The sequence below is a fragment of the Athene noctua genome, chromosome 3 (genome assembly GCF_965140245.1).
Source record: "Athene noctua chromosome 3, bAthNoc1.hap1.1, whole genome shotgun sequence".
NCBI lineage: Eukaryota > Metazoa > Chordata > Aves > Strigiformes > Strigidae > Athene > Athene noctua.
Window position 1 is genome coordinate 66,080,423 of NC_134039.1, and position 144,179 is coordinate 66,224,601.

Below are 144,179 nucleotides of genomic sequence, written 5' to 3' on the forward strand. Positions count from 1 at the left end.
AGCAAAAGTTGAGTCTGATCGAAGAAATGCATCAAAGACTCACAAGACAAAACTCTGAGTCACAGGGTGCATTCTGTGGAGGTCGAAGCTGATAACGCTGCCCCATGCAGCTGGGGGAGAGAGCCCTGTGGAGACAGGACGGCTCTCCTCTGGAGCACCTGGGCAAATTTCAAGGGCCATGTGTCCAGTGAATGAACTTTGCTTCATTATCCACGTAATGCATATTAACACCCCTCAATATGCTAATGAAGGCTAACATGATCATGCTAATTACATCATCCCATGAAACACCTTACCCCTCCCTGTACATGGGATACGTAGGTATGTGGGTTGACCTAGGGGACGGACCCAAGGAAAGTGGGTATAAATCAAGTTGGGGAAGAAAGGGCTTGGCCCCTCTCTCTGCCCCTCTCTCTCTGCCACCCCCCACCCCCCCCACACCCCCCCCGGCCTTCTGGAGAGAGCAGTGAAGCAAAGAAGACAGATGCCAGAGAAAAAGACAGCAGCCTCCAGGAACCCTCGCCGGTGGGATCAGCGCACGAACCCAGACTGGTGAACTGTATTCCCCCATTCCCTCTATCTCCCTCTTTTCCTTTTTCCATTAAGAAATGCAAGGCATATTATATTGCTCGCCACAACTTGTTATATACTTAACCAATTATTGTGTGTTCAATTAGTACATTGTGGGTAGTTAATAAATCCTTGGACTTGGAGACTTGTTGTCCGCTCCAATTGGGGATTTGCGAATCTGAGTCACTTCTCCCCCTCGTCTGAGTGGGACGTGACAAAAGGCACAAATGCTGTTGTTTGTTTTGTTTTGTTTTTTCCCCACTGATGTAACCTAAATGGTTGCAATTTGAATTTCTTGTTGTGGCAGCCTCTTACACAGTTGTACACATTTACTTATAGTAGTTACAGTAGTGATGGAAGAAGAAGTATTAGAAAAGCATAGTAAGGTTCCCGAGTTCCTATTGTAATTCAAATCTCGTTTTTAAAACAGAAAGTTTGACTATACCGTGAAGATGACTCAAGATATTTTTGAACCAAAGAAGAACAGTTTTGAGTCAAATGGGGCAGATTTTATTCTTGGACAGGACTTTAAGCCATGGGTGACTGAAGTCAACACCAGTCCAACCAAATTTCTTTCAGCCCCAGCCCCAGCAAATTTATGTATGCAGGTACAAGAAGATACAAACAAGCTTGTTCCCAATACTAAAACAATTGAAAAAATGCAAGGATACAGAAAAAAAAAATGCCTCTGGAAATAGATATGGAGGATATAGCATTACATTCTGGTCAAAGAGAGCTCATTCTGGAAATTGCTTTAAACTCTAAGAAATGTTTTAGTGCTATAGTACCTTCAGTTTAAAACAGTGTTTAAGTCAGTTGTGCATGTAAGAGAATATTCCCATGACTTCATGTGAAACTTGACAGATTCCTTCTTCCAGCATTATACAGGTCTCATGACAATGACTTCAAGTGAATCAATTACTTGGGAACTCTGTAATGTGTAGTTCAGCCCCAAAATCTTTGTTACAATAGAAGAATTAAAATACTTTTTCTGTGCTTTTGAATCTTACTATTTTACTAATTTTATTACATTTTTGGTATTAATGTCTGCATTTAATTTATTTAAAAGTAGAATTTAGTTGTATTCATTTGCACAACTGAGTATACTATATGTTGACAGGAGTTGTTTTTACTATTTTCATTACAGTTGTGTTTGTGAAGCTAAAGAAAAAATTTAAGTCCCATTGTCCTGGACACATTACCAGACCAGTACCAAAGGTAACAACCAGTTGTTGAAAACTTACCTATTAGGCCTAAGAAAAGATGCAACGTACAGACAAATATGACCAGGGGGGTTGGTAGGATTAGTTAACAATGGTTTAATAAGAAAATTGATATGGGGGTTTTTGCCTTACTTTGTGTTCATTATATACTTATGTTCTTAATTTTGTAGTTATTCCAAAATGTCTGATATGCATGTAGAGTTAGTGTATGAGACTGTACAGTGTTTAATATTTTGAATCTGTCACTGATCTGTTTTTCTGCAGACTACTTTCAGTCCACCTTCAATTAACGTTACAGATCTCAAGACAGCAGGCTGTTCCCACCACTAATGTTAGTGTTACAGAATCAAGAGTACCGAAAGAGCCTTTCAACCAGCTGCTGAAAGCAAAGAGAGTCAATGGTACCTTTAGATGATGACAAACAAAATGTTGATATGGAAAAATTAAAAATGTTCAATGTAATGTATGAGAGTTCTCAACTGGAGAAAAATGTAAAGATGTACAGACAAAATCCTTTGGGCACACCAGTTTCCCCAGCTGTCCTGTACAATCTACACAGACTCTTCCAGATCCAAAACTTTTCCCACCTATTAATAAAAACAAAGTGGAAAAAGATGCAAATTTCTGGAAAATAGATCATGCATGTCTTCCCTTTCAAAGAATGCATGCTTTTAACTGGCCTTTATATGAGTTTTCTAAAATACTAGCTAGTACCCATTTAGTAAATATGAACTTTTTAAAGTGTCATTTTTATGAGTATAATGCTAATAAGAGTATAACTCATAAGTTGATTTGTCTAGTTTATTGTACATGTGTATCATATCCACCCTTTTCTTCCTCACTTTTCTAGCTGGCTCCAGTCTTTCCAGCTTTTTCTTTTAAGGCAGTCTCCTAATAACAAATGAAAGTTAGCTTTCCTCAAGAGTCTAGGTGGTGGTCTACCTAAAAGCCTTATTCCAGGGAACATGTTCAATGCATTGTTTTGACCAGGTGCCATTTAAATGTGGCTGTGACTGCTTTAAATAAAGTGCTGGTGCCCGTGTTTTATGTATCAGCCTGGAAATGAGAGCACTCACCTGAGAGGATGAGCACTTGGAGCCAGTGTTATTCCCAGCTTGGAGGTGTTTTAAACTTGTATCTCCTGTCTCTGAGCTGTCAGTTCATAGATGAATCATGCAAAAGTGGAAGCTGCTGTGGATTGTATATGTATCTAGTCTTTGCTTTGATAAAATTTGTACATGATTTGGATTTAATCCAATCACTATTAATGCAAAATGTCCTGCTTTATTTTTCTTTTCAATATTTAAGTGCCTTAAGAGAAGATATAATTGCCTTTTAAGAGAACTGCAGCATTTGAAAAGTGAACAAAGACGTATCTTTGCAGTAATGAACTCTTGAAGGGAGCAAAGGGTTTAAGCACAGCCTCTTATTAGCATTTCCCTGTAGTCTAGCACTAGGCAGTTCTGCTCAGGATGCTTGCAATTCTGGACCCTCTTCTCAACCTCTGAATGCTTTGCATGTGCTATATAGAGAGCCCTAGTAGACCAATCTGAAGTTGGATTCAGATTCCTTTCTGAGGAAAAAGTGCCTAATTTGCAGTTTAAGCAGCTACAGCACATTGAAAGCCTTAAGAGCACTTGGTTATACTTGGATGATAATGGCCTATATATACTGTGCATTTCTATAACAAGCTGAGTTTCAAGTAGAATCCAACTGAAATTAGGGTTCATGGCTTCTTTTTTCCTCTCTGAAGGTATACAGAGTAATAAGTGGAGTAAATGTATCTGGAAATATTTTCAAGTGGGAGAAAATAAGTAAATGCTGCAGCTTGTTTTGCTCAGCTATATTGCAAATACATAGATAAATATATAAAAAAAAATTATCTATGAATGCTTGCCCCAATCCAGAAAAGATGAACAAGGTGATAAGTGATAGAACTGTTTTCTGTCCATATACCTGAAATAATTCAGAGCACTTTGGTCTTAAAAAAAAAAAAAAAAAAGTGGGGTCTGTTTATTTCTGAGTGGGTTGTGGTGTGGTTTTTTTTTTTTTTGTTTTTGTTTTTTTTAATAAATAGAACCGTGCAAGACTTTAATAAAATACTGTTGAACATGATTTGTTGTTAACAACTAACCTGCAATGTTTTAAACAGAACCCTTAAATATTTAGCAGCACTGTTAGTGCCAAAACTGATAGATCTATGACTCAGTAACTTGTAGTCTATTTTCTATGTATGGAAAGCTCAGAATTCAGGCAATTGCGCATTCTTTGAAAATGTAAAGAGTTCAGTCATCTTACTGAAGTGTCAGGCTAGTGCTGCTAGGAGTGTGCTGAGGGAGAGCAGCACTGCTCCTTCAGCTGCAAGAGTTCACAGAATCATGTAGGTTGGAAAAGACCTTGAAGATCATCCAGTCCAACCATTAACCTAACACTGACAGTTCCCAACTACACCATATCCCTCAGCGCTATGTTGACCAGACTCTTAAATGCCTCCAGGGATGGGGACTCCACCACCTCCCTGGGCAGCCCATTCCAATGCCTAACAACCCGTTCTGTAAAGAAATGCTTCCTGACATCTAGTATAAACCTTCCCTGGTGCAACTTGAGGCCATTATCTCTTGTCCTATAGCTTGTTACTTTGTTAAAGAGACTCATCCCCAGCTCTCTGCAACCTCCTTTCAGGTAGCTGTAGAGGGCGATGAGGTCTGCCCTCAGCCTCCTCTTCTCCAGACTAAACACCCCCAGTTCCCTCAGCCGCTCCTCGTACGACCTGTGCTCCAGACCCTGCACCAGCTTCGTTGCCCTTCTCTGGACACGCTCGAGTCATTCAATGTCCTTTTTGTAGTGAGTTGCACAGCTTGTTTTATCTAGCTTATACCTGAGCTGTTTTTAGTGGTTGGAAAAGAATGGTAACAGTTCACAGATTCTGTGGGGATGAAAACACCCATCAACTGGTGATCCCGGCTGTGGTGGTTTAGGCCCTGCCAGGACCTGACACCACATTGCCATTGTCCCTCCCCCACCCTCGGACCGGTCAGGGCAGGGAGTGAGATACAAACCCCAGGGTTGAAATAAGGAAAAAAATTAATACAACAGTGTAACAAATAACAATCTGAACAACAACAATAAACAGTAATAACAGTAAGCAAGACAAAAGATATACAGACAAATACTGCAAGGGACACAGCAAGCCTGCTGCGTGCTTCCCCGGACCAAAGCCCACAGGAAACCCCTCCCACACTTCAGCGCCAGACCTGACGTCAGCATGATACAGAATAACGCAGTTAGAGCCCTCTCCCCATTGCTGGGGAAACTTAACCCTAACCCAGTTGAACCAGGACACCTTAGTAAGTAAAAAATCTTCATGCAGATAGTTGTATACATACCAATTCAAACTATTGATTGTGCTAAATGTCTGTTAAGGGATGTGTTATAAGGGGCTGTCCCTCCAGCAGCTCTAGGGATGGGGGTACCTCCTGCCTGGCTGCCAGAGCCCAGCCTGGGTTGTCCCGAGGCCCAGAGTTCTCTGTCCCAGGCTGATAGACGCAACTGCTACTTTTCTGTTTGTAGGTTCAACCAGTAGCAAGGCTGAGCATATGTCTCGGAGTCACACACACAGGGGACACTGGCACGGCTGGCTACACATGCTGCCATGAGGAGGCACTGCCTTCAACAGCACCCTCATATTGTACCGCCAGGACTCAATGTAAGTGCAGACAGTCAAGGCCTCTCGTCCTCTTCAGCTCATCAGGATTGAAGCTCACCAGTCAAAGAACATCCACTCACCATTCACTGTTCACATGGACATTCACAGATCCCTTGAGCATCAGCATGGCTTCTCTGTCTACTACTCCTGCCCAGATCCCAAGTCCTCTTACCTGCTCCACAGATGTACTACTCACCAGCTGGTCCAGCTTGATGTGTGTTAGCAAACACACACACGGTCATGTCACAGGTGCCCTTATGCTTGTGGGTCATATCAAATACCAGCATACCCTGCCTGTCTGACACCTGTGGTGGGTTAACTTTAGCTAAGGGCCAAACTCTAGCTGCCCACTCCTCTCCTCAGTGGGGTAGGGGCATAAAATAGGATAAGAAAGCTCTTGCATCTCAATAAAGACAGGGAGGTTGCTCACCAGTTACTGTCACAGGAAAACCAGACTTTGAGAAAATTAATTAATTTCCAATTAAAATAGATTCAGGTAGTGAGAAACAAAACCTTTCCTCCCCTCCTGTCCCAGGCTGAACTTCACTCTTTCAGTCCCAATTCCTCTACCCAACCCTAAGTGGTGCAGGGAGGATGGCAGTGGTATGGTTGGTACACAGTGGTTCCTCTCTTTCCTTCCCTCTTCATGAGCTGCAGGGAAATAGCTACTCCAGAGTGGTCCTCTCCATGGGCTGCAGTGTGGATACCTGCTCTGCTGTGGTGTCTCCATGGGCTGCAGGGGAGTCTTTGCTCCAGTGCCTGGAGCACCTGCTCCTCTCCTTCTCTGACCTTGATGGTCACAGGGTTGCTATTTCTTATACTTTTGTCCTCACTCCTCACTGCCATGCAGTGTTTTGCCCTTTCTTAAATACATTTTCCAAGACGTGCCACCACTAACTCATGTCTGTCTGTGCCAGTAAATGTTTTTTTTTAGGACACGCACTGTTCCCACCCCAGTGGCTGTGGGCAAGACCTCCACCTGCTCCAGCCACTGGCCAGAGTTGCCTGCACCCTGGGGCTGACTCTGCTTCCTGGCACTGACTGCAGTCCGCCTGCCCCTCCCAAGTGCTGGCACCTCATCCCTGTTGGCATTTCCACACCCAGGGTAGAGTGAGATGATGGAGAGATGGTTAAGAAAGGATTCAGTAAGAAGATAGGACATACTGGGCCCACCAAGCCCAGAGCTTGGTCACATGCATACTGACTGGATGCTGTTTAGATGCAATTGACTCCTTTCTGTCTATTCTCCCTTTGTTCCTCCCTGATCCCCTTCCACTGCACAATCTTTACTGAGCTTGTGTACTCCACAGCCTCCTCTCAGTTGTCTAAAATGCCCATGTTCCTCTTGTTTTCCCCTTCTTACCAGCTACCAAGTCCAGTTTTTTGCCTCTCCAAAGTTTTGTCTACTGATCAAGCAGATGTTCTAACTTTTGGCATACCCTTGCATTATCCTTTCCTCAAAAAGGGAAGATTCAGAAAAAAATATAAAGGAAAAGCATCAACTAAATGCAGTTTTGATATTAAAACAAGTATCCAAAAAGCAGCAGAGCAACTGGGACAAAAGAAACTAAAACTAAAGTAATCAGAGGGAAAAAAACCACATGCCGATTAGAGGTCATCACCTATGAGAATGATCCTGAATTGTCTATGAGAGTGATCCTGATTGTGCTAAGTTAAAAAGTGTATTAGTGAACATCATACTGCTGATACTAGTCCAGAAGAGCAGCAACGAATCTGTTCAGGTCAATGCACTCCACTGAGAGTACTCAGCAGACAATGTGGGTATTTGTACTGGGGGGAGAAGGGTTGAGGGAAGACACAGTCTTCCAGGGGTGCTTCATCCTTTCTTGCCTTTTTCCTGGCACTGTGGGTGGTGAGAGGAGAAGATACAAGGAGGAACTCTTGATTACTCACGGGAGAAACTGGCTTGCTTTGGCCGGGAAGCAATATCACTCGTCACAATACTATGGCTAGTAGTTCTGCCTGGAAGTAATTCAGTTAATGAGAAAATGCTGCCTAGATACAGTATAAATTATTTTAATAGTAGTTGCATACATAGGACTTATTTCCTGGGTGTCTGGTGCACCTGACCTGCTGCTGCTTAAGGCCATATTTTGAAAGTTGCATTTTCCAAAGGGGCCCAGAATAATTGTAGGGTAATTGCAAAAACTGTGTAACCTCATCAGCACTGGGCCTAGCTATAAGTGCCTTCTTATAGTACAGTAAAAACCAAGTGAAATAGCAGAGGTTTTACATCCCACTGAGCACTTCATTCACCCTTTGTAGTGAAGACTTCTGCATTAATGACATTTCCAGCCTCTACCTGCAGTTCTCTGTGTGTTTTGATGGCTTGTACAGGTTGTAGGCAATGCTCCTAATGTGCTACCTACTGTAACGTTCGTCATCGTTGCTGAATACTTGTCTCTCTTGTAGGAAAGGGATGGGGTGGGGGAAGAGAGTGAGGGTCCCCTTGGATCATGTAGATGAAATAAGGAACAACTTTTTTTGGACAATAAAGCAGTAACATGCTGGACACAGGAGCACTTGGGCAGCTCCTCTTTCACCAATCTGTTTTGTGGCTCTATGCAACTTACGAGCTCTGCTGGTACCCTCGTTGAGTACCTGCCCTGGGCACGCAGGCTCACTCCTGACAGGAGATGTAGGCACACTCCGGGAAAAGTGCAGCTCCCAAGTAGTTCTGAATCATTGTGAATATTTTGTTATGATGACAGTAGCACCCCACACGGCTCTGCTCCAGAGCTTGCCCAACATGACAAGAAGCTGTTAAGTTATAAACACTCAGCTGTCCTGTGGTTGATGTGAGTGGCCCTGAGGCAAGATGTCTGTTGCCTGGTGCAGGCAGTATGACTGCACGCTAAGTTAAAAGAGGAGCCATGGGACCATGCCAGCCATGGCCCTTCATCTCCAGACAGCTGGAATAATAATAATAAGATACGTGTGCCTGTGTTGGTGAGACATGAAAGTATGTAGTGCTGAGCCACAGGATACTCTTGAAAAATGTAGTGTGAATGTGGCTGTTATGCATACTGGAGAAGTCCCAGCCTTCTTTGAAGCACGTGACAGGGATATGCCTTCCAGCCTAGGCACTGACATGTTTATCTCAATAAAGTAAGTGAATATGTAGTCAAGGTATAAATCTGTGTGGGGTTCTGTGCCTAAACTCCTACACAACTAGTCACAAAATCCATGTCTGGCTGCTTAGGTATGTCTGGTGATACACTTGTCCTATTTTATTTCCACGTAATGCTTCTTGAACACACTTGAGCAACAGTGGAATTATATTAGTGGTCTCTCTTGAAATGGGCCAAGTGTGTAGCCAAGCATGCAAAATTTGTGAAGCCAGAGAGCAATTAAGGAGAAGGGACCTGGGCTGATGGTCCAGAGATCAGGCTGAAACAAAGAGCTTTACTCAACAGCCAAAATTGAGTATAACTGTTAAGCAGATGTTCTTGTTTGCAGTGCTGGGCAGCATTGGAGATCATTCCACCATAAGTGCCACACTTACTAACAAAACTCTCTGACTAATATACACAAAAATCATACATATGCATTAGATTTCTTAGAAAAGGCAGTCATGCTAATGGGTTCTTAGAATCATTTACATAGTCTGAGCATGTCAAGGCTTGACCAAAGAGAAAATGGAGAATGGGAAATACTGGATTTTGCTCTCTACTCTAGGATCTATCTCTGCATTTTATTAAAAAAACCTGAGCAACCAGACTACCATCCTGAAATGTGCATGTTTTGGACTCAAACCTTCTTGGACTGAGAAATGTTTAGAGCTTTGCTTTTCTATATCATCGACCAGTGCTTTAGTAAAGCTTTAGGGCACAAAGTGCTTATATTACCAAAGGGTAAAAGGAGGCACTTAGTATTAAGAGTCTTTATTCTTAAGATGGAGGGAACATTGTTAGATGCAGGATAATATATAATTTGCTACCATCTGTTTTTTGGGGATGAAGTAATAAAAACATAAACACTAGACAAATGTTGATTAAAATATAGGTAAGGTGTAGTGAGGAACAAGGAATAAAATAAATGTCTTGTCAAGAAATTGTTTGCAAGAATGTCTATCAAGAATTAGAGTTCCATTTGAGCTGGAGACTAAGAGCTAGTGCCCATGTAAAGTTCACATGCATAGATGCTTGTACATAAATGATAATTTTTAAAAAACATGGCATGGGTCTATTATACTGCCCAGCTTTTAGCAGGAATGTTAGTCTAATGGGGGTTCTGTAACCTGACATAGTGAAAACACTGAATGAACACTGTAATTTCAGGATACAAATTATGTAGAAATGGTAGATTGTCCTAGTTTAGACAAGATTTTTTTAAAAGCTTACTCTCAAATAAAGTAAATAAAAATGAGATTGTTGCCTGCTGAACTTAATAATAGGTATTACAGAAACTGTCTGGACTGAAACACTGTTCCTACATAGAAGGCGTATACTGTTAGAACAGTGCTACTAACCACTTTGGTCAAAGGTGACAGAGGTGTGCTAAGAAATACCAGAAACAGTAAGAGAGAAGAAAACTTAATAAGTGAGTGACATCAGTAATTTCTATACAAACTGGAGGAGTGTTACCTCAGGACTTGATGGAGAAACTAAATTTGTAAACAGAGTAAATGATTGTTGCTTGGAGTAAGTAATCATAGACTGCATATTAATAGAAAGAACGCAGTCCCTTTCCAAGCAGCCACTCAAGAAACTGCTCTTCAATAGTGACACAAGTTCAATGTCCAAAAAAGTGTGCGATGCTAATGTTGTTGCAGATGAAAGCATTAACACAGTAATGATTTAACAGGAAATCTAGATTTATTAATAACTAACAGCACTTGATTATTACAAAATAATTCAGAAAATGTTATAATAATAGTGACTTATCTACCGATTCTATGACAAGATTCATGCTAACTTACTTTATGGTATCTTAAGTCTATACATATATACATGCACATACACAAATGCAAAATGTACAAACACACAGAGACAAAATTATTCAGATCCAGTAGAATGAAGTATGTACCCCCACACACCAGTAAGCAGAGAAAGAATGGGTGAAAGAGAAGCCAGCCAGTTTAGAGTAAATACTCACAACACCTTGGCATTCCTCAATGGGTGATAATTGAGATTCGAGTGGGTTGACTTTGCCCTGGCCTTCCATCAGCTCTGTCAGCAGACAACACCTTAAGGGTTTTGATACCTGAGAGATGTCCCAGCTCAGGGGAGATGCTGGTCACAGGCCCACTGCAATCCAGGAGAGCTCCAAGGGTCTCCCGTGTGGTTGCAATTTATAGGGTACAAGATAATTGACTTTTGTCAGATACCTTTTGCTCACCCCCAGCTTGAACAACAAAGTATTCTGGTGTCTTCCATCAGTTGCACAAGAACTTGATGAATGTGCAGCTCTGTTATTGTTCCCATTTGACCACATCCCAGGCACAGGTGTGCCAGGCTGTTAGGAGATGATGGGCATAACATAAACATAAAAAACATAACTGTTTTTTATAAACATATAAACATAACTGTTTCCAAGCAATCCGGAGGGCAGGAGCCAGGCTCATTAAAGGGGCATCTTAAAGTTCTGATTCACTGCCGTTAACAGTCCTTATGTCCACAGATATGTGTGTAGCTCGGGCAGGTAGGTGATATCACACCTAGCACCAAGCAGCCCAACAAGGAGAGGTGAGGAGGGGTGAGACCTGTACCACCGCAAATGTATAAGTAAAAAAGGAATTATGTAAAAAGAATAAGGCTCTGAAAGGAAGTTAAAAGGAGCAGTTGAAAAGGTAGAAGGTTTCCAGGCACAAGGAGCTTCTTTAAAAGTAATGCAGGGAAAACTCAGAACACCTTTAAGAAAACATCATTCTGCAGCTCCCACCACGATATTTTAAAGAAAGGTCAATATCATCCTTTTTAACCAATGATGAGAAGGAAACCTCCTAAAAAGTCTATGGAGCTGACTAATAATGGAGAAATCTATGGAACTGACTAGTAGTGGATATATGAAAGGACACCTTTTGCTCAAGGAATCTAACGGCACAGTAAACAAATGAAGTCCTTGCTTGCTTGCAGTGGAATTCTTTATAGGGGAACCTACTGAAGTGTGAGTTGGAGGAATTGTCTCAGATCTAAGTTTAAAACAAACAATCCAAAACAATAAGACTATCTGAAATGGTAACCAAACGGTGTTCTACAGGGTGCCATAAGTTGCAAAACTAATGTGGTGTGTGCTGAACTGGTGTGCTTGCAATAGATGTAAATGATACAAGGAGAGTCAAAATGGCTTTTTGGTAGAGGGAAATCATGCTTCTGATGATTCAGTCATCACTGTGCTATTGTGTAAAAGACCCTTGATCTGCTCAGTCCTGAATGTTGTGTGTGGGACCCCCTATCTTACAAAACAGCATAGCAAAAATGAAGAAGTAATCTTCTTAATCTTAGAAAAAATAGGGGAGACATGCTAGAAATCAATAAAATTGTGACTATTTTGGCAAAGGTGATATGGGAATGGATAGTCTCTATTTTTTCTAAAGCAAGAAAAAAGGGGGGAATCCAACTGAACTATTTGGAAGCAGTTTTAAAATCAAAACAAAGCAAATAAAAATAGTTTAATTGTGTAACTCATTGTCACAAGAAATATTGAAAACCAAAAAGATAAATAGATGCAAAGAGCTGTTGTACAAATTCATGTAAGAATGGTCCAGAAACAGCTATTAAAACCAGTGATGTGCACATGGCTTTCAGTTCAGGAAATCCATAAGATCCAGGTCATTGGAGCTTGGCAAAATATAGGTTAAAATAATCCCCTATGTAGGTTAAAATAAGTAACATATTTAAATTCTTTCTTACTTTTCCTATGCATCTGCTACTGATTCTGTTAGTCACAGGAGAGTGCACTGGGTAGATCTTTGATCAGGTGTATTTTTATGTATAGATGACAAAATTTCATTGTTACTTTTAACCAAAATAATTAATTAACAATTTGGTTAGTACTGTGACTGATACTGCTCTTTATCTTCCAAAACCAAAGTCTTACTGGGAAATTGACCAACTGGACTCACATGAAAGTATCTACAATACAAGTATAGTAGATACAGCGGCAGAGTAGACATTGTCTTTTACCTGTTTATTAAAAAAAAGAATTGGTAAAGTCAGATTCTACCAGATGGTGTTAATTGTGTGCTTCTTAATTTAACTGATGTAAAAAGTTTTGCAAGAACACTGTGGACTTGGGTTCTGGCAGTGTTCTACTGAAAGATACCTCCCTCAGTTGTGAGCACGCCCTCTCTGTGGAGGAATTACTCCCTATTCCTCCTATGGGCATAGCACACCACAGATAGCCTCCACAGGAACTAGAGTGTGTGGGTTTTTTTGAATATTTTCTCCTTGTGATGACAAGTGAGACTATGCAAGGTAGCAGCCAGAAAGGCAATCCTGAGCATTTTGTTGTGCCAACAGGTATTGAGGTGTTGTGACACTCCTATCCTGCTTTCAGAGCTGGTGGTGTTGGGCTTCTTTGGCAAAGCATGCATGCTTCTGGAGTGTGTTGAAAATCCAAAAAATGGAGATAGGCTATTCAAGAGGCTTCTGTTGATACAGTTAAATAATAAGTGAAATAAGTTCAAGGCACAGATTTCTAGGGTAAAAGAATCTGTTTTACCTGCTGGTGAAAAACAAGAAAACAATCTTTCAAGAATACCCGCCTCAGCAAAGCTGTTTTTCTTTTTATTCAATGCATTAGAAACCCAGGAAAATAAATAGACATAAGAATGCATTTGGATTCCAGTTAACCTACTGATACATCACTCTAGAAACAAAATTCTCATTTACATAGAATTTACAGAAAATAGATTTGCTAAAAATGATGTAAAGCTGACATGATGAAATCCAGGAGGAAAAGGCTTTTACTGTGATTGTCAGAAATTCACATTTCCCATTTTTCACCATGGAACATAACAAATGAACATGCTTTATATTTCCCACAACTAGCAATTTTCTGTCTTTGGAAAGTTTTAGAGGGAGGAGCTGAGAGGTGCTGTGGGAGGGACTAAAAATCATATTAAAGTTTGGCATGAGAGGGAGAATTGTCAGAGTAGAAGGTTTCTTCTGAGGTTTTGCCTTTTTTTTTTTTTTTATTATTATTTTCAATTTAGGATGATAAGTATTCATGTTCAGATTCTTTTAGTAATTCTTTTTTGGACTTTGGATTGTCAGATTATTCCCAGGATTGAAGAATGTGGACTTTCATGTTCTCAGGTAATCTCTTATTCCTATTTGCTATCTGTTAATATAGTAGTTGTATGCTGTCAAAATGATTGTAAGAAAAGCAAGAAAGCAAAATGGAAAAATATTTCAGCTGTCCTGAATGAATATTCACTTTATATTCCTGTCATTCTGAATTAAGTATCTGAAGTGGCAAAGATGATTGTTAGGGTGTAAGAAAATGCATTTTACAGTATTTCCAATTGGTGATATTAGTACCTTTTAATATCTGTTTTCTGTATTTGAAAAAAAAAAAAAAAAGATATAGTTCGTAACAGCAGTGGTGCCAAAGAGATGAGGGAAGGAGGAACATGAAGTTTCAGAAATTGCTAATTGTGTTAGGAATATATGAAACACTGACTTTCCTGTGAATAAATGAATTAAGCTTGAGAAAGAGTAAAACCTGTTTTTCATTTTGTGTGATGAATGTTAACGTTAACGACTTATGTATGTGCATAAAAGTGGAGTGTGAGCCGTACCATCTCTTTAATGGCTTTGAATTTTGTATGTTTCCAACTATCCCCACAAAGGGGCAGTATGGAGACAGTCTGCTTCTGTTGGCATTCTGAAACTTAGAGTAAATTGAAAGCTAAATTTAAAAGGATAAAATAATAGGGAATCTGACTTTCAGTCTTAGCAGAGGATGATAACTCTGTAATTGCTACACAGAAGTGGAACTGATTGATGGCATGAAAGAATTTGACTGTCTGTACAGACTTCTGCTTGAAGATGTCAGTGTTTAGGACAGGCAATGAGACATACTAAAGAATGTCTAAATGTGGTAGTACTACACAGATATTAAGTTAGTACATGTCTCAGGAATTTATTCTATGTTTTATACATCTTTCCTAGAAAAAATCAGGAATAAAGATGCTTATAAAATACCAGACTGAGGGGAAAAAACCCCTTCTATATTTAAAGTTTAACATTCCTACATTCAAATTCTGTAGTCTCTATCCACTTAGTGTTTTTAGAATAATAAAATATAGTCGTAAGAGATTAATCTATATATATACTGGAGCACTTTTCAAGAATTTTATGTACTTATGTTTATGAATGCAAACACACATGCATTTTAAATGATTTGTGCTCCCTGATCTGCTGCAATGAGAGTTTAATATAGAAATGATTTACTGTTCTATCTCTCCAGAGTGTATGACTATCAGTCTCAACATGTAAAAAACAGTAGCAACTTTTTTTGGTGTGATTCAGTCTAGGGGATAGGCCTACTTCTGAGGACCTTAAAGGGCATCTTTCTCCATCATATCTTAGGTATTTATGTTAAGAAGACTGATTCACTAGATGTCTAAGATATAGACAGCCCTGACGTTTGGTAAACTGGATCCCTTCCTTTACTTTCAAGAGTTTTCTTACAACTTTTCCAATACAGTAGGTTGGATAACTGAGAAAGGTGTATTTTTTTTAATTTACAGGGGAAATACGTTGTTTCCAGAATAATGGACTCAATCAGTCATTTGTGATGTTAAAGACAGAATTGAATTCATGTTCTCTATGTAATGTTTCTGCTAGCTGTATTCAGTAGAATCTTGAATGCATTAATGACTTTTTAAGACAAAAATGTTTTCTCACTGGGAACAATAATGATCTCAACAGGACAAATCACTGCCAGCTTAGCATTTTCAATGTAGAGCAAAGCATGTTAGCTACATGAACTTTAGAGTGTCATGACTAGCTTGTTAGAGAAAACTCCTTCTTTCTTTTCCTTTGGAAGTAACTTCAATTTCCCTACATAACTGACCACAATTTGTGGCCTCAGTCCCATTCCTACCTGAGTTACTTTAAAAGGGCTCAGTTTATCTTCCCCATAATTTATAACTCAATGGTCTTTATAGGCGCACTTACCAGGGGTTACAATTTGTCTTTGTCTACGTGCATTATATGTGTGCTGCCTTCTGCTATAGCACATCAGATCACAAAGTAGAGAATTAATGGCATTTTTTCTAGCAATTTGCTTAATGTGATAATAAGATATTGTAATTGTAAAACTATAAAAATTTCCTGTAGCTGCAATTGCTCCAAGTGAGTATTATAGAAGATCGTTTTTTTCTTTATGAAGTTTTCCCATAAATTTGTATAATAGATTTCTCTTTGGCAGAGTCAATCCTGAGGTTGCGTGGTTCTTCATAAAGAAATAGAGTAATGAAAATAAATTAATTTTTCTGCATTTCTTCAAACTATGGGTATTGTCAGAAGGTTTTGAGCAGGTTTAATAAGAGAAATTGTTGAGTTTGACCAGCAGACTAGATTTTAAGGTGACTATGTCCCTTGACTATTTGTAAGCAATTTTGACCTTCTTGGGTACTCCTGATCAGAGTGAAGCACTGGTTGTACTTAAAAGGGAAATAGTGACATAACTGTCTCGAGGTATGTGACTTAAAAGCCCTTCACACTGAACTATTTAGATTTTGGATCTTATTATGACTTTATGAATCATTCTTAGTTTACCATGAGTATTCAGCAAGACATCCTTGCATTGTCTTGTATTATATAAGGCAATATCCAGGTTTCATTACTATACCACAAACTGTACATCTGTTCAGTACAGGAAAGGAAAAAACTAAAGAACATTGGATGTTTATGCAAGCATTACATGAAAATTTAAACAGCATGAAAATATACAGTTGTGGGTTGAGAGATGGCGAAGGAACAACCAAGCTTTTATTATGAATAATGATTTATTTCTCGTTCCTTACTTTAATGCTTGGCTTTAGAGCTCATGTGATATTCTGGTATTCAAAGGTTAAATACAATGGGCTTCCTCTCCATGCCTCACCCAATAGTAAATACAGTTATCAACCAAGATTCCCTGTAAAAGCATAGGGGAATCCCAGCCTGCAATTGAAATTGGGTTTATGCCCTACTCATTTTACAATCCACATTGTTTGCGGCTGTATACAAAGAAACAGGCTTATGCCAAATTTGACTCAACAGCTGGTAAAGATCAAGAGCACTACATTTAGAAAAACATCTCCAGAAAACTATGAAATAGTGTTTGTATTGTCTGCTGTTAATTGTAGTAACGTTTCCAAAGTCCATGGATAAAGAAAGAAACCCTAAAGTGAATCTGGGATTTCCCTGCAATTAAAAAGGTTATTGGCAGCAAATTCTTGATATAGCTGCTGCCTGTTCATGCTATTCATAATCAAAGTACGTGGTGTTTCTTTGTGGATATTTATGTCATGGATTAGTCCATTCTTGCTGAATACTACACGCTGCAAAACCAGTGGTATAAAACAGCCATTAGGCCACTAACTCAGCTGACATAAATTGACATTTTTGTTCATAATTATGGTAAGTAATTTGTACTTCAAAAGTGATCCCAAGCCTCTAAAAAATGGACATGATAAGCTAGGTGACATAATTCATTTGTTCTCTAAAATCTGCTTGAAAAATTAGTTTTAGACATGGAAAATATCTAAAGAGACTGATCAGAGACCTGGCTTCCTCAGAGTGAGTGAGAGAGAGATACAGTGTGAAGTGCCAACATAGGAAGATGATTCACTGCAGACTTTTTTGTGTATGCATCCATATACCTGATGACTGGAGGAGATGCATAAAAACATAAAACATATCCTCTGCTAATATTTGCTGAGATGCAGTACAATCCATGAGAGAATGCCCTAGATAGACAGCTTGGGCTTTGCATCCCTGCCTGTCATTGTCTCACTTGTGTGGCCCTATCCGTGTAATTTCTTTTCTCCAGTTTTCACAAGTAAAAAAATAGGGCTGACCTTCATGTGTGATGTGTCTTAATTATGTGTCCTAATTAAGTGCTTTGAATACTATAATTAATATTAAGTACTCATTAGTCAAAACAGTCATACTTAAGGGGCCCAATCATGTTGAGTCACTGTATTAGAACAATATTAACCCATTTGCTTAGATATCCCTGCTTGCCTTCTCTGCTGGTAGTCAGGAGAGCTGCGGTTTATCAAGTTTAGGTGACTTATCTCTTGGACTGCGTTTTACATGTACTCTTAGGGTCAAAAATAGCTTGGCAATGAGATGAAAAACTTAGCTTCCATGTTTCCTGCTGTGTCTTATGCCACTGGTTGGGTGCCATCCCATTTCTTCACCCCCTGAGAATAAAACACCCAATGACAGGTACAAGCAGGGACTTAACAAAACTCTCCACTGTTCCTTATTATTAGAGCATCTACCACCACTTCTTTCAGGAGACGTGGAGATGGAGAAAGCTCTGCAATTCAGAGCTTGCAACAAATACAACAGTAGCTCTTGTTTTTTTTCTTTCTCACTTCTTCCTTCCTCAAAAACTCTGGAAAAAGATTACAAGGTCTTGAATGAGATAAGCCACTGGAGTAGCAAGAGCAGAGGCACTACAGGCAGTCATGAAAGTTCGGGTCACAGAATTAACAGATGGAACTAGACCTGACAAGGTGTCCTGCAGCTGAAACATAAGGCAGTGCTAGAAGCTTCACCACCTAAGTATGTCAACCTAAGTATGTGCAATCAGTACCCACAGCAGAAGGTAGACATTTTAAAAAAAAAAAAAAAAAAGAGATATATAAGCAAGCTCCACAGGAGATAGGAACAGCTGACCTTTATTAATGGCAATTAATTTTAGCTCACAAATCTCTCTCAGCCCTGATCTTAGGGAGGGAAGGTATTCTTCATCTCCATTTGGACCCAAAGCTCATTGGTGAATATTGAGATTTGGGAGTAGGTGCTTTCCACAGCTGCAGAGTATTGCTGTCTGCTGACTGACTGCTTTGCAGTTGAAAAGCTACTTGTAATTTGATCAAATCTAGGCAAGACAAATTTTTAGGCGTGATAGTAACTTTAATGAGACTATGTGGTGTGACCTAACTGGAATTCTTGCAATAAGGTCTAAGATTAGCTTAATTTGTACATTTGCTGGAGCTGGTAATGCTGTACCTGTTACTTTGTCATGTTTGTCTATACTGTCCTGTTCTTCCTCTCTTGCCAGAATGTCTGTGCATGGGAGAGAACCAGGGATGATCAAAAATGAGAAGGATCAAAAAGAGGTTTTATAAGACTTCTTTCTAAGGATAGATTTGGACACTGTCCTGTTTTTTTGGCTCAGCATTTAGAAGCTAGGCCTTGCTCCCAGCTAGGTAAGTAACTTGGACCTAGGAAAGGAGTTTCCTCCTATCTCTGACTAAAAATCTTTTGATTTCTGGGAGCATGAATTCCTGTGCACCATGCTATGGCTACCATATTATACCATAGCTACTATTATGGTTCAAACCAGGAACCCACATTTGAAGTTCTATGTGTTGCGTTACTATCATCCCCACAAGAGATCTCTAGGTTTTATATATAAACTCTGGCACATATATTTTCATAGTAGTTTTCATATTCTCAGGAAAATATTTTTCCTTGTAAAACGTTTTTTCTGATTTTGTTAACATTTATTTGCTGTTTTTTTAAAATTTTCTGAAAATTATTTGCCATCTTAAAAACACAAAACAGAAAATATGCCCTGAACAGCAGTGTGTCGTTGAGGAATTTCCAGACCAGCTCTGAACTACTTGGCTAGGAACTGGTAAATTTTTGTATGCTCAGATGTGATATAGACACACTAGAGGCCTGACCTTGCCTTCACAACTGTAGGAAGTCGTTGGGCCAGAGTTTTCCGAGGTCGTAAATAAGCTGGAAAGTCACGGTAACTAATGATGCTGAGCACTGAAATAGATTGCCTGAGGAGCTTATAGAGATCTCTGCACATGCTAAGCAAATACCTCTCAGATATGTCTCAGATAAAGGTCATTCTTCCTAAGGCAGAAGTGTAGAGTAGATGGCATCTTGAGTCCTTTTCTAACCCAAATGTTTTGCTTTCATTCATAATTTTCTTTTTTGTGGGATCTAAAGATGGTCTTTCAAGTCCTATTCAACTTACTCCTTTGGAACAGTCAACAGAGCCAAAGATCTGTCTTGCTGTATTGCACATCCCACCCTTTCAGCAAGCAAAATATGGGGCTCGCCATGAAAACTGTATGGGACATACAATCTCATTCAGGAAGTGTCTAGGGAAAAATGAGAGTTTCAGTTTTACTGCATAAACGATCTGTGGCTCTTTCTCTTACAAGAAAATATTTCAACTTATTTGTTTTAAATATGTGTGGCAAATTTCAATCATTTCTGGAAAACTGATTGTCTTGGAGTTGCCTCTACTTGCCTGCATATTTTCAGAAAGTATGAATCATATAAACAACATTGTACAGTACTAGCTGTGCATTCATTGTCTTTTCTTGGAAAAACCTTGAGGAAATAAAATTTATTGCAGTTAATACATTTTACTGTCTCCAGTTTTGTTTTTCCTTTTTATCCCTACATATGCAAACTTCCTTGATCTTTCTCCCACTTCCTCATCTCCTTGACCTGCTGTTCTTCCTTCCATGACTGCAATGAGAGTTTTCTCCATTACTTTTCAAATGTTGGTATGTTTGTATTATAATTTTTCCCCTTTTGTGGTTTGTTTATTTTTTTAAATTTAATTTTGCAATTCTTCTTATAGTATCATGCTTACTTTTGGTCAGTAGTATGTGCTCTTTTAATTTTTTCTCCCTATTTTTTAATATATTATATTTGTATATAATAGAATAATTTTTAGAGCACAGTCATATCTGTGTTACCATTCAGCCTGCCTATGTAGCTTATTTTCTCTTCCACTTAGGGGGGAAAAAACCCCACATACACTTTTTAGGTGAATGTGTGGCATAGGTGATTTTCAGTGAGTAAGTGCTATCATTAAAAATGAGACATAAGGTGAAGCAACATATAAAGGTACTGAACACTGATGGGTTTGTTACACTGAGGCCATGCCCAGAGATTACTGCTTCCTCTAGGGACAAGAGCGTGATCAGGAGAGTCAACTGAAACAATGCTGCTGTTGTAAAGCTGTTAGAATCCTGCCTCCTTGGAAGCGCTTCTTTTGAACCTCTGCCTCCTTTAATTGGACTGTACTAACTTTAGTAACTACACTATGTGGAAGATACACAAGATAAAACTATATGATTATTCATAGTTTGGTGGGTTTTTTTCCATTCCTCCCCAAACCCCCACAAAATTATGAGTTAACAGTAAAAAGTCAAATAGACTGTGTAATGACTTTTTGAGTAATTATTTTAAAGTTTGTATTTTATACGATTTATTCTTCCTTAGCATTTCCAAATTTATTCGTAACTAGTTTCTGTATCAGTTATCTCAAACTGCAAATGTTTCAGTTGGAATGCACAGTATAGATATTTTCAGTAGGGCTTTTCTACATGGTAAGTTTTGAATGTATTTTAATTTTTCATGTATTCACACTGCTAGCTCTTTCAGGGAAAGGTGGTTTTAGCTTTTGTTGCTCTTGATAGGAGAGGAAAGACATGTATGCAGGGATTCTGGTATAAGATTTCTGATGTAGGATTAAAACTTTCAGATGCAGGATTAAAACTTTCAGATGCCATAATAATACAAATATGTATAGTTAGGAAATAATACTCTCTCAAAATTTTTCGAGTATACAGCTGAAAAAAGTTTTTCACCTACAGGAAGGTTTTCCTCATTTTGCTGTGGCTGGAGTGTTTCTGTACATTCAGGCAAGCACAATTAGAGCTAGTCAGGCACCTTTATCATTAAGACTTTAATGGAAGCAGTTCCTTAACTGATACTGTTGCACCAGGAAGGAATGCAGTGACTTCTCAGGATTGTCACCCAAGACCACACTACCACTGCATGGTCCAAGGGGTCGTTTGTACAGCCTTACATTCTTAAACAACCACATAACAAGCTAAGGCTAGAATAAAATCAAAATCAACACTTAAAAATATTTTTCATCAGGAAGAGCCATATTAGAGGGTAGTTCCAGGTTTATTTAGGTTTTAAATTTTTCTCTGTTTAAGGAGAAGAGGGAGAAACACCATTTTTATGGGAGCTACAAAAACCAGAAACATGTGCTCCTGTGTTTCTCTCCATGGCTTTGAAGGGTGTCTCAGCCTTGACACATGGCCTACAAAGTCTTGAAACTGTTATGTATGCTCTGTCGTTTTACATTTTAGTATGACTTTGTGATCCACACTGGCAGGGTTGGGATTAGCACATATATTTTTGTTTTTAAACCAACGTTTCAGGACAGTATCTGTGCAACATTCACCCATTCTGTGTTCCTTTCCTATGGTTCCAGGTTATTAAATACAGATTAAATGGAGATCATAAGAAAGCATTAGTGACTTGTCAGAGCAGTATGAGAAACATGCCTGCTCAGCATGGTATTTCCTCAAGTGAGGCAAGGGAACAAATTAAGCACCGGGTTAGTCTGAACTCCACTCTCTAGAGTCCAGGCACCTGAGATATGAGCCAGAGTTTGACAGTCTCTCTTCAGAGTAGCTGCTGAGAGTCACTCTTCCAAAGTTTCAGTTTCTGTTTTTTTCCTGATGACTGCTTAAAATAAAACATAAGTGGCCTTTGAGAAGGGAACAGATCTTCCATTCGAATGTTGGAAGCACTCAGCTTTAAAAACTACGCTGCATATTGCCTGTCCTTCTCTCAGACCATCGTTCTTTCATTTTGTCTCTATATAATATCATTGCTTTGACAGGAGGCTTGGGAAACCCTCTAGTTTACTGGGCAGTGTGGCAAACAGACAACTTAGGGTTAGAACTGCTTCAGGTTAAGGATGATGTTGAACCTGGCTATCCCTTGAGGTAAGGACTTGAAAGCTGGAGTATAAGAACTGGAACATGCCCATATTCTGATTTTCTCCTCTAATATTTCTAGTTTGAAAGGAGCTAGGTTAGAGCTTTGTTAATTTACATCTGTTACTATTAAATCTCCTCCAGGCACCTTCTATGCTGGGGGATGTGGGTGTCTCACAGGTGAGTGTAATGTAATCTCAAAGAGCTTTGGCATGAGCTAGGTGTCATTCCAGCTTCATTCTGGTCATGAACTAAACACCAAACTACATGTATCCAGGGAGCTTTCAGATCAGAAAGCTAGGTGCCTAATAAGCTTAGGTTCCTCTAGTGTTAGGTGGCAATTAATATGGTATTATCAATCATGGTGTTCAGCTGAGATTACTAGTTTTCTTAAATTATGTTTCAGGTACTTAAATCCCCTTTAAGATCTGGCTGACTTAATTTTATTTTGCAAATGACTGCAGACTTTGGCTTCATTTCACTACCAGTAGTAATGCAAAATCAGCACAGAGAAATTCCCTTAGTTGGAAGATATGTGACCCTTTTCTCATGGGCAAATCTGAAGTTTGTATAGGTGTATTGGGTCTGCATGGCAAGATTTTGGTAGCAGAGGAGCTACAGGGGTGCCAAGATGGGTCCACCGGTGGCCAAGGCCAAGCCCATCGGCAATGGTGGTAGCTCCTCTGGGATAACATTTACAAACAGAAAAAGTTGCTGCACAACAGCAACTGCAACCAAAGAGAGGAGTGAGATTATGTGAGAGAAACAGCTCGCAGACACCAAAGTCAGTGAAGCAGGAGGGGCAGGAGGAGCTCCAGGTGCCGGAGCAGAGGTTCCCCTGCAGCCTGTGGTGCAGCCCGTGGTGAGGCAGCTGTGCCCTGCAGCCCGTGGAGGCCCATGGTGGATGCACCCGAAGGAGGCTGTGACCCCGTGGGAAGCCTGTGCTGGAGCAGGCTCCTGGCAGGACCTGTGGACTCATGGAGAGAAGAGCCCACACTGAAGCAGGTTTGCTGTCAGGACTGGTGACCCCGTGGAAGGGACTTGCACTGGAGCAGTTCATGAAAAACTGCAGCCTATGGGAAGGACTCACATTGGAGAAATTTGTGAAGAACACTATCCTGTGGGAGAGACCCCACACTGGAGCAGGGGAAGAATGTGAGGGGTCAGTTTGAGGAGGAAGGAGCTGTAGAAACAAGTGATGAACTGACTGCAATCCCCATTCCCTGTCCCCACATGCCACTGGTGGGGAGGAGGTAGAGAAATCAGGAGTGAAGTTAAGCCTGGGAAGAAGGGAGGTGTGGGGAGACGGTATTTTAAGATTTAGTTTTTATTTCTTATTATTCTACTCTGATTTGACTGGTAAAAAATCAAGCTAATTTCTGCAATTCAAGTCTGTTTTGCCCACGACAGTAGTTGGTGAGTGATCTCCCTGTCCTTACCTCAATACATGAGCCTTTCGTTTTATTTTCTTTTGCCTGTCCAGCTGAGGGGAGTGATAGAGTAGCTTTTGTGGTCACCTGGCTTCCAGTCAAGGTCAACCCACCACAATAGGCAAAAATATTTTCCCCACTTGGATCTGATTCAAAGTTCATTCAAACCAGTGGAAAGAGTTTCACTCAACCATAGTCCTCCACAATTTGTGAATGTGAGCAGGATGGCATTTATAATTTATAAAGGTCCTGGTGTACAGCAGAACACTGTTCTGCTCCTGGGACTGACTCTAAATATAAGGAAAATAGTTGCCTAGAGCAAAATGTTGAGAACTTCATTGTGCATGCCAGAGCACCGGAAAGCCAGGCACGCAATATATTCCCTCTTTTGCTGAAGAATACTGTTAGGATATATGGAATAGCGTTAGGATGTAACTGGAATAAAAAAAGATCTTGAGGCCAAAAGAAAAATAACTGTTTCCAAAGAAAGAGCTATTGCCTCCAGCAGCAGCAGCAGCAGGAAGAGCAATTCTATCCTGGAGGGTCTCTTCTCATCATCATCACTTCAATTCCTGCTTGTTTTTTTCTTTTTCCTTTTCTGTGGCAATCTCACCGGCCACTGGTTCCAGTCACCTCTAAGGCAGCAAGTCTCAGTGCTGTCAGTACTGCTGAGGTATCTTAGTTTTTTATTGTAGACTCTTCTGTGCTACAGACATCATTATACCATCCTAACCTCAAAGCATGGGATATCTATGGTTGTCTGGAGAGCTTGTGGAATCTACATCCTCCAGTTTTTCAAGAAATGGCCAAAGTAATGGCTGACTTGATCTGGTTTTGGTGATAGTACTGCTTCTAACAGGAGGCTGAACTTGGTAACCTCCAGAGACTCCTTCCACCTTAAATTTCTTTGATTCTGTTTTATCATCCTCTGTATGAGATCTCCAGTCATTCACTGAAATAACCATTAATGCTGTGTTAGAATGTCCCTGTCTCATTGTTAGACTAGAAGTGCTGATTTGGTAGATTAGTTGTCCTTTCAAGTAGCTGAGTGGTCTGAAATTTTTGAAACTCTATGTATGGGATGGTGCTGATTTGTACCAGCCAAGGGCATGGCATTCAAAGTGAATTTTAATTTTACTTTGTCTATTGTATGCAATTCTGTTTTGTTAACAACTTGTATTAATATTTTAGGAAACATGACATCAAAATGATTGACAATTTTTTTTTTTTTTTTTTAATTTCTAAAAAAAAAATAAGCGAAAGCATACGTTGCTTCTGGCAAATTCTACTTCTAGTCCTGGAGTTGAAGCATACAATAGAACAGGCAGCTTTTATTTCAGACTGTCATAGCTCCCTTTGGTCCAATAAATTTAAAAGCAAGTGGTTTCTGTGTAGGTCCTTTTTTGTGTCACATCCTTATTTTTACATACAAATCACTTAAAAAAATACAACGGGGGAATATTCTTCCCAGCTGTGAGAACTCAAAGCAATATTGTTTTGACTGGACATTCGCTTATAGGATAAATGCATGTCACTGCAAAATGTTCCCAGAAATATAATTATTGTGCTTCCAGCTCTTTCACTTGTTCTGCTATGTAAAAGGGATACATCCATGCAGCCACAGTAATGGTCAGAAGACGTTATATGCCACATGCAGTCCAGTTAAAGTACGGGACAGTTCAGTTAAAATATGGGAACAGGATTCCTCTGCATCAGTACAGTGCAGGAGGAAATACATACTGACTTGAGGACAGAAATGTCTTATACCTGAATAGTAGCAGGTAAACTGAAGGACAAAAAATCTAAGGGGCTTGAGGGTCTTGTGTGAATCATGTGCTCTTGTGTTACTGAAGTGCTGCTAGACTGTAATGGAAGTGTTGGCCCTGTGACAAACAGCAGCTTGTGGAGGACAGGGTCTGTACATTTGCGTATACATGTGAAATGGCAAATGGTGCAGGAAACAAAATTTGCTATGCTTTAGACCACTCTACAGTCTTACTGAAAATTGTCCAATAATCTTCAATAAACCCACTACTCTCTTCCCCGTTTGTTCACTGTCTGCTCACTGTTTAGTTGAGAACACATCATCACAGCATTAACACAGGCAGACGTTAACCTTGCTCTGTTGGACACAAGTCAGCTCTCATCCAAAAAGTTTGTGGCCTTGTTAGCACTGTACTGAGCCTGAGCTTAATATCCCACTTCTTAGTAGTACTTATCCCCTCAGGTTCAGCACTGCACTAATGTGATGGGATGGTTTTTGTTCAGCTTGGAGCACACGCACACACAGATTCAGAGCTGGATAATGACTCAGATGTTTTGGTTTTAGCATTCTGTAAAAAAACCCAGCAACATCCAGGCACCCTTGTAGAAGCAGTTCAAAGTAGTCCAAAATAATTTTTTTTTTGCTGTAAATTCATCCATGCATGGATAACAGTCCAAATGTTTCCTTCTATGGTTGCTTAGCAGATCTCATTGCACACTGTTCACATGTATCTGATCACCACATTGTCAGTAAAAGTTGAAGAACAACCTTGTGAGTTGCCAAAAATTAAAAAGGATCATCAGTAAGATAGTTTTACCTTGGCAATGAAGTAATTACATGACATCAACACAAATAGAGATGATTCCTTTGAGAAAAGGTTGTTTGGGGACACTGTATCAGCAGTACTAAATGAATTTTTCACAGTTCTAAATTTTCATATTATGTGTATTCATCATTCTAATTCACCTGGTTCTCAGTAAATAACAATTTTATTCAAGTGCCAAGTGTGTTTTGTAGGCCTATTATTTCCCTTTCACCCATTTCCAATAACATGCTTTTTTGTATACATACTTGACCATGATATAGTTTTGATTTTTTTTTTCAGTAGGGCAGGAAACATTATGTTATCCCTGTGCTTTCTCTTCCTGGAAAGAATTCTGTTTTCTTACATTTGGTAAGATAAATACAGTGGTGACCCTTATGAGAATAGAATGAGAAAAGTCCTGTGAGGTTCCAAACCTCACCAACATTAGGAACATGTAAAGTGCAAAGCCATTATCTCCTTCACTTGTGAAAAAAACTCTGGAAAAAGCTAAAGCATACTCAGTTGTTTACATTTGTGAAGTTCTTCCTAAGTAATTTCTGTGGCTGAATGTCTCTATGAAAGAAATTACAATCATTTGTTGATAGTCTGAGGAGCTTATGATACAGCTCCATATTCTCTCTGTTTCCATCCAAAGTTCTTAAATTGTATAGATCCATATCACTTTGACTGTGGCTGTCAGAGACCTTTTTCATTATGGAAGTGACTGAGATTACGTTAGCATTTTCAGGTTTGTCACTAGAGGCCATGAGAAATCATTTGGGTCTCTTATGGCTCAGCATCTGTAGGCTCTTCCCTCCATAAACTGAATGGGGTAAGCAGATGAAAAAAAGAAGGCTGCTGCTGGTTGGCTTACATCAAAAGGGGTAAGTAACTCCCTCTTTGTATTGAAGGATAACTACTGATATGACATGGTTGTGGTGCTCCCAATTCAGACAAAGAATATTGTTACTTTACAAGGCACCAGATAAACCCTAGAGGGAAACTGTCTTCACAACTGTGTATCTTCGGTTCTGGTCACTCCATTTGGACAGACGCATTCAAGTAGAAATAGCTGCTCAGAAGAGTGATGGTAAGAAGGAAAGCCTGTCTTATTAGAGAGGAATAAAAGAGGTTGGCTTTTATAGTCTTGCAAAAAGCTGAGAAAAGGTATATTACTGGTAGTAAATAAATGGAAAGTAAATTCCAGGGTGGAAAGCATCTATTTAAGTGAATAGTTAATGGGCACAATCAGAAGTCAATACAAGCTAGCCATTATTGTGTTTATGTTAGAAATGAAAAGATTTGGTGCTGGCAGAGAACAGGGCCTCTGGAATGGCCTTGGCTCTTGGAGCAGTGCACACAAAAGCCTGACTGATTTAAAAATGAAGTTTCGCTAGTTTTTGAAAGGGATTAGATGGTGTGGTACCTGTGGTTTCAGGGGACTAGACCCACTGATCTGGGAGATCCTTTCTGATTGTGTGCAGAATAAAATGGATTTGTGCAGAGCATCCCCTCTCAACTGGAAATCAAAAAGAATGTGATTAAATTCTGCATCTTTATCGGCATTTTGGCTACAATTTGAGCATCAGTTATTGCAAGACCATGCTTTCCCTGTGTTGTAACTATACATACAGTCATTTGCTTATTTTTAATGGTGGTCAAAGAACAGAAATTGCTGGAATAGAGGGAAATATCAGAATATGGTCATGTTCCCTTCTCTCTGCCCTCTGACAGTTGAAACTGAAGTAGGAATGTAGATAATAGCTTTTTTGCCACTGAGGATCTCTCAAAAGGGGCAAAAACTCTAAATTCACTCTAAATTCACTGACCAATGTAGGTAGCTTAATGAATGAACGTTAAGTGTCTGACATCCTGGTCCAATTAAAGAAAACATTTTAAGGCATTTCCAGGCATATTACTATTTCTTATGGAGTCACGCCACCAACTCTTCTGTGAACGAGGTACAGCAGAGCTAACAGGTAGACTGTAAAACCAAATTTGCTTCAGACTCTTTCCTGCATGACAGAACATTCAGGGAAGAATTTCTGCAATTCTGTGCTTGATTCAGTGCCTAGAGATATGAGAGAAAATGGGAAGCAGGTCTAATCTTTGTTTCTTTTCCTTGGCAATTTAATTCATGAAAATATTCTCTGTGCCCCTAAATCCAAGTCTTCCTCTACTGATCTCACTTTCTTCTCTACAGTCTTTAAACAAAACAGCGAGATATTACAATTGACTTAGATTGAGGAGAAGTTGCTGTGCTAGCTAAAAAGTTGGCACCACACCTTCTATTCAGAATGCTACATGTTGGTGGTGTCTGTTCAGATAACCTCTAGCTACAGTTGAGTAATACCACAAATGGGGAAAACCCTAAAGAAATAGGAAAATCCCTAACTGTTTGTGCATTGTGTAAGTATATTTTGCTTAGGCTCTTTGCCAAAGCAGATATGAATTGAAGATGCTCTCTGTATAGAAGTAAAATGTATTATCATGTTCAGGATCTTATTTTTGCATAAAAGACACCCACGGCATTTGTGAAAGGGGAAGAAAATTTCCATTCTGGTTTTGTGTGTTATGTTTTTCTATTGCATTCATGACTGAAAATTCCTGAAAACAAAAGATATAGAAAGTGGGAGAGGAACTTGGTTAATTTATTTGAGTTCTTCTTTGAGACAAATGGTCTCTTTTGACTATTTTGCAAAATGATCATAAAAGAAAATGCCACCACCCCCCCCCCTTGGTATTGTACAATAAAAAGAAACCCTTATTAAAAAAAAGGAATTGAGCTGTGACCAAATGCTTACTGTAACTGGCAAGTGTTTGTGCAAATGTTTGATTATTTATGTAAAAGTTCCCAACAACTCCTCACTCAGAACAAACCCAAGTGCCCAAGAACGATAAAACATCTCTCTACCCAAACAAAAATCACTGGTGGATGTGTTTCTTTTTTTCCCATGGAAAATAAATGCAAGATGGCACTGGAAAGTGCTCATGTGGTAGTATTAATCTGAGCAATACTGAAAAATAGTAATTAATTAGGATAGACCAGAAGGTATAGGAGGATTTCTGCATTGTTCCACAGACCCACAGAAGTGAGTAGGGTTTTTTTCCATATTTGTAGCTTAAGATAATTTATTTACACATGATTTGCATTTTGCAGGCTTCATAACGGGGGTTCCAAAGCACTGGCCTTCTTTATATAAAAGGCTGAATCCTGAGTTTTGTGATGTTTTTGTTGTTTACTTCAATGGGATCCTGATTTTTTCCTAATGTATTTTTGCACCATGATTGTAACCAGAAAGAACAATTAGAAACGTTAGTTTAAAGAGGATGTTCTAATAAATTTTGACCGGCAATTGGGAACTTTCTCAAGCCACCTAACCAAAATATTTTCAATGACCAGTCTTATTCTGCTAAATGAGAAGCTAAAAATACAGAAGTAATTTGCTAAATTATCAATCTCATGAGAGATTAATTTCTTCCAGTAAGCAGTGGCTCAGCTATTAGTTGATCCAACATTTAGGTTTTCTCATCAAGAAAGCTAGCTCCCTAACTTACTTGATTTTTGCAGTCATGTTGTATATTTATTTGTCTATTCCACTCCCTAGGGCCACGGGGAACCTCAAGTAAAGAAACTGAATTCATATTGTCCTTCTGCATAATCCTGCATGGTTTGATCAGATATAATTCAAAATTAGGGCTTTGAAACAGCAGTTAAATTCCAGTAGTATTATATGAACTGGTATGTTCCACTTTCATTGGTTTAGTGTTGCACTGAATTATTCAGAAAGCTATAGTCTTCTTTCTATTGATGAATGTGAATTGGGAGAATCAGCAAACTACCAATGAAGCTTTTTTTGAAGGGGAGCAGAAATAATTAATAAATGACCAATATTTCTATGAAGACATTACAGAGGAAATGAGGTCTTATCAGTTACATTTTTCAGACTTTCAGGGGGTCTTGAGGAATTAATGAAACCAGTGAAATAGAAGTACCCGAGTTTTAGAAAAGTTATATAGAGAAGCTTGATTTGCTTTATAGAATCATAGAATAGTTTGGGTTGGAAGGGACCTTTAAAGGTCATCTATTCCAACCCCCCTGCAATAAGCAGAGACAGCTTCAGCTAGATCAGGTTCCTCAGAGCCCCATCCAGTCTGACCTTGAATGTTTCCAGGGCTGGGGCATCTACCACCTCTCTGGGCAACCTGTTACAGTGTTTCACCATCCTCATCGTAAAAGAAGTCTTCCTTATGTCCAATTTAAATCTACCCTCTTTTAGTTAAGAGGGTCCTGATTGCGACAGTTGATAGAGTTGTCCTATTGCAATAGGCCCTACTTCTTTGGGTGTCAATGTAATATTGTGTAGAAGCAGCCAAAGTAATATCTTTTACAATGTCACAAGTAATTTTTATAAACTTCAGTCTATGAAAGTATATGACGATCTCTGTCTTACAAAAAGTGGTTTAAAATACCACCTTTTATGTGCCTGCACTTTTACGAGTCATAGTGACAAACTACCAATTGAAAAAGATGACAACTAGAAGTGATTAAAAGCAAAAGTGCCAAAAGGACAAAGGAATGAGGATTAATACAGGTTAAATATTGGTGACTGGTTTTCTAAAGGCCTTCTTTAAAAGCAGGCTAATCTAGCTAAAAACTTAATAGTAGTAATGAAGGACAGAAAACACTTCTCAGGTACTCTAGTCAGCTGCCACAGGGCAACTAACATGCTGCCATTTCTCACCTGCAGCAATAATATGATTTTGCTCTACAGCTGTGTTTATGCGGAGGACAGATTTACCTCCTGTGGACAAGCCTCATGGAACACCAAGCAATAGTTATCTGACAAGGTACTACCCAGGCTGCAGTCTTTGTGTTTCTCCACAACCTGAGAATTTCAAAATGTCCAGCAAGAGCCTTTTGCTTATTGACAAGATCCTAAGATGTTTTAAAAGGACTTAGAGCTGCCAGTCCGTTTGAGAGCAGAGGGGACAAGGAGGTGCCTGCTCCTTTTGTGGGTGTGACAAAAGTGTCTCTGTGAATGAGACGCTGATTTTAAAGGAAAGCAGGGGGGGAACATATGTGCTGGATACAAAGCAATGCTATGTGCTGTGTCAGAAACTTGAATGCCAGAACAGCACAACACAGCATTCACTAGCTCAGTAATAGGCTTTTTTTAGAAAGTCATGCAGAGTAGTCAAGATTTGTTATTTTTATACTCTACAAAATTTTAGTGTGTGGTTAAGAGTTTGCTGGGAAAATGGATGGAGTCTGTCTGAAAAATAGCTGGAAACTTGTTAAAATGTCAGTGTCAGGTTTATTTTACCTTTTACAAAAACACTTTCCCACTTGAACATGGTAAGTACTGTGCCTAAGCAATTTCATTTTCAGGATTTTGAGCCAGATAGTTCTCAGAAATAAAAAAGGTAAGTCTTCTGAACTTCATTTGCAATTGCTGTAATACTTCCTTCCATTGGCCTAGTGTGATCTTCTAAAAATCACATTCAACAGTGTTTTAAATATCTTTCATTACAAAATCATTTGGTTTCTTTGCCTTGGTATGAAGCAGTTTGTTGTAAAGTTTGACAAAACAATAAATAAGCTGTTGGTCACTGTGAATGACAGTACCTGGTAAAATGCTGTCTGTATTTGATGGAACTGTTACACTTGTTATAACAATTACACCTCAGAGGAAATACATGAAAATAAGGATAATGCTGATCTTGTGTTCCTGTATGTATCAGGCTGTCATATGCAGTAGTGACGTGCATTTGCATTATTTTGAGAATCTTTTTTTTTATCTTGAAAATTATTTCTATTGTGGACTGTGAATATGTTTACTTGCTTAAGGTATGTTTATATTTGCGTACAATGATTAAGCAATATTTATTTTTATTGTTACCTCAGATCTTATAATATTTTTGTTTCTGTTTGCAGGGGATTCATTGTAAAAGCAAACCTTCCGGTGAGTATACCTCATTCACATTTTTACTACATTTGTTTTTAAAAGACAAAGATACTTTATTGAAGATAATAAATCCACTTTCCTGGTGACATCAGATCACTGTCATGACAGGGTATTTACCGACAGTTTCCTTGTACAAAACATTGGAAATTGGTAAGTCCTGATAAATAATAGGTTAATAATGACTGTGCCTTGTTGTTTTATAGTTTTCATTACCATAGATGGTCACTGGGAGTATTTGCTTAGTCATTTCACGTGTTTTTATTGCTTCTACTTAATATTCTTGCCTACAGTAATAATACAGGCTCTTTAATTACCTGAACTGTGAAGCTTCTATCAATCACTCCTCCAGTTCACACAGTCTCTTAACAGGGAAGTACGAAGCAGCTGCCTTGCAGGCAGTCCCCTCTGAGAGGAGAAGTCCTAGCTGGAGGTGCAGCTCTGGGTGCTGCTTGTCTCCACAGTGCCTTTTCTGGATCCGCATAGCAGAGTCCACAGAGAGGGAGAAGCTGCAATGCTGAGCCACAAGCGCAAGAGATGCTGATGCTGTGGCGTGGGCTGTGAACCTAACATCAGCCGTCATGACTCTTATTCTGAAAGTGTGGCATTTGTGGGACATGTGTTGAGGTGGAGAGAAAGAACACGGCTGTGGAAGGGATGCAGTTGAAAGTCCCACTTGAAAAGGTCTCTAGTCATTTGCTGGCCAGCAGAGTGAACCATTGGTGGCTGGTTCAAGGACTGTGAATGAGTCCTTTTAGGATTAGGTAGCTGAGCTGCTGGTTACACAAACTACACGGAAGACAGAAGAAGAAACAGGGGCATTGACCTTTGCTTTACCTAACTGAAGCCTGCCTTCATGCCCTCGGGCAGCACAGGCTGAGGAAACCAAACCCTTCAACCCTGGTCTCATAGGGAAGGACACCTGCAATACTCTTGGTTATGAGTTAAAATCTGTGCTGGGTATTGCACAAATGCAGATCTAGATAGTGGAGACTCTCTACAGGTAACCACAAAGTGGTGATTCATTCCACTCATCTTAGGACAAGGTGATTTATGTGCTGGGATGTAGGCGAGAGGGGTTCTCCTTCTCTGTTGACTACCAGAGGTGCTTAGGTGATGCACCTAAGCGTAAACTAGATGTTTAGCTCTTAGCAGGACGTATACTTTGGGCCCTGAAGAGTCTGTAAACTAAAGATCATTATCTTTCAAGATGATGTACATGAAGCAGAGCTGGTTGTAGGTTTTCAGTGCTGCCTGAAAATGACTTACCACCTATTTTTAATACAAGTAACATGTAAGATGACTCAGGGGTGATGAAAAAAACATTTTTTTAGTCTTCATCCTAATTCACTTGTGCAACAGTGGGTGTATACTCAATTCCATACTTCCTTTTCCATAGTAATTCTTTCTGTTATTTATTATTTGAGATAAAAAAGACCTTAACTGTATAATAGAGCACCTTTGCAGTAGACATTGCTTTTAGCTGCAACAAAAAGATTACTTTATTTTCTAGAATTGCACCTATCTGTAGTATTTGGCAACATAACTTTGACTCTGCCTTCTCCCTTTTGCTCTTCTAGACTATTAGTACATAAGGGCTATTGTAGTATTTGAAATACACTGTAATATATCCAGATATTGCTATCAATATATCAATGATTTTAAAGAAGCCTTACATTCTCAGAAAATGTATTTGGCATAGTATATCACCATGTGTCCAATATACTTGAAAGTTTGAAATATTTTCTGAATGTGCAACTGTGAAACCCTTCTAATTTGCTGTGCATTGGAATGTATGGAAAGAGAGGCTGCCAGTCTGAAATTTAACCAATTTCTTAATTGATGTAAATACTTTTAGGTAGCAAATTTTGGTATTTATTAACTGAAGTGCACCATGTGGTTATCTTAGCAGAGCATATCTAGTTTGTTTATGAATTTTGTTGAATCACCCTAACGCACAAATGCAGCAGATACTGTGGTAAATCATATGCAAATAGGTTTGAAATACTACTGTAATTTATACTCATGGGAAGATGTTCCAGTGAAGCAATTTTAGTGTGCTTTAGATATGCTCACAAATTTAGCACCGTCAATATCCTAAGTATTTCAGATTCTTACAATTCTTGTAGGGAAGAAATATCAGACAAAAAACCGGTTATGATTTTCTATTGGGTGTTGGCCTGGACCTGTTATTAATGGATTTTCTCTCCCTTTTTTTTTGCTGTTCTCCAATTTCATCTTCTTGCTTGAGGCTTCAAATTATCCATCTAATCATTTCTATTGCGTATTCATTGCTCAGCTCTGGCTTCTATTATCCCAATGTACATAAGGTGTGTTTTGCTGTCATGACAGTTCTAGGTTGATTGCTGCATCATCAGATAAAAAAATAATCTGCTGTGGTTGAGCTGATGGCAAAAGTACAGGGAAAGTGTCTACACACTGAATAATAAGCCTTGGTTTCTTTATGCCTGGGCATATGTGTCCATAATTAAGGAATCTTTTATTACAACAACAATCCCTCTCTCATGTAGGGCTAATTACAGTTATAATTCATAAACACAAAATTTAGGCAAGATTTACTCAGCAGATGGTTTGTGTAGCAAGAGGTATCTTTATGTCTTCTGAGGTGTAGACCAAACTAATCATGAGAAAAAGAAAGGTGTGTGTTCCGGAGGAAACTATCTAGGGGGGATTAAAAGAAGATAAGGTAAAGGTTTACCGAAGAATTAGTCAGAAATGAGTTTTATACTGTGAGGATTTATAGAATGAAAACTATTTTCTGTCAGCTTTTCCTTGTATCATGTATTTATTGTCATCCAAACCCAATATCCTCATGCATTATACGATCCATTTAAATAATTATTAATGAGTTTTGCAGCATCTTTTGCAATTCTCAAAATGTATCATAAAATTAATAGAAAAAATCCAAAGTGGAAGAGTAATTTCATTTTATCTAGTGTATTACTGATTTGTTCTCAGTTTGAAGGTAGCAACTGTGACCAAGGAGGGCAGTGTCCCTGCTTAAGGATAGACAGCAGTCCCTAAAACTGTGTTTGTGAATCTGCCTGATACAGATCCAATGTCAGTAATGCACCTAGGTATGTTTTAGGATTTTGCTGAGATAGTTCCAAGCCTGTGACATCTGATAATACCATACCTCAGGCAGTAATAACTAAGAACTGAATTCAATTAAGTCATGACAGTCTCTCCTAAAAATAAATAGGGTCAAATTGACCAAAACAGAATATTTTGTAAAGAACTGTCAGCTTTGACAATGTATACATATATACATTGCTCTTCTCAAATCATTTCTACACAGACATGGGAATGGGAAAGATTATAGGTCTGGATCAAGAAATTTATACCAACAGCCAAGAAATTAAGCAGAAACAGTTGCTCCTGGATACCATTTGGTATCCACAATTGCATGTCATGTCATGCAGTCAAGAAAATATCATTTTGAGCAAAGACAGAGCTAAAACTCATCATCACATATCATGTTATTAGTAATAATTATCAGGTCGTTCTGCAATATAGTAACCTCCCAATTAACTGTGGCTAGGTTGATTGGGTGTTGTACAGTAGCTCTCCATCCTGAGATACCTTCAGGGTTATTACACCACCCATTCCTGGAACATGGAATATAGTGTTCATATCTGGCTGCTGTACACTGTACTTCTTAAGGCTTCCTCATCTCTGTGAAATCTTGTTTACAAATTCTTCAAAAGTCAATGTACTCCACTGCTCTTAAAGCCTAATTTGTGTATTTTGAATGATCTGTGGGTTTTTTTTTGGTTTGCACAATTTGTCATCTCTCATTACCAATATTACCTTGGATAATTTAGAGCTGACTCTACTGTCAGTTGAGGTAAAGCATCCTTGTTTTTCCATTCTTTTCCACTTGGTTCGTAATAGCATATCCTGTCACCTCTAAAAGATGCTTAATGGCACAAAACCAGAATAATGGAGTGGAGGAGATTCAGGTGCAAAGAGTTTGTCTTTTCTGACTTTTGATATGTATCACGCAGGACTTATTTCTCCTTGATCCCATATGTGAGGGCACCTTAAGGCCTGACAGATTCAAGCCAAGGTATCACATTTATGACAGCCTTTCTTCACATCCTGCATGTATAAGTATTCAGCCCTTGACAATGAGCTTCAGTTGCAACTGGACACTGCGGAAGTGAGGACCTCATAATATAGAAGGAGATCCTACACAGGTCAATACACTCTCAGTCTTGAAATTTAGAGCACTTTCCTTCATTGGAAGGTTTGGAGGGGCAAGGAAGGATAAGTTTTGCTCTTCCTCCTCCTCCACATCCTATCTTTCCTCTGTGAGAACTGTGGATGTGTCTTCCATGTCAGTGGGCATCCACGCTTGACAACAATTCTTGAATGCACCCTTTCCTGATGATTTAAGATACAGTTATCCTGTATTATATGGCAAGCACAGTATTGTGGCACTGCTGTTTTGTACTATGCTCTTTGCTATACTAATTGAACACCTTCTACGTGTATGTTAACCAGTATGACTAATAAGAGTCAAATGCTTTTTGTTCTTCCAGCCTCTCCCCAGTGGGAGGAGAATGTGCAGTAAAATACTTTGTTTTTCTTGGGTATCTTTTAACTTTCATGCTATGTACCAAAGTGAGAAGAGTAAGAAATATTTCATAGAAATTGCTATGATGTAGTTACAGCTAAAATGAGGTGTGCTGCAATTGTATACCACAAAGTCAAGGGACAAAACACAATTCCCTGACTATTAATTCTGATAGTTTCTTGAACTCTTGATTTTTTGGGACTGCAAACAATATATGTGAGGTAGAGAAGCCCAAGGAATGCATTGGGGATTAAAGCCCCTGTACCAACATGAATTCATAAATAAATCACTTATTTCTGTGCAGGGCAGTCTGAGTAGAAGGAGATGAAATATGCCTAACGGATGAGATTTGGGGCCTTAAGACTGTTTTTTTTTTTTTTTTTCTTTTACATTAGCCTACAGAAGGCAGCTATGCAAACTCATGTCCTAAGGCTCTGGGATGACCAAATTTCCATGGGAAAATAAGATAAGGCATAGTAGCTGTGTTCTGTGCCTACTGTTTACACCTTGAAGAAGGCCTGGATAATATTTATTCTGGTCTTGCTGTTCTGGTCTAAAGCAGAAGGAAATCCTGTGGGTGTGGGAGATTTTTCCATGACTAGGAATGCAATGGTGCCCTCTTGTGTGAAAGTGAAATTTTAACTGCAGTTGAGACCATCAGTCAATCCTAAAATTAAAATACCACCTATGAGAATGTTCACAATATACAGGTAACAGTTTTGAAAAAAAAAGTTTAAATAAACTATTAGTCTAGCCACAATCTAGGAGATCTGATTATTTAAAAACACTATTAGTCCAGTTGTGCTCTGCTAGCCTTAACTGTTAGAAGAGTGATTCCTTCCTCTTGTGGGTTAACACTTCCCTAAGCCAGGAAATTTATTATTAAACCCCATCTGTAATGTAGTTCATTCCAACCCCGCTACATTGCTAGTGAAGCCAACTAGCTATGTTGGCCATGTGAGTAGGTAAAGTACTGGCTTTGCTGAAGTCATTGGTGACTTTTCCTACCGATTTCAGTAGAGCTGGACCTTCACCTTTGGTGATTTCTTGCTCCCAAATGTCCTGTGTACAATGAGATTTCTCTGTCTTTGTATTTGCATTTGCAGGTGGCTTTTTTAACAGCTTCTGTCATGATGCTCCTAAATCTCTGTCTTCTATGGTACTGAAAAGCATGAAGATCTCAACAGTGATGAAATGTGTCCGAGGAAGCCCATGCTCTCTTCATTTAAATATTAAAGGAACTCTGAATCTGTATGGTAGGAAACAGATTTGCTCCTGAATAATTTCTGGTTACTTTTTGTTTATAACTGTTCAGCCAAATTTTGTTCCTTGTTGCAATATTTGTGTCTAAGCTGTTTTCATGTAATTATATCAGAAAGGTATTTTTTGTGAAAATATTTTACTACAAACTACGATAAAGCCATGGCCCTTCTCAAGGGAATGAGAACTGAGATAATAAGTTCAAGAAAACTGATTTTTTACTCCCAACATAATACACTTCTCTCTACCAGTGCTCCAAGCATACTGCTGCCCTTTTCTTTCTAGCTGTGACATGCGTGCATGCACACACGTACTAATTCGTTCTGCCCTGGTAACTCAGACATGAGTGACTGCCCCAACAGAAAGAGAAACAGTTTATGCATCTGAGGTTACAATTCTGCACTAAAATAAAATGACAGTACTCAAACTTTTGGGGCATAGTCTATTTATACTTAACACTGCCATTCATGTTCTTAGTGTGTTACCATTTAGATATTTCCTAGTGTTCTTCACTCAGAGTTAATAGGTTTATTTTTAAAATTTGCATAAAAATTTGTATAATTAAAGCTTTAATTCATAGCAATCTGTATTAAGTTCTTGCTCCTACCCCCATGCATGCGTTATGTATAATGCCCCCTTTTTTAAAGGAGATAAAATACATGTGCCTTTCACTTAGAATGAAAGCTTACGATATGGTATATTTTTATTTATTTTCTGTTTTTCTTAAAGATTCTCAAATTATATTTTTGAAATCTATTCCTCACTCATTTCAGAAAATATCCGTGGGCTGGAAATATGTTCTCTTTCACTGGACACTCAGCAATCTCATTGCACAAATGTGAGATTTGCTAGGAAAAAAAGCAAGATGCTTAATGGAAAGAAGGTAGACCCTTTTTTTTTGATTGTTTTTCATTTAAATGCTTATGAGTCTTTGTAAAAATTAATATTTTTTTCTCATTTTATTCTCTTTTTGACTTTGAGGAAAACTGCAATGAAATGTATGCTTCAGCATTGTCAAATGAAACTCCATAACAAAATGTCCTTTCATAACCTATAAATTTAATTCTCTACCATTTTCATACTTATTTCACTTACCTTTTTGCAAGAGAAACTGCCTCTGCAAAGCCTAATTTTCATATCAATCTTGCCAGCTTTCTTTTTGTGCCCACCAAATTGTGTGTGGGGGAAGCTTTTGTAACTCCAATTGCTAGGAAGCACAATGCCACAGGTATTTTAAGTGCATACGTATGATTTATTTAAGTCCAACCATGTCAATGGAATTTATACATCTAGAAGACAGCCAAGTGCCTAAGCACTTGTACACATCTGTCCTAAACTCATGGTAGTAACTGCAACAGCAGAATATAATTTTTTACTAAGCTAAACCCAGAAGTATTTTTAATTAAAATTTGCAACTGGGGAAAAAAAACCAACCCAAACCCCAACCTTTACCAACTGTTTAAAAGACATGAATTTTTGCTTTCAATTACTGGTGGATAACTGTTATTAATCCCATACAAAATGTGTTGCTTCATATGTTTTGTAAGTGTTATATTGGTTGCACATGTGAAACAATGTTCTTCTTCCAAACTGCAATTGCAGTTTACAGTCTGCATCACTTGATGATCAAACGTCCCTCTAGGCAATGCAGGGCCAGTAATGAACAGTTGGTAGCTTTTAGGGTAAGGTAAGTTTATAGGCAAGACTCAACAAACATATTCAATGTACTTTTCTTAGTTTCAGTTCAGTGACTAGAATGGTGACAATAAGATGTCTTTTAACCTCCAAATGCCTTGTACCAAATAGTAGTATATTCAGCACGAAAACCTATGTTGAATTTAATAGTTACTGCTGTCAGTGAGGGAACGACCTACTATAACTGGACGTCAACTTTTGTCTCATAAATTACTTTCTCACAAACTTACTGGAATAAATAAATTTTCTGAAGTTGCCATTAAATCTTTAAACAGACATTTTTTTCCTATTCTGCAAGTGGTTTTGCTTGTAAAATGCCTATAAACTGGGACTTTTGCTAGTATGAAAGACCTTTCTGCTTTTGAAGTTTAATGAGCATTGGGTATCTGTATTTCTATGCTTTTAGGATTATTTGATAGTTTGTAGATATTTGGATTTCTGGAAGTGAAGAAGATAGCAATATCCTGGATTAGAAGTAATGATACTCTTTGAAATCCTTTCATTAAGTGGTATCTGCTTCATTTCCATTCTTAATGCTAAAATATCTGAGACTACTTAATGGTCCTCGTAAATATAAACAAATCTGAACAAAGAATATTGCTTGCTTAAATCTGATAACCAGTAGTTTACATGTATTCTGGAAGTCACACGCAAACTTGATTTTATAAATGTTTTGAACAGGTACAGGTACAATTCAATTGCATTGAAGTCAATGTAGCACAACACATCTATGTGACCATCAAAACAGTACCAAATTACTGTGAAGTCAAGCTGAGTCAGGAATACTATGTTGAAGGTAGGAAAACATCTTAAACCAGATGTTTTTCAAGAAACATCTTTTTAAAGAAAAAAACAAAAAGCCAAAAAACCCCAAATGCAAAGCCAAATCATGTTCTGGGATACACTGATCTAACGGATGGTAGATCATGTATGCCAGGACCAGTCTTATTCTACATTTCAATGATTGATTTTGTGCATATAAATGTCTGATTTACTATAAAAGAGACAAGAGTTTATATCTAAAAGTATATGAAAAACTGAACTACACTATGCTTTTGTTCTAACTGGCCTTCTTGTGATTGGCATGTGCTCTTTCTCTGCCTGCAGGTTCAGTCCTGTGTGCTCTCTGTGCATAAGATGGAACCTCTGCTTCTTTTCATAGTTATGTCACAGGTGGTTTCAGAGATTGAGGAAAGCTTAATAAGGAAGTGCAAAGAATTGTCTTTTTACTTTCATCAGCTAGCTGTTCTATCACCTGTTTTCATGTAGCAAAGATAAGGTAGCATTTTTCCATGTTTTTGGGGTAAAGTGCCTACCATATGCATATAAAAATAGATTCAGCACTGTGGGTCAACCAAGATAGAGTGTGCCTAGTGGAGACAAGTGCACCAGATGGTGGTGCGAAAAATGAAATGAGACCCTTTGTTTGATCCAGTGCCTGGGCTTGTCCTGTCTTCCCACCTCCAGAGCCTGGTGTGGAAGGGTGGATCTTGCCCTTTACCCTTGGTACAGTATCATCCCTCGCACACAGTATCTGACACGTTGTGGCTGTTTCATGATTTCATAGGAGTAAAACCATTTTTTATTTAAAAAGCTTTTCATTTTCTTGATAAATCTTGATCCACTATTGAAGTAGATATGTACTTTGTGAATAAAGAGCAGGGAAAATAAGGTTTTACAGAACCCATTTTTAAGAGACTTTACAAGGGTGAGTAAACAACTGAAAATAGGAGATATTTCTCTGGGGAAAAGAACTGTGTGGGGAAATGAGCACAAAGTGCTGCTCTAATACTGAGTTAAGCAAGGAGGGATGAAAATGGTAGGCAGCACATTATGAGCTTATTTAGTATTCTTAAAACAAAATTTAAGTTCTGGAGATACAAATATTAGATATTAGTTCTGAAAGTGTCACCTGGCCTCTAATTCTGGTGAGCTTCCTGGGAGCTAAATAGGGTGTTTCTTTGTAAGCCTAGAGTACAGTCAGAATAGCAAAAATACACAGTTGTTTATAACAGAGGAATAAGCCTGGTAAACAAGAGGAGTAGCTTTCAAGGAAAGAATAACTGAAATTTTTATTATAATTATTACTATTATTACTTGAATTATTGTTAGGTATTAGGTAAAGAAGTGCAGTGTTATATCCTAGATTGCCCCCTTAAACTGCTGATGAGGTTTTTCCAGTAGAAACCCCACACTGGTGAGATAGCCACTTAAGGCAAGTTGTGTCTGTGTGTGGTAAGGGTACTTTTCTGTTTTGCTGTTTATCTAGAAGTGGATGTAAATCTGCCTTTTGAAAGGGGTATAAGAGGTAGCAGTTTGTTTACACAACAAATACAAATAAAACAACACTGAAGAAAACTCTGGCTTCTGTCTTACAGATTGCAGAAACAGTGATGTGGGAAAACATATTTCAGCTTGTTCGGGTGAGATGATCTATACAACTTAAAGCTGTGAGATATTTCTGGTGACATATAAAATGACATGTTTTCATAGCTAAATAAGGAGGAGAAAAAAAAATGATTTACAACTACCACTATTTACAATTACCATGTAGTTGATAGGTAATACCTTGGAAAATGTGTTTCTTTATATTGACATGGAAATGCTAGATAGCAGATAAAGATGCCAACTTATTTAATACTTAAACTTTTAGAAAAAATTTGAGACCTTTTCATGCACTTTGGCTTGCTGGTTTTATATTTTGTCTATAGACAGACCGCATAAATAGATTGAAATTTATTTGCCAAAGTGCTATCCAAATTTTGGCATACCCATGAGTACAAAAAAATATAAAACATCTCCACACATATTGTACTTGTCTAACATAATTGCACATATTCTCTATGTAATGAAATTGGAACCTTGGGATAATCAGTTTTTGTCATAGTATCAGTGTGTATATTTCAAGTATTTGTACATGAACTACATAACATTTCAAGTACTAAGGCTGAGGTATAATCGATAGGTGTCCTGGCCTCTCAGTATTGCACAGGCTAATTTAAAATGGAATAATATTAAAATATCCCATAAATAATAATAATATCCGTAGGAATATCAGGATATAAAAATCATTAATTCAAACATCCTAGGTAAGAATCTATAGATGTTGAGTTTAATCTCCATCAAGTTATGAAATATATTCTGTACCTTTTATAAAGAGATAAAAAATCAGAAATAAAAAAGTAGTAAAGAAACAGATGTGATAATTTCATGCTTGAATTTTCTTTTTCAGCTGGAAAGTTTGATTATAATGTAGACAGGGCAAGGAAAATTATATCAGTGAATGTATCCAACTTTCCTCGAGATCAAGATTATTATGTTCGTCTGTGCCACAAATGGTTTACCTGTGAAGATGTAGGGGCATTTGCTGTGGTGAGTTAAAGCTCAAAGCAGTTTGTTGAACTGGTGGGAGGTGACATGTAGGTGGAAATGTTCACTGAGGTCATAGTAATAGGAAATGACCTTCTATATCTTTATTTAGCTTTATGAAAAGTCATTTACTGTCCTGGATTCATGACCATCTGTTTCATTTCAGATAAAAGGGAAGGAATCTTTAAAATCAGTTTCTCTGAAATATTCTCAGCTACTCCCTTGTCTTTGCATTGAGGTAATACAGTCTGGAATTTAATATATAGTTGTGTTTCTGATTAAAGAAATTTTATCTGGGATTTGTGCTAAGAAAGGAGGAAAAAACTGTGGAAAAAGGCTCTAGACTTAAGTTTTTGAATAAGGCTTGTCTGACCTTATGATTATGTAAATGTAGAAGGAAATTTTTTAGAAAACACTAATTAAAACATGGAGATAAGAAAATGGCATACAATTTACGTTAATTTATGGAAAGTATTGTGTAAGATTAATTTGACTTATTTTTTATAAGCAATGAAAAGACAGAAAATTTAATCTGACTGAATTTCAGCATAGCATTTGATATAGTGCATGAGAAACTAAAAGAGGTATTTAGGAAGTTGGAAGTGAGAACAAGATTTGTATGGTAGATAATACCTAGCTGGAAGGCTAACTAGACTACTCCTGTTGAATGGGGCTTTGCTAGTAGGAAGGTGATTTAAGGACCACACTTAGAGCAGTTCTTATATGAATATTTTCATCAATGACATGGGCACAAAAGGTGGGAATGTGTTAATGAGATTTTCTGATAATATAGTTGAGAGGTGTAATCAAAATGGAAGAAGGTCAGGATAATTGGAAGAGACTAGGGGTCTTCATATGTGAAATAACTAAAGGAGGATGAAGTGTAATATATGAAGTGCAAGTTTGTGCACTTCTAATAATAATAATTCTTCATGTAAGATGAGAGTCCTCATTTAGAAATAACAGTGGAGGAAAAAATCTGGTTGTAGTAGTTCACCACAGGATGATTAAACTAACATGCTTACGTGATGTAAACATGAATAAAGATCTAGTGGATTAGATTATTCCAAGACAACAAGAAAGTATGGAGAAGGCCTTCTTTGACATACTCTAGGCAATACTGTATCCATATTCAAGAAAGATTAATTCATATGGAAGTTGTACATAAAAAATCTAAGATGGCTGAGGAATGGAGAGACTGTCTTATAAAGGAGATTCAAAGAACATGTTTTCATTAGCCTGGTAAAACACATGCAAAGACAAAATATGTTTTTTGTCTAAATACACAATAGAAAGGTCACTTCTAAGGAAAAATAATAGATTTTTGCCAAGAAAGGTTGGACCACATGATCCTCAAGGTCCCTTACAACATGGTATTCTATGATTCTATGAGATTTTTTTAAGCTAATGTCATTCTTGCCACAAGAAAGGGGGATAAACTTCATTCCATGAATATATTTGAGATACAGATTTTTTTCTGATAATCTGAGAAGTGAGATTTTGGAATGTCTTTCATAAAATGGAATAAAAACTCACCAAACCAATTTAGAATTACCTTGGTAAGATATAAAGATTCTATGTGACCTAGTTTCTCAGTGAATTTTGGGGTAGGATTTAGTTTGTGGATTAAGATACCCAAATGTACGTGTCCAGACGTAGATATCTATATTTGAACTACATGTTCAAACTCTTATAGACAATTGAGATCTAGTTAATGCAGTTAGTTACTCAATGGACCAAATGTAGATAGCTATTTTGGGATGTGCTGGATAGCACTGTAGACTCCACTGGCTGCACTGGCTAGATCTTCATATGGCTACTGTAATAGTAACTTGGGCACTTTCATCACACTCAAATGTGTATGTTGTAGGCACCTAAAATCACATTCCTTAATTTGTGAGTTGAACCACAAGGTCTCTTTCAAGCCTAGGAATATTTTTTTTTTATTGCACTCTGAAAGGTATGAGGGAAGGTATCACTGGGAAGATATTATACCTCTCAGCATATACACAGAGAATTCCACAATACAATTGCTGAGAACCAGGTGGGGTCTGGGAGTAATAGAAACATTTGCACATGAATCTAAATAACTAAGGTATGGTAACATCCATGCACATATACTTGCAGATTGGGTTAAGTGTTAGTCCTCAGATTTTAAGGATACATGCTTTACCATAACAGAGACCAGGAGATCTAATTATTATGGTTCTTTTAATACCCCTAGAAGGTAATGACACTGTAAGAAACGTAATGAAAATCAAACTGGAAGACTTTCTAAATTAAATTGGGCTAAATATATGACTCAGAAATAGTAGGGATATAGTGCTAGAAGGAATCACCTTAGTTCATCAGCTCCAATCCCCCTAATGATGAAGAACAGAAGATATCTAGTGTAAAATATCCTTTAAATAAACTACTTCCAAAGCTTTCTAATAAACATACCATCACTATCTGTGGTAGACAGTTCTTCTGTCACATTCTGTCTGAAATGTTAAAAACTGATGTATCTGAGAATCTCTAGCTAATGGTCACCTTTTGTAGGGTTGGCTGGCAATTCCAGATGCAAGGAGGATACAACTCTGCCCCTTTGAAAATGGCAAGTATTGTGTGATTACTCTTTATGTGAGTGATTTTCAGCAGCTCCAGTAGTATGTCACAATTTGAAATTAATCTATGGTGAAAACCATACATTGCAAAACTTCAAGGAAGTCATCACATTGGTTTATTTTACTGTGGGTAGAGGAAATAACTTACTTTCAGACCAAATTGTTCACCAAGTTTAAGCCAATATAAACACTAAGTAACTTTCTAGTAATTTCCCACATTTTCTTAAGTCACACACAAACTGTCCAGAAGGAAGAAAAGCCACTGAGGTAAGCTTTGAAATGCTTATATGAGAAGAGGGCTTCAAGGAGAGATTTGAAGAAGGGAGTAGGGAGTTGAAAAAGAAGAGTTAACTGCATGTGGGAGTTCTCATACTTAATGGGAAATTATTTACACAAAGTGTTCCAGAAAAGTCAGAGTTTGATCTGAGATGACATCTGAAAAAGAAGTTGTTGAATTATATAGGTCTTTAGTGAAAGTTTTACTGGGAAGATAGAAAAGAAGTGTAGCCTGAAAAAGTGTTTTGTTAAGTCCAAATAAGTACAATAATTTTTCCCCAGACTATGCTAAGAAGCCCTTTAAGGATTTTTTTTCTTTTTTTAAAGAGAGAGAATAAAACCACCCTCACATAACAGTGCATCCCAACTCCATTAAACTGCATAGACATTTTCTGCAATTCTTTCACATTCACGTAGGACCAATACATTTGTGTTAAAATGTGTTAAAATGGAAACAATTTCCTCTTTAGTTAGCCCAGCCTTCATTTCTGATTTGTTTTATTGTGGTAGAATATAATGTTTGTGACACTACCGTTCCTTCGTATCAATGGACTGCAGTTTGACTAAATAAAATAAAAAGGGATTTTTTTCCCCCTTCTATTTATGCAATAGAGAGCACTTACAGGAATATTCAAGCTCTGTCTGTAGCTATGTCTACATCTGTAGTCAGATCCGGCTTTAAAGTAATCTGCAGTATGAAGTCCTAACCTCTAGTTTTAGTAGCTGTTCCGCTTGAGGCTGGGTCTCATAGAGCACAGGTTGTTTTCCTCCAAATTTTCTCAGATCTCTGCCTATTTCCTGTGCTTGGAACGGTATGCTTTGCAAGTGCAGGAAATCAGACTCATGAATCCTGTGATTCCTTCCATTCTCCTTCTTTTCCTTCCCCTCCTATGGCAGTCATTCCCCTCTCTGATGCCACTGTATCATGGGGGTAGCTGAAGCATAGGTTACGAAGCTCTATGTAGTCAGAGGAAGGGCAATATGTGCTTTGGCACACTGAAGCTCTTGAAGCTTATTTCTGTCCATTTAGGAAGTTCCAATGGGCAATTACCACTAAAACCACAACTTATAGCTTTGATAAGGAAATGAATATGGGAAATACTGTTTTACAGTTGTTTAGTCAACTATCCTCCTTGCAGGTATCTCAAGCAATTTTTCAGACACTAGTACCCAGCTATTTAGGTATATAAGGAGTTCCAGCCTTTGAGTCACATTGTATTCTTTTTAAATCTTTCCTAACTGACAGCTCTATTTGCTGGAATATCTAAAGTAGATTGGTTCTCTTCTTGTCTCATTTATCACTGATGTAATAAAGCTGGGATTATAGAGTTAATTCTGTGGTAGGAGGTAATTAACAGTTTTATATAAGAAAGAAGCTCCTCTATATAATAACTGTTAAGAGGAGAAAAAAAGAATAAAAGAGTCTACTGGTTACTAAACAATGTAGATTAATGAGCATCTATTATGATGTAAATAAGTAGATGTCACAAAAGAGTAAGACAGAAGGAAACCCAGGTAATAAGTCAATGAGCAGGACTGGAAACAAACCTGAGAAATCTTAATTGTGGTGCTGTTCTCTTAATTGGAATTACACCTACTATATCTACATATTTATTACAGACTCCTGTAACATTCAAAACGTAGCTGTGAAAACCATCAGAACTGTTGAGACCCAGGACTTTGCAGTCAAGTTGAATAGTCTCTAAACATTAGCTTTATAGCATTTATTAAAACCGGCATTTTTCAAAAAGAACCAAAATTTTCAGCAGTTTTTTAAAAACAGAATAAAAATGTTCACTTCAGAGAAAGTTTTGGGATTTTGATGCATATGCATTGGGACACAAAGTTAAGACAGCAAGAGGCTTGGTAGAATTAAAGGGTCTGGAAAGTTTCTGTTAAAAAATATCAAAAGATTTTATTTCAGGACATTTCTGAAAGAAGCGATACCAACCGGAATTGTTGTTATTCTTGATGTGAGTTGAATTTGGACATCTAGTGTTTCCACTCTTTGATGTAGACCGTGCTTCACTTTGCTACATTTTCTAGTCAAGAGTATTGTTTGTTCACTCCTCTTGAACATGCAACTGGCCATGTTCTTAAGTTTTTGCTTCACACATAGTTGTGTAAATATATTTTTCTCCTACTTCTGACTATTAGACAAATGTAAAACTTTCCAGATTATTTCTTGAAGCAAGAACTGAAATATCAATTTGAAATTCTGTCATCCACATGCAGTTTAATCGAAAAGAAAGTCAGCATGGAGTGATTAATTTGAACAATCAAATAAATAACGGCTTTTATTTTAAAATAGTGCCTGTTAAAGATATCCCCAAATATATGCTGACTAGCTCTGAAATTATGGTGTGTCTAGTATACATAGAAAGAAGATTTCTATGAATGCTGTAGAAAAATTATTTTTTTGTGAATTATTTGCACAGCTTTATTATTGGAGTCCTTGATATTCAGCTGAAGGTTTGAATTTATCCTCTTACATACACGTGTTGCATGTAACTCCTACACAAGACACACAGAATTTAAGTCTCCAATACCATGACCTCTAGTCAGTAATGTATGGATTCATTCCAGTTTATCACAGACAGTTAACTGAAGGTCCTTGGTTAGGAATTTATGTGTGTTACATTCCCCCTGTGATTGATGGGCACATAATTAATTTCCAGGAGCTTGTGCAGCCTACTTAAGAGCCTAGGCATCATTCCCTGGTGATGTCTATCTATCACTGTAGTGGGAGACTGGTAAGACAGCTTTCAGGTTGAGTACCTCTGGTAAATGCCACCATTTTGGTGTGATGAATTCAAGTTTTACACTGTTGCAGTGCGAAAAACTGCATTTCTGACTGGTGAAAATGACAAGGAAATAGAAAAGCAATGCTTTTGGTTTGAAGCACATGTATCAGTACCAGATTTGTGAACAATTCTGATTAAGTTTTAGACATCTTGAATAACATTTCCACTCTTTGTGCACAGATACGAAGGAGCTATGGGATAATATTGTTTATAGCCCAGCGACACAAACCTTAGCTTGGGAGCCAGCCTGTCCTGTGTTTGTCATGGTTAACCTATGCAGGTTAATGAAGTCTAACGACCACTGTGAAGATATACAAAACTCTTCCAAAAATTCTCCTGAGAAAGTAAGAGCTATGCAGATTTATTCAAACTGTGAGAAGGCCATGACCAAGAACATAATGTGAAGAGCTAGACTTTGGAATTAGAACAGTTGCAAATTCCTTTCTTCTTCTCTGATACTTAAAATTATTCATAATCACAGTCTGTTCTTGTACACTAACCACATGGTTTATTCAGAGCTCATTGACTCACTATTAAGAAATAAAAAGTGGAGATGACTGTGAAGCTGGTAATGTTTGCTAAATTCTTTGGGGTAAATAGGGTCTGTTTTTCATTTATAGTAAAGGCATGATTCATCTGCCCTGACTTTGCTGTCTAAAAGATAAGTGTTCAAGTCTATGCTATTGATGTCAGATTCCCTTTAAAGTGAAGCAGACATGTTGAGAGGACAGCTCTTCTCATCTGAAGACAGGCATATAAGAAAGGTTGGAGGGATTTCTCTCTGAAGGTACCTCTTTCTTTTCAATGACTGTCACAAGAGTCTATTGTGATTACACCAGATTTGGATTTTTAACATTTAGACACCTAAAATGTAAGTGAGATGAAGCAAAATCTCTTTAAAACTTACTGGAGACATAACGGTACTTTGTAGGGCACAATTGCCTTGTACTCTGTTAAGGTCTCTCTGAAGTGCCTTCCTCAACCTGGTCCAGTGTCTTGAAATTGTGCGTGTTGAAATATTGGGTTCCTCACTTCTTCTAGCACTTATGCTCTGAAGTTGAAATGGGTTTACACTGCATGTGTCTTGAACTACTTAATACTTCAACTTGAAGTCTCATGATGCTGAATGCACTGGATTTATGTGGTTGGTTAGAATACCAGCTTTCATCTGAAAAGTAGGTTTCAGGCTTTCCTGATTGTGGAGAGAAGCCAGTAAACTTGGGATAACAACTGAAAAGCCAAATAAAATAAAATAAAAATTCTTAATTTTTGAAACTTTGAGTATTAGTCTGATGACATGATTTGGAGTGGGGGGGTGACTCAAGGCTGCTGAATGTTTTTTTGATTAGAAACTCTTGTCCAAGCATTCAGTGATTGTTCAGATTCATCACTTTAAGGGTTTCGACAAAGCTTTGATCTTGCAAAACCAAATATATTTAATTTTATACATGTGAGTGGTCCCTGTGGGATTCATCATCGGCTGACAACAAGCACAACTCATTGCTTGCAGAAAAGAAAAAGAAATTAAAAAATCCCCCAAAACCAAACACCCCCCCCCCCCCCAAAAAAAAACCAAACCAACCACCCAAAAAACAAAAGAACAACAGAAAAAGAAAGAAGCCTAAAATGAGGTTTGGCTGGTCATATCTATTACCCAGAATGCAATCCAAGATTAGGTTATTACAGATGATGAATGTTTTCCTGTGTTTATAATTTTCACGGACATGATGAATTTCCCCCTTTTTCTAATTAATCCTAAATGAAATGAAAAGAATGAATTTGATCTATTTTTTGTACAGATGACTTGTGGAGAAATCACTCTATAACTTTGGAGTTATAAAGTGGGTGTGTTTATTCAGACTCCCCATCTCACTGTAACCCTGAAGAACACCTCTACAGTGTGCTGGAGACTGCTGCCTCATACAGTGCCAGCTCCCCCAGTGAATCCACACATGCTGCACACCCTAATACCATGGATATATACTGACTTAGGCTCAGCAGCTACATAACCCTTCTCTCAAATTTGGGTGGGGCTTTCTCTGTTGATGGCAATGCTGTCTCCATATCTGAATGGTTTCTTACAGAACTATCTTTTGTGACCATATGTAGACATACCCAAGGACATCCATTATGTTATTCTCAAAAAAAGTTACAGGAATGGTCATGATGCCGTATGTTGTGTGTAGGGTCCATTGTGCTCAGTCACTTGAGCAATGGTGTTTGTTTAAATAAGATCACCTACATGGGTACCAACTGTTTATATGAGACAAGGCTTTTTATGGTGAAGCCCTTGGCAGGTGAACAGCAGTTAAATCGAGAAAGCAATATTTTGTAGGTCACTTAAGCAGATGTTTTAAATTCAGTCTACATTTAAGTCTTTTCTGGAACAGGGATATGGAAAATAGAAAAATTTCTGAACTGAAGGTGGAACAACACTTTTGGGTGTATGTTTGAAAGTTCTGCTGAGTCGCTGATGAATGGTAAATAAGGGACTGAACTTAGATGTCTGTGTAATCAGAATTTTGCACATGAGCCACTGCAGAATCAATTCAGTGACTCTCGTTGGTCAGACTGACTATAAAAATGCTATGTTACAGATAAAATGAAGCAAATTATTCAGTAGTCCAAAGTAGCGGTTGTTTCTATTTTTAATATTCTATGTGATTAACTTCCTGGGATGTTTATGAAGTAAACAAACTGGTTCCCTTCTCAGTAATCAAACAATGAAAACTATAGGTAATTGACTTTGTGAAACTAGTTAATGAAAGTAGCTAATGCTGAGTGCTTTCTTTTCAAGCAGATTAAATATTCTCGTGTGGACACTCACCCAAGACTTTGCATGAAGGTAAAGGGATTTCTTTGCAAAACACCTGCTAACTGTCCTCTTTCTGTCAGCTCTAAAAGAATGAGGTTCTAATGTTCTTTAGGATCGATAATTTGTTTCATAGCTCTGATTAATTGGAAGCAAGAATTAAGGAAATATGAAAGAATAGATTAAAAGCAGGTTCTTCTGAAGTGCAGCAGCAGATCAGATTGTGCCCTCTGTTTCTCTGCTTAAGCAAAGCAGAGGAAAAGTGTTTTAGGTCAACTCAAACTCTGAAGCATGCACCAAACTTACATATAAAGTTTTCCATATTAAATATTTGGTAATAAAAATGATCAATACACTACATTTACTGGAGTACCTTTTATTATTCTAGAAGAGAAAAGAATGACACCTAAGGTTAATACAGGCATATTATTGTTTTCTTTTAGATTACTTTTAAGTCAGTGGAACTACAGGTTTCAGTAAAATAAGCATGTGCATAAATACCTGGAGAATTGGGGGACCTAATTTAAATCAAGGGTTGAAAGATACAATAGACCAGGAAAGATGTGAATTCACCTTCTGCAACTTTCTGAAATCCACTGATCATCTCTAGTTGAATCTGTAGCCACAGACTGAAATTGAAAAATCAGTTTTCCTAACAGATTTCTCTGCTTTCAGTTTACAACCAAGCAAGGCTCTTGGGTTAAATGTCCATTTGCTCATGGGGAATTTCCAGGTAAATATATTTTTTAAATTACATAATACTAAATTGTGAAAAATATTTAAATCAATCACTAGATATGAACCTTCCTCAGTAAGCAAGTGAGATATGTTCACCTCACTGTAGCTTCTAAATTATGGCAAAGAGATTTGTCAGCTTGCTACTTTTATGTATCCCCAGCAGATCAAGTGTTTATCAGTATAAAAAGTAACTAGTGGGGATCAAAATAATTACTCGCATATTATTTGACTGCACTTAACTAATTAAAAAGGCATTTATTTTAAATATTACAATTTAGAATATAATATATGGTCCTTGTGCATCTAAAAGTAAGTCTTTTCCCCTAATATCAGCTTGGAAAATGAGAACTGCTGCAGTTGCAGAACAAATACAAGTTTTCTTCACATCCCAAACCAAGGCACGATTCTCAGTGCTTGTGTGTAACAGGACGCAGCTGGCCTCATGTGAATCTGTTGGGATGCACCATTCAGTCTCTGTGGTTTGTATATGTTATTTCTTAAACATTGTAAGACTTTAAAATATATCTGACTGCATTCATTAAATATTCCATTTATCACTGCAGCTTGAAAGCATTAATAAACCCATGCACATACATATTGGAACACATACTGGAACATTTTTAAAGCATGTAGTTCTAATTCTGATCCAACACTGAAGCAAGAAATAAATAAGGATTGTGAAGTCAAATGAATCACATCACAGGAAGTGGCTATTGAGTGAGACCTTGCTGTGCTTTAAACATCATCTTTGTGGTGTAGTATTTCTATTACGTACATGACAAATGTTAGTATTAGTATTTCATATATGGGTCACTGATACAACTGACCTGGCAAATCTCACATCATGAAATGTAAGACTTGAGGCATAAATCCATGATGATGAGCCCCGCTAAATCTCACAGCTGCCAAAACAAAGTCAACACACAAAAAAAGGTAAAAGTCTTCAGCCAAATGAGTTTTTTGGGCTGTCTGACTGTGACTACACAACTGCTTCTTCCAGCAAAGTGGGAGACAGAGGGAAAAAAGATTATGGGAGGGTGAGATTTCTGTTTCAGGCAGCAGCTGGTCAGAAAATGGGAGCTTCATTCCTCTCTTGCAACTAAGCCTGTATCTCATACACTTTCAGTGCAGCACCGTGGCTTGCCCTTGCCATTCAACCTTCCCAACCAGAGTTGCCTTGTTGGCCTGACCTGTGATCTACTGAGAGGTACATCTGAAAAGCAGGGTCAAAGAGAAGAGGAGTGGCCATAGTATTATTTTTCAAATACGAGAATATTAGCAGGATAGGTTCTAGGAGCTACTAGGACCACCCTGCTGAAAGGCATCCTGCTTGTTCAGCAGCCAGCTCCTCACTAGTCTTATGTCCACCCCTAAATGTGTGCTCCTGCTGCCTGCTCCACTGATGAGGTATATCAGATGTCATATGATGGATTTTGAGAAAGTTGAGAAATTAATATGTTGTGATTTCTACTGTTATTCCTGACTGTGCCCACTTACTTCATGCTGCTGTAGGGGGATGTGCTTTAGAAGACACAAGCATGCTGTAGCTCCTACCCCTGTCCTCTTTTCTAAGATATCTTCCAGCTGTACTTCCTTTGCCACTGTATGCACATACATGCTGCAGCTGTGACTTTTTCAAGTACCTCTGATGCTTTCAGTGGGAAGGGTGCATATACCAGGGGGTAGCTGACAAGGAGGCAGTTATGAATAAGAACTTCCTAAACTCAGAGGGGTGGACACTGAAAGCTGAATTGATTTTCTAATTAATCAGTTCAAGTCTTTATTACATCTCTGGTGCTGAATGTAACAGAGAAGCTGTTAAAAGCAGTTTCCCAACTCAGCTGTGCTGCTGAAGCTAAGCACATGCTAAGTGGAACATGATAACTGCTTCTGCAGGAGATCCCAGAGCTGAATAATCATGGGGAAAGGCTGGGAAAAAACAGCTATCCTGATCAACACAGACCACAGAGGGCATTGGTGGCACTGTCAAGAGATTGTCTTAATGGGAAAAGATGTCTGGGGAAATGCTGTATTATTGGCAAAGATGGAGATTTGCATGGTAGAAGAGTTGTCAAACACTATGTTCAGTGAACATTTACAGTGGCACTTTGCTTCAACTGGCCTATTTCACATGAAATCTGTGGAATTATGGCTTTCTGGTTTTAAAGGTTCCCTGTGTGAATTACTAAGTGAGAAGGGTAATGGTGAAGCACCAATAAATCACATCTAGGTATTGAAATGTGTGTTTCATGAAGGGCACTGATGCATTTAAAAATGCTTTTTTCTTCCTTCTGGTACAAAGCTGTTATGTCCTCTGGTGCTGTGACAGAATGGGAGCCCACATAAAAATGGAGCCCACAAAACCCCACATACAGTTCCTGTCTCAACACCATGAGCAATATACACAAAATTTTCATCAAGACGTAGCTCTGTGTTCCTTGAAACCAATGTTCTTTATTTACCTAGTAATCCCTGTTCAGCTGTGCTCAGAAAGGAACATATTCACCTAATTTGCCTGAAATTATTTCAGGAGTTTGCCACACTAAAGAGAGCAGTGTAGGATTCATAGCTATTAGTGGAGTAACTAACAATATTTTGAGGACAAACATAAACAATCAAACATTAAATGTCAGAACAGTCATTTAGGACAATTTTGCCCTAAGGCTGAACTTGTTCTCAGCATACAATGTGATGGGGAATCCAGAACTATAAAGAAAGGGTCATTCCTTGAACTCACGTACACCAGGGAAAGGAAGTGAAGATGCTCATTGGCTAACGTGGTGTGAGCAGCCATGGTGGAAAGGGTGTCCTGCCTTATGATGCTTCATCAAATGCAGGAACATTTTTCCTCTTCCCGTGCTGCCCAAATTGTGCTTGGCAAAGCTACACCAGCTGCTTATGGTCATCGAGATCTGGGGATATCTCTGAAAATAAATAACCTTCCATAATGAGTATGTATTTTATTAATTTTCTGACACAATAGAATATGTAGCATTATTGACAAACAAACCAAAGAACTGGAGAGACACAACACATTTTCATTGTTTGAGGGTATGGAAAATAATAGTTTTCAATTTGTTTTCTTTTCATTAGGGAGATTCTGTATCAATCACTATGTCACGGGAAATGTGTGGGTCAGCAATTTGCATTCAGGTATGTGTCTTGATATTGCCAAGTACTCTATACAAGATAAACAAATCATTAGTAAAAAAAAAAAAGAAAACCACCAGGCACTCTCACTGCTTTCTCCTCCCAGCCAAATCTGATTACTGTGCAAATGGAATTGGCAAAGAGCATTAATGAGAGATGGCATAATGCTGCCACCATCTCTCATTGAGATGACATTAATTACCAGAGAAGTTGCTCTCCATGATCTTGCTCCTTTGTCAGTGGCAGATAAAGGGATATCATGAGGAAATTGTTAATCTTGACTTTATATATCCCTTTGTAATAAAAAGTTCTAAGGTATCAAAAGATCCAAGTAAATCATAGATGAATTTTTCAAAAATAGACATTAGCTGGAAAAGGTTAGACATATAGCTAACAGTACAATAAGTGCATAGAATGCTAGAATTAGCACTTCTGAAAGCAGAGCTGAGCAAATTATTTCTGACATTTTTGTACACTATTTACATAACTGAACTTTATTAAGACAAAATTAATAGAAAATGGCCATGAAGCTGATTGATAGATTTATTCCTCTCTGGAGTTAATGTTCTCAGCAGACACCAGGACAAGAGAGACTGACAGCCAGAGCTGTGAGGCTTCAGCAGCTGCCCAGGAAGGCCTTTATAAGCTTCACTTTCTGCTGCTAGGAAGAAAGGGTCAAGATGGAAGTGAGATTGGCAAGAGCCTTCTGGGTAGTAAGAGTTGTTCTTTCCCTAGTGAAAAATCAGATTTAGTGGTAAAACTGATGCATTCTTGCATAAATAATTTATTCTGTAAATAAGACATCTGTCAGAATACAGTTCTACAGCCCTCCTCAAAAAAAAATCTGACTCATTTTATCATTTAGAAACCTAAAAGTGATTGCAACTCACTAAATATACACTAGACCAGCAATCTCCATATGCATTTATTTAAAAACAAAATAAAAAGTGCAGTCGCTTGAGTAAAATAATAAAGCAAGCTCATTTTGTCAACACAAGTGTTTAGTAACAGTTCTGCTGAAAGGGGAATAAGACTCAACTCTTTCTTTTAAAAGGGCTGGAGGACTGATGTAGATTATTCAGTTCCACTGCAGATCTGTGATATTCACTGTGGTAAGTATGAATGATAACAAAGTAAGAATTAGGTCTTGATTGTATAGAAGAGAGCACCTCACCTGTAGTGTGTCTTCATTGGGAAACAGGTGGGATTCACCTGACTGAACGTGGGTCTGCATGTGAGCTAGAAATATTCAGCTTCCTTTATAGACAATGGACTTGTATACCTTGACTGGCTTTTAATTAGCTACTGCAAGGGCAACTTGTGTGGCTGTCTGTTTTCTCTGCTTCCTGGGTGAGTTTTCCATCCTGTGCCGGGTTCTGCATGCCACACCTGTATTTACCTTGCTGTTGGTACATGAGGTAACTAGTTAAAAACAATCATTGGCAAATAGGCACACAGTGCTACTGTTAATTCCCCACCTCTACAAATGGGACAGTAGTGCTTCCTTCCACTGCAGAAGTACGGTGAGAATATTATTATGAGTTGAGGCACACTTAGATACACTCATGGAGTCAGAATATTATGAAATCTTCAAGCCTTGCAAGGAAGGCATTGCAGAAGTTAGTGAGTTCAGAGTGAACTAAGGCTGTGGGGTTTACAGCGAAGAGCACAGGAGTAGACTGACTAGTTTAGAACTAAAAAGTCTAAAAGGAGTCAAGCTGAGAGAAAGATCAATCTAAGCATTGCCAAAACCACCTTCCCAAACCCACCCAAACAAACTACCTGCCCTCCCAGGTCATTGTAAACAGTGATTTCTATGACAGATTTTCTCTGGTCAGTTAACTCTGTCCGTTAACTATTCAGATCCAGATTTGGAAGCCTCATACTAAAGGAGGGGGCTTGAATCTCTAGTCTAAATGTTCTCTGTGCAAGCACTTGCATAATTCTAGTTCAGGTTTCTTCTCCACTTAAAAACTCATAACAAGCCCACTCAAGGTGAATCAATTAAAAATCAGAGCATTGTGATTCATGTAGTCTGGATGCATTTTCCTTATTCATACTTTCCTTTTAACAAATGTGAAAGCTATGATGAAAGTGTGTAAAATAATGAAAGGCTCCAGAGCTGGCAGGCTGGGGATTCCCCTCTACTTTATAGTAGGAGAGAATCGTTATATATATAGTAGGAGAGCATGTTAAATGGAAATAATGGAACGCCAAAAACTGACTAAAGAAATTTTTGGGCACAGTATTTGATTTAAATGTGGGACTTTTTGATCAATAATTTGTGGAGATTCAGAAAAGAATATAAGAAACTGTGTGCATATCAAGAATATAAGAACTGTAATGCATGATCACTGTGTTTATTGTATAGAGGATATTAACCTCATGCTTCATGGATTCTGCCATACTTTATATTTCTGGAATAATGTGATCCACATTAGCAAGTGGATAATTCCATCTATGTCAGCTGACCAGGAGGGGGTTCCCAAGACCTCACTATGAGGCAGATGGTACAAGTCAGTGTCAGAGATGGGAAACTGAACTAGGTGGGTCCAACTCATTGCTGTAATTCCTGTGTTCTTAATGGCTTGAAGGAGCCATCAACGGCTTGCCACGTGTAAGATTTTCAATGTAGTAGTAATAGCATTACTACTAACGATTTTTCGTATTCTTAAATGCTTATTTTCTACAGCAAACATATTTTGTCAAGCACTAGCTTTTTAAAATTAAGAAATGATGGGAGTTTCTTAAAGACAATGTCACCAAGAGTGATAATTCTTACACTGGGATGCTATAGTGTTTGAACCTAAGATGTTAAGAAAGTCCACATAAAGGTGAAGGGAATATTCAACCCAAGATTTTTCCATAATTTGTGACAATTTGGACTGCACAAAATGTCAGAAATGAGATTTATAATTCTTATAATGGCATAGTGAAAATAGTGAAAATATTTACTGCATACATCTTTCTAAAATAGATATTTACATTGTTAAGTATCACTGTTAAAGACTCCGAGCAGCATCAGTGTGTCCAAAAGAGCCATGTTATTAACATGTATTTTGTTACTCAAAACCAAGATTCAAGTGATGACAGTATCCATTATAAAACCTCCCGGTGTAGCTAACCGTCATGAAGACTACACTCTTTCCAGCCACAAGAGGAGTTTTCTGGCATACAGAATACCTTATATTGCAAAGCATTGCCTTTTTCTATCAGTAGCTGTGTTTGGAATTAGCATGGCTTAGCCTTATTTGCTCTACAGAGGATGGAAATGGGAAAATAACTTCTTTTTGCATTTAATAGCATTGACTTAGAGGCAAAACCTTGTGTTCTTTTTAAATTTTATTTTTCCTTTGGGCAGTTTTCTGGATTTTGTTTAACATAGCTAAACATTTTGAGACATTATTGTAAAGAAACTTAACTATTCTGAATAAATCAATAATCCAAATCAGTTAATGTGAGAACAAATGAGCGAATCATAATGAAAACAAAATGGCAACCTACATTTGAACTTGTTTCTGCAGGTTTTTGTGATCAGACATACAGTGATAGAAACCCAGAAAAGGCCATGACACACAGGTATCTATCCAATGTATAGTTTAAAACATCTTTGAGAGTTGATGGTGTTGTTAAACCTGAAAACATATCATTGGCCTCTCTAAAGAACAGAAGCAATGTCTGAGCGAATTTTGTACTAGCCAGCAGGAATATCAGGTTCCTATCTCTCCCCATTTCTTGTCCCCACTGAAGACATCTCTTGCTTGTGTGCTCTCCCTCCTCTTTCTCTCTCTATTGCACCACAGTGCAGTCTGGCATCAGAGGTAGCTGCCTTGCTGCCACGGAGAGAGGACAAAGGGAGACAAGTAACCAGTGGAAGCAAGAAGTTCGTAAAGTAACAAGGCAACCTCAAAGAGCCCTGGAACAATCTCAGATTTGCTGAGCATGACATTCACATTATTTTCACTTGCCTCCTGCTTTTTCCCTGACATTTGCAGGCAGATCAGTCCCCTCTGTGCTCTCACTCATTAGATGTGTCTGCTCAGCTGTTCCAGTGATTCTTTTCATTCTCACAGCCATTTGCAAAACACCTGTTCTTAAATTGTAATCAAATCAGTAATTAATGCAGCCCATGCATGTATGATTTGGTAGACCCAGAGCTCTTAAAAATGCTCTTCCTTTAAGGATACCCTTTCAGAGGCATTCGAGAATAGCAGGAGCAACTTAGAACTCCGGAGAGAATAGAGATGCTCGAAAAGCCCTTGTTCAAAGATGGGAAAAACATGCAGCTTTGCAGAAGTTATGCAAGTCATGTGGTTGAAAAGGGGCTACCATTTTGCTTCGAGGCAGTCTTTTCCCTTGTCAGAAGATACCATTACAGAATAAAGTATCTTGGTTTTGTCACTTGTTCATATGAATGCTGTGTGGACTGTGACAGTGAAGTCCACAAACTGTAGACAGATGGTTACATTTGTTATTTAACTCCAACTGTATATGAACGCAATGAACTCTCACACTTCAGAGCAAAGCAGCCAATCTTCTTTCCTCTTTTGTTTTTCCCCTAGAATGAAGAGTGTGCATTCCTTGCACTGAATTTAAGAACACATTTTCAAGGTTCTTAGTATCTTTTCACCATCAAGCTGCATTCTGGTTTAACTTGCAAATCTTGTCTAACTGGTCATCTCTCATGTTAGTAGTTTCTGCTAAATACTGAGATTGTTCACATGAGTGAAGAATTTAGCAAGCTAAACCTATTCTAACATATCCAAAAGAAGCTGTATTATTGTGCCTCATTTCCCAATATTTCAAAACAAAAAATGTCTTAGATCATTTAGAGAATCAGGTTCACATTTGCTGTCTAAATGAATATTTTATATAAAATATGTTATAAATGAGTACCTTCGTAGTACCTTGTGTACCTATAGAACAAGTATTTCAGATTTTCTTATTTGTAACCTTCATTTTTAAACCAGAAGCAAAACATTTTGAGAAATTAAGAATAAAGGAAGATTTCTTATCTTTGTTACATTAATGTTCTTTGTAATGTCCTTTGTTTTCTGTTGCCATTCTGATGATCTCACCAAGGTGGACCATACTCCTTAAATATGTCTAACAACTGCTTTCTGTGTTTGCATTTGTATTTGACTTGGACATAACTTTCTTATTTGTCTGAGAAGGTACATGTCTTTGGCTTGATAGCTATTTAAAACTGTTATGTGGAAATCCAGTCTAGAAGGAAATAGTTTAGTGGAAGGATTTTAAGGTTTTTTTCCATTATATCAGTATTTATACTCTATTGTTGAGAATATTACACACTGTACTGATTATCAAACATTTGGCCTTTATTTCACTGAATACTCCTGTCAAACATCCTTACTTCCTGTTGTGTAACAAGGAAATAAAGTCAACTAAAAGATGATTAATAGCAAATCCTGAAACCATGTGGAATTGCTCATGGAGGGTGGGGAATGAGGGTCTGGAACAAGAAGTTGATCAATAAAAAAAAATTTCCATCTGAATGTGTTTTTTTGTTTCAAGACATTCAAAGACCGATTTATAGGAGACAAATATGGTGTAAGAGACATATCTGTTGTTTTGAAACATGAGGGTTTTGAGGTGCCCTGAAGAGGACAAATTCTGCTTGACTCCTTTGATAGCAAGGCTTCATTGCATAGACTACACATATGTTAGATATATTCTTATTCCAAGGAGTGCTACAGCTCCAAAAGCAGAGAAGGCAAGACAGCTTTCCTGAAGCATTTAGTTACTTGCTTTGGCTGTGAAATAGAAGCACTGATCTATTCGGACATCTGCTTTTCCTTTAATACCCTCCAGACTGCAGCCAGAAACATGGCATTCAGCCATTCAACTGAGAGAGCATCATAACACTACTCTCTTGACTTTCCTCCAGTAGAAAAGTCTTTTCTGTTGGAAAGGTTGATTTGTACAGTGTGCTTTTTATTGCAGCAAAGTCTTAAGATCAGCTGTTTGAATATGTCCTCAGACTGACAATGAATTAAAATTTTACAGGTGTGACAGGATCTGAAAACCTCAGTGTAGCTAAGACAAAACACAATCTTCAATGAGAAGTTCATAGGAGGTCCTGAAGCAACAATAGCTGTGCTGACGCTCTATGCTTTCAATGATAAAAGTCCTGTTTCAGCTGCACAGACGCTAAATCTCTTGCAGTATATCTTCTCTTGTTGGCTGCAGTGATGGAAATAGCAAAGAGGATGTGACCAGCCATGGTCCTGATCACTTTCGTGCTGCTTTACAGTAAAGCCTGAATGGTGAACATAGCAGGCATGTCACTTAAATTAACTGTCTGAAAGTAAAGTGTTCATTTAAAGGTAGTAGTCTAGGCTCCCATGATGGCCACTACAGACAGATAGGTACTTCCCAAGCACACTTCATTCTGCTTGGATACTTGTTTTAGAGGGAGCCTAGACAACTTAGCCTAAATGTTTACCATTGAGGCATTCCTGTTTATGGCAATATTTGCAAATAATAGTATCTCCATACTTCAGTTCAGGTCTGCCTCTTTGTGTTTGTGTAGTGAGAAAATTGCTGGTAGCTTTTCTGATTGACTCCCAAGCTGATCTTTGAGTCCTGATTCTAATACACTTCAGGTAAATATTGTCTTTTCTGATTACAAATTCCTGCTCCATCTGAGACTAGCTCTTCCCACTCTCTCAAGTAGTGACTTGGACCACCCTATACATGTAACACAGTGGAAGGAGTTCCACTCAGGTGCTGCCTTTTCTCGAGAAATTAAAGAGTTTTACATTACTAAGCTACCAGATAATACTGTTCTTGTGACACTACAGCTGCAAAAATAGTGTTTTGTTTGCTTGTTCTTTTTTACATGACATTTTAAATGTTGGTAGGGCAATCCTGAAAGAACGTATGAGAATCTTTCCCAACTCTAAAAGTATTCATTTTACTCTGCTGACCACTGAAATATTTTATTTTCTCACCGAAACTATGGAATAGTTTTGCAGTATTGACCGAAGCACAAGTAAATGTGCTGTAATAGTCAAATGCAAAAATCCCCTTTGTGGTTGCCTATAGACTTGGCTAATTCTGCAGAGCCTCCATTCTTTTGTTGAAGGAAATTCCCTTCTTGCTTATTGTGGGCTCAGTCCAATCACCCTATTTTTGAGACAACCTGCAGTTATTTTGTTTTCATGTCATCTGTACATTCTTACTATTACCACAGAGCATCAAATATCCCAGTTCTTCTGATATTAGCATATATCAGAATATCATTGAGGTATAGTAAAAACACTGATAGATGCTTTGCAGTAATCTCTTCAGAAGACTTTCAGTTGTGTCTAGTGCATTACACAAACCTGAAACTAACATTTAAAGTTACCACATAAGTTAAAGTCATTCTCCTCCACTTATTTAGGGATTTATTTGCACTTGCCACACCCACACTGGGTCTGGTGTGGGAAACCAGACTGATGCTGCAGCAGTATTTTGGCTGTCTTTAGTTGCAGTAGTGGATACATTTCCCTGAGAGCAAGTTCTAGCTGTGTGGTATGCTTGAATTGCTACACCCTAATGAGTAGCTGTGTATTCACTAAGCTGTAATAATAGCCACAGCAGATCTAGTCCAATGCTCTGCAGTCTGTGTCCCCGACCCATCTCTTCTCTGGACTTCTGATAACCTGCTTCAGAGAAATAAATGGGAAGAGAAATAATGACTACTTTTGTAGGGTTTACTGCTGATTTCACTTCCTGAACTACAGTCAGGCATGTGTGAGCCAGCAGAAGGGAAGCAAACCAGCTGTAGAGGCTACAGTGCTGCTCCTGTTAGTTCCTTAGGCAGCAGATTGACTGAACTGTAATGTAACACTGCAAGCTGATCATGTACCTCTGCCTACTAAAGAGAAGAAAATTTATTTTCTTCAATTTACTGTGAAAAGTTGCAATGAACGAATTCCCTTTACTCACATTGTGTAACAGCTGGCCTTAAAAAATGGTGACTTTATCTTATATCTCATATCCCCTGTAGGTTTTTTTATTGTGCATAAAAATATCTTTCTGTGATTAACAAAACAATTTTTCTCTCTTATCCAGAAAGCCCTTTAGTGCAAAAATGTAATGCTGCTGTGTTTAGTGCAGTACTGGAACAAGTTCATTAGCAACAGTGGGAACTAGTACCCCCATCCCTCTTCTGGTTTTCTACCACTCCAAGCCATTGTCAGTATCACTGGATTACATTTTGCAGGAATAGGCCCTTTTATCAGGCACTAAGTGTCACTTTTGAAAAACTTTAATTAAATGCTTATTGGATGAGGGAAAGGCTGTGGATGTTCTTTACCTTGACTTTAGCAAGGCCTTTGACATCATTTCCCACAGCATTGTCCTGGCGAAACTGGCTGCTCATGGCTTGGATGGGCACACGCTTTGCTGGGTAAAAAACTGTCTGGATGGCCGGGCCCAAAGAGTTGTGGTGAACGGAGTTAAATCCAGTTGGCAGCCGGTCACAAGTGGTGTCCCCCAGGGCTCGGTTTTGGGGCCACTCCTGTTCAACATCTTTATTGATGATCTAGACGAGGGGATCGAGGGCACCCTCAGTCAGTTTGCAGCTGACACCCAGTTGGGTGGGAGTGTTGATCTGCTCGAGGGTAGGGAGGCTCTGCAGAGAGACCTGGACAGGCTGGAGCCATGGGCTGAGGCCAACTGGGGGAGTTTCCATAAGGCCAAATGCCGGGGGCTGCCCTTGGGCCACAACAACCCCCAGCAGCGCTACAGGCTTGGGGAGGAGTGGCTGGAGAGCTGCCAGTCAGAGAGGGACCTGGGGGTGTTGATTGACAGCCGGCTGCACAGGAGCCAGCAGTGTGCCCAGGTGGCCAAGAAGGCCAATGGCATCCTGGCTTGTGTCAGCAATAGCGTGGCCAGCAGGGACAGGGAAGGGATCTTACCCCTGTACTCGGCACTGGTGAGGCCGCCCCTCGATTCCTGTGTTCAGTTTTGGGCCCCTCACTACAAAAAGGACATTGAATGACTCGAGCGTGTCCAGAGAAGGGCAACAGAGCTGGTGCAGGGTCTGGAGCACAGGTCGTACGAGGAGCGGCTGAGGGAACTGGGGGTGTTTAGTCTGGAGAAGAGGAGGATGAGGGGAGACCTCATGGCCCTCTACAGCTACCTGAAAGAAGGGTGCAGAGAGCTGGGGATGAGTCTCTTTAACCAAGTAACAAGCTATAGGACAAGAGATAATGGCCTCAAGTTGCACCAGGGAAGGTTTAGACTAGATGTCAGGAAGTATTAATTTACAGAACGGGTTGTTAGGTGTTGGAATGGGCTGCCCAGGGAGGTGGTGGAGTCCCCATCCCTGGAGGTGTTCAAGAGTCAGGTTACCATAGCACTGAGGGATATGGTGTAGTTGGGAACTGTCAGTGTTAGGTTAATGGCTGGACTGGATGATCTTCAAGGTCTTTTCCAACCCAGACGATTCTGTGATTGATTCTGTGAATGAGCAAGGGGCAGTTCCTCTACCAGATTCATAAAAACTCTAGAAATTCTGATTTCCTAGGAACCATCAGTGTCAAGACAGATCTCATCTGCTCTCCATCTTACATTGGACTAATGGTCTCTTTAGTATACAGCTGATACAATAATACTGAAAAATAGATAATTTCTCTAGACTGCATCTTTCAACAGGTTGAATTTGTAAGATATATTTCCTGCCACTGCCTGCCTCCTGACTAATGAAACCTAAACCATGCTCTTTTAAAGCTGTGTAAGTTCCTATGTAACTTCTAAAGGTATCATTTTCAAAATCAGCTTGGGATGGGATCATGTTCCACATTGCTGTCTCCACACGAGTACTGTAGGATTTTGGACCTTTTCATACTGTGTCCTGTATGACCAAAAAACTCTTACACTATTCTCATATATTTCACAACTTCTAGTACATGTTCATTGGCTAAACACCCACTGCAGAGGTTTCCAAGCTTTTCTCTTGTAGCTTGTATGCATTCTGAAGCTGTGTTTTTTCTTGGCCAACAGCTTTTGCATGAGAAGTTCTCTGAGGGGATTTATCTGGAAGAAAGGATGGAAGGTAAAAGGAAGCCCAGAGATAGGATGACTAGATAAAAGATGGGAAGAATGTACCTTGAACAACCTATGGGCACAGGCAGGGAGAAGCACTCATCAGTAAACAGTGTGTATGAAGTCTACAGAAGGAAGGCTTCGCAAAGGGTGAAGGGCGAAGTGGACATGCAGAAGTGGAGGCAGGGATGACTGGAAGGTGGGGTAGGGGAGATGGACTAGAGGGGACAAAGATGGTAAAGCAGGAGAGGGAAGGGGGAGGTGAAGCCAGCCAGTGCAGGTGTGATTCACATTCTTGGTTTAGATCTACTCCTCACTCAGAACCTCCAGGTGAAATGGGAATGTGAGTGGAGAGGAACCAGGCATGCACTGCTCTGCATCCAGTGAATACATTTGCCCTACCTGGTTGCTTCTCACCTTGATCACTGTCCTATGCTATCTTGTCCCCTCCTTCATGGAGCACAATGTCATGGTGAGTGGGAGGCAAACAGACCTAGAACCTCCTTGTATGACAAGGAGTCCTCTTCAGTGTGTCTATGGGCTCCTTACCAATAGGACTTCACAGTTTTTCAAGCCATCTTATGCCTCAGCGTAAGTGCAGATCATGAGTTAGAAGAGGTGTGGAAACAGCCTGCTATTTTTTTTTCTTCTTCAATAAATTCTAACGGTGGGGAGGGAAAGCAAAGGTGTGATTCTAGTGAGTGGAGAAACACTGAGTTACACAATAGCCATATAGCTTTAATAGTCTTTTCATGACCATTTTCCCCTTTAAGAGCACTGGAACTTGACAGAGCTGGTTCTTTATTTATTTATTTTTTTTCTATTACTGTCAGTTTCCCTTTATTTTTAGAAGGAAAACTTTCACTTTCTTTAGTTACTTAATATTATAATGAATCTCTTCCTCTATTGCAGTGTTGGACTTCTGTTTCACTCAGCTTCCTCTCCAGTGGCTCTTCCTCTTCTGCTCTCTATTCACATTCTTTGTGAAATCCAGAATGTGTTCCTACATCTACAGTTTCTACTCATTGATTTTTTTTATCTGCAAAATCTTGGCCAACTCACTGCCTTCGGATCGGACTGAAGACATTTTTGTCTGTATGTCTGCAGATACCAATATCATAATAACACTTAAATGTTCAGCTTGTTCCATTGATGTGTTCTTTTATCTACCCAGTTCCTTACCTGTACCCTACCCAGGTTATGCTGATGAGCCTTACAACCATGAGTGTCTGAATATCTCAGAATATTTCTAGACCACGCAAGCTTCTGTTTGTGCTCTAAAATGGTTGTGTATCTGAGTCCTGGAAGTCACTTAAGTGTATTTGTGTGGGAGTATGCCTAAACTAACAATATATACTGAAAGGCAGGATAGATAATTTTGACCACAGCACCAATGTAGTTTCCAGATCAACTATAACTTGCTCTGGCCAAGTCAGAGGACCGACAGCAATCTGGTATCTGTCCTCACTTTGCTATACAAACAAAACTTCAGCCTTTTTTTTCTGGTTATGTGTTCTGCAGTCTTATCTGAGCTGTGTTTTCCAGATTCACCTTTCTGTCTTGGCTTGTTTAAGGTATGAGACAGAGCTGAGCCAAATGAGCTACCTCATTTGGGGTCCCTTCCATCAGAGACTGTGGGGTTTTTTTGTGATTCAAGCTGAGGTATCTTCCTATGTTCCTTTAAGTTTCTGTGAGTTAGTGATGGGCAGAAAGCTGTCATAAATACCTAGCCTGACTCAAATCCTTTGGCCTGTTTTCAAGCAGCTGACTTCTGTGGTGTTTTGTGACCCTCAAGTTTCTTTCTAGTGGCACATTTCTAGCACTTTAAGGGTGTATTACAGATCACCTTTATTTGTAAGCTCCAAGGTGATCAGACTTCGTCTGCTTCTACTGCCAGAAAAATATTCACCAAACAGATAGTTGATGCTGGCCAGCTCACCAGACGTCATCCCCACTTTCAAAATGAAGTGCCACAACAGGGCTTCTCAGTCTGTCAGTAAAAACTGCAGTCAAATCCAACCAACATTTTTCTTCTGCTTGATTTTATCCTTCAACTCTTGCTGCAAAACCTTCAGATGCCATCTTATTGCATTGTTTTTTAATTTTGTTTGCTAATTTTTATTCCTGGGAGCTGTTCCACTGCAGTTCCATCTGGTCTCCACATGAAAATGAACTCACAAGTTCTTGGTTACCTTGGAGGGGGATTTAGGCCTCTGTGGCAAGCCTAAAGTCCAACAAATGCCAGGGGCAAATCAAGAACCTATGCCTTCACAGCTGAAGTATGTGTTAGTGCCTCCCTGATGAGCAGTCTTCTGACTTCCGTGAGCACAACTCTTGAAGTTCAGAGTGAAAGCTTTGTTCCTCTGCCTTTCTCTAGTCCATAAATGGCTCTGGAGATCTGTTCTTGCATGAATGAAATTATTAAGTTTATCTCTTTCTCTCTTGTCCTATTTTTCCTTCTGTCCCATGAGGTGCAATGCCTCCAAGGAGGCAGCCCTTTCAATCACAGCCAGCTGGAAAGAACTTAAAGGAATATTTTGGAGAGATAAACACCAACAGGATGCTGAGGTAAATGTGTTCCAGTTGCTACAAAGTTATCAGGCACATAAAAGTGATACAGGGACAACTTTCAGGAAACTGGGTCTGAAGAGTCGTTGTGAAATGACCCCAGTCTTTGGGGAATACAAAACTCTGATTTTTTGTTATTTTCTTTGTCTAAGAAATATTTTGTAGTCCCTAGGGTGAAACTTTATTGTTCCAGTTTACTTCAGGGTTCTGATCATCCATATTACATACATATTAGTTTACTCCAGGGCTTTCATTTGCAGCAAACTAACTTTTCACATCTGAGACAAAGCATGGGCACAACTTAAGCTCCAGGGTATTTTCCCTCCCTTTGGGGGGTGTGGATATAGGCAGTCTACTCTTGAAAGAGCCGTGGAACAGTATATATACAACCTAGTCTGCACAAACTGATGTTGCAGACTAAGATCTACTCCACGGAAAAGATCACAAAGATAGTGTAAATGTACTTGTGAGGGCTGTTTATCACTTGTCATTATCTGCTTTTTGCAGAGACATTGGGTATCAAGGGAAATAGCTGTACAAAAATTGCTGCTGTTGTGTCACTACCTCAGATGAAAGAGGACTCTGTGATTCCTGAATGGATGCTCTGCTGTACTCCAGCTTAACAAAGCTCTGTCATCATTACAAGAGAAAAGTAGTGATTGCGTCTGAAGAATGTAAGCCACTATCTATGTTTCTGGTATTTTATAAGACTCAAACACTGCAGGCTAATTTGGTTTAGAGCCTCACAAGGTTTCATCCTCTTTCTCCATTAAATACTCCAATATTGTGGTTCCAGCTCACAAAAATGAAGAATTATTGCATCAAGTCTTTCCTGGAGATAGGTTTGGGTAAGACTCAGCATACAGGGCAGCAGCATTCCCTTATCTATATCTTAAGGTCTGTAAAGAAACTGCTTTTAAATGTAATAGGCATTTTTATAGAATTCTGAAAAACTCCAGCAAAGTGGGAAGGTCTCTTAAAGAATGTTAATTGTAATATAGTTCACAACCACAATTCCCATTCCATGTCTAATCTGACAGCTGTGAATTTTTGTAAAGGGTGTGTGTGTGTTCTTGTGTGTGAAGTGTGAGACAAGGGGAGACAAAGAATGAACATCGCAAGAAACTTTCTCTTGTGTATTATCTGCCCTGTGAACCACTTCTTGACAGCAACAATCACTATGCCTGCAGAAACAACATCATTTACTGCTTACTTAGTACTGTCATGTAGAAAACAGACTTTGTCCTGTCCAAGGAAAGTATGTGTCTGATCTGTAAGTCATCTGTAGGAATTAGTAGTAAATTCCAGTTAAATATGGATTTAATTTGTCTTTTGTGCTACTTTTTGCTTGGCAATGTATGCACACTACTGAGTTTCATTTCCCAGAAGCACGAAAACTCCTAATTCTCCTATGAAGTCCAATGATTCATTTCCAGGTAAGTGGAAATCAAGCTTTTAGACTATGAGACATACAGAACAGCTTTTGAAATGTGGGTAATTATAGGTTTTGTTCAGAGAGTACAAATGATATACATGGTATAGAAGCAGGAGAAATCAAAGTCTGTTCCCCACTAGGCAAATTTTGATGGGCTCTGGATCAGGATATTATGAGCTTCCATGCTTTTGCTGTCACCCTTGCTAGTTCCCCTAAAGACTTGACTTTAGGTCCCCATCGATATAACTCAGGGCAGGATGCAGTCCTGGTGTTTTGTGGGGGTAGATACTTTTTCACAGTTGCCAGGACTGTGTGCCGTGACAAAGACTCTCCTCCTTCAACCATGTTCTACTGGATGATGAGACAAGCCACCTCCCTTTATGCCATCTCCAAATCGAGTCCGTCCTGGAGGATTGTGGGGCTGGAGCTAGAGACACTCATTCTCTTTTTGCCATACAACACTGCATTTTCTTTCCTGTTCTTGGAGCCCAGCTGATTGGCATCTGGGAAACTGGGGCTGAGAAGCCAGAAGAAGTAAAAAGTACTGTCTGGGGAATATAGGGAATCACAGACAGAGGCAGAAGTCAGATCTTTTCCCCTGTAAATCCCATCCTTCATTACCTGTTGTGAAGCACTCCAAAACCAATCTTGATGAGTTAGCCAGGGTTTCAGTGCACACTGTCAGCAGACCTTCTCTGCACTATTGCCTTTTTCACATTTCTACCCAGTCACCTCAGGCTTCCTGACTTTGTACAGACATATGAGCATTTATAATGAGTCAAATAAAAGGTTCCTCTAGCTTGTAGTCTGTCTTCAACACGTACATCTGCAGATAGTCAGGACAAGCATAGGATAATACTCCCCGGCTTTGATGACTTAAGAACTTGAAGAATTAATTTTTTGGGGGGTGTTTAATATATCTGAGAAGGTTTTTCTTATACAAATTTACCTAAGTCTTCATTTGAACTCACGTAAACTCAAATTTTCTGTTTCTCATGACAAGGGACTCCACTTTAAGCAAGTGATATGTGAAGTATATGTCTTTGCTTTAAACCTGTCACTAGACACTATGCCATTTACCTAGCTCCAGCTGCCCTCTAGCTCTTGCATTGGAAGGGATAATGAAATCTCTCTGTACTGATTTTTTCACACTCCTTATGCTTTATCAACCTCTACGTTATCTCCTCCTGATCTTTTTGTCAGTTTGAAGAATTCTAGTATGTTTAATCATTCTTTATATAGAAATCACTTGAACTGTATACAGTATTCAAAATATGAGTGCTTCATGAATTTATACAGTGGCATAGTGATGTTCTGTCCTGTTCTCTGTTCCCTGCCTGATAATGCTGGAAACTACATGCATGTTTTTAACCAGTACTAAGTACTGAACTGTTGGCAACATGGAACTGTTAGAAATCCAGGATCTCATTCCTGAGTCCTTATGGCTAAATCAGAGTTTAGCATATTACATGGTTTTTGGTAACACTTCCATGCATGTTAATATGTTCCTGTGTCACCCTGCAGGGAAAGCCCAGCCAGAGACTGTTTGCTCCTTACCTGAATGTTTGTATGGTAAGTAGGTTGTCGTAGACGGTGACACCCATGCACTGTATGCACTGTTATAACACAGTGCTCTTTACATAGTCAGCTTTTAAGGGAAAATAGTCCTGATCCTCCAGTCCAAATCACTTCTATCTAGAGGAGGCTGTACATGACTATATCACGTATGGACTACAATATTTTTCTGCAAGATAGGCAGATTTAGAAGACTTTTGCAACCTACTCATGGTAGCTTTTTTTTCATGAGTCTACAGAGTTACTGTGAGCCATCCCAGGATACATTCTGCATGTAGTTAAGGTTTCATGGTAGGGGTGGTGATGGTGGTGGTGGTGTCAAGGGTGTTTTCTGTAACTGTGAAGTTAGGATTGTTTTTTCCCACATACTTCATGTTATTTATCAGCATTTAATATCACCTACCATATTATCACCAGCTGCTCACTGTTGTGAAACTCATTTGCAATTTGTCATATTCAAATTGAATACCTTAGCATCATTGGCAAATGTTTTATATCAGTACCTAGATAATTTGCAAGCACGCTGAACAGTTGAGAAACCAACATGAGCTCCCTGTGCAGCAGTGAAAAAATTACATCAATATTTCTTTTTAAACTGCTGGATACCATTTCCATGCCCTCTATCTCATCCTCAGTTTTTTGTCACTAGAAGACATCATTGTCTTCAGATAGATTGCTTAATAGCACAGCTGGGGCCAAAAATGAAAACTGTGGAATGGCATTCCACTGACTTGCAATTAACCATGAAGTGCTCCAAAGGGAAGTGCTCTGCAATGAATAATATGTCTCCCTGTATTTATTTCTTAATTTATGCAAAGTACTGTTTGCTTTGGATTAGTCATTCTCCTTCACCTTCTCAGCTGTGATTTTTATCAAGTGTTTCTTAACAGCTGCGTAGGTTTAGCATTTATTTGATTAATTGTGAAAAACTGAACATAGCATTCAAACCATAATGACTGGTAAGGAAAGAATAGAGTACCTGTTGGGCCCAGGCCCAAGTCTTGCTGCATTTGGGAGTCTGATAGGGGGAATTACAACCTGTGTTGAAATGTACTTCCACAATTGCATGATGCCTCTGAAACTGCATAGCAAAATTCTCCATACAATATCCAGGACATTTAGTTATCTGCTTGTTTGTTTTTTCATTTGTTTGTTTATTCATTCCTTGACACCTGCCAATCTCTTTGATTTTCAAGACAGGCTATTTGGAAAGCTCTCTGGACACCATTGCTCTTTGTGTTCTCAAGGCCCAGTGGGACTCCTCGGCAGCAGCTCATTCTCTCTTTCCTCTTAGAAGTGACAAAGGGAAGAAGAAAAGAGCTTTCCCTCTCTTGGTGCACTTGAGTACTGGAGGTTACAGTATGATGGTTTGGAAGTTAGCTTATCCAGTAGGATGTGAAGCCAGGTGATTGCTAATGCCATGTGTGTCTGAGCTCTGGTATCAACTTTTTGTACTGCCCCATCTCCAGAATTGGGGAATTGCACAAATCACCTTTTGAATCTGACAGAAAATAGGAGGGGGAAGAGGGACTTCCATCTACCTATGCAAAAATTAATGCAAAGTAGACGCTTGAGGTACAGTGAGGAGGACAAACAAGGCTAGAAATTCCCTCTGGGGACTGATGAGACTAAAACTCAGTGGAAAGTTGTTGTGTCCAACACCCCAACACTGATGTGTCTCTGATCTGCCTTTGGCTGGCATTTCAGTAACTCATGGGAAGGAATGGGAGTCCCTCAGGCAGAGCCCAAGAGCTGGCCCCTCAGTGTATGGCTGTGCTGTGGTACCTGTAAAGGCAGAACTGCAGCTTCAGTGGGAGGGGGAGTGTGACATTTTTGCTGAATGTGATGAAAATAGGCTGCAGAACCTGGGGCCTGGGCCAGCTCAGGCTGACAGAATGTACTGTGTGCCAGGAAAATGTCTCCAAAGCATTTATTTGGAAAAGAGGATAAATAATAGATACATGAAATGCTCTACCTTCCTGTTCAAACTTGTATTTCATAAAGAAAACACATATGTATGCAATGTTAACTCATGAGGTACTGAGAGCAGGCCCAGGTGAGGCTCTGTTTGGGCTGTTGCTCATGCCAGAGGAGAGCTGCTCATCCTGAGGTGGAGGCACTATCCTGGGGGTTACTTCCCTGCTGCTTCACTGGAAAAGAAATATGCGTTCATAAAAGCGAATGAAAGCTTACAGATAATCTGTTATTTCATGGTGCTTCATGATATATTATTTACTGGGAATTATTCTCCTCATAAAATGCAGTGGTGGCTTTGCTAGCAGTGAAAACCAGAGGTGGCTGTGGGCCTTGGTTGCATTCTCCATAGGGGTGTCTCCTCTGGTTTCCCTAGAGCTACTCCACATACAGCTTTCAGGGGAAAAATGAGAACATGGTCATGAATCATCATAAAAGTTTTTGCAAGCTTGAAACCCACAGCTCCCTAATATTTTTCTGTCAAGGCAGCTAAGTCAATTTTCGAGATCCTTTTTGTTTCTCATCTCTCTTCAGACACTCATTTCCTACTCCTATCTACTGCAGATCACCCTCAACAGTTTCCTTTCAATGATGCTTCTGTTTCAGCTCCAGGGTTCCTAAAACATTCTTCCAATCTGAACATGAAGCCACAGTCAGAACAGGAAGCATTGACATTTTTACCTCACAGCTTTTTAACTCTGATTTTTTGACTAACTTCACTTACTAATATATCAACATCAGACCTTGCGGGAGGTCCTTCCACTTTCCAAAGACAAGAATGGGGAAGTGAATGCAAGTTTGCAAATCCTTTTTTTTTTTTTTTTTTTTTTCCCTATAAAAGTTTCACTTAGATGCAAGGGGAACAAAAGGAGAATGCTAAAATGATATATAAAAGAGGAATGTGCATGAGAGGAACGTGCAACCTATGAGTAATGTGGTATCTTCTGAAACAAAATACAAAGGAGATATCTGCTGTCAAATTATCCCTTCGTATGAGGTAATGACTGAGGTATGAGTTGCAGAGCCAAGTCTTCAGGGACCACACATACACACACTAAAGCTAATTTCTAAGGAGGGAGAATTGCTCGATTGTGAACTCTGACTTTGAAAGTGACTTGGCTTTACTGGCTTGGTTTTCCTTATTACAGAGGTATTGGTTTGTACTAATACTTCTCCCAGTATTGCCCAAAGAATTATCTCCTGCTCTTTGATCCAGTCATGCAGACCAAAGATTGACTTCTCCCTCTGCACCCTCTCTAGCCCTTCTCTTCTCTTAGCTTCCACTGGGGAAAAAGCCCATAGACATAACTTGTTTTATTGCATTGTGAAGACACACTTTTCCCTAATTTATTTTGCCAGAGATATTAAAATGTTTATTTTGCTCTGCATGGTCCTTGTGGTAAGAAACTGGCTTCAGTTTCTGCATTTTCTTCTTATCAGTTATCTATTTAAATTTAGTAATTTGTTATCTGTTTTATTTCAGTCATTTGCATCCCCCAACTGTTTATGTGGAAAGGCATAATTTGTCATTGGATGGGAAGAGGGACATAGTATCGGTATTTGTCTTTCAGGTGAATTTTAATTTATTCAAAGTTGTCTTTCAAAACTGCTTCACTATCAGGCAGGAATCTAAAAGCTGAATTCAGTTATCTTTTCTTATCTCTTTCATTACCTCTTTCCTAATTTATTTTTTTCCATGCCTCTGTGAAAATTGTTCCAGTCCTTAAACTGTGTTAACTTCAGGCTGAATTAATGGACTGATTTTTAACCAGAGTTTCACCACCAATAACAACCATTTCAATGTCAATTCTCATTGAAGAATCTGAATTTTAGCTTCATCTGATTGCATAAGAGGATGCTTTGGGGTGATTCCAGGTGCTCTTTCAAGCAGACAATATGAGCAAGAACATTATGCCAGAGATTTCAGAGGGAGAATTCATACAATCAATGCCTGTGCCACTGTGGCTGTGCCACCTCAGGGAACAGCCTACTGCTGTGTTTACACTACTTTCTTGGCTCCAATCGCTGCATGCTGTGTTGGGGAGCTGAGCCTCGGCACAGAAATGACAATAACCAAGGTATCTAACACACAGTTACAAAACTGCTTATCCTTGGCAACCTTCCAGTTATAACACAGCTTCTTTTCATTTTCAGAGGAGGGTAACTCAGGGAAAATAAACCAGCTAATTCTAAAAGCATGACCTCTGTCCAGTTTCCCATAAGGAAACTAGGCAAAGATAATATAGACTGTAATCTTGTAAGTTTGTTCAAAGTTGGGAATTTCCACTTGACAAGCACTTCTGAAAACTGGTGCAATATTCATGAATGATGAATCCTGTGAAGAATAACAACGGGAACGACAGTTTCCGGTAAGGCTGTCATGATAAGACCAAGTCAGTCAGTGCTGGGAACCCCTGACAGAACTAGAGAGCAACACAGTGTGACAAGGGAGAAACTACTGCAATACAGCAAATGGCATTAGCATCAATCATCTCTCACGTGGGTGTGTGAGGAAGTGTGACTTCCTCTTCTCTGCTATTTATGGGTTATTTCAGATGAGAAAACCCCTTGGAATTTGCATAGATAACACTGAGCAAACTCTGGTCTTTGCAGGTTGGACCTTTCTGTGCAAGGGACTGCTGCTGCTCAGGCTGTGCTCTTCTGAATGGTCTTAACTGGTCTGTTGTAGAATTGAAAGAAAAATTGCTGCACCTAAGGAGGGCACAGGTCAGTCAGAAAGGGCTAAGCCACTGTTTTTTTGCCATGCCAACCAATCTGTTCTTCAGTCAGTTAGCAGCTACTCAAATTGGAAGGCTAATGAAATTAAATTAAAAACCCATTAAAACCTTCCACAGATTTAATTTTTTTAAATACTATTCCATGAAGGGTGCAAGATAAGGAACTTCTAGACGAGGTCAAGGATATGGTATCCCAACTCCCTGGATATTTGGAACATCTGGAAGAAGGCTTTAAGTGTAGCACTGTCTAGCCTATACCTTGCTATCGGAAACTATCCTTTCCAGTAGGCTGCTTTCTGTAGGAGGTAGGTAGAAGGCTTTGCAGTGGCCGGGGTTATGATTGCCCACTCACATTTTACACTGCTGGGATTTTGAATTAGAAATCTGTGGTTTGCCAGTGGATCGATAACCCATGAAGTTGCCACTCTTAAGCTGCAGCAGTCAGGAGATACCGGAATAATTTCATTTTCCATAGAGCTCCAGGGATGTTGGAGATCTGGGCTGCAGAGGACAGTCATGCTGAACACACTCTAAACTTTTTGGTTTATCATTGCTCCTCTTCACATGAGTGTTGAAGGAATGAACCAGCATTTTCACTTTTAATGAGTCATATTAAGTATGGAAGTTGAGAAAGTGATCGATCACAGACTGGATATGATGTGTTTGCTGCAGATGTTTGCTCTTTTGCAGACTAGCTCATGACAGATCGTTGGATGATGACACACCGATCTGAATTATGGAAATATTTAATTTATTGCTGTTATGTAGTAAGCCACAGGAGCGTAAGCAAATAAAAGGTGATAAGAAATGGCTGCTTCTTCTTTTGGGTGAACTTCTCAGCTTTCACGTGTATGTTGAACTAATTATGCAGTCCTACGCACTAAAACATTATGCCTTTTTGGGAAAATACTTTGTGATCAGTTGTTCTGCTCAGGAGTCCTCTCTGATCCAAAAAGATTTACAGTAGGTCTTTTCATAAAAGACTGTGCCCCTTAATGTAATTTTTTATATAGGGTTAAATAGGAAGGAGTAAGTGTCTTATGAGTTTCTTTTTCAAGCAGGAGCAGACTCAGCTCAGCAGCAGCAGAAACTTTACAATTTTTTTGCAGATACAAACAGTATAAGTTCCTCTGGGAACCATGAAATAAAAATAGAGGATAAGGCCATATTCACATAAGTTACCACGCTCTTCGAGATCTAAGTACAACATGCTGGTGTTGTAGTATAGATAGAAGTGCCTGTGAAGTGAGGAAACACATGCCTCTCTGAAAAGGCTTCTGTAAAGTGAATGTCGGTTTATAGATCAGGGATAGGCAGGCACAGGCTTGGGGATGGGAGTGTGGGTATCACCATGCTGTCACTCCGGGAAAGGTTCCCTTTTGGCAATACCAGCCATGTCCTGTCCAGAGGCTTCTTAAAGGATGGCCTCTGGCAGCCAGTCGTTTGGCGTGTTATATCTTCGCTCTGTGTTTGTATCTCTCTCTGTAGCTAATTCCAGTAAGGAGCTGTCTCCTGCAGCTGGCATTTTTTCACCAGCTGACAAGGTTATTTATAGAAATTCTTCCTTCTGTTCTCTCAGGAGCATAATATCTCCACTTCCTTGTTTACCTTTACTCCTTTCCCTTTCATGGAGTAAAAGGAAAAATGATCCATTTTTGCCTTCTGTCAAGACCAAAAAACTGTTTTGCTTTTTTTTTTTTTTTTTTTTTTTTAAATGGAAAGCCCTTCTTTATAAAAATAAAAAAGAAAAGATAAAACTATTTTCATTCTGAAAACTCTGAATTACAGGAAAACCTGAGACATTTCAAGCCATTCTAGTTAGTAACTGTGATTCAGTTTAAATAATAAGAATGGAAGATAATGTGGACTCAGGGTTGAAAAATCTGAATTACAGAGACACACAGTCTTGTGAAATTGGTAAAATGTTTCAGTGTATGGTGGTTATGGGGATGAGGAAGAGGTGAAGACAAGCTATTTGACAGCATGCTTGTTACCTGTACAATACAGTGAATAAATATTACAGCCTGTGTTGAATCATATGCCTCTCATATTTGACTTCATGTAGCTCTTGGTTCCCCGACCATCAGAGCTACATCCTAGTCAGTCACTTTCCTTTCTTATTAACTTTTAAAAAGTGCCTAGATTAAATTCCTTTTCAGTAGCACAGGGAATGATCTAACCTACGAATTCATTTTGCCGAGTCCTTGCTTTATCTTACAATATTTTTGCAGTATCACTTCCTCCTAGAAACCAAAGTACTTTTGTGCAACCTAATTCCTAGCATGAACTCTCCCAAGCTTCTTTTTGGTTATATCATCAAGTCAGTACACCTCTTGAAACTTCTTTTGGCATATTTCTGGTAGTCGACCTACTGACTACTTTCCTGACTGAAAAGTAGAACTCAAGGTCAAAACACACAGAGTGTAGCAACAGTGGCCAACACATGGCCGGTGGGTGACCTAAGGTGGCCTTGCTGCACAGCTCCTCGTTGGCTCTACAGCCCTGTGGCTCTGTAGATAGCAATCATATGACTTTGCTGATGTGTGTGGCAGATCCGGCAGCAGATAAAAGATTAATAGTAAGGCACTACCCATGGGACTAGGCATTGAGACGGTTGATTGTAGGTGGGAGGCAGTGTCTGTGGTGCTGAGTGGAGCTGGCAGTAGGAGGGCCTGGGATTAATAGGCATTTGGGGTGATGCATAAGAGAGATGCACTGGTACACTGGGGATTTTGGAGGTAGGTGCAGGTGCAGATGCTGAGTATTGAAATGGTCTGGGGAAATACAGGCTTGTTGCTGGATATGAATGTCTACGTGTGCCTGGCCTGGCAGGTAGAGTCCCTGCCCACCATCTCCCAGCCCAGGCGACTGGGCTAGGTCCTGCAGTGCATGAAAAAAAAAGAACTCTTCTTCATTTAATTGACAGAAAATGCTACCACACAGATCTGAAATGATTTCACATTTATGACATTGTTTATTGTTAACCATAGTTCTGTGTGAAGAGTCACCAGTCAGTCACGCTAAGATTTAAAGATAAAAGTGCATTAAAAAAAAGTGATTCTGCAGGGTGTTTCCTGGTAGATTACAAACCTGTATCTACAAGATTTTGTGGAGAGTCTTGGTTATAGTAATTAGCGTTTCTACAAAGACAGTGAAAATAACATGCTTGTACAGAGCTGCAATTTGGCTGTGAAACACTCCATCTCTCAGATTTATTGGTCCATAAAAATTACAGGCATAAAACCTGACTACTTTTGGGTTTTTATGAAATCTGTTTAAAAAAATCTAACACTATAAAAAAGTGATATAATTTGTGACATCCGTTAAGTCACCAAAAAACGGCTGAATCAGGGCAAATCAACTGAAATTTAAACATACCATCTATGCTGCTGCCAAAAATATAAAATCATGTTTGAGTACCAAAGCCTTGTTTTACAGCACATGCCTGAAGAGAAATTTTATGGCCTTTTGAAAATAGACATTTATGAATCTTTTATAAAAGGGGACTTTTCACTGGGAACCACTGTAATAAAATCCTATCTCTGCAAAACAGATGATAGTGTCACTTTGACTGTTACCATGCAACAGAGTGTTGTTTCAAAGCCTGGCCACAAACCATACACAAAAAAGTTCCACTTTGGAACAGCAAAGGTTTACATTATCCTTTGTGCAGAAATTGTACATCCCCTTCAAGTCCAGTTGTTCTAAAATCGAAAGTGGAAATTTTGACCTTAGCAAGTTTTGGCTTTAGAGAACCTGAGAGCTAAGCACGGCTTGCTTCAACTCTGGAGTTCAGTTCTCCAGTCTATGGGGAATTCCCAAAGGTAGTGATGGACCATTCATTGTTAAACATCGTATTACAGCCTGAAGGTGCTACAGCTGCTAAATGCACAAGGGCAAAGGAAAGAAACTTTGATCATTCACTCTGTTCAGTTGTAGTTTCACTCCGTGACCCTGGTGTGGTCCTCTCCTGTCTGCCTTAGCTAGGACAAAACCCAGGCATAGTTCTAGGGACAGTTCACTCCAGCCTCTTTTCCCAAAAGTAGTGTGTATGCGACTACCCTGGCTTTGGCCCTCTTCTCCTATACAGTCTTTCCATAATATATTAGTATCTTTTGCCCTCACACTCACCTCCACACACTTCTATAGCATAACCCTGGGCATGCAATACACATCCTACATGAATCGCTATGAAAACATCCTGATGGACTGGCTGCAAAACACCTCTTAACATTATTTTAAACATTTCGAACCAAAAGCAGCAGATGGCATAGTAATTGTATCTTAGAATCACCAGTGTACCACTGAGGCACGAGATCTGCTCTGAATGGCGCGAACCTTTACCAGTGTGGGCACGAGCCAGCCTATGCTACTTAGAGTCTTTTACTTAGCAGTAGTAAACTAAAAGCAAACTGCAAGCAAGCTAAATAGGGCCAAGGCATTGGCTTGAGAAGTAGCATGTATCATTCATACTGTTTGGTGTTTACTACCCCTCTACCCGGCGCACGGCTGTTAACTAGCACTCCCTCAGATGGTGGCCAGGAGTGGCTTGAGGTACAACATGAGGCCGGGGGCTGGTTGCAACACACGGTATGGTGAAGACCATGCTGTGGAAAGGGTCTAGCTATGCTGTTGCAAGCAATCCAGGCTGTCCCATTTGTTCGCATGGTCAGAAAACATGCCCCAGTTTCCAGCTTACTAATATAGATATAGCCAATATTTCATAGTAATCAGTATAATACTTGCTACAGCAAATGTAAAGGGAAAACACTGCAAAACTGTTCAGTAGGTTCTTATTGCTGTAATGTCCTCTTGTAACTTTGTGACCTAATTGTCTGAATTCAGTATGTTTTTAGAGCTGTTTATCAGAATCCAGCTTTAATTCCAAGCAAAATTCCAACATTTTAACATTTGTTTTTGTGACACATGAAGAAAAAAAGTGAGCACGTAGTTCTTCAGAGAACAGATGTTCCCACAAAAGCTTAATTAAAATTCTAGAAGTTTTCCTGATTTTTAAAAAATCTAAATAAAATGTTATCATAGTCCAAAATAAAAAAAAAAATAAATCCACTTTGGTTTACTGAAGTGAGCCCAAATGATTCATTTTCAGGTCTTCACCTCCCATCATACACCCAGCATAATGAAATAATATGACTATGCAGAATGATCAAAAGAAAACACATATTCACAGTGAAAAATGTAGGGATCGAGAAGCTTCTAATCTAGTAGCTGGGGCAACAATTTGGCTGACGATAGGATTCATCTGATCAGGTGTAGACATCTACTGCTGAGCTGGTTGTCTGCTCTCTTATTAGAGTCACTAGAAAGAAATAGGCACTATTTGAAAACTGAACAAGGTTCAGTTTCTGAATGTAATTTTACCACACAGACTGAGCTAATGATCTAATTCTAGGTAATTTTAATGAGTAGAAACAGGTCTTTTGGGGTGAAATTCTTTGCCAATATTTGCTTCAGAGAGAGACAGAAAAGGACCTAGAGGCAGGCACAAAACATATTTAACTTGCATTTTGTATTTTATCATACTTGGGTAGGTTTCCGTCAGGTATTTTACTGCTTGTATTGCTTGAGAAACAAACATTCTCTGCAAACCTCTTCAGCACTGGAGTCTGAAGCAGCTCAGAAAGCCAGAATGATCTCTGTAACATGTCTCAGGATAATCAGTATAAGTAGTGATAGACAATGACAATGAAGTGAGAAGCAGTAAGAGCTTTTATGAATGCCAGGAGGTAATCAAGCTTTTGAACTCATGCATCTGGCATCAGATCACTCTGTGCTACAGTTATTAGAACAGTCTGGTGGATAACTTAATCAGGCATGTCTTTAAACACTGCAAGTGAACAGTCATAGAACAATACTTGAACAAGTATTTTTTGTACTTACTGCAGGTTTGACTTGTTTACAGGACTAACCAAAAAGAAATGTAAATGTTTCCATTTCTGAAGAGCTCTGAGTTAGGAATGCCTTGCCACTGTCTCCTGGACAGTGGAGGAATTGCTGTAGGCTTCCTCTCAGCTCCTTCTTAAAGCTATGGCTTTTTCCAGAATCAGAGGGTAATCTGGTGACTCCACCAAACCCAAACCTTCTGTACCCTGTTCTGTTGTCACAGAATGGAGATGGGAGGAAAAGCACCTCATCACTCCTCAGCCTAAAGCTAGATAGTTGCTGTGATAAGTGAAAAACTCTTCTCTAGCAAGCTTTGATAACTTGATTGTCATTAGCAAAAGCTTGATAGGCAGAATTACTAGGCTTTATGATCAGTTTTCCCATTTGAAAGAGACTGTCTAAAACTGTGACATATTGCAACTCTCCACCCCAAACATATCTGGAGATGTAAAAAGCACTGAAGCAGCTTGTTCCTAAATTTGATCATGCTAGGTTAGCAGATCCTGACTACATCATTTCTGCCTGGACAAGTTATTTCTTAAAAGTCCACTCTGCTGGAAATGACTGGAGAACCTTTACTAACCTAAAAAAGTTCAATTATATTCTTCCCCGGAGCTCACAAATATAGGAATAGTGGCATAAAATCTAGGTGCCAGACAGTATCCCATGCTTTGTCTTTTGTTTCATCTATTTTTGGCTGCCTCTTAGGGTGTTGGTGTGGCCATAATGGAGGCGGAGGGTATGCCAATCTTCAACCATGTAGGAACTCTCCAGAAGGATGGCACATTGCATAAAGAGCTCTTGCGAGATGGTCAGGATGGACTTAGTTGTGAATGTAAGAGTATTATTAGCACTTTAATGGACCATTTTTTGTTGATATTGTTTATTATTTACTTTTTTTTCTTTTTTATATGCAGTGAAACAGAGCATCAGGGATGTCTCAGCAGTGTCAATGAAAAAAAGAGATTTTAAAGCAAACCTAAATCTCTTATGACACATTGATTTAATAGCTGACAAAGCACTCCTGTAATCACTGTTCTCCTTTACTTCTGCATATTATGAGTTTGGTGTTGCTCACAGCTGAAAATCCCTCAAAGGGCTTCCCTTTTGAGGGATTTTCTTGGGGTAACTTATGTTACAGTAACTGGACTTTTTCAGGCTGTGCTGCCTACTTTTTATGTGCCTTGTTTTCCTCAACAAGGGAACTGCTATATTACAGGCATAGGCAGTCCTCTGTGCTCCCCTCGTGAAGTGTGAACCACCACAGAGTTCATGCCCACTACTATCTATATAGGCAGGTATAGTTATATAAATATTCACACTGTTGTCACTCGAATATACACAGCAAAGAGATTGCAAGGCCAGGTACAAGTGCTACACATATGTCAAGAGCTCTTACACAATTCCACACACCCGCAGCTAAAATAACTTCTCACTTCTAAAACTGCTTTCCTTTCATAATCACATTGCTGTCTTGCAGCCCAGGGTGATGTTAGCTCTGGTATCTTCAGTCATGTAACTTGCATGCCAGGGACTGACTTACAGAAAGGAAAGCACGATTCAGTCTCTTGGCCAAGCTCAGCCCCTGGGGATCCCTAATAATAAGCACAGGCACACACTGTTTTGCACTCCCATGCAGAACTGTGGGGAAATTAAATTAAATTGAGGAAATTAAACCAAGCTTTCTAGGCTTTGAAGGTTTTTTCCTCAACCATAAGCAATGCTCTGTACATATGGGTGTAAACAAAAGGACCACAGGGGGAAAGAAACAAAATACATGTCATGAATATCCTCAAAGGCAAACTACCACCCCCAGAATATACTAGTGCCAGGCTAAATCCAAGTTTTTCCCCTGTGAGGGTGGAAGCAGGTTATAGTGGCTCACCTCAGACAACCACAACAGCCATCACCTTGTGTGTTCATTGATCTGGAAGATTGTGGCCTCTGCTCCTCAGGTCATGTTTGAAAATGAAGGTCTGGATTTTCTTGGAGAACTGCCTCAAATTCTTTTTCTCTAAGTCAGTTTCCAGTGGGTAAGGAAAGCCATCCTCACCTGTAGCTGTGCTGGATGACATGACACCTGAATGCAGGGCAAGTCACTTGAGCAAATTATTAATGTTATATATGACAAAGAGGATGAAAGAAAATAATGCAACAAGAGGAGAAAAATTATACATTTCATGTTTGAACCAGCTTTCCAATCCAACTTTTTCCACTTTAAATGAAAAAGATAACCCACTTAGTACATGGTATTAACCAGTAATTTTTCCATGGTAAAAGTTTTGTAATGTTGCTGTGTTGTCTGTCCAATATAGAATTAATGGAGTGTCTTTGCTGGGTTCCCAGGAACAGAGAATTAATTTAAACTGTGTCTGTCAGCTCATGTACAGAGATTTTAGTAGTAGGGGAACCTCTTTCAGAGTTTTCATTTTATGCGTTGACTAGAAATTACCTGCCTGATTTAATAATCAACCCAGAAAGGATTTAAACTTGGGAGTTCCTCTTTTGTTTTGCAGCAGCAGCAGCAGTTTCTCTCTGTACCTTCCCACATACGGGATGTTTTGAAACATCTTGTGCATCACGAGTTGCTCATATGGTTTGGGAATCCCTGACCAGAGGCCAGTCTGAGCTGCCTCCTCCACTTCTCCCAGCCTCTCACGTATTCCAAGGCTCTGCTCAGAACAGATATTTTTGGCTATTTCAAAAAATTGTGTTGTTTATTCCAAGAACCCATCTGAGTAATTTACACATCAAAGCCCATGTTGCCAAGAACATGAAATTATAACTGCAATATAAAGGATGTTTAATAACACCAAGAAATGATCATAATTAAATAAATGTTTACTGCGTCCACTATAGCAAGCAAGGGATCTTAATGTGTGTGAAGGTATAGGACAAAAATTCACACTGGGATAATTATTTTAATAGATTATAACTAGGTGAAGACACATTCAGGTCATGTCAATGAGATCTATCTTTTACAAGCAGAAGTGCAGAAAATGCACCTGTGAATGGGAAGAGAGTATTCCTGTGACTTGTCCATAAACTGTGGACATGTTCCCACAGCAACTGAAGGGCAGGGACCTGCACTTTCCTCTCTGCTGGTATCATCTGTGGCTCACCTGAGCTGAGGTGTGCCTGAAGTTGCTGCCTTCACTCTTCAGCCTCCACTGCCAATATCCCCACTGTTTCTGCAGATCTCCCCTGACTAGCTGATATTGCCTTTTTAAGTATATGCCAGATCTTGGTGAACAGTCAGTGTCTTGACAAATGACAGTCCCATGTGCAGTCATACAGCAATGCAGAAGCAAACTGTCCTCCTCCCAGTACCTGATTGTCACTGCCATTGAAGCAAATGGAAATGTCACCCAAGAGGCATCCATGTGTGCGGAGAACGTTGCACTGAGTCCTCCCGGTACCTGATTGTCACTGCCATTGAAGCAAATGGAAATGTCACCCAAGAGGCATCCATGTCTGTGGAGAACATTGTACTGAGCAAGACTGTTGCTCTTCTGGAGGTCACGGTCACCATCCTGAGAGTCCACAGCGTTGCCAAGTATACTACTGTCCTCCAGTAAGGCATGAGAAAGTTTTGTTAGAAACCCAAAGGATTTCTCAAGAATAGTTAAGAAAAAAGTCAAGTCAAAAGCAGGAGTGGTACATGCTACCCTTCCTGTGAAAATACAACTGAGGAACGGGAAAAAAAAGCAAAAATAGGAAGTTACATTGCAACACAGGGCTACTTTATCCAGGAGCAGTGAGTGCTTCCAATTTTGAGAAGATGGTTCAATCAACACTGTTTGCTGTCAAGTTAGGGGGGAGAAAGTGTGCTTAAAGTCAGGACAATTTCATGCACTTGGGACACAGGGAGGTTTTATTTGCACATGAACTTGTTCTTTTAATAGAACTTGTTGAGAAAAGCCCCCTGTGAAAGATGTATTCTATTTGGTTGTTTTTTTTTTTTTTTTTTTTTTTTTCTGGAAACATCATGTATACTTCTAAGCTAAGGTCGCTTACAGAAGGAAAGTTCAGACATGACAAGCTCCAAAGCTAATCTTCACTCAGGGTGGAGGGGTTGGTATATACAGTTGTTTTCAGCTACTGGTGGTGAAGTAAGATGGTTTGGGCCAGTCTTCATAGCTGAAGGAGTGACATTCTTCATCCTACATTTGTCTTCCCTTGCTCTCAGTTGCATGATTTCCCTACTCATATTGCACCAATTTGCACTTGTCAGACCCTGAGCTGATTTAACTCCCTTACTTGGCAGAAAGCTGACCCGGGAAAAAAAAAAAAAGTCTTCTGCTTGATTAGAGGCTAGGGCTTGATTAGAGGTGAGGGCTTCATGGAGAGAGAGGTAAAGACAGCAGGAAGAACACCTCTTTTAGAGACCATATCTCTTTAGCCATTCTCTTTAATTTTATCCCTGGCTTCAAGAGTGTGTTTCACCCCTGCACTGAAAAAAGATCTAGTCCCAGTGGTACTGAACTACATGTTTTAATGATCTCAGTGTCTCACCCAGAGAATTAATTCCTGCCCCCCCTGAAATGACAGGAATTGGCTTTAATGGTACTATCTCTGTGGTAATTGGTTGAGATTCCAAATGAAAATTAGTATCCCAAGCTGATAACAGTTCTTTTCTACCTCTGCAAGACACATTTTCAGGGTTGATATCTTGCCAAAGCTGCTATGAAACTGAAGCTGTGCAAGAGTAGTACAATGAGAATCATTAAACTCTACCACGTGGAAGTATGGTACTAAAGTATCATATAATTATAATTATATAATGTTGGATAGGAAGGTGGACTGGAATTCAGAGAATCTGAATTCTGGCCTGTGCTTTGCCCATGACTTAGTTTATGACCTAAAATGAGGCACTCAACCCTTCTGTGTGTTACCTCATGTACAACTGCCACTAAACTGATATTCACTTCTTGCTTGACATCAAGGAATAACTGCCCCCCTCCCCCTTATGTAAATGATAAGTGGTAAAGTTTCACAACACAGGACACTCCTGGAGGTTGTCTTACATGGAGATGTACCCCTTCCGAAGTTAGCTGCTTTACCAAACCCACCCCCACTTTTTTCAAACCACAGAAGTTCTGTTTAATGAGATGTACAAAGTCTTCCAGAGTTTTGTGCCAGAGACAATCATCCACTGTTGCAATTCATTACCACATTTTGATTTGCTCACTATCATTTGGCAACAATCTGAAACGGCGTTTCTGGGATTTCATCTGCTCTTGACCAGAAAAATAAACAGAATGTCTCGGTACCCCGAGGAGGCTCCTGCCTTTCCTTTCTGCCCTCTTCAGCTACTGCTTTTTACTCGAAAGAGCAGGACTCCGTCACCGCAGCTTGGTGAAGCGACGTGAACTCCTTTTTCCAGTGACATCGATCCCGTTATGGAGAGCAAGGGATCTGCGAACGTTATGGAGAGCAAGGGCCCAGCGCCTGCCCGCGCCGCTGCCCGCCCCTGCCCGCCCCTGCCCGCGCCGCAGCCCTCGGGCGCCCCCTGGCGGCGGCGGGACGCCTGCCGGCGCTGCCCGCTGAGGCATCCCGCTCCCGTGGTGGCGGGGGGACTCTCCCCGTGCTCAGCAGAGGATATTTCCTGTCAGTTGTTAAATACAGTGGCGTTGTATAACAGGAATATAGCAGCTCTCCCGCGTGTGCTGACGTTGCCCGTACCTTTCACTGTGCAGCACAGGCTGGTGCCTTCCGTGGGCCGGGGGCCGAGAGTGCTGAGGGCTGCCCACAGGGTCTGTCAGGGCAGGGCCTGACACCTAAAAAAAGAGAAGTTTCCATGCTGGTCTTTCAAATGATCACTGCTACGTTGGTCTGCCTTAGTGGTGATAAGGGAGGGCCACGTGAAAGCATTTGTGAGGCCTTAGGGGGAGAAAACTTGGGTGGCAGAATTTTTGCCTGCCGCGTGGGACAGTCAGGTCCCCCTGCACCTACACAGCCTGGGGGCTGGGTGTCAGCACTGCCATAAAGAAGCTGGGATACAGCAAAAATTATTAGCCAGAAATACGCCCTGGTGCAAAGGTGGCCAGCAGCATGCTGGGCTGCATTAGGCAGTGGTACCAGCAGGTTGGGGGAGACTCTAGAGAGACCACAGCTGTCCAGGCCTGGGTTCCTCAGGGCAAGAAGAACATGATCATACTGGCGTGAGTCCTGCAAAGGACCACAGAGATGATTAAGGGATTAGAGCCAATCCTTGATGTACAAGGAGAAGCTGAGCGAGAAGGGGTTGTTCAGATTGCAGAAGAGAAACCTCAGGAGGATCCTATCAATGTACGCAAACATCTGATGGGAGACAGTAGAAAAGAGAGAGCCAGACCCTGTTAGGTGGTATCCAGTGAAAGAACAAGAGGGAACTGCTGCAAAAGGAAGAATGGGAATTCCCATTTGAATATAAGGAAAACTTTTTTACTGTGGGGGTGGTCAAACACAGTCACAGGTTGCCCAGAGAGACTGTGGAGTCTCTGTCCTTGCAGATACTCAAACCTGGCTGGACACGGTCCAGGAACCGGCTCTGAGCATGGCGGTTGTACTAGATGTCCTCCAGAGACCCCTGCCAGATTCAGCCGTTGTGATCTTGTGAGTCTAGGAAAAGTGTTTTTAAAGCAAGAGATGTTCTCTTTTTAAAAGAAATGTGAAGAAGAAAAAGGTAGTGGGAGAGGAGATTTCCTTTGCTCTATGGATTCTAAAGACTGAAACAGATAAGAATTTTTTGTTGTTGTTGTTTTTGGTTTTGTTTTTATTTTCCTTTTGCTGTTGAATTGAGTTGGGTGGAAAAATCAATAAGAATGGGAAGGGCACTGGTAGACAGAATACTTCTACTATTACTCAGTCAAAAGGATTCCAAGCTTGAGATGGGGATTTTTTTTTTTTTTCCTGGCTTGTAAATCTGTTGGGAATAACCTTGTGTTTTGGCTGGCTGCCTTTTTCAGCAATGAGATTAACAGTAGGTTTATTTGTCATCTTCAGACTGGTATAAGCCACCTTCACCATTTGAATAGTTTGCATGGGCTTGTTCACTGCAACCTTTTAGAAATTAATTTTAACTATGTATTTTGAATGCCACAGAAATGAAAATTAACTTTTAAACTGTTTGTCTGGACTTGTTTTTAGAACACCTACTTTAGAACACAAGAGTGTAGCAATTTGCTCCTGCAGTCCAACTGTCCAAATGGGTGCTGTCTGAAATTAACTGGGACAGAGCAATCACTCTCTCTCTCTGTTAAACTGCACATTGCAAGATCTTTATCAAAGGAAAACCTCAGCTTCAGTTTCTGGGTAGCTATTAATACTCTTCATAACTTTTCCATAAATACTATGGAGCTAGTAAATGCACAGAGCTGAGTCTTGATCCTGTCTAGTTTTCAGGAGATGTCTTTTATATGATCTAATTTGAAAGCCACGAGCCAAATGCTGGTTTTAGTGTAACTCTGAATGTTGGGAAGGCTCAGTAAATACATGAGAGAAGTTGGCCTTTTACTTTCAGCTCTTAGCTTTTTCAGCAGAACCGATTTCTGTTCCATTTTTTAAAAATAGTTTGATATCAACCCATTCATTTAATGTTAATTAAAACAGACCATAAAATAACTGAAATTTGAAAATCTGAAAATGTTACTGAAGTTCATTGTTTGGAGGACTTTTTTGTTTCTATAGTTTCAACTATAGAGAACTGTAGAGAGAAAACTAGAGAGAGAAAAGATGAGACTCAGATTTTCACTTGAGTGGAGAGAAGAGAGAAATGGTTTTTGCCTGATTCTCCTTCAGTTGCTTCTTAAACTTGAATACTTTAAGAGTTCAGTTAAGCAGAAAATTAATGGATTGCCCATGTCTGGAACAAAGTTGAATTTGCAGTTCAAGAAGCTCAAATTAAAGATTTGTGGGAATTACCATATTACCTAAAGATACTCTTAAATATGCAGATGTTAAGCTGATGAACTATTTTGGAATACATCTATTGGAGTCAGGCACCAAAACTTTTTAGACTCTGAAATATAGTATCTTTCTGATTTTTCAAAGGCTCTTTAAATTAGCAGGATTACTCCCCAGAATCAAGTATTCCCCAACTCTGCTCTGTCCATTTGCCTAAATTTGTAAGTACACTTGTAACTCCATTCCTAAGAAAATTGGAAGTGTTCAGGGATATTATTGAGCAAGGCCAGTGGAAGTAAATATTCATAGCTTGGCTGAGAATAAAGTTTCTATAAAATGCATGTTGCTGAATGTCTCATTCAGCTTTCCAAAATGCATTACTACTCTTGAAGCCCATAGGATTAGGGTAAAGTTGGAAGATAGTTATCTCTTACTCTTAAAGAAAATATTTAAAATAGAATTATCTCTTGCCTGCAGCCTGTAAAGGAATTTTCATAGGTGTTAAACCATAAACACATTTTAGAAGGGCTGGTACAATGTGCACTATACATATTTATATTTAAAATGCCTCAGGCCTGTATTTTAAACGTAGTTCTGATCTAATAGTGTCAGAAAGCTGTAGATTGGCTGTAAATTGTATCTTGGTTTGGATATGAGAATAGGACTACGGCTGATGACAGTATGTTTTATAGCTGGCTGCCTGTTTTGCATGGCATGGATTTTAGTACTGTTCTGACATTTCATATGCTCATTTAGTGGAAAGACCAACATTAACACCTCTGATGTGGAGCATTGCAGTAAAATGATAGTATAAAGACCTCATACTTGTAAACAAGTCCACTAGGTGTCCCTCCAGCTCTTTGTGATGGTAATACATGGCTGATTTACTCAGACCAGATGGATCTAAAATGAAGAGCACTGCATTTTATGTCCCCTGGCTTGCCTACGTAGCTCTTCCTGGGTTCCTACAGAAGTTATGAGTCCAACATAAATCCAGTTACAGAAGGTGAAGGTAGGCATCTTCTTTCCATATGTGTACACATGTGGTTTTGATCTTTCAAATTATTTTTGTCCTTCTAACTTTATATTTTAACTGAATTTTTGCACTAATTTGAATGGAAGGAAAATGCAATCTCTCACTGCATGAGTAGTAGGCAGATATAACGTTAGAATGGAAAAGTGAATGTTTCGGCTGGCTTTTTACAGAAAAAAAGACAATTTAGCTCAGTCTCAACATTTCTACTCTGCAGGTGAAGACTAGGAGTTAATCTTACATGGCAGTCTAGTTAGGTGGCCTGATCAGCCATTGAGTGTTACTATGAAAGTTAAGTTAAGACACTTTTCCACTACACCCTGAAACATGAAGATTAATCTCCTCTGAAATGCTGTTACCTCTGTTCCCTATTTTCTTCTGCTACCTCTGAACACGTAATCTCCTTTTCTATCTTGTTACTGTCCTGATGCTTGTGACATCTGGAAATGTAGTTCCAGAGCCTGAGTAAATATCATGTGAGATGGTATTCTATTTTGATTGAATACCCTCCTACCTTTGTGCTTTAACAGAGAGAAAATGAATCCCTCAGTCTTGTTCTTTGTATTTTTTTTAATCCCATAACCTCTTATTTACCTGCTTTCTAAGGAAAATGATCCCCATATTTTTATGATTTCTACTGATATGCCCACTATTTCTCATCACATTTTACTTGACTTTTCTCCCTCAATTTCTCTATGTTATGTTTTTCTTGGTGAGGTGAATATTGCGGCATAAATTTCTTTAGATGACAGAACCACAAGATATGGGCGTAATATATCACTAACTTCTTAACAAGGTCACCAATTCATACATAGCTGTATGGAACAGTATGTCCATATTTCTGTTGGCAATATAAAATACCAAGAATATTAGGTGTAAGCAAAATAAATTAGTTAAGATACAGAAGAAATAGCCCTTTGGGTAACTTCTGCAGCACTACTCATAAAATGATTGCACAGACTGATAGTTATTTTTAATGGAGATGAAATTGTGTTGAAAATAAGGGATATTACCTTATAATTAGGAGCATTATAATGCTTCTGTTGTTAAATTTAATGTGACCATTGCATTATCTTCTGCTTGCTGTGCATCCTGTATCTCAAAGCACATCTCCTGCACAGTGATGTAGCAGGTGTATCTAGATACAGAGTCAATAGAGAATTAGAAAGTGCTCTGTAAATCCTTTGCTAGATATCAGGGATGTAAATAGTGCATTTTAAAATCTTGCATTTTAATCTTCTGCTGTAGATTTATACTATAATCTTAGATAAGAGATGCTTGTTTATGTGATGTGGTAACTAAAAGCAAGAAGACCTCAGACAAAAAAACCTGGTGGTTCAGAGACACACGAACAGTGGTATTTAGAACCAGAGCAATAGTGCCTTGAATCCTCTAGGTTGCTTCTGCTCCAGTTGTGATTGCCATAGCCCTGTTATAAAATTTAATTTTGAGCTGAAGATGTGGGCAAGACATGGTGGAAAGAATTATTTTCTCTACATGGAGATGCCAAATGACTTGAACATATCTAGCAATGACACTGGGTTGGAGTGAGGAAAGAGACTATACAAAGAGGCAGCAATGTTGCTGAACTGATTTACATTAGTAAATCAGACCACTGGACTCCGAATCAGCTCTGGCACCAAAGTGCACTACTTCAAGCCCTTGTCAATAAAACAGACTAACCTATATCCAGAGCAGAAGGTGGTAACACTGCATTCCTATTAAAAGCAAAAGGCAAATTCTGTTCTTCTCTGTTGAGAATTTGACACAAATCATGCACAACATTTTTCTCTGATCACAGGCACACGGGAAGTTTTAGAAAACTGCCAGTTAATTCACTGTGGGGAAAATATTCCCAGTTATGTCTTGGAAAAAAAAAAAAAAAGGAGGGAAAATTAGAATGGCTGATCAGAGAAGTTATCCCTATGCTTGTAGGATTTTCTGGAGTAAGTAGAACTGGGTAAACTAGTGACATTGTCCTGCATTGGGAATTTGAAACCCAGGACTCAAATGTGGAAGTATCAGTGTAAAATTGTTGCAAGGGGATAGGATAGGTTTTACCTTGAATATTTAGCACTGTCAGAGACACTACCAAACATTCTGATGATGGTAAACTCTATGTTAATATGTAGACTGGGTTGCTAAGGAATTTCTCAGGACCTAGCAATAATAAGGGATCTGGTGATCCCCTGTACCCCATGACACCTCCCTCTTGGTCTTTCTAGTCTGTTTTGATCCTTTGTACCTGCTGTTGTTTTGTCACTGTTCCTGTGGTATTGTCTGTCGTGGATAGGAAGGAGCAGGGTAATAGCAACATGTTTTCGCCTTTCTCTTCTGCTAACCCTCCTCCTCTCTCCTTAGATCATAGGAAACCAGACAAGGGAAGGAAGATTAGGGATGGTGATGGGAAATTCCTTTCCTGTCTCTTCCCCCTCTGAATGGGAAACAGGTGTCTGTACAAGTCCTCTAACTCCTTCTAGTCCTAAAGTGTCTGTCTCTTACTCAGACACCTGACTCCGTTTTCCTATACAGTTTTCCTGTTTGCCAGCTGCTTTTAGGGATTATTAAATAAAAATGATCATTATTTGTTAGTTAGTTAGTCATATTTGCACAGAAGTCTTTAGAAGGGCATTACTCTTTAAATTCTTTGCCGCTGAAGTTAATAGTTCCTATTTTTACAAGCGTCTTACTGGCAATGTTGAGAGTCCATGTGAGGATAGATTTCAGGATCAAGTCTTTGTTATAGAAACTGGCTCATGTTGTTCAAGCAGTAAATAGCATCATCTGCACCAAATTTTTCACTTTGGGTCAGGGATGAAAACTGATGCTCTTGTAATACATTGAGGGTGGTATTTGCCATCTCAGACACATAAAGATGGATGCATAAACTTCTGACCTTGCTTCACTTCGTAAGAGAAGCTGTACTACTGATCCTTGCCTGCACAGATGGTCATCATTTATCATGTAAAAAGAAGCATCAAACTATGTAGGATTCTTTGTATAATATTCTTCAGGGTGGTTGCCACAGAGAAATAATTAACTTTTATTTATTTAGAAAATGGCTTTTACTAAATCCCTTCCTGTTACACCTCAAGTCTTTCTTGCAAAACATGACAGAGAACAAATCAACCAAGCTAATAACATACATATGATATGTTTTCCTATCTGACAAAAATGTCCTGTTCTCAATTGACTGACAAGAATAATATCTTCTTTTCTTTATTTATTAGTATTTTAGAAATTAGGTAATATTAATATGATAAGGGAAAATCAAGAGAGAAACATTACTTGTTAGACACTGAAATCTCTTTTGTAGTTCAGACAATCATAACAGATAGACAATTCATGACAATAAAGCCAAGGAAGAATACTATAATTGTTTGAGATGGAGATATTTCCATGATAAAAATTTCAGTAAGGATTTTATGTATGGGTCTGTTCTCTTTATCTTATAGAAAGCCTTTTATTTGAGAAGTCAACTTTATATAGTAACTCACAGCAACTGCAGTTTTAGTAGTTTGAAAGACCTAGGTTCATAACTACCAAAATCCTCCTCAATTATATCTATTTGAAGTAGTTTTTCACAGGCCAAAAGATAGTAATGAATAGGCTGTTAAAGATTTTAGATTTCAGACCTTCAATCTAGTAAATATTAGTCTGATACAGGGCTATCACAAAGAGTTAACTTGCCTCTGATGGCACTATTTTAAATAACACAACTGAAAAAAGGTCACTTGTCAAGGGTAAGACTTAGTCCCATCCTGGAGAACATGGAGAAATCAGATTGCATCTAAGTTTTGTCTTGGGATTGTCTGTCCATGGAAATTTAATGTGTGTTTATGAAGTTTACACAGTGGCTATGCTCATGATTATGTGGTGTAGTTTTTTAGGGATACAGCTTGGTGAGATCATTTGTATGATCAGCTTTCACCAGAAAGGACAGGTTCATACTTTAATGAGGGTAAATTCTCAACCCATACCTTAATTACCTTGTCATGAGGATGAGAGAGGCTGTTTGAAGATCTGGAGTTATTTACCTTCTTCACTTTCCCATCTCTTTTAGTCAGTCTTCAGGAGAAGAAATACATGACTGGAAGTGAGCCTAAACTTCTCCCCACTGCTTTTGGAGAACTTGTCAACCTGAGCTTTTAATGATGCCATTTCTTGCCTTTAATAAACTATCAGAAAAAAGAATCTACAGTTTGACTGGTCACAGCTTGCATGGAACATAAGGGTTTATAGTAAAGTTGATGACACCATTAATAAGTTACCTGATTTAGGAACAACCCTAGATATTGTAATAAATTATGCTAATTAAAAATAACTGCAAGCTAATTTTCACTACTGTTCTCTGACCTGAATTATCTTCTCTTCACAGTAGAATCTGTGCAGATTAATGGATAACTGCTACAGGCAGTCCTAGGCACCAAGTGCATGTCTCAACTGTGTGTAACTCTACATTGGAGTAAGTTGTGGGTGGCCCCCTTCTCCCATCCTCCATAAGGAGTAAACCCAGGCAGGAAGGGAAGGAGGGAGGTGTGACATGTTCCTCCTATAGCTCCCCAAGGGCAGAAGATTGGGACAGCAGGGATGATGATTCTGACACTCTCTTATCTAATCTAGGAAAAAATGTGCCAATGAGATGGGTTTATTTATAATAAAATACATATTGACCTTTGCTCTTCTTCACCCTACACCACCACATATATTTTGCACTAGTGAGAGTTTAAATTGAAAGTGTGGGGCATCTCCTGAGATGAACTGGTAGTTGGGCCCCTTGTGTAGTAATGAAAATGACAGTACCAATTATGTAGGAACAAATCACCTTTACCCTAATTTCATCAGATCAAAAGCCATCTTTTCACATTTTTATGTATGAGTGTGGTGTTAGCAAACGCTGTATTACTTTGGTTATTAATGGCCATAAAAGATGTTTATTGAAAGATGTAGTTCATTGAACACTCTCTGAACTGAGTTTCTCAGAAGTCGAAGATCTGTTGTCCGTGCTAGATGTCATGGAAAACACTTTCCATTTTAGTCATCCTATTTACTATGTGGTACTACTCAAATCTGTTATCATGCTGTTGTTCTTGCCTCATGTTTGCATCCCTTTCTTTCTGTACATTAGGTTATTTTGATCCAGGCTTTTATTTTCTTTCAGTTGGGTAATTAATAGAGCTGGCTTCACTCCTTTTATGCCCATGCTGAATTTGCCTCATTTCTATTTTGCTTTTCAATTCATACGTCAGCAGAGTTCTCTAGTTACAATAGCTTTATGTTTCCTGGAAGTTCTGCGTCATGGGTCCAAATTTGTACCTGGTGTATTTTCCATTGACACAGAAATTACACCAAGAATGAATCATCATCTGGTGTTTTGAATCATCCTCTGGTGTTTATGTTCATCTGGACTTATTTTTTTCCTCAGACATTTTTCATTGATATTAATCATGTAATACGGGAAGTAATTTGAATGATATGAAATCAAATTATGTTGTTTTGGGGACCAGGCAAAGACAAGAACAATGAAATAAAATTATGGAACTCACAGATCCCAGCTAGACCTGTTTCCTTCATGAAATGTACATAGTATTTATGGAAAATACTAAATCTTTTTGCAGTCTATTTTTCAGTGCTCTAAGACATGTAAAATGGGAAAAAAGATTTTAGAGATAAACTTGCATTTGGAATTACAAAAGCTGCAGATGCCTCTGACTCCTATACAGAATGATAAGATGGCTAGTAGTCAACTAGCTTTAAAGTGGTGCACACTTAAAAACATGTAGAGCAACCTTCTGAGGTCTGATATGGGTGGTTAATATGGAGTTAAACAATGGAGCTTTTCATTTTGCTAATAATCCTAGAAAACTACACATACAAAAAGGGAAAAATATGACCAAGGTTGCAAAATGTTTAAATCTAGTGGTTTCCTCCTCAACACTGTCTGGTTGCCAGCAGTCAGGAGAGACAAGTGTTAAGAAAAATGAGGTTTTTCTAGTCTCAGTTCAGCACATGTCTTCACTCTGGTCCTAAATAGCTGATAAGAAATAGGCTACATCCCTGCATTTCCTGGCTGCAGTACATTCAGTGAGTTTGTGTGGATGGTCCCTGCACTTCTGACTTAACAGGAGGAGCTGTAAGAGGGCAGATTTTCTGAAGCCATTTTATTGATTTTCCCCTGAGCTGAGAGGCAGCAGTACCTCGCCAGCTATTATATACTCCCTGCCAGCTGGCCAATATATCAGCACATGGGGGTCGGGTCTGGGTGTGAGACCCTTCCCTGCCCAGCCTGTCCCTAGCCATGGAGGGCAAAGGAATTCTAGAAAGTAATCTGGATTTTATCTGCGTCATCGTGATGACAAACACTGAATTTCAACCCACCAGGAGGAGTCTTCTCTCTGGTGACTTGCAGGGAGCACTCTGCAAAGGAAAAACAAGTTGTAGAATGTAGTAGTTTGATTTAAGTTGTAGAATGTAGTAGTTTGATTGAGGAAAGAGAAAATCTTCACACATTGATAAAATATGTTCTGGCAGTCTTCATTCCTGCATCTACTCTTCATTGATGCACAGCACCCAGTTGTTTCTTGTGAAGTTTGTTTAGATTGGGGGTTACAGGTGCAGCCTGTATTTAAGGAAAGTGAAATTATGGGGTTGCTGGAGCCTGCTTGCTGCGTTTTGTACTCATTCTGAGGCTGCTTCTGCCTCAGTCCTATAGCAGAACTGTGAGCTGGGGAGCAGGAACGAGCCCTAACTTCTGTATCTTCTGCACTCCAGTGCTGTGATGGGCTGCAAAATGACTCTTTTAGCTCTGTTATCGAAGTGAAGCAGATTGGAGCCAGGATAAATACACGTGGGTGCTGCAGTGTGTCAGTAGGTCTTCCTGGCATAGATGGCTGGCAAAATGGATCCCAAACTGTGAGGCAGCAAAGAAAGAGATGCAAGGAGAGCTGGGGAGGGAGTTAAGGTGAGAGTCTTTTGTAATGCACATGTTCAGTGTCCTTCATACATATTCCTGTAGAACTAAAACTTGAGATATTTAATCCTTGCATGCTCTCTTTTTTAAACTATAAAATGAAAACAGGAAAAATATTTTTGGGTTTATTTCAGTTGTTAAAACTATCAGCAAATTTAATCCTAAACTCAACAATATATGGTGCTCAAAACACAAGCTGTAATTTTTCAAATTTGTGGTAAAAGCATGAAGAAGTGACATACATTATTCACTAAAGAGCCAGACAGAAAATTTACTCTTTTCTTACTTCTCTCTATCCAGCCATTCCAGACTGGAATTTTTGAAGATGTAAGAAACGCAGATTCAATTCTCTTGCAATTCAAGGGAATTTGAACCCATATCTTACAACAGAGTTCACTAACTACTATTGTATGTGTTACTCCAGAGTGAATTTCTCTCAAGTAATATTCTTAATGATGGTCAGCATTGCACAGAATACTAAACTTTTTGGTGGAGAAAGGATGGGAACTTAGTCATCTTGCCTGTTTTTTCTCTCTTTACCCTGATTAAGACAACACTCAAGTATACACTGGAGTGGTTCAAATTCTCCCTGGGAGGTAGGAGACAAGAATTTAACTGCCCCTAGGAAGTGAAGGGGTCCTGTATCCTCCATATAATCTTAACTCCAAGTATCCCATATCTTTCAAATACTCTAACACTGCAGTGTTTGTGTGTGTGATACAGGTAGGAGGTGTGCTTATTTATTTCCTTGAATCTGCCTCCTCTTGTACTGCAAATACAAAAGCCCAAATACTTTCCTTGATAGTTCCTTCAAGGATGTTCAAGTATGAGAGAACTAGAGTGAAAGATGTAAAACCTTTTTGTGAAAGATGTAAGACTGCACTCAGGAAAGGCTTTAGGGAACAGACACAAGTGCCCATCACAACCTTCTGGTAGCAACCAAACAGGAGTGAGCAAGCTGTTTTAAAGTAATCTCACTCAGCCTTAACAGGTCCTGCAGGCATATCAGCAGCACCTCCACATCAGAGACAGATGAGATCAACTAAAATTGGCAAGAATACTTACTGTTTTGAATGATAAGTAATTATAATAGAGAAAAGCAAAAGAAAGCAGGAGTAATGCTCAAAACTACAAAGACTAATGTAGGCATTTGCACATGAATGTGACTTGCAGTTCTTTATCTCCCAGTATGTGATCTTGAGCAAATTCAGGCCAAGTACTGTCTTTGTTCACTGCTTTAATAGCTACTCCTTAAAGGAAAGAAGCTTTTACTTTTATCATCTTATCAATTTAATGTGAAATAGAGCCTGGCCGTCTAAAACAGCCTTGTGTCTCAAGGTGCTCTTCAAAGTAGGAGCTATGTAGAGACTGGTTGTACACTGATATATAAGCAAATTGAATGGACAGGTGTGTTTGACAATAACTTTTACACTATGTTTTGTTCGAAAGCCTGGAAGAGCTGTCCAGCTGTGCTGCATAATCTTGTTACATTTTTTTCATGTCATAAAGTCAGTCTGAGACTGCTAGGATGTGATGAAAAGAAATGGCTCTTATACACATTTAAGTGGACCTCTAGCTTACCAGGCTGTTGCTAAACAATGGTAATTTGGATTTTGTGCAGATGGTTTCCATGTGGTGGTAGGCCTGTCTGTGTGTGGTTCTGACATGGGAGTGCCATTTCAATATGAATTGATGTATAATAAACTGTTCATAGGTTGATTAAAGATTTATGTCCTGCAAGACAAGTTCTCTAGTGTTTTAAACTATTATTGACACAATGATAGCTGTTCCCAAATGTGAATATTCCTCCACATCTCAGCTCATATCAATGTTATTTAGCAGTTGTTTAAATATTTAAAACTCAGTTTAAAAATGCAGACATCATAAAAGATAATACTTACTTGCTTTCAAACAACTGAAAAGGCCAAAGAGGACGGAAGATACAGTTATTCTTAGACTTAATTTGAGGTAGCTTGCTGTTTAGGATAGTGCATTTAATTTCAGAGTAGTATCTTTATTCTCCTTGCAGGTTTTGGAACAACACGTCCATATTATGAATTCACTCTGATAAATATTTCTTGCCTCTCTCTTTCAAACAGAGATCCAATGCACAGCATGAGCAAATGTGAATCTCATATTTGGAGAAGCATGATAAACATTTCAAAATTCAACCCAAATATCATCAAATATATTTCTTGTTAGAAAGAGATTATAATTAACCTACTAAAGCTTTGCACTGTGGATGATCACAGTTGTTTTCATTTCTTTCAGGAGCACATCCTTGGAACTATGTGGTATTATAAACTATGGATAAAACCTCATGGTTTGTGTTTTACTTTGAGAAGACAAGTTTATTGCCAGATTCCAGAGTGTGCCTTCTGAGAGACGCACCTTTGTAAGGAACTCAGATTCTTTTATGAAAAACTAGGAACGTACATTCTTCCCAGTTTGCAATCCAATGACAGCACCTAGTTGCATATGTAGAACATGGAAACTGGCTTTCTTGGCTCTCTGGCTAGGTATAAGCATGTCAGAGTTTTTTCAGAAGTTTTGAAACTTCACTCTCTGCTACTGGGGTTCTTAAATCTTCATGGTTTCTCTTTAAATAAGGCACAGCTTTCACTGCATCTAGAGATCAATAGGCACCAGGTAGCAGAGTGCAACATTCCCTGACATTGTCTTTTTGTGATCGGCCTAACCCAGACTAACTGTAACTTTGAGACTATTGTCATGTGACCTGGAGCATCCCAGCAGGGAGGGGACAATGATATAGTTTATTGATTCTCTCAATCTTTTCTTTCACTTTCATCTGTGTTACTGGTCTAGGAAATATGCCTTGCTTAGCATGTCTGCCATCAGCTGTGACTTCACAGCACCTTATTTTCCGTTTCTAGTGCTGCAGTTGTTCTCTGGGCTTAGTGGCTTTATCAGGACAGTTTTCTCATGGCTTGTGATTAGGTTGCATTCCCACTGATGTTCAAAGTTGATTAAGTTATTACTTTCCAAAAAAACAGGCAATAGATGGTAGCCACTGCTGCTGATACTATCACTTTACCCAGTAATCATTCCATGCAAAAGCAGCTATGCTGGGAAGGAATGGGAGAACCTCAGGTTTATTTAGAACAGGAGAACAATGGATCTGTACTGTCAGGGTCCTCTGTGCTCTCTTCTTCTGGACTTAGAAATCATTAATTCCATTCTTTATGGAACAATGGTTTCAACAGCAGGGTTGGGGCATGCTTCATTCTAGGCTCAGGCTCACTTTTGAGGAGAATCTTTAGAGAAAGCAAAGCATCTGAGAAAAGCCTTGGATCCAGTTTTCTTGTCAAACCATAGGGGTTAAAGTTGATTTCTGAGCCACAGTTGGCAGCTTGTGCCATCTCATTAGAAACAATTTGAGATGTAGGGTTTCAGGTGAGCATCACTTCTTCTCCAATACAACGAGTACTGAATTTTAACCCTTAGGCTGTTGTAATGTCATTCCCCATTTGTGTGGCTAACTGACTTGCTCTTTTCTGTTTGTTTATGGGAATGAAGCACATTCCCAGGAAGTTGGATTGTCCATGCAGTTTCACATGGCATACATGTTGTGCTGGAGGAAGATCCCTCTAATTCTGGGAGAGGTGGGATCTCATTTATTAGCATTTTCTACTCACTAATACAGATATTTTCCTCATTATTTTTCTTCCATATTGTTCTGTAGTGCTGCAATATATATACCTGGTCTGAGATTTACCTTATTAGTAGTCAACTATTTCCCTGTCCCAGTGAATGAAGGTGTCCCCACCTGTGTTTTATGAGAGTAAATGGGTGCTCTATTTACGCCCTAAAAATTCCACTTACAGTAATGTGTAATGCTTCTTTTCGACAGAGGAATGTAATCCAAGTCACAATCCTGCTCAAGGTAAATGTTGCTCTACAGCCTGTAGGTCTTAATTGCTGCGTACAAACTCTAATTACATGAGCTATTACCTCTCATGTAATAGTATATCATAAGGCCAGAATGACTGTTTCTGGATATTCAGTTTTGATTTAGCTCACAGGTTGTGATTTCTTGCAAAATATGATGGGTTCAGGTTCCTTGGAGCTGATGCTATTGTGGATTTGGGTTCATGGGTGCTCTGATTCCACTGAAGATAGCAGGGGACATATACACACGTCATGTAGTTTCAAGGGGAGTTTTTGTTACAGACATTTCAGTGATATTCTTATTCAGAGCACATATCTAATTTCGAGCAGGCTCTGCTAGTCTAGTGCCATTAGACATATTGTTTGCACAGTTGGTAGAATTTTGAGGAGTGTTGAAAGTAACAAGTGGATTCACTTGTATCTTTAAATTGCCAGGGAAACACAACCATGCAATCAGTTTTTCCTGTGACATTGCCATCCTCAGCCAGCTTTGTTGAAAGCATGTAGCTTCAACATGCAAAGCATTGATGACTTCAGTTATTCTCTATCACATTTAGACTGAATAAGAGCTCATCATTTGTATTTTACAGCAACTGAAACAATTCAGTGTACAGTGAATTGCAATCACTGAAGTCAAAGGGAGTTTTCTGTCTACCTGAGCAGTAGCAGCACCTTCAGCAAGGCAGAAGGATTGGCTGTGGGACTTGGAATATCCCAGGAGGAAAGGAAGATGAAACAGTGAGGTGGTCATGGGGAAGGAGTAACAGCATTCAGTGAGAATGTGAAAAGTGCATGCCCCATCTTTATAATCAGAGGAGTCTGACTTGTTCCTAATCTGGCTAGAAGGACTTGGGCAAGTAGCTCTATGCAGCAATTTGGGAATGCTCCATCAAGGCAACTGAGCATACAAGCTCAGGAGGGAGCTTAACTTCTGTATCATCAATGAGCAATTCAGAAAAAACAGTAAGTCATGTTACTGGCAGTAAGAGTAAGCCTGATTTCTGTCTTCTTTTTAATTGTATTTGTTTAAATTTTTTATCTTGTTGCCAGTAGTCAAATTCTCTGCAATATGCTGAATGCATATCAGTTTGGTTTTTTTTTTTGCATTTCAGCAACTCTCAGGATTTGAGTAAATGGTCCAAGGACTGATCTCAATGATACAGTCCCCAGAAAAATAGTCTGTTTCTGCTGCTGTATTTCCCTGACTCATTACAGAGAAGGCTGTGAGGACAATTTGAACTAGCTATATCTTTTGTTTGTATTTAGCTTTTGTCTAATTCTATAATTTCTTTGCACTAGAAAATGCATTAGCCCATCTGTGTTACAACTCTCAAGAGGAAGGATCAAAAATCTTCCATATTTCAGTTTAAGGGGAGCACTGCGGGACAGTGGAAATACTGAGTGTTCTGTTCAGTTTTGTTCCTGCACTTGCCCTGTCATTGCCGTCTGTTTCTTAGTTTCTCAGTCAGTAACTTGTTGCTCCTCATGTTTAAGAGCATGGCCCATTTTGTAACATTTGTCAAACTATGAAGGATGAAATGGAGCTTTTAACCATAGCTGTCTCATGTGTGTCTCATTCATAACTTTTGGAGGTGCTGGAATCCAGGCAATCATATTTTCTTTTGCAGTATGGGGAGAATTTAATGCTGTGATACCTATTTCCCTCCATTCTTTTCTCTATTCTCTTTACCTGCACATTGTAGTTTGTGTTTAGAAAGGTTTCCTGATTGTCACTAGGTGATTTCAGTTTCCAGACCTGTGCTCAGTGTCTGCTAGGAACCTAAGAGCTATACTAGAAACTGAAAAGACATGTAAAAGGCTTGGAAACCTGAAGCACTGGTTCAGAACATGGCACAATCTGTCTTTCAATGAGTTACAGTTTTCAGAGGCTTTAATCCAACTAGCTAAGAATTTCATCGGCATGGTTACACAAAGGAATTGAGAACTGGTCATTTGCAAAGCAACCTTAATATATGTGTGCTTTTAAACAAGTTAGCTCATCTCTGTAAATTCCAAAAATTACCTGATTTTTGCAGTGCCTTGAGAAACTCAGCTGCTTTTCCAGCTTACTGTTATTTCATATATTTTCTTTTGCCATTAAAAAAAAAAAAAGCTGAGAAATCATACTGCCTCCTTTAGTAAAAGCTTTGTTTAGGGGATAAAAATGCAAAACCAGTCTGCAGGAGCCTCTTCTTTTTCAACATCCTTTGAGGTTGGCTCATGGTTTAGGTTTTTGTTTTTCCTCACACACGGAGCAATCCCTCTAAGCAAGTTTATTCCACTTGCTCTGAATTATCTGACTGGCACAACTCTGTTATACAAAGCTTCATCTAGAGAAAGAATTGTCTGTCCTTAAAACCTCTCATCAGTCACAAAGCCAGAATGAACGTATACGTCTTCTGTTCTGAAATTTCAAGGGAATAGGTATGAGTAAGAATATGCTTTTAAACGCACAGTCTCGCTCCAGCTGCCTTACATTACAACTTGCAGTCTAGAGTTTTTGAGTTCCATAACAATATTAGAATATGCTGGGGCTCCTGTGGCCTAACTTCCTAATATAAAACACTGAAACTCTCGGTCATCTGAAGTGCTGTCTACACAAGATATTTGTAGAGAGAGAAGGATAAGGTGGCATCCCTCTTATAACAGCAGAGAAGTCTTCTTCATTGCACAGTGGAATTTATGTTACTGTAAATGCTTTTAAGGATAAATCAGATGCAAGTTCAATGTCGAAACCACAATCCTGTGGGTCACTAATAAAGAGCTGCCATCTGCTTGAATGTATGGATGCTGCATACATTTGCTTATAGTTCCACAAACCTTACTTCCCTGCAGAAGGGTAATTTTTGGCTTTTATATATTTCCCTTTGCCTGTATATCTTCTCAATTATTAGTGTCATGTCTATTTCAAACTGAGGCTTTTGCCTATACATCAACTTGCAGTAAAAGGAAGGTGTAATTGCCAAAAGGGGTCTTTTGGCATAGTGGCTGCTTAATATATTTACCATTTAATGAGGAAATAATCATTAAAATTAAGTCAAACCTTTGATCACGGTCAAAATCTCCTTTCATGAAGTTAGGAATTGAAAATATTTATGTGGACACCGATATATATCCCCTCTGTGTTTGTAGGTATTGTATTTAAAGGGCCTGGATCACCTGCTGCTCCAGCTGCTGTGCATCTAATGTTGTCAAAACCAAAACTGATTCCTAAAAAAAATTTCTGAAACAAGCTGTAGGTAACAAAACTGTTTTCCTTTAGAAACGTTTAACTTCCCATCTGCAACAGCTGAATGTTAGACAGACATGGTATTGATTAATAAAATCTACCTGATACATAAACTACCTTTATGTTGGGTGGGTTTTTTAAAAAAATATTTTATTTGTATCAGCTATGGGCCTTGCAAATCACTTTCAAGGAAAATTTAAAGCACAAGCACACTTCCAAGTTTCCAAGATCTGTTGGTCTGCATGAGTTCATGAGGTATATTCAGAATAACAGTATCTACAACTGTGATTAGGTATTATATTAAAGAACAGCCAAAAATAAAACCCAAGACTGATTTAACTAAAGTTAGTGTTACAATTTTATACCTGATCTTGGGGTTTTAATGGTCTGCTTGCCTCACTTTTTTTTTTTTTAAAGCTGATGTGTCCCTGCAGAAAGACGGTCATAGCCAATGAACATAGTATTTTTGAAGGAAAGAATAGAGTCTATCAAAGACTGTGAGTGTGCATGTTGTTGGGATATATGGTCCTGGCTAACCGAAGACACCTGTATATGTATTTGACTGAAGATGTGCTGCAGTTATGAATGGTAGGATTTGTGGACAGCAATGTGACATAGTCACTGTTTTGAAATATGTTTTCTTCAGAGATGGCAGGACTTCGGAGAATAAATGTTAAATGGAGACACCTCTTGCTAGCTTAAAATACCTGATTAAACCTGTGAAAGGTCTACACAATTGACATAGAGATTATTCTTGGCTAAGAAATTCTGCAATAAAAAAATGGAGTGAACAAACCTGTTTGTTTTGAAGACACTGCTAGAGAAGAAGGAATTTCAGAATCTTTTCTTCCCCTTCACATGTACTGGCTTTGGATAGTTCTGATCTATGATAAAGTAGGTCAAGTTTTCTGATTTTACTAAAGCAGGAGAGAAATGTGGATCCTGAATGTGAATATTATGCAACAGTTTTCCAAGTGGCTGAACAGAAATCAGAACTATTTCTTTTTCTCCTAGCTCTGTGTTCATTTCTTTGAATCATGTACTACATCCAACTTAACAGTGAGTAGTCTCTGTTTCTTATTGTTAGTGCATTTTAAAAATCTGTTTCTTAGTTAATGGTTTATGTTTTATATAAATGTCAATGTCTTCCTCTCTTCCCCCATTCTGTTTTAGGGAAAGACAATAAAAGAACATATTATATTTTATGTCAATATTTCACTAAGTTTTAAGATAAGGAAAAGTATTTTTATTTTAAATTGACCCTTCCTGAAATGAACCACTGAATATTTCTTAAAATGGGCATAATGATTTTTGTGTAGACAAACTTTCAAGCTCTAAATGTCTGGATTGATGTTTTTGTTTTCCCCTTGAGTGCAAGTAATTATTTTTAAGATTTTCTTCATATTAATAATATTTACCAGTGCATATGCTCATCTATTCTGAATGTTAATTGATGGCAGATTTCAGTTTTCCTGTCATCACATGGGATTTGTCAAGGACAGACAATAAAACCCAGAGCTGGGAGACCACAAAACACGTGTCTTTTAGTTGAGGAAACGTTGTCTTCCATCACAACGGGCTTTCTAGTGTATTAGAAGAAAAGTTAATATTAGGAAACTCCCTTCAATATTTTTAGTAATTCAAAACAATGACACTCTTCCTACAAATGTGTTTGGAACAATGCTGATGTACTGCCATTCAAGACCCCCCACCTTTTTTTTTTTTTTTTTTTTTTATAATTTTGAGGGTTCAAGTCTGTACTCCAACAAGACTTGGGAAATGTTTCTGAAAGTTCATGGAACATTTCATAGATTGGTAATGCTCTTGCAAATGAAGCTTTGATGGGCTGGGTACTACTGCTATTCAACAGGACTGAAAAGTCCCAAGAACTGGCTGCTTTCTGCACTTCCCTCCCACCAGGAGGAAAACAGCTGAGTCAGGAGGGAGCTTCTGCTGTCCCCAAACCCTTAAAAAGAGGAATCTTTTGAATGGGAAAGAAATAACAGGAATTTGCTTGTTTCTCTGAGAACAGCAAAGTGAACAGAAAGGGTCCAGAATCTGGGGAAAATCAGCTCCCATATTCTCATGTAAAAGTTGAAATGAAGCAGTTGCTACTTCTTTCTTTCTAGTTTCCCCTTTCTTACAGTTGCAGATATGAAAGGTGAGAATGGAGAAACCTCTTGGACCTACAGATTTTCCCAGGCAGAAGAAGAAGTAAGGCCTTTGGAATGGTACTCAAGCACACCTGGCCCAAGGCTAGTGGAGGTGCATGGGGTAGCCTCATTCTCGACCAGCGCAACCACCACTGTAAGAAGAAGAGGGAGCCTGCTGGGGGACCCAACGGCAGATGTAGGGCTTGGGAAGAAACTAGTGCTGAGGAGCAGAGGACAACCTCTTGTTTCCCATTTTGTGTGAGATAGTAACTGCACTGGAGGTGGGAAGGGAGAAACCAAAATCTCAGTGAAACAAGTAAAACTTAACATTCACTCGCAAGTTTAACCTGTAAGTTGAAAGGTTTCTGATGACTGTCTTTGGATTAGGCAATAATGAAATACTATTCCAGTCTACAAAATACTTGCTCTGAACTACTTAATATCTGATTTAAAAGCAAAACAAACAAAAACCCCTCAGTTCTCCATCAGCATGTAACTTTTTTCTTCTTTTTTGGGGGATGGGAAGCTGTGTGGTTTCTGAGGCACTCTGGGAGAGCAAATGTCAACACTGTGTGGAAGATTTATGTCCATTTAAAAACGAGGTCTGTTGAATCAATCATATCACTCCAAACCTGGGTATGTTGCTTTTCCATGCAAAATTCAGGTTCTTGTATAGTCCTTCCAATTTCAATGTATTATATGTGGCAGTTCTGTATTCCAAAAGTCCATAGTTGCTGTTCTCTGATATTACAGTGGAGACTCTGGGCAGCATATGTGGGACTGGCAGCAATTTTTTGGGTAAACTTTCTTAGAGGAGTTGCTGTGTAGTCTTGAAGGGCTGATTCTTCCTTTTTCCCTCCTATGAGGGACCTGCCCATGGCCCAGGGTTCCATTTTAGACCCTGAGGGTCCCCTCACTCTGCCCATGGCCCAGGACCCCATTCCAGCCCCCCAGGGCTGTCAGCTCTGGCCCCAGTAATGCCACAACAGGGCCGGTCTCCAGCTCCTCACAGCCCTGCCCTGCTCGGACATGGGCCCTGCCAAGCCGGGCCCACCCACAGACCCACATTCCAGCGTGGCCTAAGCCTGTCCCCATCCCCAGGGAGGTGCCTGATGCCTGGGGCTGGGTCTGCCTCCAGCTTCCCTGCTCCTGGCTGGGGTGGGATGGGTTCTGGCTGCCAGGATGTGCCTGGCTGGGTCTCCTGGGGAGCCCTCACCACTCCCACTGCCTGACCCCAAGGGACCCACCAGCCTTCCAGGCGCCTTGACAATGGGAATGTTTATTAACAACATATTCATAGAAAAGTTCAAGTAGGCTTTTTCTTAATTTAAACATTTCCCAGAAGGAAACCTTTTCTTCCAATTCAAAGCTCACATTTGCAAGACTTTTGTCCTCTCTGGCAATTTGCATTGAATTCAATAGCGCAAAGTGAGTTGTGAGTCAGCTGCCACACTCTGAATCATCAAAATACTTCTGTATTATTAGCAGACATTAAAACTGACATCTTGTTTGAGTGGGAAGAGTAATGCAAGTTTAAAGCATCCTCGTAACTCAGTGCTGTGTGTAGGAAGCACTGTGGCGTTGTGTAACGTGAAGAGCAGCCTGGAATCGATCCTGCTAGTTTTTCCCAGGGAAAACCGCCAGAGACTTGAGCTGTTAAGTCAATGTTGCATTTTAATGAAATTCCTGGCACATCTAATGCTAAAAGTCCCCTGAAGGGAAAATATTGTAAATCCGGATGGTAGTGCTAGAAGTGAGGCTCATAGGTTGGGAAGAAGGTTGTTGCTTCTAGCGTTTGTTGGGAGCTGGGGAGAGGCCCGCTTCCCATCCTGCAGGGTTAGCCCCAGGGAAGCGTGGCCCGGAGCTGCCACCTGGTCGCTCACTGCGAGAGGGTGTTTGCTGTGACTGCTGGTGCTGGCACTGAGCCCTGGATGAGAGCAGGGATGTAAGAGTGCCCGGTGGAACCACTGTATGGAAACTCATGTCAATAGATAGTATAATACATGAAATGAACCGTGAGTAGATAAGGGGAATATACAGACCAGGTGGCTTGTGAGACTCACGTGTTTCAATACAGGGCAGTACGTGATGAACTTCATGTCTGTGGGCATAAGTGAGAAACGAAGCAGCTGACAAAATGTTTATACTGAAAAATAAAATTTTACTTCAAAGACTGCTCATAGGCATCAGTCAGGAAAATTCTTTTTTTACTTTCCTTACAAATTTCAGAAGTTAGGTTTCAAAGATGATTTCAGGGTACTTGCACTTGGGAAATGTAGGCAAATACACGAGTGTAATATCTATTGATATATTAAATAATAATACGGTTATCACTCAAAACTAATGCATACTATAACATTAAGTACATAACATAATGTGTGTGTGTGTGCGTGCGTGTGCGTGTGCAGGCTGGGTTTTCATCTTGATCAAGTCTTGGCTCCTGACTTGGGCAGTCCAGGTTGCTGAGCCAGATCTGCCACAGTCTGTTTTGGTGTGTCTCCCGGTCTTCATTCCTGACGCTTCTGTGAAATTCTCCTTCTTTGAAGAAATATAATGTTTAGTTAAAATTATTTTTTTCAGAGAATGAGGTGCAGTTGATTAGGAGCGGACTTTCTCTGTAGTCATACTTATCCCCTCACTACCTACTGCACAGCTTGGGCTGAAGCAACAGGATGATTATTTGTCTGATACAGATAACTTGATGAAGTGCACAGGTGGTCTTATGATGAGCAGCATGTTTGACATTTCTCCTTTTTATAATGTATGAAGCTGATTCAGCTAAGAATATTTTGTTTTGGTCTAATAGATAAATACATATTTAAGAAATTCAGAAGAAAATTGTGAATGAATGTTGTAGGTCATAATAGTAGTTTAGAATGTTTTCTGCATGTACAGCAAGGTAACTTTTTACTATACGCATTGCATAATCAGTTTAAAGGGCTCTTATTTTAAACAGACAGCTTGATTGGTTATATAAGAGCACACTTGCTAGATATTTTATTCAGTCTCTAAAGTGCAACATCTTTTTGAAGCCGGTGTCATTGTTAGCCTATATTTAGGCTCCTCATTGGGAAATTATTATCTGACTTCTTCAAAGTCTTTTCTGTGAAGTAGTTGAACTTCAGGTTATTGGGAATTTCTAATACGCACTAGTATTACATGTAATTACCTAATTTAAGACTGTGAAGTAAAGTGCAACTTTAGAAAAGTTTGGAAGTCAGGTTTTTATTAGAATGTAATTAATATTGCAAGAGAACTTCCACAAACATTTCAGTCTTTCACTAATTTCACTATATCACTTTTTGTAATCACTGTCTGTAAATATTTCTTTGGAATCCACAAAAACCAGGAGGAAGATCAGCTTGTTTGTAGACACACACACAAAACAGTTAAGTTATCTCAATCGATTTCTGAATCAGTCATTCTACTGTAAGTACCATTCTCTTAAAACTGTGTGCAGTCTGTGGCTGAGACTGTTGCAACCAAAGAGTTCAAGCCCTGTTTTTTAATTAGAAGTGTTTCTTCCTGAAGAAACTGTGTACAATCTGTCTTTTAGGAAAAGCAAGGAGAAATAAAATAGCCTTCCTGAAAGCCCTCAGTCTCCTCATTTTTGGGTGATCCTAACTTTCAAAACAACTGTCAGTTCTGTAAAACTCCGTGGGACTGACTTACCTGACAAGACAGCAGAGGAATAATTACTCTAGATAGTATATAACCCAGACCCTTGTCTTTGAAATCTTCAGTATGTACAAGGTTGGGAAAGGCACACTGGTGGATATTTACATCAGCAAATTTCTCAGGATTTAAGGTAGCTGGCTGTTCTCTGCACCTTCCTTCTATAGTCAGTGCAGGAAGTGAGCAAGAGGGAGTCAGCTCCAAGGGCAGTTTAGATCAAGGAGTCTTTTTTTCCCCTTGGAAAAAGCCATCTTTCTCTTCCCATTGGCTGTGTGAGAGTATGTGGTTAAATTAGGTTCCTAAAATTGGAGGGTGTTAATAATCTCCATGGTATGTATGTATATCTTTGTGCATTGCACAGGTTGTAGCCTGTGTAGTATTATCACTTCTCTGTTGCGTTCTCTCTCTACTATTTAACTCTCCTGCAGGATTCCACTGCAAAGGAAACAAAAGCACTTCTGTCCTTCCCAGATTGGGACCCAGATACAATCCTACTTTTGTTAACTTATTATGGAACTGGGCCAGCTCAGCTACATTTCTCTCCTTCCAGAGTATGCAACCAAATAGTTTTACTCAAAAGTAAGAGGTTAGTTAGCCAGTGGAACAGAAGATCACTTTAGAGAGATTATTTTATAATCTTAAGTGTATATTCTTCTCTCCTAATGTTACATGTCATCAGAAACTAATTTGGATGGGGTTCTTCTGGAATAAGGGAAAGGAGCAAACCCAATCTGCAGTCCTCTGGCAAGCGCAGAATTCCTTGAGGCTTGGTGTAGGCTTTATCTTCCAAAGAACATGCCCTAAGCCTGTTTTTCTTAGTTTTTGATTGTTTTAATTTTGTGGGGTTTTTTGTTTGTTTGGTTGCTTTGTATTTTTTTATCACCCACACTCCAAAATAAGAGTTGATTCTCAAATTGCACCTTTTTTTTTTTTTTTTTTTTTTTTTTCCCTAGAGTTTTAAAGATAAAACACAAAGAAGTTGTCTTGCAAAGAATATCTATGTACATGTTGGCCATTCTGTCATGTAAAGTCCCTTTTTAGACAAGTAGAGAAACTCGTGAGAACAAACCATTTAAGAGTGGGAAAGGCTGTGATGGAGCACAGTTAATCACATCAGTATGGAAGCTTATGAGATCTCAAAAAGCATTCCAGGCAAAGCATTTTTTGTGGAAGTTGAATTCAAATACTCTGAGACTGCTCTGTACCATGAATCAAAGGGGATTTGATTTGTAAATGGGGATGATTAGGAAATTCCCTTTGAAAGCTCTGTTCTGGTCAATAACAGTTATGTAGACATATGCTTTAAAGTTCCAGCTCCTGAGCCTAAATCTGCAGCCTTTTGAAAACTCCTGACTTAATGAAGTCAGTAAAAACTGCTGACATTTTTCACACACAATAGGTGCTTGAGTCGTTTGCAGCTTTGACTATTAGTGAACTGCTGTACCGTTTTGACACTTGCAAGAACACTTGAGACAACAGCATCTTAATTGCAATCCAAAGTCTCTACATTATGCTGTGGGAGGCAGTCACTTAAAGAACTGTAACTTAAACCAATATATAAAACCTGGAAGCAAGACACAGGTTGATCATCAAGGTGGCTGTTTTTGAAATTAAATTCTAAATCTTGTTAAGCTGTTGAGTATCCTTTTTCTCTCTCTACATCTTGAAACAATTTTGCAATACTTGTGCTGAAGGCAGAGTTTAACAAAATTCAAAGATGTCTTCTGAAGATCCCACAGGGCAGAACCTGTAAACATTTAAATGTGATTTCTAAGTTTGCCAAGACAAAACTGTGATGTATGTGAAAGAACTGAAGCCCACACACTTCCTAACTTCTTTGCAGGTGAAAGATGGGGGAAATGGACTTTATGGACTATCTCTATGGAAAATAAGAGTGTTTGCAGGACTGTGATGTTGTTCCATGATACTGACTACATTATAATTATATATTTTTTAATGTATTCTGGCTGCATTTGTTTAACAAGACTACAAGACAAAGACTCCAATTTATCTACTTTAAGTTACCATGCTTATATTTGGAAAGAAATCACTATTCTGAAACTTATAGAACAGAATCTCAGTTTGTGGCTCTAGTGCTAAATTATGAAGTACTCCTGTAACCTCAGTAACTCTACTGGACTCTTCCTCAATGTGGTTTGCTTATGTAAATAAAAGTTATGGTTGTGAACCCCCTGTTCAAGATATTTGTATGGAAGAGAGTAGAGAAGAAAGAGGGACTAATTAAAGATGCTTCAAAATATTAGATATTAAAAACCATAATCATTTTAGTATTTTTGATAAAATGGTAAACCACTTCTGAATTTTGTCTTTTAAAGGTAACAAAAGAATTTGTCTTCCATTGCCAAAGTCACCTGGGAGACTTTGTAGTGTGTTAGGGACATGACAATTAAACATAAAAGCATAATCTCAAAAATTCAATTTTTTGTTCTCCTTTTGCATGAAAAAGGGACTGAAGTACTTTTATTTTCTAAATTAGGAGCAAATCCAATATAATCATGATTTCAGTAAAAATCTCTTTCGAGAGTTGGTTTGGTATATCCCAGGTGAGATTTTCAGTGGGACTCCCAAATAAGGCCTAAGGCTCTTAAAATAAATAACAAATCCAGATTTTATTGGAATAGAAAATGAATATTTAAATTTTAATAGAGAGAACTCAAATCGGCCACACATGTTAGTTCACAAACCTGGTTTAATTCTAGTTGTCTCCTGTCCATTGTAAGTCTGCTTGATTGGTTTCAATCAGCTCAGTGGCCTTCCTGGTTGCAGCAAACTTTGCACAAGCCTTCTCCAAAGTGGAGGGATTTTTAGTTTGGTTTGTTCGTTTTTGTTGTGGGGGGTTTTTTCATTTGGGTTGTGGTGGGGTTTTTCTGTTTGTTTTTTTTTTTTTAATTTTTTTTATTTTTTTCTTACTGTTCTTCAATATTCTTACTATCCATTTCCTTCCTTGCTTCTAGAAGTGATGAGATTCAGATGTTAATGCTATGGTGCTAAGGATGCATTTGCTTCCTGTATTCAAGGAACTTTCTGTAACCTTCTGTTTTCAGAGATACATGGCATGAAGTAAAGCAGCTCTTCCGTAGTGCTTTGAATTAAAAATTCTACAGCACAGCAGTCCTTTCACTAGCTTAGCATCATGTTCAGGAAAACTTGCCTGTGTTGTCTGCTGTTCAAGTAGGTAGCTGTTCACAAGAACTTGGTTTTAATATGCAAATATTTTCTTGTTTTCTAAATGGTCTTTTCCCCCCTCTTTTTGCCTCTTTCTATGTTCTTTGAATGTAAACATGTATTTCCTACAATACCGGATGAAGGAAAGCAGATAAGGAAAGTTCTCAGAATTGCATTTCACAGTCCCTGGATATTTTGTTGTTAGTGTTGTCTACCTTAACACTGAAGTTTGTTTTTACTTACAAATTTCCCGAAATTTCCTCATTTTCCTTCATATTTCCTTCAATTCCCTCATATTTCACTTAGCATCCCTACTCTCTCCATATGTAGTGTCTCATAATATTCAATAGCAGTACAAGTAATTTTGCTGTCTTATACCGTTTGCTGAATGTATTCAGTGTTCGAATCAATATTGAGGTTTGCTATGTACAGTTGTGGTTAAATCTATGATAAATTATCTTTTCATCAGTGTTATTAAATGAAGCACTAAGACTATTTATCTATTAACATGTTGTCATCCTGGTCAAATTTTTATAAAACTGGATTACACTTGCATAAAGAATTCCTGTAGCTTCTTCAGATTCTAGCAAATTATATTTAGGATTAATCTTCTTTCCTCTCAACTTCTTTCTACTCCACTTCTTTCCCATCCTCCCAACAACTTTTTTCCTTTTCCCTCCTTCTCTGTTGATATTATTTTCTGAATGAATGCCAACACCGTAGCAGATTTTTCAAAGTTTCTCATCGTAGCAGACATTTTGAGCTGTGGCTTTGACAGATTGCACATTTTGAAAGTGCGATACTGTAGCAAGCTTTTTAGTAAATTTGGCAGACTACATACTGTCTTGAAATCCACTGATGAAAAGTGAAAAATCTATTAGATGTAGGTTGGCAGGATACATGTGACCTGCTGAAAGGCTGTGCACATATTTTATTTGATTCCAGGAGCAAGGAATCCAATTCTCAGGGGTTTATGAAGAATTGCAGTAAATGTCACTTACAGAATGAAAAAAAGCAGTCTTGGAAGAATTAGATTGTAGGAGATGACTAAAAAGGGGTTGAAAAAGTCTTTGTCTTATATACAGGGGTTTGACTGAAATTATGATTGGAACTATGATAGTAGCAGTAATGTATGTTATACTGCTGAAGAGCTGCTTTATTATGCTCCCTTCTTGGACAAAGAATTTGCAAGTAGAGGAAACCCTTTCCTTTTCTAGTGCTCAAAATACAGGCTTACACTTGTGATTTTGACTCTCCATTTTTGATGCTGGGGCTGGGACACTCAGCATCCTGTGACTGTTCTGCAGGAAAGAGCTCAGCTTCCAAAAGCAGAGGGGGTTTTACAACAGTTTACTTGCAGGCAGAATGCTGCTGTGAGGAATTTCCCTTGCGGCTTCAAAATCTGTTACTTTGCTTGGCGGTTCCTCAAAAGGTGTGTGTTACACACTGTCCTGTATGAGAGTATATTGAAGCTAATGTTCAGTGAGTACGGACACAAGAAGCACCCTGTGTGTGTCTGTGGCTAACCTGCAGTTTCATGAGTTTAGTTTGAATATTCAGGTCATGATGCTGCCCAAAGGGGTGATAGGACCCTCCTCTCCATCCTTGACTGCATATTTTCACCTCCACCATTGTATTGGCATTGACTTTTGGCACCCTATGGTTAGTTGAATCAAACTGCTGATCTAATTGAAAACTAATTATAGCATGAAAGAAGGAAAAGTTACTTCACAGCTGGATCATGAGGCTCGATGAGCATATGGGTACTAGTACTGATGCACAAAGAGAAGGAAATACACTGTTAGGGCAGGTAAAGGACAGAGCTACATTTTCAGTAGTGACTTCATTTGCAGTTTTTTTAATTCAGTCATGTGTACTGATCAGAGAAATAAATGGCTTACCTAATTCCCTCCAAAACTGTGGTTAGACTTAGAATGGTATTCAAACAATCACGTGTAAAAATGAAGGCAGCTACATTGCACCTCACTGCAGTGTAAGTCAATCTTAACAGTTGCTTTTTTTAATCCCCTCATAAAATTCCTACATTAGATGATAGTGGAATGTGAGAATAAATTTTACCAAAACAGATAAATTTGCTCAGATTTTCTATCTCTTATGGAAGTATACCTCATCACATGTTCATGCTCATTTCCAGTTCTCAAGGGAAGTGGCTGTACTACTTGTGTGTTTAATTTAACAGTTTTTGCACTGCAAAAAGGATACACTGTTCTGATTTTTTAATATGCTATATTCCCCTTGAAAACATGTAGCCTTAGCACTGACCATGTTGTGATGTACTAGTGAAGAAACATATACATAACATTACTTATTACTTTCTGGTTAACATTTGCACAGCAAGGTCAAAGCAGATGTATTTTTCATGTCTATTCCTTTCTTTGTAATTTTAGGGACATTAAACTGGGGAGAGGAAAGAAAGAAAGAATACAAAATATAAAACAAGGAGTCTTTAACAAGAGAAAGGAATACAAAAATTTTAAAAAATAAAACTACTGAGTTTGGAGTCTATAACTTTGGTTTTTAATATGTGAAACTGATTCCTGCTTGTACTACTTTTGTGTCTCAAAATATGAATTAATGAAAGTGTTTCTCAGATGAGGAACAGGTTGTGGGGATTATGATCCATAGTGAATTCTATAAGCTAAAGCCTTGGGTTCTTCTGCTTTAGACTTGACTAAGAGACCTTAGACTTTTTAGAGAGACCTATTCTGTTTTTGGAAGACCAACACTGGCACTGGAGACAGAGTGTAACTTAAAATGTCACAGGAGATTGCAGATAGAAGTGTCCTAAGGGGCTGGACGCATTTATAGTTTCTGTGAGTGGGTTAGGATGTAAAGGAGAGAAGTTACAGGTGCTTATAAGGACATTCATCTGATTTTTGCATAATCAGACATGGCCAGTTGCTGATGTGGAGCATTGACCTGTCCTATGAGGCACTTTTACACAGCAGCTAGAAATCCAGAAGGGTTGCACAATTCACAGCCTGCTGAACAGTTCTCTTGGCCATGAGGAAAGAATCTGAGGATGAAAGGGAAAACTAGGTGGTCAGATTGCTCAGTTGGTCACTGACATGTGAAGTCCCCTTGCCAGTGCACATGTCCTCCCGTCTTGCCCCAACTGAAACTGTTTGACAAGCACGAGTTAGGCAGCCTGGTGCTGATACCTGAAAACACTGGAGATAAGGGGGATGTGGGCAAGGGGGTGGATGCTGGGAAATAAAGGAGGGGAGACAGTGCAAGGAGAGAAGTTAGAGACACTGTTATAAAGTGAAAGGGGTATGTATGGAAGAGTGGAGAAAGAGGTATTTGGGTTTTGACACCCTTGACCTTGAAATACAGCAGTCTCTGAGATGTGGGTAACTGTGCTGAGGTTACAGAGACACTAAAGCTGTCAGATTCATAAGGTTGGGTCTGACAGGGTAAATGACAATACATAATCAACTATAAAAATCAAGATAACATTTGCTTATATGGTTTGTGTTATAAAGGAGGTATTTGTAAAGAGTTAAGATGATATTTTATGTGTTTGCTATAAATAGGATAGTATTTTTTTCTGAATTTTCAGTATATGCTATTGTGAGGGGCAGTATATTAGATAAAATACATTTTTTGTTTTGCTCCACTATGTCAGCTCCCAGTTTAAGTACTAATTTAGAATAATGTACCACCCATCAATCACAGCTTCCATGTCTTCATACTTTCCTTTGTTGTCATCTTCAATCTTGAACTGGCATGTTCCAAATATGTGTCAGTCTTTAATCGGTGTAGCCAGAACGGCATCCAACCTTTTGCAAGTTTTAGTGTACTTTTTCTGAACTGACATCTGATCTGTCAAATTCACACCTCTTGAAAATGTGAAGATGTAGGCAACAGGGTTAGTATAAGAATTATGTAATTGTGAGACAAAATGTATTTTGCTTTTTAGTAAATTCTTTTTTTTAACACCATATATAAGAATACTGTCATTTTGTCATTTGTATTAAATTTGTGTATTTAAAAAAAAAAAATAGTTCCCACAATTCAAATTATTCTCCCAATATAAGTACATGAAATCATCACCCGTAGAACTGAGGCACTATCTTCAGGGAAAATAATTCCATTTATTGCAGCTCCTTGCTTGTAAGGAACAAAATAATTGTGAACAGCAAGGGTTGACTTCCAAAAGAAGAAAAATGAAAATCCTCTACAGATTTCATAACAATGGTCCTTTTTTCTTTATTTTTTTTTTACTTTTGTTTTCACTTTGAATGCACACTTTAATGCGTTTTACTGAGCTATGAAACTACTTTCTTCGGGTCACTGGGGAGGAATTGACATTCGTGCAGATGCATGTGATCTAGCTACCGAGTTATAGAAAGAAGAATTTAAAATGCCTTGCTAGTTGTATGCTTTTGTATTAAAAATAAAAAGTACAGTATCTTTGGATTAATCACTTTAACACTTGTCTGACAAATACAGAAGCACTTGTGCAGAAGGCACTGAACAGCAGCAGTTGTGCAGACAGACAGACCGCACTAAAATGTATTAGGGACTGAGATGAGAGTGGGCATTCACAAGTGATTAAGGGCTAAAGTTGCCATGTGGACTGTTCGCTTGCTGTCATGTCACTGTTCAGAAATATGAAGTCCCCATCCAAGATCTGTTTCTCAGAGGCAGGAAGAGAAGTGTATAAACTATACGTAAGTCTTTGGAAGGGCTTGATTTATCAAGCAAATGAATTACACACTGAGGATGATGAGTTCGGTTCATAGTGAAGAAACACTGACCGTCTCTTTTGAGTAACATTAAGTGGTAGAGCACTTACTCAGCAGCAGAAAACCTAGGACTAAATTAATAATTTTTGTTAAAGAGACACAAATCCTGAAGTCCCACTTCACAAGAGTGCCATGTCCATCAGGGTACAAGCAAGTCTAAGCTGACAGGATGAGCAATTTTACCTGTGACAGTGTTAGTTCCTCTGTGCAGAAAGGAGCACTGGAATCATGGGCTAGAGACATCACAGAAAAGCAAGTAGAAACCTAAGTATGGACATTCATGTGGATGTTATTGGAGGAGAAGGGATGCTCTTGGGGTTGCCTATGTGTTTTTTCTTAAGGACTTACTTGAAGGAGTGCATCAGCAGCACTGGAAAGAAGGATCACACCCCAGAACAGCAAATCCACAAAGGAATGATTTAATTTTCCTAGCAGTATAAGAATGACACCTGAAACATTTACTTACTCATTTATGTGACTCCTGTCCTAATCAGAAGCACTCTGAATTTGATGAGCTTTTCCACTGATTTTGATAGTGTAGGCTTGGGCTGTAAATTTAAAATTTCCTGTGCCTCTGTCAAAGAAGTATTACATTTCAAACAATGTTTATCACTGATGGTGTGAGTTGTCATTTTGATTACAAAAAGAGTCTCTGCAGGGAGTTGCTAATAGTAGCTCTAATAAAGAGTCAGATCATAAAAGACCAGAAGGGCTCAATATTAATTATAATTGTGCCTTAATTTACAATTGTTGTCTTACAAAATGTCCTTTAAGGAATCTTTTAAAAACAAATCATCCATACAGCCATTCTTAAAGGAAAAGGGACTCTGTGGCAGAATGAAACATTGCATATTATCTGCAGACAATAAAAAAATATTCAAAATATTTTCTTTTTATAATACAATATTTGAAATATCAAATAAGACATCTAGATTTCAAGAGTCTGTAGGGACTGTGAGTCTAATTCTCTTTCTCAGCAAAACATGGTCTCTTCCTTTATTGCGTCTGGGAGCAATAGCGTATTAACCCCAGGCAGCATCAACCATAAAGTTAAAGTGACAGGACTATGTTCCCCAAGGGAGGATGTGAGGATGCTTTTTACATTTGCATCAAAGATCAAAGCACAGTTTAGGATGGGTGCTGACTGAATGTACAAAATTCAAAGGACATTTAAGGCTAATAGCTCTAATTAGTAGTTTACCAGACTGCTTTAATGTCAGAATAGGAATTTCATATAGCATAACATAAAAAAGGGAGCTTCTATAGCTGAAACTAAATGAAAATCTGAATTCAGACAAAAGTCTACCTGCTAAAACAGCTTTTTTTTGTTCCACTATTCTTTGCTTTGTTTTTGCTTTCTACTATGCAATAAGATTAAAACCAAGATTTTATGGGTTTTTTTTTGGTCAATAAACAACACCTCTCACCTTTCAAAACAGTAAGGGTAATTTAAGACTATAAAAGTAATTTTCAGAGTATGGCAAGGAGCCATATGCATTATCAGATAAGTGATAATTTGTCATTAATTAAGTCTTCTTCCTTTCTGTATGGCAGGAATGGGCAAATCAAATCCTGTCCACAGATCATTAACAGTGATCCTAGTCCCTGGGTGCTGAGCACCAGGAGTGCTTGCTGCAGTCTGTCATCCTGACTCCTCTCTTTCTCTCCATGCACTAGGACAGTAAACAGAGAGGTATTAATATTGAGACTGCAATCAAGAGATCATGCTGTTTTAAATCATCCTATTATCATATTTATTTCTTCTTGTCTTTCTTTCCCGTGGTGAATTTAACTATCTGCTATTTTATGTAATTTCTTACATAAAGCCTCAGTTTTAGAGGTTTTACAACTAGAAGTAAAACACTTAAAAACCACACACACACACGAATGGATAAAATGACCCTTTGTTCCCATCTGTTGCTTATGCAATTTAAGATGATGTATGCTGAAAGTAAGGCTATTTAATACTCTGTGAATTTTCATAGAAAATTGACCCCAATCAATCTTACAATTTTCCTGTAATCGTAATGCATAAAGAAAAAATAAGAGTTCACTCACAAAAAATGAGAGTTTTTGCTGCAGTTTAAAATTTACCTTTTAAAATACAAAAAAAATTTGACTTAGGGAAATCAGGAGAAAAGGAATTAGTCAGGACCACAGTGTAAGAACTGTAATATAATATATCTAAAAACTTACTTATTTCTTTTTCTATTGGCTAAAATCTGATTTGCCTGCTTCTATCTGTAAGCTTTCTTAACCTCTGAGCTCAAGCCAGGTAATACTTTGGGGATGGACAGATATGCCTATAAAGGCAACCTGATACCAGATGGCCCTGGGGATGTTGTAAAGTGAGTATCTGTTTCAAAAGAGAAGCCACAAATAAAAGAAAAAAGTGCATGCTTAGCATTGGTCTTTGAGTTGGCATAGCAGGACTGGCAGAACTGCATTGCTTAGGCATTTTGAAAGCTGACGTATGAAATTACGCATGCCATGAGCTGGGATTCTTGGTCTAGAAAGTTTGCCTAATACCTCTTGAAACAAATGGTGTATTTCACATATTCAGTTAACTGAAATAATGCGTATTTGTTTAATTTTGCCTGTAGAAACAATGAGCCCATGGTAAAATAGGGGATTGGCATGGAGTGGCAGCAGTATTATATCGATCTCTTACTGATTTGCATAGTGAGTGAAGGAGTTGTTCTGGGAGACTTGGAATGTCCAAGAGAGCAGTCCTAATTTCCAGCCATTTCTCTGAAATTCTTTGAGAGGCTATTTCCATATCTCAACCTAGTCTATGTGACATTTTGTAGCACATTTTGAGGCTTGTGCTTCACTGGATGATAAATTTTCTTCACACTGAAAATATGACCACGGAAAAGAATAGTTTTGGATCTCTCTTGCTCACCTCATTAAAAGCTGTACAGATATTGGAACAATGCTCTTATGGGAGATCTGAAGGTGTGCATTAATCTTTTAATTAATAATTTAAAAGAAAAATGATTCTCTTTGTGCGTATGAGCTTATTCTTAAGAGGGTGATCAAAATGAAATGCAAAGGACAAAAAAAGCAGGTCTGAAATAGCTGGCACAACATGTTATACCTGTGGTTAGATTTCAGACATTTTCTGTATGCAGTTAAAATTCATTATATCTTTGCATCAGAGCTTATTTAGGAAGTCTGACATGGAGAAATTACTTGAGCGATTTGACTTACCATATTCTTATGCATATAATAATCTTTGAAATGTTTCTATTAGTCTGAGTGTTCAGAATTAACAAAAGTTTTGCTTTTAATTTCCAACTGTAGCTGCAATAATACAAGCTAATGTATTTCTAAAGACAGTTCTAAGCATTTTTATCAAATTAGTTCAGTTCAGCATGATTCTTAAGATATGAATGTTCTTTTTAAAATATTGCCTTTATGAAGACTGTCAGAAATGAAAGTGTTGATGTAAAACTTGGGAACAGTGCCTCACTGTTTATTTATTGTTGTGAGATGTTCCAATTTTTTTATGTCTATTTCTTGCTATACATATCTTGGATTTCCAGACTCAGTTATTGTTTAGGAATGAACAAGCCACCCATTGCCATGAGTGCACTTTTTCCTTTTATCCTTTTAATGTGGCTTTATTAGCTATGTCTCCAGACACAGATGAGGCAGGAGCAGAGGGAAACAGGGAGGAGAACAGAATATAGCCCACCTGTAAATATCTAGGCCACAAGCTCAAGTTGGTATGTTACTACATGTTAACTGGCTGATAAATTTTAGGGAGGGCAAGTAGTTAATTTCACCCAGTTAATACATATTTAGGCACATGGCCATGGAAATCGAGATGGTAATGCTTTTCTCCACATTGGGTACATTTATTCACATGAAATAAAAAATATCTTTGATCAAAGCCACCTAGACACTATATGAAGTACATCTACTGAAGGTACCTTCCTTAACTGTAGCAGCTGTCATTAATTTTTAGGCTAAGAAAGTAACTGTGGAGAGCTTAATGTCCGCAACTGCTGAACACCTACTTGCTAGGTTAAGAGGAGAGTTAAATTCACAGCTGCCAAATATGGGCACATTGGAGTGATATCACAGTCCCTTTCTCTCTTCCCTCTCCCCACTCCCCCTCAAAGTCCACAAGGTTTTTATTAAGAAAAAAAGTAATACTGAGTCCATCTTAGCACAAGATATATGGGCCAAAATGCAGTAGGACCTAGATCATTATTTTTAGTAAAGCAGTCTGACTGTTTTTGTTCTGAAAACACTTATAACTAAGAATTGGCCTCTGTGTGAAGTAGAAGAGCCCTGCTGGTACTGGATTGATGCTCTCCATAGGAATGTGAACTGCAGAGTTTTGGCCACAAAAGCAGCTGCGATTATGGGCTTTTTTTTTTTTTTTTTTTTTTTTTTTCCCTCCCTCTGTGTCTGTGTGTGTCTCAAGAGGCTAGCTGCTAAATTAGAAGCTGATTTGTATTCAAAGTGGAGATGGAAGAATATCTACTAACTTTCAATATAATTGCTTATGTTGCTGAGTGGGTTGTGTTTGAGGTGTTTGTAACATTGCAGAGTGATGGTTCTGCAGCAAACTGACAGAAGACTGCTTGTACCAATTAGGCACTGCTTCTTTAGCTCAGAAGGGGAAAGCTGAATGTATTGATTTCTTCCTATGTTTAGGATACAATGAATGAAAACTGTACCTTGTTCTGGGATCTATGCCTGAACTGAGCAGACTGGCAAAAACTATAACAAATGGAAGAACAAAGCAGCCTGTTAAGGATTCTGTTTAAAAATGGAACTAAAATATCTTTTTCTCAGTTGACAGAAGTGTCTGAACACTTAATGATATTAGTTTTGATTCTGTAGAAGAGTTATCTTATGAACTGCCAGGAGCTTAGTTTGCTGATGTTTACTCTCAGCTTTCTTGACTTCTAAGGAACAAATAGGCACAGGGAGAAATTGACCCCGTTTGAAAAGTTGAATCAACTAAAACTGGTAGAATGGATACTTGTATTATCAGAAGTGTATTTATAGCTGTGCTTCAAATAGAAAAGATAAGAATTTCTTAAAAAATGAAAATGAGCACTTGAGCTGCTATAATTTTTAGGGTGTTCCATTACATGCATAATTAGAGCAGGACCCAGCACTGTTGACTGTTATTTAGTTGATCCTAGCCTGTATATCTCACTGTCTTAAGCTCATAAAAGTATTTATATGATGTGAGCAATTGAAATGATGTCCAGGTCTACATTGGTTTAGCTTTAGGGGTGTTTTATGTTATATATTTTCACTGTTTATGGAAACGAGACAGGAATAACTCCTGTCTGTGTTTTGGCCACCAAATGGAATTGGGCGATAACCTGAAATCCATCTGTAAATTCATTCTGCTGATTTTCATAAAGTTGTGAGTTCAATAAAGGGGACACAGACTACAAGGCTTGTGGTGGTGTTTCCACATACAAGTATGCATATGGCTTACATTACAGGTAGAAATGGATCTCTTCTCTGAGTTAACCACACGATTCATGAAATGGAGGCAAACACTGGAGGAAACTACAGCAACAAGACTTCTTTACTGGCCCTTTCAAACTGTAGTATATAGATGTCCTTTTAGTCCTCCCCAGAGATTTGTAAGCACGTGCCAGAAATAAACAGCTGACCTAAGGAAGAGAATTCTCCCCTGTGCATCTGCTTGGGTTATAGGTTTATAGCAGTAACGAGCTGTGGAAATCAATCTTTTGTAATCTCTGCCCTTTATGCTTTACTCAGAGGGCTGCTGTCACATCTATAAATAATCCTTTTGTGGATCTTTTTGAAGATAAAAGAAGCTAGCATGTAAAAAAGCTTTGCCATGCTCTCCAGTTACTTCTCAAAAAATGAATGCACAAAACCTGGGGTGTTTTGGGTTTACCTTATTCATTTAGATGTTCCTTCCTACAAAATCCTGTTAATGCAGATTGCATTTTCAAGACAGGGCTTACAATACAGGCAAGACTTAGAAATTTATATTGCCTATAAAATTCTAACAGAATAAAGCTGTCCAATTCTATCTTGTAAGCAAGGACCTGGTGAATAGAGGCAACACAAATGAAATGTAACAACTTGCAGGTACAGCTGTTTATGGGCATGTACTATATTTCCTCAAAGCTGTGAAAGACAAAGGAGGAAGGAAGGGTGAAAATACTGTTTGCTATGAATATTATATCATTCTTAAGGTTTTATATAGCTCAATTTTCCAGCTTCAACTGTGTTGAGTAATTGAAAACTAGCAATCCTAATTTGGAAAAAGAAAAATATCTGTTAACATGGAGCTTTTTCCAGAAATGCTTACATTATATGATGAGCTCATTATCTTTTTTGCATTAACAGCGCATATTTTGAAGTCTGTTGTTCATTTGTCCCATTGTGCTCCCTCCTCCTTGTGCTCCAGCGGTAAAGTCACTTTCCCTTAGTAGTGGCCTGTCCAGTGAAAAAATAAACTCATATGTAATAAACAGGTTTCATAGGTGGAACTGCTTCTTCCTTGCTGCCTTCACTCTGTTCTCTTGGGAGACCCGAGTTTCCCATGTGTATCTTGGTGACAAGCCATGGCTGGTGGATATTATTTATGATTTAGCTGTGCTTTATTGTCCCTTATCTTTAGGAACAAGAGTGTCCCATAGTCAGGCCTCCATATCTTTTCAGTGAACTACAGAAAACTGAAGAGCCCTATCACTAGATATGGAGTGGAGGGAAGACACTCCAGAATTACAGCTCTCCTCTTGTGGGTGGTGGAAGGCAGGGCAGCCTTTATCTGGCATTCTCACTGCTGATCATGTGCTGTTTTCACTGTTCTGTGCATGCTGGATCTCTGTGGAGACAGTGTTTGTCATTTTGCTGAGGTGATAGGGACTAATGATAGAAGTCCAACTCCACCATTTCCTTCATGACTCTCAGCTTGCCTGTTTGACCATCCTCACAGAGCTTTGTGTTATCATTTCCTGCCCTAGGATCACCTAGCAAGACATATTGAAAGCTATGCTAAAATAGGTTCTCTGATTTTATTATAGGTCACTTCTGTGAGGTATGAGCTTGCTTTTAAAACCAAAAGCAACAAACCAGACAATGGAGCTGCTAAATGCACCTCATCCGTTAGTGGGTAGGGGCTGGAAATGTCACGTAACAAAAGGTCACTGACTTCTGTGAATCACAGTAGAATAGACCGAGTTTGAGCCACAAACGGTGGTGTGAGGTATCTCCTCTTTTCAGTCTGAGTCTTATCTGCTGGTTTTGGTACTACTGTTGATCTTGGCACAGGTAAGATCAGCACCTTTAATTATGTGGATGTCCTCAAGTTTCACTGGCTTTTGAATTTGGGGGAGAGTCTAATCTTTGGAGGATCTTTTAAAAATTGAGTGATTGGTGTAGCAACAAGAAGAGAAAGGTCTTTACTGGAAAAGAAGAAAAAAAGAAATGAGGTTGCCTTTAAGGATGACACAATGAAAAAGATAATGTAGAAAAATGGTAATTACAGCGATGACTACAGTGAGGTTCCAAATTTTTCAGTCTGATAAACTGGCTTAAACTACACTCTGTGCTCTGCAAAAGTGTATTGAAAAGCATGTATTTGTTTCTATTATCCTAAATCCTAATGAAAGCTCCATAGAAGTAATTGGATTTGCATTGTTAGGATGGCAGCAGCACTATCACCCTGCATAACTATTGTGTTTAGCTAATGTTGTGTTGTGATTACCATCTTGTGAGGGTGGTCTTTCTTCACCCACAGCATTCTTCACAGCAGGCAGCTTCAACCAAGTCTGATTTCAGCTTTCATTCCAGTTGGATTCTTGCCCCTCTTTAACTTTGTTAAAGCCAAACTAAGTGCCTGACATACAGCACAGGTGGTTGCCTTTCAGAGAAGAGTATCACAGATGCATTCCAGACTTGGACAAAGCATTTCTGTTTGAAGAGAAGTCTGAAAATTAAAAATACATCTTACAGAATTTTAAAGAAACTTTTAGGAATGATGGTTTAAAAATATTTGCTTTATTTCCTTGCTTGTGATGGATTGTTCCTTTTAACATTCTCAGGAAGCATGAGAATGGCCACTGGTCATTTGCCTCGCCTGTAGCAAACACTCTGATGCAGTGAGCTATGCAATAGCAGTGAAACAAAGACAGGTCCTCCTAAAAAACAGGAATCGTATCTGATTGGAGCAGGTGAAACAGGAATGAAACAGCTGAGAGAAACTGGGTGGTGCATAAGGAATTTAGAAAGGGTGCTCTCCAAATTTTCCTTTGGTACAATCAATTGAAGGCCAATGTTATACCATAAGCAGCTCCATATTGTAGAAACTATCTGTGAGTCTACTTGTGTGCAAGCATGAAATTGTTTGCTAAAAATTATGAAATATTTGCTAAAATTGAGCTACTATAGGAACTACAAAATGCCTTCATAAAACTCCTTCCCCTGATTAACCAGCTCATCATTCTTCCTTGCTAAATATATATATGGGTGGCTGTTCCAGGCTTGCTAGCTCTACAGCTACTCAAATATCAGACCTCTCTGAAATGCTGAAATTAGTGGGTTTGCCTAATCACAGTTCTGTGTAAAGCTGTCAGGAGGCTTGATACTGACTTGAGAAAAATTGAAACTTCAACCCTAGTTTTCAGCTACAACAAGAAGGATGTTATTGATGTATTAAGATAAGATGCAGATAAGCAGTATCATTAAATATTTGATGTTGATTTATAGCTGAAACTACCAAATCCTGTAGAAGTTCATTTAGCTTTTGCCTTGACCTTTCTGAATATTTAGTATAGTTACTGCTTTTAATGGCATACACACCTGAAATAACTGTTAGAGACCTCATTCTTCAGAGACTATATAATACCCAGTAGTACAATAACATCTAGTAATAGAAGACAACTGTAAAGGCTTTAGACAAACATATCTTGCTTTACTGTTGGCTTAATGAAGAGAGACATATGGAACTTCATGTTCCTAAAGAAATGTGTTGGACTGGAAATGGAAATGCAAAATGGAGAAATTCAAGCAGTTAATTTCCATACTACATTATGAGATTAGAAATATGCTGATCTTAATAGGAACTGTAAAAATGCATAATGCCTTTTTGACAGACATCATAAATCATGGGTTTTTCAAGACATTTAAAATAAATTCCATCTACATTGGTAGAGATGTTTATAAAATACTTGTGTTAACTAATGGCTTGTGCCATGTTTTGAAAAATGTGGCCTCCCTTTCTAAATTATTCATGTAATGTCAATAACTTCATTTCATACCCAAATGTATAAAGAAACTCTAAATTTTCCAATGTAATTGTTCTAAATTTATTGATACATGAACTATAATGCTTTTAAAATCAAGATGAAATGCTGAAAATAAAACCTGTGATGATATTGCGATAGTATCCACAAGGTGGTAACACAGAGATGTAAAAACAGTTATTTATGTTTGTTTGGTATTTTTTTCCCTCTGGAATGAATAATGTGCATTATTTTGATTTTGTTTATGTCTAGATCTAAAAACATTTTCAGAGAAGGAAAGGCTACATAAAAAGTCTTGGCTCTAATAGTCTTGCTCAGAATCTTATGTTGAGTAATACTTTCCTCTGAAACCTATTGGTTAAGTATTACTCAGTATTAGTAAGAGTATCAAAGTTTTCTCCAACTGTATAGAACATCTTGTGTGACTGAAGACTGTTCACATAAGAAAAAGGCTAGCAATGTTCAATTCCTTCAGGAAATTACAAAGAGCTCTGGGTATCTTGAAAGCCTGCTAAAAGATTCTACAATATTCTTCCTTTCATTTCCTCGAGAATGAAAAAAAAAAAAAAAAAGGTTTTATGGGGATTATTGGAAAGGAGACAAAGTTTCTGAAAATTATATTCTGTTTTTCTGGGATTTCATGTATGTAATAATAAAGACTTCACTGTAAAAATGAAGGTTTGCTAACAAAACAAGAATAAATCTCTTAGTTTTTTGGGTAAAAGTAAAGGAAAGAATGTTTCAGTTGAATATATATATATATATATATATATATAAAAGAAGATGGCATTTACAGACTGATTTTTTTCCAAGAAATGTCAAAGAGTAGCATCAACATAGCACTTAGGGATATGGTGCAGTTGGGAACTGGCAGTGTTAGGTTAATGGTTGGACTGGATGATCTTCAAGGTCTTTTCCAACCTAGATGATTCTGTGATTCTACAAAAAGGTCATATAACATGAGCTTGCCACTAAACATCAAAAAAAAGTGTGGATTAGTACCTTTACTTTTCAGAAAAATGAGAGAATAACTGATTAGACACTGATTTTCCTGGTGTTGCACACAAAGTTACTGGCAGAGTAATGAAAATAAATATTCATTTCCTCTCCTTGGTTTGAGGCATAGAACCACAGCTTCTCCAGTGTGATTGAAACCTGGGGTTAAAAATGGCAAATGACAGGAAAAAAAAAAAAAAAAAAAGAATAAAAAGCAAATGTTATTTGTATTTCAAGAGAATGAAGTATCACTTCAGGGAAAATTTCTGTCAAAAAGTTGTATCCTGTGATTGGAATAGGCTTTCTTAGAGGGCTCTTGGGGCACTGAATTTGTGATGCTGTGTTCAAAACAATACTGGAGTTCCTGAAGGTCGCTCTAAATAAAATAGTCCATAAGATTATTTGGGAATAACGGAGTCTGGAAGACTATTCTGCATTTAAGATATAGATTTATAAGACCATACCTGTTTTTCTAAACAAAAAGTACAACAGAACTATCTGCTGGCTAGAAAAGAAATGCTTCAGCTGGCAGGGTTCACAAAGTTAGTGACCTACCTCCACAGCTTTATCTCCTCTCTTAGCCCACAACCAAGTTTGTAAACACTCTTAGCTGAGGGATAGGATCTCAGACTCAGAAAAAGGAGTCAGGGAACACTCTATTGGTGGCACAGGCAGAAGAAACCAGAGCAGCTCTAGGAGTCCCTGTTCTGCCTATCTTTATAGTATCATATGATCCAGACCAAAGCTTACCTGTATTTCCAGGAAAAAGAGAAGGGAAGACAAATGATAGAGACCTTTTTTTGCCTTCTTCCCTTACACAACTCTTTGTGGGGTATTTTGTAAGGAAGGTTAAGTTCAGAAGTTTCTTGGTTAACGCAAATGGTTGGTGTGGCACATGACAGTGCAGATCCACAGATTTTAACCACCTGGTGGCTGAGAACCTGGTGCCTACAATCCTTAGACTGAGCCATTGTGAGAAATTTTGTTGTCATTCTCAGTTCTGTTATTTAATTCCTATCTTGGCTGATAGATACCACCTACATTACATTTGTGCTTGTTTACATTTTCCCGACTCCCCTTAGCTGTCAAGTCAAGCTTGCATTCTCTTTAGCAACTCCTTTTCAGCAACTAGATCTTAAAAGCCTGTCCTGGTACCTAAATGCATATCACACAGATTCCAGTGTGCCTCAGGAGAAAATGTCACTCTGCTTTTTTTCATGTCAAAAAAGAAAATTGCTTGAGTGTCATGAAGCATCTGGAGCTCATAAAAAAATGTTTTCAGCTAGGCCAGAGCCTATCCTGTTGCCCTGGGTCAGATGAATAACACTTACAGCTCGTAGCAGAATAAACAACAAGAACTGCAGTCTGAGAGTCAGCACCTGAACTTCCTTGATCCAAATGATCTACTTCATCCTGGGTAAGTTCTACTAGCAGGTACTAGAGCCTTGTTGGTCTTTTTAGCTGTCCCCTCTAGACTGGTGAGCTGCCTCCATTTCCAGTTTGATCTAGTGGATATTTAAGCACTTTAAAGCCTTTGGGTGAGGGTTTTTTTTTTTTTTTTACCTGTTTAGCAGTCACTGCATACACATTCTTTGACTTCTTGAGGGAGACTTCTGAAAGAGTTAACGATTCAAGAAAATGGAGTTTTAGAGATTTTGTAATACTAAGCTTAACGTCAGTGAAGCATGAACGTTGTTTATATGTCTATACTTCTATATGTTACATAATATGTCCTGTCTTCCTTATTTTTTTTAATAGCTTAGAATGCATTTAGTTCAGTCTTGATAACTGAAAATACCCTTAGATTTAGGATTTTAAAATTACATTTAAATAAGGATATAAATTGTTTTTGGGGAGAGAGTTTTCTCTGATATTCTGTGATTGTAGTTTATGACTTCTCTACCTCTAAAGCTGATTTTAATATTTTTCATTAAATCTAGTATATTCTTTCTTCCCAAGAGCCCTGCCTCTTCATTATAACCATTTCCATCAATGACAAGATCAGAAAGCATTTTTAATGTTAAATAGGATAGAAGGGTAGAAATTAGTACTTAAAGGGTGAAACCATTAGTATTTCTAGTGCTTCTAAGTATTCATCACTGCCTGATACCGATCAGTATTAATAATGGGAGCAGCCAGACATAATCCATCTGCTGGATATTCCTTTTCTCTCTATGCAGTGACTGCCTTGTCTTATTTCTCAGACACTGCCTGCTCTGGTCTCCAGACAGGAAATCCAGACACGGCCATTCATCAATGCTGCTATAATCTGTCTGATTTTATTAGCTTTTGAATTTTATCACCAAAATGAAAAGAAAGGGGGGGAAGGAGAACCCAGCAGTATGGTTCTCCCATACTTATAAATTCTCCTCAGTACAGAAGATTGGGACCAGACAAAAATTAAGAAGTGAAAAGTTACCTGGTGAATTGGCTCCTCCCTGCCCATCTTTTATTTTTAAGAGTTTGATCTATTTTATTTTATTTCTTCTTTAGCAAATACATGTGGTGTGCTGCAGTCAGGGTTTCTGGTTGATTGATCTTTTTGCTTAATTTAAGATTTCATGGATATTGGATATTCTGTGTTATTGTGAGACCCATCTAGGATTGCATCTTGTTTTGGAGAGCAGACCCAAACAACAGTTTGAAATTCAGTTGTATGTAGCTGCTGTATGGAGTGAGGCATTCCAGTGCCAGTTGTCCCAGTTGGAATAATTGGTTGAGGCAAGGAATGTTAGACGATGTAGGGACCATCCCTCTGACAAATGGAGAGAAAACGGGAGCAGACTAAAGCCTTTGATCTTTTCTGGCAAAGTGGCACAAACTGTTTCAGCGCAGGGCACCACAACAGGAAATCACTGAAGGGGTTTGAATATTTTGATTGCATTTACCCCCTATACTCAATTTCTAGTGAGGCAGAGAGGATAAAATTTAGGTTGTGAGGAAGTGTCTACCTTAGAACTGTGTGGAAATGATTAGATTCTCTCAAGGAGAACAAGTTCTTTGTAGACTGCTATGGATATTCTGCTGTAGCAGTCTAGCTGGAAGATGAGCGTGGATTCATACAAGTGTGGTGTGTGCATGAAATGAAGGAATTCCTTACTCATTGCCCTTTGCAAGACTGTACAGAAGTGAAGGAGTAGTCAGCTGAGTTCTCCTGATTCCTTGTACTGGCCAGGAGCACTTTATGCTCCTGCATGATTTTCCTACTGAATTTTTAACACTTGTGAGTCGTTCACCTGGCTGTCTCTCTCAGTGTAGGCATCAGAAGAAAACGGCCCAGAGGTGCTGTCACACTTCACTGACATGCTGAGTTGCTGGTAGGTTGAAGATGTTCATGGTAAAACTTCAGTCTTGTACTCTGTTCATTGGCCTAGTCTTTCTATATGTTGCGTGAAAAATGTTGCTTAACATATACTACATTATATCTTTGAAATATTATCTGCAATTTTATATTAGGTATTAAATCGCCCCTTTCATCCAAGAATGCTAACCAGGTATGTGGATATACAAATAAATGTAATGTTGAAATTAATTTTATGAAATGTTCTTCAGTACCAAAACCATGAGTACAAGTTTAATCAGTTTTATGGAATTTACCCTTCACTTAATATTTGACCAAGGTGACTGACCATATTGGCCTCAGGTAGCCTAGAAAACAGTTTCTTCTTTGTTTTCTGATGGAAGTCACATACATAGGCCAGTATTGATCATTTTTATTGCTCGACTGAATCTTTAGGTGTTTGTGTGTGTTAATTTTCTAAGCAACTCACAATCTTTTTAATAAGATCTATATGTATTACTACAAGAAGGCAACTTAAACTGCTCCTCAGAAAATTGCTTCAGTTACATCTAACTACAATTAACTATAATTAAGGCTATTAACACTTCATTGTCTCATGCATAGCTCAGATTTTGGGACAGAGACTTTGCTGTGTTTTTGAGTGCTTGAACAAATGGTAGGTTCAGAAGCTCTCATACAAATGATAATTTGAGATTTGGCAAAGTAAAATGTGTATATCAGCTAACAGACCTAAAATTTTCATTTTGCTATAGAAAAGGTATATGAAGGTCTAGCTGAAGATGGATTAAAATATTAGTCCGTTTTCAGATGGATACAACTTTTAAAAAGTGGCTATCCTTCTGGAATAATTTGGAGCTTTTTCATATCTCCACAGCTCCATTTAAAGTATTTTCAGTAAACTTTTATATTATTGGTGTGAGAGAGAAAAGGTTCTTTTAGTACTTTTAGTGTAGCTGCACATTGAAACAAATATCATTGTCTTTATTTCTTTGCATACAGAGGCATATAGAAGCATGTAGACAAATACAGCTTAAAAATTAGGCGCTTCAATGCATGTAAATAATAAAGGCCATTGGATCTTTTGATATTATATGATGTGTATGTGCAATGTAATTAACAAAGCAATATTTGCCCTATTTTTCCCTCAGAAAACAAAACATGAAACTGTATATATTAAATATAAATTCTTGGTTGACTTCTGTTAGTATTTAAGGGTAGTTTGATTGTTCGTACATGCCCCCAAAATTCTGTATTGTCATTTATTTGTATGTCATTTAACAGATATCACTTGGATGAATGAACACTGCTTTAAAACTATGGAGTAAACAGGAAAGCAAGGGACATTCCTCTGGAAAATGTTTACTCTGTGGAGCTGTCCATCTGTTTCATCTGTCAAGATGCTCACTTAAAGTCTTGATCTTTAAAAGTAGCATAAGAGTAATAAATTAACTTTCAGGAACATATTTATTCAGTTCTCCCTCTGCAGGGTGTTTGAGCAGCAGCCCAGTACACATCTGCTCTCTTACATGGAGATTAGAAATGTGAACGTTATGGAACAGACTCTGGAAAAGGCATCAGACTGATGACTTTGAAAAGAGGCAGATTAATTTTGGAATTTCCTTTATTCCATGATGATATTATACCATTCAAAAGTGGAATGATGTTAATGGTATTTTTCCAAAATGATATATAGCAGTCTGTAGTAGCAGCATTGCTATGTGGTTTGCTGTTTTTTGTAAATTCACTTGCATTATAGTGTTAAGTGCCATTACTGTGGCTTTGCTGATTTTGCACTTCAGTATGGTATGTGGAACAAGCAGTAAGTTTCCTATCAGCAGAGATCAAAGCAGCTTTTGCAGTACTTGATGCGTTTGGCATCTTGGTATATCTGTAATTCTGTAGAAAAATGTACACTGAAGCATTTATAAAGAGTCTAAAGTTTTGTATTGGCATAGCATAAATCTGCAAGCAGTGGAATCATATACTTATATAAGCCTTCCATAAAATGGAGCCTATGAGAGAGAATTCTTTCTACGTTTCCAATTCCTCATTTTTAGAAACCCAAGAGCTGCTCCACTGCAGTTTACCAGAACTGAAGATACAGAAAATATAGTTATTTGGAATATAAATCCTGATCAAGGTAATGAGGATTTATTTCAAAAATCATACAGTTCAAAACTCATCCTTTTTAGGTTCATAACATAGCCACCAACGACCTGTGGGATAGAGCTTTTTATGCAATAGCTTTGTCCTCAAAATATCCATGCAGAAAGTGGGAATCTCATGTTTGATCTTTTTGCCCTAAGGTGTTCAAAACCTACTTTCCTGTCTTTCAGGAGTCAATTTTAAACATCATGCTGCAATCTGTTCTCAGAGCTTCCAGCCTCAACAGCTCTTCTTGGAGTTAAGAAAGTGTTTGTAAAAAAGAAGGTAAGATTTATGGGAGAGGAAGAATAGAAGAGGAAGAAAGTGAGTGCTTGTGCAAAAGAGCACCTGTCTTTTAATTCAGTTGTCAGCAAAGTCCTCTATGGTTGAGGAGCAGTAGGTCACAGGTCTTGCTCCAAGGACTGCTCCTTATAACTGAAGTAGCATCACTGCTCCAGCAGCTCTATTTTGAAAGAAAACTGCTTTCTAAGAAACTGAATCTAGCCAGGATGTGAGAAGTGTACTCTGAAAATGCCTATCTGTTATTCTGAATTCAGTAATTGGATAAAAGAGCAATTGTGTTACTGAAAAAGCTTTTAGAACTATAAAAATACATTACAGGATTACTAAAGGCTATTTGGAGTAGTTACTGCCTAAATTTTGGTTTTAAGCTATAAATAAAGAGAGACAAAAGGTCAAGGTATTACAGTGTGCACCTTAGAAAACATTTCTTAAAAAATGATTGTTGTTTTCATTGTCTTTTGTTTTAAGCTAATTTAAAAAGCCATTGATATCCCTTTATAGAAAGAGGTATTTGAAACAGTGGAAACCTCTAATCAAAGCAGATGGACATTGTCATATATGGAGTGTATAAGACTTATTAATAATTTGAATTACATAGGTAGAGGGTTTCTCAAGGTATTGTTTCAATTTAAGAAACTGCCTGGTTTTAGTACCTTGACCTTGGCTGGCTGCCAGATGCCCACCCAGCTGCTCTCTCATTCACCCTCTTCAAAAGGTCGGAGGGAGAAAATAAGACGGAAAAGCTTATGGGTGGAGATAAAGACAAGGAAGTCACTTACCAATTACTCTCACAGCAAAACAGACTTGGGGAAAATCAGTTTAATTTATTGCCATTTAAAATAGATTTGGATGGTGACAAACAGACAGAAATTAAAGCACCCTCCCTCCCCTCTCTGATTTTTTCCCAGGCTCAACTTCACTCTTCTGTTCCTGACTCCTCGACCTCCTCCCTTCCTTGAGTGGCACAGGGTGGGTGGGGAATGGGAGTTATTGTCAATCCATAACCGCTCCTCTCTGCTGCTCCTTCCCTCTCACACTTTTTTTCTGCTGTCATGGGTCCTCTCCACAGGCTGCAGTCCTTCAGCAAATATCCACCTTCTCTGGTGTGGGGTCCTCTATGGGCTTCAGTGTGGATTCCTACTCCAATGGGGTCTTTTCATGGGCAGCAGGGAAATACCTGTTCCACTGTGGTCGCCTCCACAGGTACCAGGGAATCTCTGCCCCAGCACCTGGAGCACCTCCTCCCCTCCCCTCCACTTCTCCAAACTTTGTGTCTGCAGGGCTGTTTCTCATACTTTTTTTTTAATTATTTTTTTTTATTTTCTCCCTGCCATGCAGCATTTTGCTCCTTCTTAAATCTGTTTTCCCAGAGGCGCCACCATCATGGCCGAGGGGCTCAGCTGTGCCCTGCTGTGGGTCAGCTGGAACCAGCTGTGTCCAGCATAGGGCAGCCCCAGCCTCTCCCCTCACAGAGGCCCCCACTGCCAGCATCTGGGCATCTGCACCCAACGCACAGGTATTCAAGAAGGAATAGCATAAATATATCATAGAAAGAAGAATAAAGTGAGGACACAGCTGTATAAGAATACATATTTATAAAATCATGGATTCACAGTATCACTGGGGTTGTCAGGCAGATTTTTTTTCGGTTTCACAGGAAACTCCTTGATGACATGAATTTGGTGGAGTGAGGTCTTCCACCAGCAATGTAATCTGCAGAAATTCAGCAGAAGATCTGAGTCTAGAAATAGGTGGGCATGAAAATGAATCTGGTGATATGCCCATCTGGTAATTTCTATTGTATATACTTTGTGTTTTGGGGTAGATACTCAAGCACCCACTAGTTTCTCTTCTGGAGAGATGAAGTCATGCACCAGAGTACCATCTAGAGCACCCCACTTCCAGGTGAGATCCCATGTGTGGTGTGCATCTAGGATCAGCAATTGGAGTGAACTTCTTTTCTGTTTAATATGTAGTGTGGACATAAGGGCGCAAAACCAGTGAATAACCACAAATCAACCTCCAAGCCTATCCTCTTTGCACCACCCCAAAAGGTAATGGACTGACTCTGGCTCCAGCATTTCTTAATGAAATCCTGTTGCTAAACAAAGAGTGCACATGGAAATCTTTTTCTGCTGAGCCAACAGAAACAGAGAAAGCAATTCTTTTTAGCCAGAAATCCTAATACCAACATGCAGTTTTGAATCACGATACTTTAGTTCTATCTTTTCCCAAGCCCATTCTAGGGAACTATTCTCTAGCATGTCTTGATTTTTCTGGTTGCTTTTTACTTCCTACATGCATAATCAGTGTCCTCATCTCCTCTCCAGGTTTTTCTTCAGGAAATTTTCCAGCTTGAATGATTTATTTCTGCTTACGGCTATGTAATAGGGAGATGGCTTCCCTTGTTTCAAGCTAGCTTGCTTAACAAAAGAATATAATTGCTTTGACCTACATACATGCCAGTCAGAGATTAGACAGATAAGAAATTCTGACTGAAAAGAAGAAATCATCAGAGAGTAACTCAAAATGATTTAAAATAAGAGGGATAGAAATGAAATACATATATGGACTGCTTCACTTCCTTGAAACAAGATTATTTACTTGTGTCAAACTGCAAGAAAACATGATTCTTAGCTTGAAGACAGGAAAAACATAGAGCAAAGTATTTTGTCCATATTCCAACTGCAGATTCCTCCAGTTAGCTCTTAATTACCATCATTTTATGCATCAAAGTGGTATCTACAGGGCCATTATAACAAATCTGAATAATTCCATCTACTCTCAAAATGCAACAAAATATGTTAAGGGGAAAGTAAATATATTGTAGCTGTATTGTTTCAGGAGCTATGTTTAAATAGGCATCTGCTTCACCCAGATATGCACAGTTTTGCTTCACTAATTTAATATTTTATGTTAATTATAAGTGGGAATTCATCAATAAAATTCTTTTATTTCCCTAGCAGAGCTAGTCCAAACAATGTTTTACAGAGTTTCCTTATCATGGAATCATAGAATGGTTTGGGTTGAAATGTACCTTTAACAGTCATCTAGTCCAACCTCCCTGCAATAACCAGGGACATATTTCACTAAATCAGTTTGCTCAAAGCCCCATCCAGCCTGGCCTTGAACACTTCCAGTGATGGGGCATCCACAGCTCCTCTTGGCAACCTGTTCCAGTGTCTCATCACCCTCATCATAAAAAAATTTCTTCCTTATGTCCAGTCTAAACATACCCTCTCACAGTTTAAAACTGTTGCCACTTGTCCTGTCCTTACAGGCCCTGGTCAAAAGTCTTTCACTGTTTTTTTCATAAACCCCCTTTATATATTCAAAGACTGCAGTAAAGTCCAGGCTGAACAACCCCACTTTCTCAACCCTTTCTTATAGGAGAGGTGTTTGATCCCTCTGACCATTTTCATTCCTTTCTCTGGACCTACTCTATCAGGTCCATGCTTTTCTTGCACTGGGAACCCCAGAGCTGGAAGCAGTACTCCAGGTGGGGTCTCATGAGAGTGGAGGAGAGGGGCAGAATCACGTCCCTTGACCTGCTGGTGATGCTTCATTTTCTGCAGCCTGGGATAGAGTTGGCTTTCTGGGATACAAGCACACATTGCTGGTTCATGTTCAAATGTTCATTCATCAATGTCCCCAAGCGCTTCTCTGTAGGGTTGCTCTCAATCCATTCATCCCCCAGACTGTACTGATACTGGAGACTGCCCTGGCCTAGGTGCAGGACCTTATACTTGGCCTTTTTGAACTTCATGATGTTCGCACAGGCCCAGTCCTCAAGTCTCTCAAGGTCACTTTGGATGGAATCACAGAATCATCTAGGTTGGAAAAGACCTTGAAGATCATCCAGTCCAGCCATTAACCTAACACTGACAGTTCCCAACTACACCATATCCCTCAGTGCTATGGTAACCTGACTCTTAAACACCTCCAGGGATGGGGACTCCACCACCTCCCTGGGCAGACCATTCCAACGCCTAACAACCTGTTCTGTAAAGAAATGCTTCCTAATATCCAGTCTAAACCTTCCCTGGTGCAACTTGAGGCCATTATCTCTTGTCCTATAGCTTGTTACTTGGTTAAAGAGACTCATCCCCAGCTCTCTGCACCCTCCTTTCAGGTAGCTGTAGAGGGCAATGAGGTCTCCCCTCAGCCTCCTCTTCTCCAGACTAAACACCCCCAGTTCCCTCAGCCGCTCCTCGTACGACCTGTGCTCCAGAGCCTGCACCAGCTTGGTTGCCCTTCTCTGGACACGCTCGAGTCATTCAATGTCCTTTTTGTAGTGAGGGGCCCAACACTGAACACAGGAATCGAGGTGTGGCCTCACCAGTGCCGAGTCCAGGGGTCAGATCCCTTCCCTGTCCCTGCTGGCCACACTATTGCTGACACAAGCCAGGATGCCATTGGCCTTCTTGGCCACCTGGGCACACTGCTGGCTCCTGTTCAGCCGGCTGTCAATCACCCCCCCAGGTCCCTCTCTGACTGGCAGCTCTCCAGCCACTCCTCCCCAAGCCTGTAGCGCTGCTGGGGGTTGTTGTGGCCCAAGGGCAGCCCCCGGCATTTGGCCTTATGGAAACTCCCCCAGTTGGCCTCAGCCCATGGCTCCAGCCTGTCCAGGTCTCTCTGCAGAGCCTCCCTGCCCTCGAGCAGATCAACACTCCCACCTGTCAGCTGCAAACTGACTGAGGGTGCACTCGATCCCCTCGTCTAGATCATCAATAAAGATGTTAAACAGGAGTGGCCCCAAAACCGAGCCCTGGGGGACACCACTCGTGACCGGCCGCCAACCGGATTTAGCTCTGTTCACCACAACTCTTTGGGCCCGGCCATCCAGACAGTTTTTTACCCAGCAAAGTGTGTGCTCATCTAAGTCATGAGCAACCAGTTTTTCCAATAGAATGCTGTAGGAAATGGTGTCAAAGACCTTACTGAAGTCAAGATAAACAATATCCACAGCCTTTCCCTCATGCAATAAGCAGGTCACCCTGTCGTAGAAGGAGATCAGGTTTGTCAGGCAGGACCTGCCTTTCATAAACCCATGCTGACTGGGCCTGAGCATCTGGTTGTCCCACACGTGTTGTGTGATGGTACTCAGGATGAGCTGCTCCATCAGCTTCCCGGGCACCGAAGTCAAGCTGACAGGCCTGTAATTTCCTGGATCATCCTTCAGAACCTTCTTATATATGGGCATCACACTGGCTAATTTCCAGTCTGTCGGGACCTCCCCGGTCAGCCAGGACTGCTGGTAAATGATGGAAAGCGGCTTGGTGAGCACCCCAGCCAGCTCCTTCAGCACCCTCGGGTGTATCCCATCCGGTCCCATAGACTTGTGTGTGTCTGTGTGATGCAGTAGGTCACTGACTGTCTCCTCCTGGATTGCAGGGGGTTCTCCCAGTCTCTGTCTTGTGGCTGAGGAGGCTGGATTCCCTCAGTACAACTGGTCTTGTTATTAAAGACTGAGGCAAAGAAGGCATTAAGCACCTCAGCCTTTTCCTCATCACTTGTTACCATGCTTCCTCCTGCATCTAGCCGGGGAAGGATGCTCTCCCTTGTCTTTCTTTTGATGCTGACATACTTATAGAAACATTTCTTGTTGTCCTTGACTGCTGAAGCCAAGTTAATTTCAAGCTGGGCTTTAGTCCTCCTGATTTCCACCCTGTATGGCCTCACAGCATCTTTGTAATCATTGTGAGTGTCTAGCCCCTTCTTCCAAAAGCTGTAAACACTCCTTTTCACCCAGCCAAAGCTGCAGGATGGTCTCTTTCGCTGCCTTCTCTTACAGCACCTGGGGGCAGCCTGCTCCTGAGCCATTAACACTTCCTTCTTAAAGACTGCCCAGCTTTCCTGGACTCCTATACCCTTCAGGATCGTCTCCCAAGAGATCCTTTCAAGCAGGTGCCCAAACAAGACAAAGTCATCCCTTCGGAAGTGCAGGATATAAGTTCTGCTGCCCCTTCTCCTGGCCTCAAATCCTTTTACTCAAGTGAATTGACTGCAGCATTCAGCTTGGTGTCATCTGCAGTCTTGCTGAGGATGCACTGAATCCCACTGTTTATGTTGCTAATGAAGATATTAAATAGTATTGGTCCCAGTATACACCCTTGAAGGACACCTCTGGTTTCCACTTGGACATTGAGCCATTGATTATAAACTCTTTAGACGCAACCACCCAGTTCCTTATTCATCTAACAGTTAATCCATCAAACCCATATCTTTCCAATTTATCATCAAGAATGTTGTGGGTGACTGTATCAAAGGCTTTACAGAAGTCTAGGTGGATGACATCCACAGCTCTTCCCTTGTCCCCTGATGCAATCACTCCATTGTATTAAGCCACTAAATTAATCAAGGAGCCCATCTAGTTGTTCCCATCTAGCTACTGGGTAATGTTGATTTATTCTGCTATTTTTTTTATCCCTGTGTGGGTAAAACTATATGTTAAAATACAGGATTTCCTAGAGGTTGTAATTTTCCATGCCTCAGAGGTAGAAACAGTTGCCAGAAATTTGTGTGTGTGTGCTAATCTGAGGTGAAAAGGTTACTTCTAGCCTTCAGGCAACTCTTTGGAACAAACAGAGGTATAATTATATGACAGGTAAAAAACCCTGCTCTGACTTTAATCTCATCAGTTTAGTAATCATGTGGTACCTTGCCTTGAATGTAGGCCAGCGTCCAGCAAGAGGATCTCTCTTGCTGAAGCCGGTGCTGACAACTTTTCATTACTGTTATCTTGTGCTAGTAAACTGACACTTGGAGCAGATATGTCTTCCTGTATTCAAATGCAGTCTCATCTGCAATGCAGATAAACCTTTGCTAAGAGATATTCATTTCTTCTAATGTGCTCTCTGAGAGTTATCTGCCTCATCTAAACTTGTTGTCTCAGCTATTTCAGTAGATGGTGGAGATGTAATGGGTATCTCTCCAGGGCGATTCACCCTACTGGGTTTAGTCATCCAACCTAGGAAGTTGCAAAGCACTCTCCAGAGGGATCAGTCTCTCAAACCTTTTTGATAGCATTGAGAGAGTTCCACCTTTGATACCAATAAACTAATCTTATTAGAGCTGATTTATTTTCATTTTCTTTGAGATTTCACTAAACATCAAGAAAGCTATCTGACTGTGTATGAATGAGTATACTTTATGCCCTTCATGAGTTTTCATTGCCATTTTTAGTGAATTGAGGGTACCTTTGTGTCAGTTTTACCTCCATATTTCACATAGCACCAGTCTTTCTTTGCCTCAGTTCTCTTCGGAGAAGGAGATCTTGTTATTACAAGCCCTTTTCACCCTTAGTTAACAGCCTAGAATATTGTTTAAAATGAAGTGTATAGATTGAAATTTGTATTAACTATCATAAATCTTTGTCATTTTTCTTCTCTGTAATTTTGAGACTTATTAAAATGTAGATGACAGTACTGGAAATGAATCATGCCTGATGCATTTTATTATTACTGTATGCTCTAAAACAGAGAGTAAAATGGTAATCCACGAAATCAACATACAGAAAGACAGAGTTGCTTCTTATTATATGCATTCCTGAGTAGTCTAAGCATGGATTAACTAGCTCACATTGGCTATAATGTTATTCATTTGTGTGAGTCCTTGTTTGTAATAAGGAAATCATTGTAAATAAATTGCTACATGAAATGTCCATCATCAATATCTTATTTTAAAAAAGCTTTCTGGTGGCAAATGAAGAGAACGGACAACAGACAAACAACATTAAAGAGTGAGATTCACGCATCGTTCATAAAGGGAATGTATTATAAAGGACCTTTAGTCATGGTCAATTAGCTTTTTGTTTCACTAATTATTTTAGGAATAATCACCTTCATAATTTTGACAATGTCTATTTTTAGAGAATAAAGTATACGAATTCATTTTTCAGAACATGCCACAGGAAAAAAATTAATTTGGATCTGTTGTGAAGCCAATCAGTAAGAAAAAAGGACTTACACTAGTACAAATAGGTATTGTGTTCATTTTTGGAAAGCATTTAAAAATGCTTCTGTTACCTGGCTATCACAATAGGGTACTATGCTTAGTCTTTTTAAATTGCCAAGATGTGAGTTAGCAGGTTAGTCTTAAAGGGATACTTAATGTAAACAGGCTAAATCTCTTGAGTATAGCCCTCAGCAAGCATTTAGTAATTTTTCTATGGTCACCTCTTCACTGAATTCTGTAGTTTAGTAATTATGGTTGTGTAAAACATCATGCTCTACTTTCATATCACTATTTATACAGTAGATGAGACTTTCTCAGCAAATAAATACTTGGAGTATTTATTGAGCTTTAGTTAAGAAACAAACAAAAGCTCTTATTGACTTCAGTTGGGAGAACAATTCTGGTTTTGCCTTTTTCCAGAGGCTCCTGTCATTTCATTACTTGAGCCTTTGGATGCTGAGAGTTTCAGATCACTCTGAGATTAATGTGAGCAAATAGCATTCTGCATCTGGTAGAAGCAGTACCCAGCTACCAAAAACCACGTGAAAACAGCTATCACAAACCTTGCTTTGTGCTGCATGTATCTCAAAATGAAATCCAGAATACCCAACAGAATATAGGAAGGTGCTGTTGAAGGTAAAAGGAGAGGCAGACCAAAGACCATATTTTGCTTTTCACCCCTTTTATTTAGAACAATTAAGGGGGGATGGGAGGTTAAGTGGTCAGCAGCTGAGCAAAATTAGTGGGGAAAGCAAGCTAGAGAAGGAAAATTAAGGAAAGTAGAAGTGACTGGTTGAATGAGAGAGAGGTGATTGTAAGAATAGAGGGAAAATAAAGTGAGGAAATCAATAGCTCGTAGCACATATTACAAATAAAAAATGGAGAAGTAGTAACTAAAGTGAAAACACTAAGTCTGTTAGCAGCTGTCAGAGAATATTGTTTTATCATCACTTGTACCAAAACTAAGTTGTGATTCATTTGGCAATGGAGACACACAACTAATTTGTGTTTTGTTAGCAAGCCCGTATATTGACACAACCACTGAAAAAATCCTGGAAGGGAGGTACTTTGCCTTGTTCATGATGTATCACATCAGGTCAGCATGCTCTTCCTGAGAATCTCCAGCACTCTGTATTGCTTCCTCAGCTGGAAATTCCAGACCTGATGTGGCCAGGAATGCTCCTACTACACTAGGGAATGCTCCTACTTTACAGGAATAACCTTGGTCTTCTGAAGACATACAGTTTTGATTGACAGGCTGGCAAATTTGTAAAAAACCAAGCAAACTTAAAGCTGCTTTTTAGGTGATGGCAACTGAGCCAGAATCTTATTACTCCTTAAATGGAAGAATTAGGTAAAAAATTGGGGTAAAACTTAGTTTATGGTTCATGTGAATATCTA

The 144,179-nt window shown here is 38.9% G+C and overlaps 1 protein-coding gene across 1 annotated transcript; it reads left to right on the forward strand.

Annotated features, from left to right (window-relative positions):
* The first annotated feature begins 13,584 nt into the window (after positions 1-13,584).
* Positions 13,585-60,447, forward strand: IL17REL (interleukin 17 receptor E like). Its single transcript, XM_074901598.1, has 17 exons — positions 13,585-13,781; positions 32,410-32,437; positions 38,144-38,293; positions 39,071-39,180; positions 40,674-40,788; positions 42,371-42,415; positions 43,225-43,364; positions 43,528-43,599; positions 45,903-45,957; positions 49,228-49,391; positions 51,845-51,892; positions 52,535-52,592; positions 52,931-53,076; positions 55,691-55,750; positions 56,802-56,859; positions 59,272-59,326; positions 60,310-60,447. The coding sequence occupies exons 1-17, from the start codon at positions 13,680-13,682 to the stop codon at positions 60,335-60,337; spliced, it is 1,434 nt and encodes a 477-aa protein (XP_074757699.1). The 5' UTR covers positions 13,585-13,679; the 3' UTR covers positions 60,338-60,447.
* The last annotated feature ends 83,732 nt before the right edge of the window (positions 60,448-144,179 follow it).

Excerpts from the sequence above, each read along its gene's own strand:
- IL17REL (XM_074901598.1), top strand. The coding sequence starts at position 13,680 with ATGATAAGTATTCATGTTCAGATTCTTTTAGTAATTCTTTTTTGGACT. Across the intron at positions 43,365-43,527 it reads ATGTAGGGGCATTTGCTGTG|ATAAAAGGGAAGGAATCTTT; the intron begins GTGAGTTAAAGC and ends GTTTCATTTCAG. Across the intron at positions 59,327-60,309 it reads GAAAAGGCCATGACACACAG|AATGAAGAGTGTGCATTCCT; the intron begins GTATCTATCCAA and ends TTTTTCCCCTAG.